Below are 122,109 nucleotides of genomic sequence, written 5' to 3' on the forward strand. Positions count from 1 at the left end.
GGTGTGGGCAGTTGGATCTCTTTTCTTTCTTTTAAATCTGTTGTGGTTAGCTCTGGCCCAACTCCTGCCCCAAGGACTGTGGGTGTGGGGGAGACATCCACATGCCACAGGCCTGTTTTGCTCCTGGTGGAATCTGCTGATGAAGGCTCTTCTGACCAAGAAGACATGAGTGACAGGGAGGAGGAGACAGCTCAGAAGGAGATCAATTATCTAGCTCCTCCTTGGATTCGGGACAAGAGTTAATGATACAGCCACGCATGCGGAGAGCGATGCATAGGCAGCAACAATTGAGAGATTATTATCAAAGAAAATGAGGCCACCTGTGGTTGGGTGGGGCTGTGGTAATTAGTGAGGCTGCTATAAATAGCAGCCTGTGGGTTTGGCCATTGTGGAGGATTATCTGATCGATGTGTTTCATGCCTGCCTTGCTGACTTCGACCTTTGTGTGCTGATTTTCCCCCCGCTTTGAAACTAAAGCAGAGCAAAGTGTGTTTCACTTTGTGGAAGAAGAAGGACTGTGAATTGCCTCACAACTGCAAGCTAAGTATCTCAGAACTGATAAGGGACTTCTACAAATTGCCAGTTTGTTTGGAGACGAGTGCTCTTTGCTATACAAAAAGAGTGCTTAGTTTATTTGAATTTTCGGTATAAAGAACATTGTTTTGAATTTTCAAACGTGTGTGTGTCTGAAATTTGTATCTGTGAATTTTTGGGAGGATTTTACCAGAGAGCTCGACAGAACAGTGTGAAATTCATTTTAGGGTTTACATTACTGCTTTCAGACTTCCCAACGCCGCTCCAATGGTGGCCACCGATTTTCAGCAATTGTGTTTAGAGGGGGAGTACAAGAAGAGAACAATCATGAAGGGTTGAATGCTCCCTTCAGCTGCAAAAATCAGTGGATGAAGATGCAGTGGCTAAAAGTCATAGCTCTGCTCATATCCCTCTTCTGCGTTCACTTAAATGCTATACCAGGAGTCCCCAAACCTGGCAACTTTAAGACTTGTGGACTTCAACTCCCAGAATTCTGGGAGTTGAGGTCGACAAGTCTTAAAGTTGCCAAATTTGAAGTCCTCTGTGCTACACTAGCCTATCTGAACAAAACACTTCAAATTGTCTGAATTATTTACAATCTGCAGAAACTGTATGTTTTACAATGGTGTTTGCTTGAAGTTGGTTTTCCAAGAGTGAGGACAGGTTAAATAAATCAAATCAGAGGAATTTCTGACGTGCATAGCGAGAAGGGCGCATATGAACACATTCTGAATACTTTAATCTTTCAAAAATCCCTCTATGGTAGCAAAGTTATGGTCACTCCGATGATCATCTGAGGTGGTCTCCTTGAAATCTCATGGACTACAACTATCTTCCTCCTAAGCCATTACAGGCACCAACCACGTTCCAGAAAGTTATAAAATAATTAGAATCGGGAAAAATAATGTTGAGTTTTGTTTCTGCAGACAACAATTTACTTCAACGCTGTTGATTTTCCCCAACATTTAATAGAATGTTCACTTCTCAAAGAACCTTCAGGCTATGAGATTCTGTTGTGAACAAAGAAGTTATGTGACGCCAAAGAAGCAAAAGAAAAGAAGCACGTTGTATTAAAGACATGTATTGCAATATTATACATCACCAGGACTTTAATTAAAAAAATTAAGCATAATAAATTACTGTTGAAACATTCTCTTCCTCTTCTCATTCTTTCTTAAAATTCCTTCCGCATCCCATGGTGATGGCCTCCATATAACCTCTTAACTCCACAATCATCAAAACACTCAGTACGTATCACCCTTGCAATTCCTGGGGAAAACAGTTTCCTTAAACTATGTGCACTTCGGTTATGTGAATGGACCTTAAGTACAGTGATGATGTTCGTCCATCGTTTTCGAAAACGACCTTGAAATCTTGGGGGAGGGGATTATTATTATTATTATTATTATTATTATTATTATTATTATTATTATTTTTTATTAGATTTGTATGCCGCCCCTCTCCGTAGACTCGGGGCCGCTCACAGCAATGATAAAAACAATATACAATGACAAATCTAATAGTTAGAATCTAAAATAACAATAATACATTTTAAAAAGTCTAAAAAACAAGAAAACCCAATATATAAAAAACATACATACAGTCATATCATGCACAAAAAAACCCCTACATAGGCAGGGGGAGATGTTTCAGTTCCCCCATGCTTGACGACAGAGGTGGGTTTTAAGGAGTTTACGAAAGGCAAGGAGGGTGGGGGCAGTTCTAATCTTTGGAGGGAGCCACAGAGAAGGCTCTTCCTCTGGGTCCCGCCAAACGACATTGTTTAGTTGATGGGATTCAGAGGAGACCAACTCTGTGGGACCTAACCGGTTGCTGGGATTCGTGCGGCAGAAGGCGGTCTCGTAGATAACCTGGTTCGGTGCCATGAAGGGCTTTATAGGTGATGACCAACACTTTGAATTGTGACCGGAAACTGATCGGCAACCAATGCAGACTGTGGAGTGTTGGAGTAACATGAGCATATTTGGGAAAGCCCATGATTGCTCTCGCAGCTGCATTCTGAACGATCTGAAGTTTTCGAACACTCTTCAAAGGTAGCCCCATGTAGAGAGTGTTACAGTAGTCGAGCCTCGAGGTGATGAGGGCATGAGTGACTGTGAGCAGTGACCCCTGGTCCAAATAGGGCTGCAACTGGTGCACCAGGCGAACCTGGGCAAACGCCTCCCTCGCCACAGCTGAAAGATGTTTCTCTAGTGTGAGCTGTGGATCGAGGAGGACGCCCAAGTTGCGGACCCTCTCCAAGGGGGTCAATAATTCCCCAGGGTGATAGATGGACAGATGGAATTGTCCTTGGGAGGCAAAACCCACAGCCACTCCGTCTTATCAGGGTTGAGTTTGAGTCTGGGATGCCAGGACTTGTGTGTGAATTGGATAAAAGTGAGGGAGAGGTGCCCATAGTCAGCCTGAGTCTCTCTTCCCAGATTCCATCTTGCTCCAGTAGCAGGACAAGAGTCAAAACTATTGGAGATGGGCTGGGCGCAGTGGTTGACTGTATCTTGCTGTCTTGCTGTGCTCTTAGCATACCACATTGTTTGCAGAGATCACCTTCATAACCATTGTCCTAATCTAGTAGATTTAATCTGCTCAGTCTGTCAGAATCTGTCTTCACATGCTCGGAATAGACAAGTCCCTATCTCACTGAAGATCAATGACCCAACGGCTACTCTCAACCTGGTTTGGCCAGCTTGTCGAAGCTGTTGCCTGGGGTGTGGCCACTGTGCATGCTACAGCTGCTAGGAGCCACAGGTGAGAGCTGTGGATACCACCTTGGTGGGGACCAAAGATGAATGAGTTGCCGTAAAAGAACATGACATGCTTCTACGCCAGAGGTGTTACCTATCCCTGAACACCCCATACACCCCTTAAGTACAGTAGAACCCCTTCAAAGCCCAAGGAGGTTGTCTTTCATGAGCAGGAGATGTACATTGGTTCATCCAAGGTAGCAACTCTTAAAAGGCCACTTCCCTAAAAAGACCAGCCAAAGGTCTCCATCAAACCAACCACTGCTTAATAAGGTATTCCGGTCCTCTTGCTGACTCCACTTTTCTTTGTGCTAAAGAGGTAGTTTCCTTAGAGGAAATCTCCAGTCTTTTAGTGCAGCTTGGCAGTCTTAACAGGATACTAACATCCTGATCCCCCACCCAATCTTTGCAGCTTTTTGAAACCACCCTGGCGGCCGCACCCCAGGAGCACAAGCAAACTTTCCTTGAATAGACACTGATTAGTCTCTCCAGCCCACACAAGCTGGGCTGCGGAAGTCCTCCGCAGCCACTCACATCCTGAAGCTTTCCTGGGTTGTTGTGACTTGGAGAGAACTTGCTGTAACTTGGGCACTACAATCTGATGCAATGCAAGACTTTGCCAGGACTGCCAGGCTTATGCAACATACCAACATACCCTGCAGACATTCATGTATACATATGTGCATTACAAGACATGTTCTGCAGCAGTGGGTCACTACCGGTTTGCTTGCATGTACAGAAGAGTCCTGGGTGGATGGATGGAGCCTCCTGCTAGTGGTTCACAGAAGCGGATTGTGTTAGCAAAAACTTCAGAAGAAAAGGATTTAGGGGTAGTGATTTCAGACAGACTCAAAATGGGTGAACAGTGCAGTCAGGCGGTAGGGAAAGCAAGTAGGATGCTTGGCTGCATAGCTAGAGGTATAACAAGCAGGAAGAGGGAGATTATGATCCCGCTATATAGAGCGCTGGTGAGACCACATTTGGAGTACTGTGTTCAGTTCCGGAGACCTCACCTACAAAAAGATATTGACAAAATTGAATGGGTCCAAAGACGGGCTACAAGAATGGTGGAAGGTCTTAAGCATAAAACGTATCAGGAAAGACTTAATGAACTCAATCTGTATAGTCTGGAGGACAGAAGGAAAAGGGGGGACATGATCAAAACATTTAAATATGTTAAAGGGTTAAATAAGGTTCAGGAGGGAAGTGTTTTTAATAGGAAAGTGAACACAAGAATAATTGGGCACAATCTGAAGTTAGTTGGGGGAAAGATCAAAAGCAACGTGAGAAAATATTATTTTACTGAAAGAGTAGTAGATCCTTGGAACAAACTTCCAGCAGATGTGGTAGATAAATCCACAGTAACTGAATTTAAACATACCTGGGATAAACATATATCCATCCTAAGATAAAATACAGAAAATAGTACAAGGGCAGACTAGATGGACCATGAGGTCTTTTTCTGCCGTCAGACGTCTATGTTTCTATGTTTCTATGACCCGGGAGCAACCCACTACTGATGTTCTGGTAGTTGATGCTAATACTGGAAGAACTGTAGGGCAATGGGAGTTTTCCCCTCCATTTAAACATTAATTTGTTTTAGTTTCCAAGAGAACTCCAGATTCCTAAGAGGTCAGTAAGGGGCATGCATAAGTGCACTAGCGTGCCCACCGTCCCCTGTCCTATTGTCTCTCCTATATCTCCTATATCGTATCTACTATTCTTCTATTCTATTTTTCTTATACTATTCTTATACTATTCTTCTATTCTCTTATTGATATATTTTATTCCTATATTTTCACTTCTATTCTTTCTCTGATATATTTTACTCGAGTATATCCTCAATAACCTTCATTGTGTATTATTGTGCATTGGACAAAATAAATAAATAAACAAAATAAATAAAATATTTACTTTTGCACGTCTTTCCTATCTTTTTTAGAAACCAAGATGCAGCAAAAGGAAAGAGACTGCATTTTAAATAGCAGAATAGTTAGTCCTTGTTTAGTGACAAGATGGTGATGGAAAAATAACTTTTCAACCGATTTTTGTATTTTATCACCTTCTCAGGTCTGTAAAGCAAAGGAAAGCTGAAATAAGATCTTAAGCAGAGATAAAGTTTATTTGGTGGCCGCTTCACTCAATGAGTGTGTTGCCAATCCCAATTGTCATCAATAAATGTGAACTGCGTCTATATCTACGATGATAGATTTTTTTCCAAATGTTTATTATTTTTCTCCACCTTCACAAATACAGATTCAACATACCTTCCATTATTACTTATATCATACAAATTTCATAATTGTACATTTTTGCCCCTTACTCATAGATCCCTATTTAATTTTTTAAAAAATTGTTAAACAATAGCAGCCTGCCCCTTTAATTACCCTTTTTTGCACCCCTTTTCCTCCTTCTCCTACCTCCTTTTCCTTCACTCCTCCTCTCTCTCCTTCTTTCTTCTCCGTCTCTCTCTCTCTTTCTACCTCTCACTCCTTCTCTCCTTCCCTGGGAAAGGAAAGGAGAGAAGGAAGTAGATAGAATTTTTAAGATCATCATATAGTCACTCTGTCACTATCAAAGCTGACACCAGCCAGAACATAGAACAATTCAAAGAAGTAGTGCAAGATCAGAAGATGTAGAAAGATCTGGTCCATGGAATCACCTGTTGTGACCCGACAGCAGCCTGTGCAGCTGGTAGCTGATTCAGACAGCGAGGAGGCTGGTGTGGTGATTCACCAGTGGCCTGTGCAGCTGGCCACAGAGTCGGACAGTGAGGAGGCTGGAGAAGACTCTGTGCCAGAGGCAGGGATTCAGCCAGGGCCTTCAGAACCTCCAGAGGCTGCAATGAATGCAGAAGAAGAAGAGGAGGAGTCTGTCCTCAATGTGCATGAGCAGAGCGGCCAAAAGGCAAGAATGGCTCCTGAGGAGAAGGACTACTTGGGAGTAAGGCTTGGGGTTAATTGACCACTCCTATAGCCTATTTAAGTGAGGAAAAGGAATAACCAATTTGCAGGAAACAACTTTGTTCATTCCACTTCTTGTCTTTGACTGCAAAATTCCTGTTTGGCTCCTGTTTGAAAGACATCAACTTTCCTGCGAATTGCTCCTGGGCATTCTGCCAGCAACAGTAAGATTGTGTGATGTTATAATACAGGCTCTTCCTCAGACTTTTGATTCTTTTTGCTTGGACTATTGCTGGCTGTTAAGAAGGTTAATTAACAGCTGTTATTCTGAAAAGACGGATTTATCATTTCATTGACTTTAAAATGACTGCTGAGACAGATAATTAGTAGTTTGTGAATTAAAACAAGGTGTGTACTGATGCTGCTTGTGTTGTGTTCCTTGATCCGGCAGCTGGGTCAGAACATCACTAAGAGCTGGACACTGAATGGATAAAATCATTGTTGTCGTCATAGTCACGTTGCAGGATTTTTATTGTTAAGGTGAAATCTTCTCCACCTATCCTTGAATCAACAGAAAACTTTCCTGGCATGAAATTTGTTACCCATATTTTGTCTGCCTGCTCATCCCCCCATATCTCTCTCTCTCTCTCTCTCTCTCTCTCTCTCTCTCCCTACCTACCTACCTACCTACCTACCTAGTTTAATCCTGGGTCTTAATTGGGCTTTTATGCACCAAGACAAATTCCTTGTGTGTCCAATCACACTTGGCCTATTTCATTCTATTCTATTCTATTCTATTCTATTCTATTCTATAGTTTTAGACCTTATATTTGACTTCTTTTTTATTTGTGTATTTTTATATTATTGTAAGACACCCTGAGTCCTTCGGGATTGGGCAGCATATAAATTGAAACAAACAAACAAACATTTATTTATTTATTGGATTTCTAGGCCACCCTTCTCCAAGTGGACTCAGGGTGGCTTACAAGATGGTTTGTTATGGTAGAAAAAAGATGTTGCCAGGGTATGCTTGCTCCATGGTTAGGTGCGAATAGGGAAAGGTCCTTAGTTACATATTCTGCATTTAATATGAGCAAACCTGGAAGACTTGCACAAATGAATTAATGGAAAGGGCAACACTGTCTCTCTTCCCCACGTGTCTTAAGGCAAGAAAATGTGGGTTTTTCCAAGTCAGAATGAATACGTCCTATCAGAAACCTCACAGGAGCTGTGATTGTCTTGAGCTTAAAGGCTGTTTTCCAAGCTGTTCCAGATTACACAAGACACCAAAGGGTAATTAATTCAGCCAAATTTATCATCTGCAATTACAAGTTCATTATTTATCTTCCGTTTCTCAATTGCCATTTACAATCCCATGTTTATTATGCCTTTTTTTTGTTGTTTGCATTAGAATTCTCCCCAGCCAGTCTAATTGGAGTATATGGATGAGTATCTCAGCATGGCATAAATGCATCTGAAATGCATAACTACAAGGATAAATGGGAGAGATGGATAGTTTATGAGTGTCCCAAATTCTGGATTTCACAGTTGATAGGCGTGAAAGTGTCCGATGGCTATTTTTCATTTTAAAAGTCCATTCTCATAGAGCACAGTCATACAGTATTATGTCTACTCAGAAGTAAACTTTACTGCTTTAGTCACAGCACAGATTACGCTGGGGAACAACTTGTAACACAATTTCTGTTGAGTTTGATTTTTGAGCTTTTTTATAGTTCATTAGGCTAGGGGTTTCAAAACTATAGTTAGTTTTCTTCTAGCATGTCAAGTTTTTTCTCTACATTTTATGAGAATTATGAGATTATGAGGTTGCAATATGAGCATCAAATTGCATTTTTTACATAGCCATCTTGCTAACTTCCCAGAAACTCTTGGTGCGGTCAGTGATGAGCAAGGTGAGCGATTCCACCAAGATTTGAAGGTCATGGAGGCACAGTATCAAGGTAGATGGGATGTACTTATGATGTCTGACTATTGTTGGAGCATCAAGCAATCGGACCAGAATACATCCGGGTCCGCCTTCTGCCGCACAAATCCCAGCGACCGGTTAGGTCCCACCAGTCTTCTTCGGGTCCCGTCAACTAAACAATGCCGTCTGGCGGGACCCAGGGGAAGAGCCTTCTCTTTGGTGGCCCCGACCCTCTGGAACCAGCTCCCCCCGGAGATCAGAATTGCCCCCACCCTCCTTGCCTTTCGTAAACTCCTTAAAACCCACCTCTGTTGTCAGGCTTGGGGGAACTGAACTACCCTTTTCCCCCTAGGCCTATACAATTTATGCATGGTATGTTTGTGTGTATGTTTGGTTTTAAATAAGTTTTTTTTAAATTATCTTAAACATTTGATTTGTTATATGCTGTTTACTACTGTTGTTAGCCGCCCCGAGTCTACGGAGAGGGGCAGCATTCAAATCAAATCAAATCAAATCAAATCATTAAAGAAAGCAAGAATGTCCACAGATTTTTACCTTAATATATGTAATTACCATTCAATATAAAACCCAACTATTTGTATGAACACAATTTAACTTGCAGTAACTACTATAGCCTTTGTATGTATAAAATTATTCTGTGTAAACAATATATTTGATGGGTTTTTACTTTCCTTTCCTTTATATGCACAATTTGTATGACTTTTGAGGGCATCCTGTAGCTTAAAAAGTTGACGTGATAGATAAAAACTGTGGTTATTTTTGGATCCAGAGGCCAAAAGTTAGTTGAAAACAGGTCACAGATTGAAGACAACGAATTTGCTGTTCCCCAGTGAATTATCAAGGCTTCGAGTGTTGAAAAAGAGGACAATAACAACAGCAGCAACAAGTTAAAGCTTCGATAAACAGGAAGGTTTTCTCTGATTTCCCCCAAAGTATCATGGAGCATTTTCATTTAGCATTCAAACTTCAAGTCACTCGCGCCATTACCTTATTAAATTGTTATTTTGCCCGGGGTCGTGTTCCCCTCCTCTCTCAATCCAGAGGAATGAGGCCTATGGTTTTGAAATTTCTCGCATACTCCCAGAGAGTGAGTGTTAGTTGTACTAAAAAGGCTTTTCAGCTGTCAAATATGACAGGTCTCCTGATCAAGCGGCACTAAACCTGAAGGCTTCTTACATCTCCGGATGTCATCGGGGACCACGACTCCTGAGGCGAAAAGACATCAGCCTGTCAATCAGGCCCTTCTAGCAGTTTCTCTGCATTCCACCAGGAACAGCAAAACCAGCTCTCCTGGTTCTTTAAAGACACGGGGTCTGGAGCTCTCCCCACACGTAGATCCTGGGAGAGTTTATTGAGATTAAAAGTATGCCATGATGGTATTTGAAGGGTTTTTGAGGTCTCGTTGCCCTCTAAGTTTGCTTGCTTGCCACGAGGGAGCTGAGGGAACAAGAGTGGGTCCTCAAGGAACTGAAAGGAAGCAACACTGGTCACAGGGTGGGTTTCTCCTCTAGAAAACTGCTCACAGTCACTGCTCACAGTCACTCATGCCCTCATCACCTCGAGGCTCGACTACTGTAACACTCTCTACATGGGGCTACCTTTGAAAAGTGTTCGGAAACTTCAGATCGTGCAGAATGCAGCTGCGAGAGCAATCATGGGCTTACCTAGGTATGCCCATATCACACCAACACTCCGTAGTCTGCATTGGTTGCCGATCAGTTTCCGGTCACAATTCAAAGTGTTGGTTATGACCTTTAAAGCCCTTCATGGCACCGGACCAGATTACCTCAGGGACCGCCTTCTGCTGCACGAATCCCAGCGACCAGTTAGGTCCCACAGAGTGGGCCTTCTCCGGGTCCTGTCAACTAAACAATGCCGCTTGGCGGGGCCCAGGGGAAGAGCCTTCTCTGTGACGGCCCCAGCCCTCTGGAACCAACTCCCCCCAGAGATTAGAATTGCCCCCACCCTCCTTGCCTTTCGTAAGCTACTTAAAACCCACCTCTGCCGTCAGGCATGGGGGAACTGAGATACTCTTTCCCCCTAGGCCTTTACAATTTTATGCATGGTATGTATGTATGTATGTTTGGTTTTTACTTTAATGGGTTTTTAATTGTTTTTACTATTGGATTATTGTGTATACTGTTCTATTATTGTTGTTAGCCGCCCCGAGACTCCGGAGAGGGGCGGCATACAAATCCAATAAATAAATAAATAAAAAATCCAATAAATAAAAAAACTACCAGGAAAAGTCTGTTCGGGTGTGGATATTTTACCCTGCGCCCTCTAAGCACCAGGAGGAACAAAGAACAATATGTGGGTGGCACTGAAGTCTGGACTTCTGCTTCCTGGGGAAAAAAAAATTCTCAACTTTTCTTCCGCAGCCTCTCAGACGTGCAACCTCTTCAGAAATGTCACCCGAGGCTGAACTCTCAGGGTCACGAGGGGGTGAAGTGTCCTCATTTTTTGGTGGAAAATGACGGATGATGAGGTGGTTGCTGCAGTGGATTCCGTGGCTTTGTACCGGATCAACTGTCACACTCGGGCACCGTGGTCATGGTCTTGCAGAATATAAAAAGCATTGGTCAGCAGCTAACGGGTAATAAGAAGAAATGATTAGCTCACAGAGTGTTTTGAAATTTAAGAATAATCTGTCATGGACTTTGATATCACGATTTGCCTTATTAGGGCATTAGATTCATTTATCATTCTGGTCTTGGCTGGCCAAGCTGTGAAGGTCCTTCCTTCCTTCCTTCCTTCCTTCCTTCCTTCCTTCCTTCCTTCCTTCCTTCCTTCCTTCCTTCCTTCCTTCTTTCCTTCTTACCTTCTTCCTCCCTCCCTTCTTCCTTCCTTCCTTCTTTCCTTATTCCTTCTTTCCTCCTCCCTCCCTTCTTCCCTTCTTCCTTCTTCCTTCCTTTCTTCTTTCATCCCTCCCTTCTTCCTTCCTTCCTTCTTCCTTCTTTCTTTCCTTCTTCCTTCCTTCCCTTCATAATAATAATAATGATGATGATAGTAATAATAATAATAATAATAATAATAATTTATTAGATTTGTATGCCACACCTCTCCTTCCTTCCTTCTTTTCTTCCTCCCTCCCTCCTTCCTTCGTTTCTTCTTCCTTCCTTCCTTTCTTCTTGTTGTGAATGTTCCCCATCAGCCTTTGGAAATGTCAGATTCAGAAACATAGAAACATAGAAGATTGGCAGCAGAAAAAGACCTCATAGTTCATCTAGTCTGCCCTTATAGACGAAGATATTGTAGAAGCTGTTAATTACCCTGATTTAAGAGATTTGGAGGAGGCTAGTGATAATGTAAATGAAATAGAACAGCCATCCCACGAAAGTATGCATAGTAATACTTCTTCAGATAACGGGTTTGTAGAAGGGAGACCTTGGTTAAGTGCAAAATTCAGAAGGGCAGACAAAAGAAAAGATGAAATTGGGGGGGAAGAAATTTTAATATGCTATTTCAGAGTGTGTAAATTAATTAATCACTTTACATCTGGGATTGAATTGAAGAGATGAATGCTTTTCTGCAAAGTGCTATAAACAAGATGGATGCATTTGCAGTTTTCTCCAGAGAAGTGAGTTTTTATATTGCATAATAAAACTATTTTTAAGTAGCGTGAATCTGACCCAGAGATAAGGAGATGTTTGAAGTAGATTTATTCATTTAGAAAGAATTATAACTTTGTAGTTTTGTCTGTGAGATTAGAATGCATTTTGCATGCTGGAGCCATATACGACGAATTCCAATGTGGAAGAAATACAGGGTGAGTTCCAAAAGTAATACAATTGAATTTCCTGCACTGTTCCTATTGGTCGGAGTGGGACCGAAGCACTTGGAGTAGGTGGGGGGGACGCTAAGCTTTCCTGCGAAACTGGTCTCATTGTTCTCCAAGCTGTGGAAGCGGCAGGACATCAGTTATTGTAAATCACTGTGCGCTGACCGTGTCACAAAAAAAAAATGGAATGGAAATTTCAAGTGAACTTTTGCAACGTATAGAAACTGAACCTGATTATTTGGACAACGTCATCACTGGTGATGAAACCTGGGTTTTTGAATATGACACAGAAACAAAACGCCAAAGCTCTGAGTGGCACATCGACCAGTCCCCCAAGCCCCAAAAGGCAAGAATGAGCCAATCAAAAGTGAAAACAATGCTCATCGTCTTTTTCGACAGTAAAGGAGTGGTCCATGAGGAGTTTGTTCCTCAAGGACAGACAGTTAATGCTGCCTACTACGTGGATGTGCTGGAAGGACTCCGAAAAAGAGTCATCAGGATGAGAAAAGACATCTCCGCTATCTGGCAACTCCATCACGACAACGTGCCTTGCCACAACGTGCTACAAATCCATGTGTTCCTGGTCAAACACCAGGTGCCAACCCTGCCCCCCCCCCCCCTATAGTCCTGACGCTGCCCCAGCAAACTTCTTTTTGTTCCCTCGGATTAAGGTAGCCCTGAAAGGAACCCATTTTTCATCCATAGAAGAGATGGCGAGAGGTCCCAATCAGCCATGACGAAGATCTTGCGAGAGGTCCCTGAAGACACCTTCCAGGGTGTGTACCGGTCATGGCAGAGTCGCTGGAAAAAATGTGTAGAGGCCCAAGAACAATACTTTGAAGAATTGTAACTGTTTATGCAAATCTGTTCAATAAATTACTTTTTAAAGTAATTTCCGAGTCTACGGAAAGGGGCGGCATACAAATCTAATAAATAATAATAATAAAACATAATTGCATTACCTTTGGAATGCACCCTGTATCCATCTATGGATTACTGCAGATAAATAATCTATCTATCTATCTATCTATCTATCTATCTATCTATCTATCTATCTATCTATCTATCCATCCATCCATCCATCCATCCATCCATCCATCCATCCATCCATCCATCCATCCATCCAACCAGAGGTGGGAAGCAAAAAACTGCTCCAAAACACGTGCACATCTGCGCCTCTGGATGCCATTCTGCTACCTGCACAGCTGCAGTAGCAGAATTGCACTGGACTCCGCTAGCACTGAGTCACGGGGGCAAGCACACATCACTGTTCCGCCTTAGCGGCCCACCTCTCTCTCTCTCTGTCTATCTCATTGAAATTCTCCCTCTCCCCCTCTCCCTCTCTCCCTCTCTCATTGTATCTCTCTCTCTCTCCCTTCCTACCTACCAGTGGTGTGATACTGCCTGGACAGGGGGGAATGCAGTGAGGTAGCAAAAATGGAGCTCCATCCCAGAGCATCCAATTTCTACTGAAAGATGTTGAAAGAAAATGCAGGGCGCCCTGCATAAGCCATGCCCACAGTGTGGTAGTAAAAATTTTGGTAGCCCTTTACCGCTACCTACCTACCTATCTGTCTATATCATCTATTGACCTTCTCTCTCTCACCCTCTCCCTCTTTCTCTCCTCTCCCTCCTTCCCCCTATCTATCTAACTGCTTGTCTGCCTGTCTACCTACCTAGCTACCTACTCACCCACCCACCCTTAGCATACAGTAGTTTACAGACATTAAAAGCCAATAAACCATTTAGTTTGCATGACCTAATTTTATAGTATTTATGACATAGGATGACCTTGTCTTCATTTTCACAAATATTGCAATTTAACTTCCTGTTTTTTTAAAAAGAAAAATCCCTTGCAGACCTCACACCGAGTCAAATTTTCTGGCCACTAACAACCTGGAGAATCTTGACATCTGATGGATCTTAATTGATCCCAGCCACGCCCTGGAGCAGTGGCAAAGTGAGGAAGTGCTACGGTGATGAGGCCATGCTTTTTCACCTTCTCTCCCTTTAACCAAACGTTACCAGGGAGATATGACCTGTGGTATCTGCATATTATTTCTCTGGAACATGAAGTTTGGACCTTTTGGTTCTAAAGTTCACAGCCCATTATTCATGCTATTTGTTAGCCCGAGGAAGCACTGCTGATTGATGGGAGATTCTTTGACCTCTGGCCCCAGCAGAGGAAAATGCTACAGCCCCACCTTACTGCCTAAGGAAATAAAGCTGTGCATGTAGAAATCCTCAGTGTAGGCCTTTCTTTGGGGGTGGGGGACAGTATTTCCCCCTTGCTTATGCTTTCTAAGCAGGGCTGAGCATCGGGAAAGAAGAAAAGTAGGTCCTTCTGGACAGATGGAAAGGGAGTAATGATCCTAAGGTGGTGAGAACATATTATACTGCCCTAGGGAAGATTTTCTGAGAACAGGGGCTGGCTAAATGTGCTTTCAATAACTATTCATCTGGCTAAAATCTTATACTACCATATATTCTGTTCTGTCGGGCTCTCTGGTAGAATCCTCCCAAAAATTCACAGGTACAAATTTCAGACACACACACGTTTGAAAATTCAAAACAATGTTCTTTATCATGAAAATTCACTTAAACCAAGCCCTCTTTTGGTATAGCAAAGAGCACTCGTCTCCAAACAAACTGGTAATTTGTACAAGTCCCTTATCAGTTCTGTGATACTTAGCTTGCAGCTGTAAGGCAATTCACAGTCCTTCTTCTTTCACAAAGTGAAACACACTTTGCTCTGGTTTAGTTTCAAAGCAGGGAAAAATCAGCACACAAAAAGTCGAAGTCAGTAAAGCAGTCACGAAACACAACGATCAGATAATCCTCCACAATGGCCAAACCCACAGGCTGCTATTTATAGCAGCCTCACTAATTACCACAGCCCCTCCCAACCACAGGTGGCTTCATTTTCTTTGATAATAATCTCTCAGTTGTTGTTGTTGCCTATGCATCGCTCTCCGCATGCGTGGCTGTATCATTAACTCTTGTTCTGAATCGAAGGAGGAGCTCGATAATTGATCTCCTTCTGAGCTGTCTGCCACACTCTCCTCCTCCCTGTCACTCATGTCTTCTTGGTCAGAGAAGCCTTCATCATCAGATTCCACCGGGGGCAAAACAGGCCTGCAGCATGTGGATGTCTCCCCCACATCCACAGTCCTTGGGGCAGGAGCTGGGCCAGAGCTAACCACAACACCTTCCATATTTTTCAGACTATAAGACCCACCTTAGCTTTTTGGGGAGAAAACAAGGGGAAAAAACTCTGCCCCTGCCTCCCAGCAAGCAACAAATAGCACAGATTATATACATTGTTTGCTGTGTATTTCTGTGTATGTGTGCCTGACCCGTCGGAATAGCAAAGAATTGGAGAAATGTACATTATGGAAGCATAATGCACTACAAAGCAATGCACTACATTTTTTTCTCAGCCTACAGTAATGGTACGAATGCAAAACTTCAGATATAAATTATTTGAATTGTCTGGAGTGCGTGTGTAAATTTTGCGTTTCTTCAGACAGATAGCATAGCTGCAGCATTGTTTTGAAATGGCGTCTGTAAGTGATGTACATTACAAGCAACGTGTTGTCATTGAATTTCTCACTACAGAGAAAGAAACTGTTGGGAACATTTACAAACGTTTGTATGCAGTTTATGAAGAATCTGCAGTCAACAGAAGTACGGTTAGTCGCAGAAGACATTTTGAGGATGACGAAGAGATGATTCACACAGTGCAGAAATGGCTTCGTGACCAGAACAAGGAGTGGTACCGACAGGGCATACACACCCTTATGCCTCGCTGGAGAGAGGCCATAGAACGGGATGGAGATTACGTGAAAAAATAGGGAGTGTAGAAGAAACATCATTCTTTCTTGTGTGTAAGTTTCATTGTGTTCAATAAATAATTGTTGAAAAAAAAAATGTGGTGCAAAAATGTGACTTTCGTAGTCACATTAATTCCTCCCAATTATTTAAATATATCTGCTCCAAACATGACTAAGTCAAGGTTTAACTCAGCTGCCTTATCTTAATACTAAAACAGGACACTCTTACATTTCAGACTATACTTGTACGGATGCTGTTAAAATTGATGTATCTTTCTGGAAATATAGTCTGCTACTTAAAAGAAGATACAATCCTACTGGACCTCTTCAGATCAAGCCTTGATTTTAAAAAGCTTCTTCATTTGTTGTCTCAAACAATAATAAAACAGTCCTTAAAAATATCAATAATTTGAACATTCTACAGACATTTGTAGTTATTGACTTACCTCCTTACATCCACTTTCAGCAGTCTCATTAGAACAAGAAAATAAAAAATCTGCCTCTCCCTACCAGCAATTTGTCTCCTTGCAGCTTTAGTTTCACTTTCAGTTCCACCACTTGGCTGCAGCTTCAATCAGCGACTGGTTGGGATTAGAAGTTGGTAACCAGTTTCTTGGCTTAACAGGCTCTGTTCTGTTTGCTGCAAGGAGGTAAATTGCTCGGAGGCAGAGGCCAAAGAGTGGGGATAGCTGGGTGGGGCTAAATTTGGTGTATAAGACACACCCAGGTTTTCACCCTCCTTTTAAAGGTTAAAAAAGTGCATCTTATACTCTGAAAAATACAGGTAGTTGCTGTTGTTATTTAGATTTGTATGCTGCGGGGACTGTGTGGCTTTGCGCCATGAAGAGAAAACGGCAGCAGGGAAAAGTCGGCCGGGCTAATGGGAGGCGGCGCGAGGCCGGGCGCTGGGGATGTCTGGGAGGGCGAGGAGGCTGATGGCTGCTGCGCACTCCACTCTTTCTCCGGCTCTCTCTCGCTCTTTCTTTTTCTCTCTGTTGCTGGCGTGGTGAACGAGAGAGAAAGAGAGAGAGAGAAAAAGGAGGGGAGAGAGAATGAGAGAGAAAGAAAGCAAGAGAGAGAGAGAAAGAAAGGGGGGAAGGAGGGAGAGGGAAAGACATAGAGGGAGGGAAGGAGGGAGAGAGAAAGAGAGCAAAAAAGAGAGGCAGAAAGGGATGGAGAGAAAGAAGGGAAGGAAGGAAGAGAGAGAAAGAGGGAGGGAGAGAAAGAGGGAGGGAGAAATAGAGTGAAATGGAGGAAGAGATATTTTTTTGTCCAAACTTTTCTTTAGCCCCCCCCCCCCCGGTTCAGTGTTCCCCAGAATTTTGAAAACATGAATGATGTGCCGCGGCTCAAAAAAGGTTGGGAAACACTGCTTTACAGCATCCACTCATCACATGATCAATATGGGGATGTTTGGGAACTGGCATAGATTTATGACTGTTGCAGTTTGCATCTTTGAGACAAGCAAAGTCAACAGGGAACCAGATTCACGTAATGACCGTATTACTAACTTAACAACTGCGGTGATTTGCTTAATAATTATGGCAAGAAAGGTCATAAAATGGGCCAAAATCCACTTAACCACCATCTTGCTTAGCAACAGAAACATTGAGGTCAATTGAGGTCATAGGTCAAGGACTCCTTGTATTTTCTTGACTCAAAGCCCTGTCCCGGAGAGAATCGACTCCAAAAGTTGTCTCAAGTTGAAGCAGGTGACCCTGTGGATCAGGGGTCCCCAAATTTGGCAACATTAAGACTTGTGGACTTCAACTCTATGCTGTCTGGAGAATTCTGGGAGTTGAAGTCCACAAGTCTTAAAGTTGTCAAGTTTGAAGACCACTGCTGTAGATATTTTTCCCCTCAGTCCTTTACAATTTTATGCATGGTATGTTTGTATGTATGTTTGGTTTTTTATATTAAGGGGTTTTTAATCGTTTTTAGTATTGGATTATTATTGTACGCTGTTTTATGATTGCTGTTAGCCGCCCCGAGTCTTCAGAGAGGGGCGGCATATAAATCCAATAAATGAATGAATGAATGAATGAATGAATGAATGAATGAATGAATGAATGAATGAATGTTTTGCTGCCTGATTGGAACAAGATGGAAAGATTCTGCAGCTGTTCGCCTTGGAAGAGGAAAAGGTGCTTCAAAGTGCCCCCGGGGGTATTTGTGTGGCACCTGTTAGCAGCTTCTTAAAGCAGCTGCATCTTTTCCCAAGATTACACAGCTGCCCTTTGCATCTGAAGGGCAATTGTGGGAAACAGGCACTTTTGATTTAAGGAATTGCTAACAGGTGGCAACCTGCATATCCAAGCACATCCCAAAGTCCTTTCTGCTTTTCAGTCTAAACTGCTGCACTGTCCCATGAATATGGGTATGGATGTATTGAAGCTGGTGGGATCCAGCATTTAGACAGTGATTGACAATGCTCGTCATTCCACTTTTGGGGCAGGAAGCTTGTTTCAGGTTTCTAAGGGTGATGTATGATATATCTAGCACATCCTGGTAGGTCTGCTGCAGCTCCCAGTGCTAAATTCGGAGCCCTATAATAAGCTTTTTTTTAAAAAAAAAACTAGTCAGTTGCCTTTTAGGTTCTCTATTTATTTTTAATCATCCAAGTTACCTAAGCCTTCTTCATGTTTGTGGCATGCATTATCTTTATGAAGCCTTCATTGTATTCACATTAAATATAAAAAAACCAACTACAGTGTTCCCTCGCTCTTCGCGGGGGATGCGTTCCGAGTCCGCCCGCGAAAGTTGAATTTCCGCGAAGTAGATATGCAGAAATAAATACACTATTTTTGGCTATGAACAGTATCACAAACCTTCCCTTAACACTTTAAACCACTAAATTGCAATTTTCCATTCCCTTAGCAACCATTTAGATTATTACTCACCATGTTTATTTATTAAAGTTTATTAAAAAAAATATTTATTAAAAGCAGACGGAAGTTTGGTGATGACATATGACATCATCAGGTGGGAAAAACCATGGTATAGGGAAAAAACTCGCGAAGTATTTTTTAATTAGTATTTTTGAAAAACCGTGGTATAGACTTTTCGCGAAGTTCGAACCCGCGAAAATCGAGGGAACACTGTACACACAAAAATATTAAAAATAGGTTCGTTATTTATATTGGTCTTCAGTTTTTATAATGGTTTGTTTCTTGGTGAACAGTACATTTTGTTACATATTGGTTTTTGGGTTAGGCTATGGCCATTACATTGTCTATCTATTCAGCTGTCAGTCCATGCTTATTATTATATGTTGATGTAATATTATAACAATAACAATAACAACAGAGATGGAAGGGGCCTTGGAAGTCTTCCAGTCCAACTCCCTACTTAGGCAGGAAACCCTACACTACCTCAGACAGATGGTTATCTAACATCTTCTTAAAAACTTCCAGTGTTGGAGCATTCACAATTTCTGCTTACATTATTTTTATAGGGGAGAGAATAGCAATAGCATTATAGCATTTAGACTTATATACCGCTCCATAGTGCTTATATAGCCCTCTCTAAGCAGTTTACAGAATCAGCTTATTGCCCACAACAATCTGGGTCCTCATTTTATCCCCCTGGGGAGGATGGAAGGCTGAGTCAACCTTGAGGCGGTGGTGAGATTTGAACTGCTGAACTACAGCTAGCAGTTAGCTGTAGGCTGCACTCTAACCACTGCGCCACTCTGACTCATACAGGGAGAAGAGCAGGGATGGGCATTTCTTGCAGGAGAAAACATATATGATTCCCATAATATATATAGATAGTCCTTGACTTACAAACTTTTTATTTGCCATGGTTGATAAGTGAATCATTGCAACTGTTAAGTGAATCACATGGTCTTTAAGCAAATTGGCTTTTCCCCATTGAGTTTGCATGTCAGAAGCTACCTGGGAAGGCCACAAGTGGCAATCACATGACCCAGGATGCTGCAACTGTTTTTAAATAGTTTTTAAACTACCTGAATTTTGATCACATGACTCTAGAGATGCTTTTGTGGTTACTTCCTCTTCAGAGAGATTTCCCCCTCAGATAGCATTCGCTCCTAGATCCCCAGCTGAGATTAGAGCAGCATCTTTCAGCTGTGGCTAGGGGGGGCTTTTGCACAAGTTCATCTTTTTTACCAGTCTATTTATTTTATTTTATTTTATTTATTCTTTGTCCAATATACAATACATATGGAAGAGAATAGACATTAAGTAATCTATATAACGATAGAAAGTAAAAAGAAGAGAAGTAGATGGGAGGGAGAGAATATATATGATATAAGAGATAAGGATATATAATTATAATTATGATTACACCAACCAATCAGATCACTGAAACATAATCACCCAATCTATTTGCTACATTCAAACCAAATCTCCACCCCCACACTATACACTAGGAAGAAATGACAGTTGCAAACATTCCATTTTACAACAGCACGAAGCTTGGAAACTTCAGCCTGATGATGGTGGATGTGATTCCACCGAAACGTCGCATAAACATGCAAAATATTACACAGGGCAAAATAAGGAAAGACAATTGGACAGGGGACGATAGGCACATCAGTGCACTTATATACGTCCCTTACTGGCCTCTTAGGAACCTGGAGAGGTCAATCGTGGAGAGTCTAAGGGAGAAGTGTTGGGGGTTGGGAGTTGACACTATTGAGTCCGGTAATGAGTTCCACGCTTCGACAACTCAATTGTTAAAGTCATATTTTTTACAGTCAAGTTTGGAGCTGTTAATATTAAGTTTGAATCTGTTGTGTGCTCTTGTGTTGTTGCGGTTGAAGCTGAAGTAGTCGTTGACCGGAAGGACATTGCAGCATATGATCTTGTGGGCAATACTTAAATCGTGTTTTAGGCGCCGCAGTTCTAAGCTTTCAGGACCCAGGATAGATAATCTATTTTCGTAGGGTATTCTGTTTCGAGTGGAGGAGTGAAGGGCTCTTCTGGTGAAATATCTTTGCAACCCTACCTAGACCAGTTGCAACCCTACCTAGACCAGAAGCCACTTCGCACGGTCACTCATCCCCTCATCAACTCTCGCCTTGACTCTTGCAATGCACTCTATGTGGGGCTATCCTTGAAGGGCATTCAGAGACTTCAGCTGGTATAAAATGCAGCAGTGTGTGCGATAGCGGGTGTACCAAGGTATGTCTGTATTACTCCAACTCTACGCGAGCTGCATTGGTTACCAGTCGGTCCCTGGATGCAATTCAAGGCGTTGGTTATCATCTTTAAAGCCCTAAATGGCTCAGAGCCAGACTATTTATGGAACTGCCTCCCACCTCATACCTCCCAGCAACAAATAAGGGCCAATAAAGTTGGCCTTCTCCAGGTCCTGTCCACCAAACAATGTTTGGCAGGGAATGGAAGGGAAGGGCTTTCTCTGTGGTGGCTCCAATCCTTTGGAATCAACTGCCTCCAGAGTTCCGTACTAATCCCACCCTACCAGTCTTCCGGAAAGCCATTAAGATGTGGCTTTTCCAGCAGGCCTGGGATAAGGAATGACTGAGTGTATCCATGGTTTTTAGGTTTTTTATATATTTTATATCACTTGTTTTTTACTATTCTCATATTTTTATATTGTTTTAGTAACTGTGATTATTGTTAGCTGCCCAGAGTCCTTTTGGGGTGGGGCAGCAAATAAATGTCACCAAATACACAAACAAACAAACAAACAAACAAATGTGTAAGGACTGGCCATGAATTATTTTTTCCAGTGCCATTGTAACGTTGAAGAAGGATTGCTAGATGATGAATGGTTATAAATTGAAGACCAACTGTAACTGGACCTAGAATTTAAGCTAGTGAGTCTTTCTTGACTCTAATCATAATTTTCACGTTCATTTATGTTTGTTTGTGCAAAGCGTCTCCTTTACCCTGTACTTCTCCATTATTAATTGTTATTAATGTTTAATAATTTTTAATGGTCTTTCTCCATTAGAAAATGGTAGGAAGCTGTTTCTCTCAAGGCTCCTGCAGTGGGAGAGCCAATCAGAGCACTGGGAGTGGGAATGCTGGATATTTCGGAACATTCCTTAGCAATTTCTTGTCTGGAATTGCTAAATTCCTTTACTTGAATTCTTTACTTTTTTCATGGCTTGGATTCAGGTACACAAATCTGAAAATTATTGGTTTGCGTCTCAGTGCAGCAAGAGCTCCCTAAATCAAAGTAGATCCAAGCGAAGGTGGGATTTACAGCTAAATCTCTAGGGTATTTCCAAGTTGGACTTTTACTATACAATTGCTCATTTGCAGGATTTTAGGAGAAAGGAGGAGCTGAAAATTGTTTCCCATTTGCAGTTGACTTACATTTTCCCACCACTTATGATTGCTTAATGAAGTATAGACTAGACCAGGGGTCTCCAACCTAGACAACTTTCAGCCTGGTGGACTTCAACACCCAGAATTCCCTAGCCAGCAAAGCTGGCTGGACTAGACAACACACAATATATTCTGACTGCTGATACCATGTCCAGAAAGATGGGACCTCTGTAGGGAGATCTACTATGGAAGGTGTTGTGGTTCAGCCTGAGTCAGATGAAAGACCAGCTGCGTCTCTGCTGGCTCCATGCCTGGGGGAGGATGAGAGCGAAGAGGAAAGTGACGAGGAAGAGGCGGCTGGGAGCCCTGGGGAGGGGCTCTCTCCAGCAAGTAGCTTGGAGTCTCTAGAGTCATTGGATGATGAGGCACAAGCTATCATTAATATGCGACAGAGATGCATAGATCAAAGGAGGCAGCAACTGAATAGATATTATCAGCGTTGAATGAGGAACACCAGGGGTTGGGTGTGGTCCTCATTAGCAGAGAAGGGTTTATAAGGCAGGCAAACTCTTTCGACAGTGTGTAGTGTTATCAGAGTGAAGATGCTGTAATCTGCATTGGCTCTCAGCGTTTCTGTTCCTGGCTTGTGGCTCAGCAGTCTTGAAGACCCGTGGGAGGTGTATGTCTGTTATCTACAGCCTCGTCTTGGCATCAAGAATCCTGTGTTTTTGTATGAACAATTGCCTTCATGTATCCATTTGGAGTTCCAGTGTTTTCCTGATTTGTAAGGACATTTTCTGTTGGCTTCTTTTCTCTTTACCATTATAAAACTGTGTTTGGATTCTACCGGTGTGTCTGGCTTATCGTTTTGGGTTGGTCATAGCTTCCGGAGTGACCCAGACAGAACAGAATGAGACCACACTGCAGACTCTTTTCTTAGTTGTGGCTGCCTAAAAGGATGTCCAGAGAAGAACTGATAAGATTTATTTATTTCTTTATTGGACTTTTATGGCGCCCCTCACCGAGGACCCGGGGCGGCTTAAAACAGGTAATAAGGCAATATGAAACATCTTAATCCCATTAATTAATTTAAATTTAAAAAACCCCAAACCCATAAAAACAGTTGTTTCATTCAATCCACTTTATCTCAACACATTCATTGGCCAGGAGGCAAGGATCTAATTTATCATTGTGTATATACTGTATACAACTGGCGGCATAAATGAGTCTTAAGACTGTTGCGGAAGGGGAGGAGGATGGGGGGAGTACAAATCTCCAGGGGGTAGCTGATTCCAGAGGGCCGGGGCCCCCACACAGAAGGCTCTTCCCCTAGGGCTCGCCAAACAACATTGTCTAGTTGATGGAACCTGGAGAAGGCCGACTCTGTGGGACCTGACCGGTCGCTGGGATACATGCGGTAGCAGGTGGTCCCACGGGTATTCTGGCCCGATGCCATGTAGGGCTTTATAGGTCATAACCAACACTTTGAATTGAGTCCAGAAACCAATTGGCAGCCAATGCAGACCGCGGAGTGTTAGAGAGTCCACGACAGCTTGCGTGGCTACGTTCTGCACAATTTGTAGTTTCCGAATGCTCTTCAAAGGTAGCCCCATGTAGAGAGCATTGCAGTAGTTGAACCTCGAGGTGATAAGGGCGTGATGTTGTGTGCATGTTTTTTAAAATTATGGGTTTTTAGTTTTAATTATTAGATTTGTATTGTATATTGTTTTTCTATTACTGCTGTGAGCCGCCCCGAGTCTACGGAGAGGGGCGGCATACAAATTCAATAAATAAATAAATGAATGAATGAATGAATGAATGAATGAATGAATGAATGAATGAATGAATGAATGAATGACTGTGAGTAGAGACTCCCTGTCCAAATAGGGCCGCAACTGGTGCACCAGGAGAACCCGGGCAAATGTCCCCCTCACCACAGATGAGAGGTGACTATTAACATAGGCAGGTCCATGTAAAATTAAATGCCTCCAAGGTATACTGCTTCACACAGTGGTGGGATTCAAAAATTGTTACTGCTGGTTCTGTGGGGGTGGCTTAGTGGGGGTGGCAGGGGAAGGATACTGTAAAATCTTCATTCCCTCCTCACTCCTGGGGAAGGTTACTGCAAAATCCTCCGGATCAGCTGTGACTCGGGGGGGCGGAGAATAGATGATGGCTGGGCCAGTCAGAGGTGGTATTCACTGCTTCTCCGAACTACTCAAATTTCTGCTACTAGTTCTCCAGAACTGGTCAGAACCTGCTGAATCCCACCTGTGGTTTCACAGTCTCCTCTAAGAGGTTTACAGGGTCAGCATATTGCCTCCAACTATGTAGGGATACAGTGCAGATGTGCTGGTTCACAACTCCCAAAGACCTGGTGGCACAGTTAGTTAAAGTGCAGTATTGAAGCCTAATTCTGCCCACAGCCTGGAATTCGAATCCTGACAGACTCAGGGTTGACTCACCCTTCTATCCTTCCGAGGTCAATAAAATGAGAACCCAGATTATTGGTGGGGAATTTCTGACTCTCTAAACCTCTAAGATAGGGCTGTAAAGCACTATGAAACAGCATATAAGTCAAAGTACTATTGCTGTAACCTCAAATGAAAATAGTCAACACATCCAAAGATGTGAGGGTATAGGTGAATGGGATCACACCTGATATGGGACTTCCTGAAATTTTCAAATAGCTTTCTTTTTTTTTATTATTATTATTATTATTATTATTATTATTATTATTATTAAAAATAATTCTTTAACACAGACATACAAACACATTTAAAGTATTCGACAGTGTGTGACATACCTGCTTTATATTTCTTATTGTGCCCAATCCCTACTACCACTATATCTATTATTATACATAATATATACAATGATCTTACTTCATTATCCCCACCCCTTTTTACCCTTCTAAGTGATCCTCTTTCTTTTAGTTGCAAATTTCTATTGTCTTTTGACTATTATCTTCATATTTTCCTTTTTCTCAACCAATGAGAGAACCTATTCCAACATTCATATTATTCTGATTTGTATTTATTTTTTATCTCCATTGTTAGTTTGTCCATTTCCGCACACGTTGTTATTTTTTCTATTAAATGTTCTTCAATAGGTACAGTATATTTTTCGCTTTTCCATTGTTGGGCGAAGACAATTCTCACCGCTGTTATTAGGTATATTTGACATTTTTCATACCAAATAGCTTTCAGAGACATCCAGACAGGAAGCATGCTAAATGACACAGTCCCTATATAAAAACATCAGTAAGAATTCCTCCCCACCCCTATCGTATGAGTGTTTCAAACATTTGAAAATATTATTTCTTTTATTTATTTATTAGATTTGTATGCCGCTCCTCTCCGAAGACTCGGGGCGGCTCACAACAGTAATAAAAACAATATAGCAGTGGAATAAATCTAATATTAAAAAACATATAAAACCCTATCGTTATCTAAAAAACCAAACAGCACATTCATACCAAAAATAAAACAAAGTATATATTAAAAAAAACCTGGGGGAAAGGTGTCTCAACTCCCCCATGCCTGGCGGTATAAGTGAGTCTTGAGTAGTTTACGAATTATCTAATTGTTGCCATTCATCAACCTCATAACCCAACCTGATGCCCTCCCAACGGTGATGCAGTTTACATTTTCAAAATTCATTTCAAGATTTCAAAATTGGAGGCTGACAGTTACAGGGAATTGCAAATAGATGAAAGTGAAATGAAAGAAATAGTAGAAAATATACATAAGATTAAGAACACAAGAGTTAAAGAGATGAGAAGAAAAATCTTACATAAATGGTATTATACACCAGCACAACTTGCACACTTCCAGGGGAAAGAGAAAGGTAATTATTGGCATGGTTGCCAAAAGAAAGGAATCTTCATGCATATGTTCTGGGAGTGTGTAGAAATTCAGAAATTTTGGAAGGAAGTGCAGAATGAAATAAATAAAATGTTAAATATTAATTGGACAATTACAAAAGAAATAGCGATTTTAATTAAACAAAGAGAACTAAGAGATTTTAAAGAAATAAAAACTGCAGCACTGGAAAGTGCTCAAGCGGTAGTGGTATTGGGTTGGAAAGAGTCTATAAAATGGACACTACAGAACTGGTACTGGTACATGGTGAATCACATACATTTTGAAATCATGGAAATAAGATTAAACAATTTTGATGAAAATAAACTGGAGAAGCTGATGGCACGATGGAATAAGGTGAAAGGTTATATGCTGAGTAGAATCTGTGATGCAAATGTGAAAAATAAACTGCAATCACTCTTTCAGTAATAACAAATGCAAAGTAGAGCCAAAGAAATATATATATATAAACTAGTAAATATTTGAACCCCCCGCAATTGGTGGTGGTGGTGATGGGGTTTTTTTGTCTGTCAGGTGATGGGCACACGCACTGTGCACTGTTTTATGTTTGTTTTATGTAACCATATTTACAAAATCAATAAAAATATATATTTTTCAAAAAAAGTTACAGAGAATTGAAGTTAAGGAGGACTTTAGATTGGAGAGTCTATCCTAGACCTGCTTGCTCGAGAAGGAAACCCACCTTTCCCCGGCAAGGAAACAGCTTGTCTTTTGCCCTGTTTTCACATTGATTCTCCAAGACCAGGCTAACTCAGTTCAGCTATGTCAATTGTGAGCTTATGAAGTCCAGCTGCCTCCTTTACTGTCTACTGAAAATAGTAGATTCCTGTTGTGGGCCTCAATGCCAGCTGCAGGATTTGGTAACAGAAGTCCTGGCCAAACATTCTCCATGGGCCTCTTTAACCTAGACAGCCCTAGTGCATTTTGTTATGCAAGTATGCTTGAGTGTGTGTGTGTGTGTACGCCTTGTAACGGATGTGTTACAAACATGTACGGCTGGAACACAACGTGCTCGTTTCAAATGTGCTGCTGCTATTAAAACAACAGTAACGTTGGTCTTTCCCACCCTACCTCCCTCTTGTCCAGGAGCTGCAGAATGTAAAGTACTAAATACATATACAAACACAATGTTTTCTTCTCAGAAACAGAATTAACTAGAATCAGATGTCCTGCAATTTGTTTCCTCCTTTTTAAAAAACCAAAACAAAATGTTTTTAAATTTTTATTTCTAGTAATATAACCACCATGATATGCACAGGAGGGCTTGTATTCGCAAAAAAAAAACCCCTTGAAGATGTTTAGACGTTTCAGAAAACACAAAACTTTTGGTGTTTGTTTTTTTACTTGTGTATATGAACCTCCATCTCTCCTTGATGTCTGTATAACTGGTGGTCAAATTTATAACTTGTACATGACGTACATCTTTCTCATAACAATAAACAGCCATTCATTTTTTATGGGGAGAAAAGGGAAAGATACACAGGGCAATATTTACAGAAGACTAAACTTGCTTCTCAGATAACCTTCTCCCTTGCTTTCATGAATTGGCTGTTGTTTATCAATATGTCTGCTTTTGGGGGTTTCTTTCTTGACTGGGTTACCCCTGTGCTGGGATTTGGGAGAAGAGAATGGAACTGGCTTTATAGGTGTCATTGGATGGTGTCATCCAAGGCTTTAAAGAAGCTCCAGTCAAGGAACTAGAAGGTTACTACATTTCCAACTCCTGGAGGAAAGTTGGTTATCAATTTAACAAATAAATAATGACAATCAGAATATAGCAGAAACAAGAACGCAATGGCTCTGATAAATATAGGGCTCTATGACAGGGGAGTGCTCTAACTTACCCTGCAACCGCGCAAAATAAATAAATAAATAAATAAAGCTGAAAACAAGATGGAGATGCACATACAGTGTTGGAAACTTGGCTTCTGCACATGTGCAGAAGAATTTTTATTTTTTTTTTAAAAAAAAGATGGCAGAACTCACGGAAAAACTAGTAGAAATAGAAGTGCAGACTTAGTAAAAAGTTTGACAGTGTTGAGGGAATTATTTGTTTAGTAGAGTGATGGAGTTCGGGGAAAAACTGTTATTGTGTCTAGTTGTCTTGGTGTGCAGTGCTCTGTAGCGACATTTTGAGGGTAGGAGTTGAAACAGTTTGTGTCCAGGATGTGAGGGGTCAGTAAATATTTTCCCCGCCCTCTTTTTGACTCGTGCAGTATAAAGGTCCTCAATGGAAGGCAGGTTGGCAGCAATTGTTTTTTCTACAGTTCTGATTATCCTCTGAAGTCTGTGTCGGTCTTGTTGGGTTGCAGAACCAAGCCAGACAGTTATAGAGGTGCAGATGACAGACTCAATGATTCCTCTGTAGAACTGTATCAGTGGAAACTTGTTAAGGAAAGATGCAACCTAGGAGAAATTTTATGATAGTGAGAACAATCAATGAAATAGCTTTGCCCCCTAGGTTTTGGGGGCTCCATCACTGGAGATTTTCAAAACAGACCGGACAACCATTTGACTGGGATGGCACAAAGTCTCCTGCCATCAGCATGGGAATGAAGTGCAAGAACTCCGAGGTCCCTTCCAGCCCTTTGATTCAATTTTCTACAACAGTGATGGTGAACCTTTTTTGGTTCACGTGCCAAAAGCGTATGTGTGGGTGTGCTAGCATGTGTGAATGTACACACACCCCTTCCCTCCCACTCATGCATGTGAACCCCCCTGGGCTGCCCCCTGCCATGCGCACAGGCCTTACGGAAGTATGTCAAAAAAATGCCCAAACGGGCAAATTGGAAGTTCAGGAAAACAAACTTCCGGTTTGCCCATTGTGCTGTTTTTTGCACTCCGGGGCATCAGGAAGCTTCCCTGAACTCTCCGGAGTGCAAAGAACAGTACAATGGCAAATCGGAAGTGTGTTTTTCTGAACTCCCGGTATGTCTGTTGGACGATTTTTTTTGCCTCAGGGCTTCAGGGAAGTTTACCTAAAGCACCCAAAGGGCGAAATGGCCTTTCCCAAGGCCAAAAATCAACTGGCCAGCTTTCACATATGCACTGGAAGTGACACAGGGCAAGTCTCACGTTTCCTCTTCGATACGGCTCCGCATGCCACCTGTGGCATGCCTGCCATAGATTCGCTATCACAGTTCTATAAGTAGATGGTGAGCAATCATAAAAAAACCAACTACAAATACAGTAGTCCTCAATTTACAGCAACAATTGAGAAAAGGACATACCATTACCTCCCTAAGAACTGGAGGACTACTCCTTCCCCCCAAGGAAGAATTAATCACCACCAAGTCTCAGTCTCATGTTCTCTCCCAGGCAGGCTTGACCACCTGGAGGGGGTGGGGGATGGACCCATCACAGAAGAGCCCAAACTAGCAGTAGTCCTATCCACTTCCTCAGATTCAAGAGGATTAAGATCATGCCCTTGGGTGAGATCATCCAAGGTCATGGGGTGAGGTATCATCAATATGCGGATGATACCCAGTTGTACATCTCCACCCCATGTCCAGTCAGCGAAGCAGTGGAAGTGATCTGCCGGTGCCTGGAGGCTGTTGGGGACTGGATGGGTGTCAACAAACTCAAACTCAATCCAGACAAGACGGAGTGGCTGTGGGTGTTGCCTCCCAAGGACAATTCCATCTGTCCGTCCATTACCCTGGGGGGGGAACTACTGACCCCCTCAGAGAGGGTGCGCAACTTGGGCGTCCTCCTCGACCCACAGCTGACATTGGACCATCATCTTTCAGCTGTGGCGAGGAGGGCATTTGCCCAGGTTCGCCTGGTGCACCAGTTGCGGCCCTATTTGGACAGGGAGTCATTGCTCACAGTCACTCATGCCCTTATCACCTCGAGGTTCGATTACTGCAACGCTCTCTACATGGGGCTACCTCTGAAAAGTGTTCGGAAACTTCAGATCGTGCAGAACGCAGCCGCGAGAGCCATCGTGGGGCTTCCCAGATTCACCCACGTTTCTACAACACTCCGTGGCCTGCATTGGCTGCCGATCAGTTTCCGGTCACAATTCAAAGTGTTGGTCATGACCTTTAAAGCCCTACATGGCATTGGACCAGAATACCTCCGGAACCGCCTACTACCGCACGAATCCCAGCGGTCAATAAGGTCCCACAGAGTTGGCCTTCTCCGGGTCCCGTCGACTAAACAATGTTGTCTGGCGGGCCCCAGGGGAAGAGCCTTCTCTGTGGCGGCCCGGGCTCTCTGGAATCAACTTCCCCCGGAGATTAGAACTGCTCCCACCCTCCTTGTCTTCCGTAAACTACTTAAGACCCATCTATACCGCCAGGCATGGGGGATTTGAGACACCTTTCCCCCAGGCTTATTATAATTTATGTTTGGTATGTATGTGCTGTTTGGTTTTTTAAATTGATAGGGTTTTTAGTTTTTTCTTAATATTAGATTTGTGCCTGTACAATATTGTTTTATCACTTGTTGTGAGCCCCCCCGAGTCTTCGGAGAGGGGCGGCATACAAATCTAATAAATTATTATTATTATTATTATTATTATTATTATTATTATTATTAATTATTAAACTGCTGCCCTCACCCAATAAACATGTATGACTCAACACTCATAACATTTTAGAGTCCGATGTAGCACAAATACGAGTGACTTTATCTGCTCAATGCGTATTCCTCATAGTAATCCTATTGGTCAGTGATGACGAACCTTTTTTCCCTCGGGTGCATGCGCGAGTGCCCACACCCATAAATCAATGTCTGGGGAGGATAAAAACAGCTTCCCCTACTCCCCAGAGGCCCTCTGGAGGCCATAAACGGACTATTTCCCAACTTCTGGTGGGGCCAGTAGGCTTGGGTTTTGCTCTCCCCAGGCTCCAAAGACTTCCCTGGAACCAGGGGAGGGTAAAACCACCCTCCCCCATCCCCCCAGAGGCCCTCTGGAAGCTGAAAATGCACTCCCAGTGCCTGTGTGAGTCCAAAATCAGCTGGCCGGCACACACATGCATGTTGGAGCTGAACTAGGGCAACGGCTCCCATGCCAGCATATATGGCTCCACACGCCACCCATGGCACCCATGACATAGGTTCGCCATCACTGCTATAGGTGAATCCCAATATTACCGCTTTGAAGAAAATACCGGGTCATCCAAAACAGGACCGGTGGGCAACTATCTGTGGATGCAATAATGACAGAGAAATAATTACTGCTGCCTTGTCATGCGGTAGGTTCCAATAGCATCCGTAGCTTGTGTTATTTATTTGTATTATTATTATTTAATTGGATTTGTATGCCGCCCCTCTCTGAGGACTTGGGATGGCTCACAACATATATAAAGAGACAGTAATAAAATCAATCCAATTAATACATTTAAAAAATCCTTAAAAATCTACTTTAAAAACTTCCATTACCATTCATTCAACAATCGTACTAAAAACATTCATTGGTCAGGGGGAAGATCTAGTAACCCCAGGCCTGGCGACCAAGATGAGTTTTTAGGCTCTTTTGGAAGGCAAGGAGGGTGGGGGCAGTGCGACTCTCCTATCATCTTTGTTTCTTAGTGTTGTGGTTGGCTCTGGCCCAGCTTCTGCCCCAAGGAATGTGGAGGTGGATGCAGGGGAAACTTCAACATGTCATAGGTCTGTGTTATTGCCGACAGAGTCAGTTGAGAGTTTAGTTTCCTCGGACGAAGAAGAAGGTGGGAGTGACTCAGCAGAGAGGGGCTTGGCACACAGCCCAGGCAGTCAATCTCCCTTATCTTCCATTGATTCGGATGAAGACGTTTTGGACCCACGCAAGCCCAGAATTATGCGTAGAAGAGACCAAGTAAGGACATATTACAGGAGATAAGAGCGGCCACCTGTGTTTGGGTGGGGCTCCAGTAATTAGGACTGCTGCTATAAATAGCAGCATGTGGGTTTGGCCGTTGTGGAAGAGTATCTGATCGCAGTTCGTCAGGAATCCTGTGTTGCTGGTTTCTGGACTTTGTTTGTTGATTTTTCACACCTTTGAAAACAAAGCAGAGCAACATGTGTGTGTGTGTGTGTGTGTCTCACTTCGTTGGAAGAAGAAGGGGTGTGAAGTTTCTTCACAGCTGCTAGCTAAGTATTTAATGACTGCTTAAGGGAAATTGTACAGACTACCCGGTTGTTTTGGGAAGAGTGCTCTTTGCAATACAAAAAGAGTGCTTAGTTTATTTTGAATTTTGGGATAAAGAACATTGTTTTGAATTTTCAAACATGTGTGTGTCTGAAATTTGTACCCTTGAAATTTTGGGAGGCTTCTCCTACCAGAGAGCCCGGCAGAACACTTAGTCTTATAGGTATGTGGCTTTCTTTAGTTTCCTTAATTCATCCACATACCACGGAGGGTTGTGGGAACCATGGGGTGCAGAGAGGCCATTCAGATATAATCTGGTCCAAAATCACAGCTGCTCTCCCATTCCAAGGTTTCAGTCCAGTGGTGAAATCCATTTTTTTTACTCTTTTTTAAAAAGGTTTCTTTATCGTTTTCGAAAATATTTCTCACATGTTTTATTCTGGTTTTACAGATCTTAATCCATCTCTATTACCTTTTGTATATGTAATTCATTTCTTTCATATATTTTGTTAAATTGTATACATTCAATTATAAATATAATAAGGAAAACATGATATTAAATTAAAAGAAAAGAAAGAGAATGCTTTTACTTCATTTCCATTAATATTGCAAGGTTCTTTCTATATATACTGATACTTTGTATTACTGTATTACATTTTTAGTTTTTCTTTTGAATCCATTCGTGCCATTTGTACCGTAGTCGTTTTGATTCTTTGCTTTTAATTCCCTTAATTGAGTTTGTCATTTCGTCCATCTCTTCACATCTATATATTTTTTGTCGATAATCAGATTTTCCGATGGGGTCTGTTCACTTTTCCACAATTGTACCAGCGATATTCTAACTGCGGTATTTATGTGTGTCATAAGGAAAAGTGTTTGCTTAGAATACTGTCTTTTCCAAATTCCTAAGAGCATACCTTCTGGAGTATATTCTATCTCCTCTTTAGTAATTTCTATGAGCCATCTGTGGGTTATTTTCCATATTGTGTCTTGCAGAGTCGAGTAGATCTTCGCTAGCCTCGACGGGGGCATATACCATCTATAAAAAAGTTTATAGAAGTTTTCCTTGTATGCTGTTGACAGTGTGATTTTAGATATTGTGTTCCATGATCTCTCCCAATCCGCTAGGTGTATATCGTGTTGGACATTTTTGGCCCAGGCTGTCATGGAGTTTTTAACTTTGTCTTTTATTCTATCCTGTTCAAGGAGTAATTGGTAAATTTTTAGTAATCTGTCTGTTCTCATGTCCTATCAAAATTTTATCTAGAATTTTAGTGAAGGTTTCAATGCCGGGTGCTTGTCTATCTTTGTTATATCTAGATTTTATTTGTGTATAGGTCCACAATTTTATCTTGTAGAAACATAGAAACATAGAAGACTGACGGCAGAAAAAGACCTCATGGTCCATCTAGTCTGCCCTTATACTATTTCCTGTATTTTATCTTACAATGGATATATGTTTATCCCAGGCATGTTTAAATTCAGTTACTGTGGATTTACCAACCATGTCTGCTGGAAGTTTGTTCCAAGGATCTACTACTCTTTCAGTGAAATAATATTTTCTCACGTTGCTTTTGATCTTTCCCCCAACTAACTTCAGATTGTGTCCCCTTGTTCTTGTGTTCACTTTCCTATTAAAAACACTTCCCTCCTGAACCTTATTTAACCCTTTAACATATTTAAATGTTTCGATCATGTCCCCCCTTTTCCTTCTGTCCTCCAGACTATACAGATTGAGTTCATTAAGTCTTTCCTGATACGTTTTATGCTTAAGACCTTCCACCATTCTTGTAGCCCGTCTTTGGACCCGCTCAATTTTGTCAATATCTTTTTGTAGGTGAGGTCTCCAGAACTGAACACAATATTCCAAATGTGGTCTCTCCAGCGCTCTATATAAGGGGATCACAATCTCCCTCTTCCTGCTTGTTATACCTCTAGCTATGCAGCCAAGCATCCTACTTGCTTTTCCTACTGCCCGACCACACTGCTCACCCATTTTGACACTGTCAGAAATCACTACTCCTAAATCCTTCTCTTCTGAAGTTTTTGCTAACACAGAACTGCCAATGCAATACTCAGATTGAGGATTCCTTTTCCCCAAGTGCATTATTTTACATTTGGAAACATTAAACTGCAGTTTCCATTTCTTTGACCATTTATCTAGTAAAGCTAAATTTTTTACTACTGGTTCTGTGGGTAGGCACAGCAAGGAAACGATACTGCAAAATCCCCATTCCCTCCCCACTCAGAGGTGGTATTGCTGGTTCCCTGAACTACTCAAAATTTCCACTACTGGTTTCCCAGAGCCTGTCAGAACCTGCTACAATCCCAAGCTCTCTCTTAAATCTAATTGGGTCCATCAGTTTCCTGGGGTGACCTGATCTAATAGGTCCAACTTTCCTGTGGAAGGGCTGATGCCATCATTAGATCATTCTCTAAGGCTCACCAGGTTGTGATCTGATGATGACAGGAGAGAAACTATCTCCCCCAATTCCAAAACACCCTGCCATCCTTCCAGCAGAAAAACGAAACTTTATTATCAGGCCCTGGATGTGTTGGGAGAAGCCCACATCTGTCATAGTAGCCAGGGGCTTCTGAACAATCTGAGACGCTGCAACCAGAGAAGTCAAGTAAGCATAGGCCATAAAATCATATGCTACAACGTCCTTCCTGTCAATGACTACCTCAACTTCACCCGCAACAACACACGAGCACATAACAGATGCAAACTTAAAGTAAACTGCTCCAAACTTGACTACAGGAAATACAATTTTAGTAACCAAGTAGTTGATGCATGGAACTCACTACCTGACTCTGTAGTAACCTCTCCTAACCCCCCAAAATCTATGCACTGTTGATGTCTCCTGATTCCTAAGAGGTCAATAAGGGGCATGCATAAGTGCACCAGCGTGCCTTCCGTCCCCTGTCCTTAATGTTTCTTTTATTTTTTACTAGTACCTTGCATATAAATATTATTATATCTAATTTTTCTTATTTTTTCTTGTTTCCAGTACATCATGTATATGAATATTATTATATCTTTACATATCTCCAATACGTACTTGCCGAAACAAATTAATAAAATAAAAAAATAAAAAATAAAGTTGAAATCTCCCAAGACCATAATCCTGGGGAACTCCACCACCTACCAACTCAGGGAGTCAAGGATCTCAACTCAGGGAGGTTGCTTTGCAGCAGAGAAGCTGGTACAATAACAACAGTGCCCAGCTTAACGAACAGAGTCTTGTACCCAGCAATATGAGGATCAGCAACCTTAAATGCCTCCTGGGTATCTTGGACAACCACTGACACCCCACCAACTCTGCCGCACGAATCCCTGCGACCGGTTAGGTCCCATAGAGTTGGCCTTCTCCGGGTCCCGTCGACTAAGCAATGTTGTCTGGCAGGACCCAGGAGAAGAGCCTTCTCTGTGGCAGCCCCGACCCTCTGGAACCAACTCCCCCCAGATATCAGAGTTGCCCCCACCCTCCTTGCCTTTCGCAAGCTCCTTAAAACCCACCTCTGTCGTCAGGCATGGGGGAGTTGAAATTTTCCCTTCCCCCTAGGCTTATAGAATTTATACATGGTATGCTTGTATGTATGAGTGGTTCTTTAAATTGTGGTTTTTTAGATTGTTTTTTAATATTAGATTTGTTTACATTGTCTTTTTATATTGTTGTTAGCCGCCCCGAGTCTTCGGAGAGGGGCGGCATACAAATCTAATAAATACAAATACAAATACAAACTCTACCTTGGGGGCATGGCCAGTGCCACGCATGGAACTCAGTGGAACACATCTTAGAGAGGGGAACACACACACACACACAGAGCCGTCACACTCAGGTCTCAGTAATGCACGCCTGATCACCCTTTCACTGACAGTCTTCTGCCATATCCCTCACTACTTGTCACTATCCGCCTTCACAACCATTCACATAATCGCCTTCCCGAGTCCATTGTTAACCAATCTGAAATCAATCCACCTCTTCTAAACTCCTTAGCCTCCATACAAAAACAACCCCCTCCCTCCAAAAATGGGGATGTTGACAGTCCTCAAACAATGGTTCCAAACATACCGATCGGCCGCGCGGCATTTTGCATCGTCTCTTTTACCGCATGAACTTGGGAAAATACCACAAGCGAGCTCTCTAAGCTCCTCGTAGGGACCCCTGGAGCGCAGGGAAGCTGTCATTACCCTCTAGACATCTCCAAACAAAAGGAAAGAGTCTCTCTCCTTGCTTTGTGAGACAGAAGGGTCCGGGCAAAAAAGAAGAGGGTGAACTCTTCAGGGGTCAAGGAGGCAGGGAAAGGAGGAGGAGGAGAAAGGGTCCGTTGGGCTCCTTACTGTGACCCATTCATCTCCAGATGGCCTGGACAAGCCCATCTGTATCTCCCCGGGGTCACGCGGGCCAGTTCCTCTGCTTTAGAAGGGTAACTGTTCTTGACAATGAGGCCAAAGGGCAAAGGCAGGGAAGGGGGCTCCTGCCATAGGGGAAAAGCCCCATTGTCCCATTTAGCCCAAGGCCAGCAGCACCAGATGTGCAGGAGAGAGAGAAGGAGAGGGAGGGAGGGAGAGGGAGAGGGAGAGGGGTATGAATGATCACCTTCCATTGCTTCTATGACATCTCTAGCTGTCACTTCAATGCTAGAACACGAGTCAAGCTAGCTGGTCTTCCCATAGTAGCAAAACAATCACAATTCCAATGGAGTCCCACCTCCCTCCCTTGGATAATCCATACTTTTACATTTACTTAGGGCAGTGTTTCCCAACCTTGGCAACTTGGAGATATTTGGACTTCAACTCCCAGAATTCCCCAGCCAGCATTTGCTGGCTGGGGAATTCTGGGAGTTGAAGTCCAAATATCTCCAAGTTGCCAAGGTTGGGAAACACTGCTGTAGAAAGTTGATTTAGATCACAACCAAGACAGGACATATAGAGGGGATGGGGGTAGGAATAGCAGAATAGCAGTAGATAGGCCTGAACCTTGATTTTGTAAGCCAGAATTCTTACATTCCCAAAGGACTTTACTTCACCCTATGTCAGAGCCGGCTTCTTTTGCAGCCGGATCTCCAAAAGCTGGCTGGGGAATTCTGGGAGTTGAAGTCCAGATATCTTCAAGTTGTCAAGGTTGGGAAACACTGACTTAGGAGGTCCAATATTTTTCTTTTCTGGATTTCCTGCTTATAGCAGCATAGTTATCATAACTGGTGGATAGAAACATTTATGTCTGATTTTATTTGATCGGCAATATAGCACAACCCTAGATATGTTTACTTTGGTCAGTCTCTATCCAAGGCTAGTTGATTTCATGAATTCACCACCCTTAATGTTTTCTTGGCAACAGCACGGAAGTGGTTTGCCACATCGCCTTCTTCTGGGATATATATTTATCTTCCCAGTCTAGCCTACAGCTTTCGGTATTTCCTTAGAAGTTTCTACCCAAGGACTCACCAGGCTGAATATTGCTTAGCTTTTGAGACAAAGTCAGCAAGGCATTATCTACCTGATTGAGGTCCACCAGTGACTTCCTTGTACAACTTAAGAGACTTGTAGAGTTTAGAAAGCTTATTTTAAAAAGACGAAGTTTGTGAAACTGAATTTAAGGCTATCTTTGATGTGATACGGACTTAAAATGTTTTTTTTTTTAAAGATACGGATTTATATGTGTACTAAAGAAAGAAAAAACATGTGAACAGCAGGAAACCATCAAAATAAAAACTAAGTTGGACTTCCCTCCCAAATATATCCGCCTAAATAAAAAAAGCAGTTTGACCAATAATTCTTTGTTTACTTGCCAAAGAGTAAGCACCATTTCATCCATCGGAACATCCTAGATTTACGTTGTTCACCCTTTCTGCATGGAAAGCCTTCCTCTACAGCCATGATTAAAAAGGCATTTAAATCATTTTGCCTCTTGCAGGGAGGAGAAATTTATAAAAATATATAATAGCATTTGGAGGAATTCTATATTAGAATAGAGGTAATTCCTCGAATCATGACCTGATCGAGCTCAAAATTTCTCTCCAGCATAGACTAATAGAGTTGGAAGGGATCTTGAATGTCTTCCAGTTCAGCCCCTGCTCGAATAGGAGACCTTATACCAGTGATGGCGAACCTTTTTTTCATCAGGTGCCGAAAGCATGTGCACGCATGGTATCACACTCGCGTGAGTGCCCACACTCATAATTCAATGTCTGGGGGAGGGCAAAACAGCTTACACTGCCCCCCCACAGGCCCTGTGGAGGCCGGAAATGGCCCATTTCCTGAGTTCCGGTAAGCCCGGTAGGCCCATTTGTCACCCTCCCCAGGCTCCAGAGGTATCCCTAGACCCTGGGGAGGGCGAAAATGCCCTCCCCGACCCGCCCAGAGGCCCTCTGGAAGCTGATAATGCCTTCCCGGAACCTCTGCATGAGCCAAAAAACAGCTGGAGCTAAGCTAGGGCAACAGCTCATGTGCCGGCAGATATTTATTTATCTATTTATTTATTTATTTATTTATTTATTTTTGTTTATTTATTTATTTATTTATATTTGTATGCCGCCCCTCTCCATAGACTCGGGGCGGCTAACAACAATAAAAAACAATATAAACAAATCTAATATTAAAAGTAGTTTAAAAAAAACCCAATTTAAGAAACCAATCATACATACAAACATACCATGCATAAATTTTGTAAGCCTAGGGGGAAGGGAATATCTCAATTCCCCCATGCCTGATGACAGAGGTGGGTTTTAAGGAGCTTACGAAAGGCAAGGAGGGTGAGGGCAACTCTGATATCTGGGAGGAGTTGGTTCCAGAGGGTCGGGGCCGCCACAGAGAAGGCTCTTCCCCTGGGTCCCGCCAGACGGCATTGTTTAGTCGACGGGACCCGGAGAAGGCCAACTCTGTGGGACCTAACCGGTCGCTGGGATTCGTGCGGCAGAGTTGGTGGGGTGTCAGTGGTTGTCCAAGATACCCAGGAGGCATTTAAGGTTGCTGATCCTCAGATTGCTGGGATTCGTTCAGCAGAAGGCGGTCCCGGAGGTATTCTGGCCCAATGCCATGAAGGGCTTTATAGGTCATAACCATGCCTCTGTGTGCCACCTATGCCATAGGTTCGCCATCACTGCCTTATACCGTTTTAGAAAAATGGTTATCCCATCTTTTTTTTTTTGAAAGCCTCTAGTAAAGGAATACCCACAACTCCTGAAGGCAAGCTATTGCTAAATATTTTTAATGCCCTTGTAACTTCAAACAAAGTTGAACTACTGTATGAATCACACATAAATGAACTATTGTAAGTTGATGACTACCTGAATAAGGTAAAATGTTATTCAAGTCACTGTTGACATGGAGATACAGTTCTCTTGACTATCATCTGGAAGTTCATTTTGCAAATCCTTTTTTCCAAGAGGATTGCTTGTTTCCCTGTCTAGCATACAGTCCCAGAATTCCTTGGTGGTCCCCCATCCCAGCAGTACTCAGGCTCAAACCTTCTAAACGTTTGAGCCCAGACATGACCAGCCAGGTGCTGCCACCTGCTGAGACATTTCAGTGGACCGGTCTCTCACTTTCTCTTTCTCATTCACACATCCACACACACAATACAGTATCATGGGATTTGGTATTATACCTAGCTAGCTTCACACCTTGTACTAAATTAAAATGCGCTGTAATTTTGGGTTACGTAGCTTCTTGAAGTTAGGTGTGAAGTGTTCCTATGGTTGCTTGTTCAACAAACCGTGGTAAAAGTCAGACCATGCAATGTGGGAATCTAGACATTGAAATAAATCAATGATTCATTTAGATCAGGAGTTTCCAACCCATGGACTTCATGCAGCCCTGCATAGCGAGTAATGTGGCCCTACAAAATCATAAACTTTTAACATGATTATGTAATTTTTAGCATTTTTTAGCAATACTATGGTATATCTTTTATTTGTTGCCCAAGACGACAACTCTTCACTTGATGCAGCCAAGGCAAGCCAAAAGGTTGGTCGCACTTGGATTAGATCATTGTTTATTCTGGCAAGGATAGAGCAGTGGTCAGCAACCTGTGGCTCTGGAGACACATGTGGCTCTTTCATCCCTTTGCTGTGGCTCCCAGTCTGTTCTGTCTTACACGGCAACCGACCAGCAATTAACCTCCAATTAAGGCTCAGACACAAGGTTCCGAAGTGAAAGAGTCTATTTACAATAAGGTTTGTTGAGGATCACAAACTAGCACAAAGGAATATCTTTTGGCTGCCAAGGTTCAAGTGGGAGGCAGAGCTGATAAGCTAGATTTCCAAACAAATGTTTTCAAAGCCAAAATTATTCACATAATTCTTTAACCCCTATAATTGTCCAGAACTGCAGCAAGGTAGGCAAAAACTCTTAACGTGCTCTTTTCCTTCGATGGATCAAACGTTGATTTTCTGCAAAGCGAACCTCCCAACTCCTCCCCCTTATATACACCCAGGGGTGGGCAGCAGGCAGGACAGGGTGGAACACAGTTCCACCGGCGGAAATGAAGATTTGTGTGCAGCTCCAGCTGATTGGCGGCTGTCACTTCCTGGATTACTGGTCTCGGCTTGGCTCTCCTTTTTCCCCCTGCTGCTGCTGCTGCGTCTGTACCCCTTGCTTTTTTCCTCTTTCTGTCTTCCTGGCCTCGGACGACCTTCCCTCTCTTCTGCCGGGCTTCCCTCCAGCCTCATGAGACCACCTCCCGCCTGAGGTGCAAGCAGAAGGCGTAGGTGGAAGTGGTGCTGGCAGCATTTATGCTTCTGGCAGCACCCGTTTGCCTAGCTACCCAATCTGAGGCGGGGGGGGTGACCCAGGAAGGAGAGCGCGGGTACGCGAAGCAAATTGTCACCCCAGCGAACAACACTGGTAAGGTTGTAAGTCGAGGACTTAACAGTTCACTTGAACGATGATGATCGTTCAAGCCACTCCCACCTGATCACATGGCTGGCAAGCCCCTCCTTCCCAGTCACATAACCATTAAGCCACACCCACAAAATAAGTCACACCCATAGTGGCAGAAAAAAATTGGGCTGCCCATTACTGTATACACCCTGGGAGTACAGACTGTGCATAGCTGTGCTCAAGTCCTCCTTCTGAGCCTGCGTAACTGCTCTTGCCTTCCCCATATCCTTCTCACTCTTGCATCCTTCACTTGCTCTTCCTCATCAGACCCAAGCAAAGCCACAGTTGGGGGTTCTATAGTCTCTGTAGGACCCTCATACCCTATCTCTCCCTCCTCCTCTCTGTCCGACTCCTCTGACAGCCACACAGGCTGACCATGCCCAGACGGACCTGCTTCATCTGGCTCAAAGTCTGTTATCAGAGGACCTGGCTGCGATCCAACAACACAATCCAGGTTGGCACCACAATTTTGACAGGAGCTTACCGTTTGTGGAGATGGGGTGGGGAAGCAGGGCCCACCAGAAGAAGACTATGGCTAGGGGTGGGTTTTCCGGTCAGCTCCACAATTGATAGGGCTTTCGGTTAGGACTAATAGAAAAAAAGGATACCACGCTAGGAAGAGACTCTATGATGGGGGAACCAGACTTCTGGTCAACTCCAGAATTGAATGGGGAGCTTCCGATTAGGAACTTTGTGGCTCTTTTGAGTTTTTAAGGTTGCCGACTCCTGTGATACAGAGTAAATCAAATCTGTTGGTAGACTCGATTTGCAGAAGATCAAAACGATAAACCCAATTGCATAATTGTAACAGTTAAAAACTCCTCCCACCCTCAACCAAAAAATACCCCTTCATATTATTCAAGACTCAAGAGTATATTTTTTGTGTGGGAAAGGAATGAGATTTTATATTTAAAATAAATTTCCAGGCCCATAGTTCTGTAATAATGTCTTGCCACAAGCTAGATTTGGCTAATGCTGGGGATCTAGTTATAGATCCACCAGAAATAATTTTATATAGACTTAATCAGACTTCTCCAGAATTTCAGAGATGCTTTCTTCCGGAAATTTGGCCACTGAAGTTATTATCTTCTGCATACGTGCAAGGTGTGTGCATGAGCAGCCTCAGTCCTGTGATATGGCAATCTAAGCTAACTACAGAGGAATGGCACCAAGGCATAATAAAGATATGTACTGCATAAAGGTATGTAAACAACCATTCCCGTTTTGCTGATTCCACACTGCAAGGCCTAACCCCAGGAATATGACCTGCTTGTGGGATATGCTCCAAGGCGAGTGGCTAGCTTTTGTGGCAAAGAGAATGCAGGACTTTTCCTCTACCAAGACAATTTTAGGGGACCTACTTTAAGGCCCCATTCCAGCACTTCCTCATTGCTAGGGCTGCTTCCTTTCCCATCCCAAAGAACACCATCAGTGCTCTGCCTTATATTTTTCCATGGAAAGGTAGAAGCAGATTTTGGAGATCCAGCTGCAAAAAGAAGCCGGCTCTGACATAGGCTGAAATAACGTCCTTTGGGAATGTAAGAAATCTGGCTTGTAAAATCAAGGTTCAGGCCTTTTTACTGCTATTCCTCCCCACACCCCCTCTATATGTCCTGTCTTAATTGTGATGTAAATCAACTTTCTACAGCAGTGTTTCTCAACCTTGGCAACTTGAAGATATCTGGACTTCAACTCCCAGAATTCCCCAGCCAGCATTTGCTGGCTGGGGAATTCTGGGAGTTGAAGTCCAAATATATTCAAGTTGCCAAGGTTGGGAGTCCAAATATATTCAAGTTGCCAAGGTTGGGAGACACTGTTCTACAGCTATTGCTTTGGGTCATAATTTGCCAATCCAATTTTATTTCAAATATAACAGAAAACTGTAATGTAGCCTCTCTAAATGTAGTATCCTTGGTCACAAGTTGGAGATTGCTGTTTTATTTTTCAATGGTGCCTATATCAATTCTTTCCAGATCCTTTTCCCGAAAGTTCCTCTCCTCCATCAGATGAAGCCAGGGAAAGGCCCTGATCCGGAATAACAACTGCTACAATCCAGACACGGAGAGGACCCACAATCTCTGCAATATGCTCCTTTGGTGTTCTTATGTAACGGTGTCAACTCAGCAGCCATTTTTTTAAAGCATTTCGTCCATACTTCCAAAGTTAATTTGACTCTGCTCAATGTGTTACAGCAAATACACACATGGTATGTATTTACATACCAAATACAGAGTGGTATTTACTAGGAGACGCAAAGCTGAATATGAATCATGAGTTTGAATTTCAGTTCTGACCAAATGTTAACTCTGCTTGCTTTGGAGCTGAATGTCAACAGAGATGGAAAAACAGAAGATTGATGAACTAGCTGATCCTACAACAGCACTCAAATGGACATAGGTTTGTTGGGGGTAAGATGCCGATTCTGTAAACTGCTTAGAGAGGGTTGTAAAAGCACTATGAAGCGGTATATAAGTCTAAATGCTATATGCAGTTTGCCTGCTGCTTTTCTTTGTTTGGTTTCTTAGGAAAGAATAGTTAAATACTTGGTTCCTCAGTCAATTACGCCCTTTGCCATTTTAAAACTCTTTTATTTTTCCCAAATCCCCAAGCATGAGAAGAGAGAGATACAGAAATGTGACCGGAAATAATGAATAGTAGTGCCGTTTTAACCCATCTAAAACCAAACGGGGAAACGAGTTAAGGCTGAGGTGTATATATATATATTGGGGGTGGGGGCTCAGCTATATACAAATTGCATATATTGTAGTAAGGGTTTCATCTAATAAAAAATTACCAAGAGGTGGAATAACCACCTGAGATTGAAGGCAGGAAGTGGAAAGAAGGATGTTGCATACAAATGCAATAATACAAAGCCAACCTGAAATGTGATCTAGTCTATTGCATATGAATAATGATATACCTACACTAAGATGTATTGAATGTAGAGAAAAATAAAAATTGGAAAACAAAAAAGTTATCAATTTCTTGGTAGTTCTTCCTGCTTCCTGTCTACAAATACATCCGTCTTCTGGAAAAAGAGGACAGATATAAATTAATTAATATCAGATATTAATTAATTAATTGGATTTATATGCCGCCCCTCTCCAAGGATATATCAAGAAGAAACAAACAGATAAGACTACAAAATGGGACGGCCTTCATGGTGAATTTACAAGAGCAGAGGTATGGTTTCCTGTCCAGTTTTAAAATAGACTTTCAACTTTTGTTTAAAAAATATTTTATTTATTTATTAATTGGATTTATATGCCCAGATTAATTGGATTTAACGCCCAGATCCTCGGGAAAGGCGCCGATCTAGTTTTTAAGACCCCACTGGGCGGGCCCGTCTAAGTACTAAGCTGGTCTGCTTTTTTATTTTATTGTTTAAACTCCAAAATATAGTCCAGTAACGTCTTCTTGGGGTATATACAGTACCCGAGGAACGGAAGGCTCGGCTTTCATTCTCCCTGGAGGGCTGTAACATTCCTTGCCGTAATTATCAATTTTATTTTCTTCCCCCCTCGGAGGGCGTTGCAAACCTCCCGAACGTCAACTTCAAAACCTTCCAGTTCCTCTCCTACACTCCCTCCCCCCCTCCTCCCCAAGCAGCGGTGCCTGTCGGGAGAAGCCAGTCGTCCTCCGAAAGGCCGGCAAGCCCAAAAGGGGCGTGGCCACCCCTTGCCCTCCCTCTTTCCTCCGGCGCCTGGAATGTTTGTTAGGTAAACACCGCATAGTAGAGTTTTTAGCCACGCCTCCTTCGCTCTACCCCCTTCGCTCACCCTCTCTCTCTCTCCCTCGCTCTGAGCCAATGGAAAGGCTGGAGCGGTTTCAAGGCTACTCCCTGTGTAGAGGAGCCCCTGGACTGGTGGGAACAAAATAACAAAAGCGTCGAAGGTTGCAAGAGTAACGGGGCTGCTTTTCCTCCCCCCCGCCGCCGCCTTCCTCGCCTTGACTCCCCGTTTTGGGACCTTTTTGCACGGCGGGGGTCCCGTTTTGTGGCAAGGAAGCGCCGAAAGGAAAGCGAGCTAAGCCTCCGAAGCGGGAGGGGGAAAAAAACTGGTTGTTGATCTGGAAGGAGAGGACTGGAAACCGCCTCGGCGTCCTGTGCGTGTGTTGTGTTGTGTGTGCGCGCTTGAGAGAGAGAGTGAATGTGTGTGGGGTTGCCCCCCCTTTACACCTTTGCTTCAGCCCTGGATTCTCCATGTTGGACCCGATCTGAGGAGCATCTACACGGCCGCCTTTGCAAAGAGCTTGCGCCTCGGCTCGGCCGCTGAAAGGAGGAGCGAAAGCGGACGGACTCCCTTCTCCATCGCGCCCATTCCTCCTCTTGCTTCCTCTTCCCCCTCCCCAACCCCACTCCTCCTCCTCCTCGGATATTTCCCTCCTCCGGACTCAAGGATCCCCAGGGTCTGTGGGATTGTTAGATGGAAAGCCGGTCTATCATCACCCAAGTGCAGAGGGACGACGCTTTGGTCTTTTCGAAACAAGGTAAGGGGGGGGGGGGGCAAGTCGAAGTTAGAAACTTGTTTTCGTCCTAGCTGGGGAAGGTGGAGGGAGAGGGAAGAGACACCCCCCTTTCCCCCCCCCACTTCCATTAAAAACAAAAAGTGCGCGGGTGGTCCACTACTACTCGATCGGTGCAAAAATAATATAATAAAAGGAGGAACTCTGAAGTCCTGGCGCCGGTGGAAGATGTGTGTTTATTTAAAACAACAACAACAACCCGCTTTCCTTCCAAATTATGGGCATTTCTTCAGAGAAAAAAATCCCCCCTCCGCGTTCTGATGTATCGCGTTCGCAAATGTCAATCAATCCGTTTGGATTTTTTTTTTTTTGGCGGGGTGGGGTGGGAGAGGAGGTAGCGACAGGTCCGTCCGAGGACTCTCCTCCCCTCCCTTCTCCAAATGTCGAAGTCGACCGGGCCCTGTGCCCGAAGTGGTGTGTGTGTGTGTGTGTGGGGGGGGTGAACTTGGTTTCCCTTGGTTGCCTCCCTTGGGAACGGCCTTGTTTCCCCCCCCCCCCGGTCCCCCCCGTTCCCGCGTCTTCCTCCCACCCCGCCTGGTCCGAGGAAGGCAAGTGGGGTAAAATTGGGGCGCTTCTTGCATCGACGTCCCGCTCTCTTGAAGGAGGAAGGGAGAGAAAACTCTCCGAACGTTTGTTTTTCACCCTTCTCTCTTTCCTCTCCCCCCTCCCCTCGCTTGTAGCTCTTCCGCGCCTGCGTAGCTAAACAGGCACTTGAATCCCTTCCAAAACGTTGCTCTTGAATCGTTTCGGATCTCGAGCGAGCGAGTGGGTGGTGTGGGGTTGTTTTTTTTTTGGGGGGGGGGTTGTACCCGCACCCCCAAATCTTAAAAATCCCAAATCTCCAGAGTCCTTTGGTAGTTGGGCGTCATTTGAATCCAAATAATAAATAAATTAAATAAACAAAGTAACATTCGAATCATTTTTTAGTTTTATTTTTTCCCCTCAGGTCTTTCCCTAGCGTCTAAAATGAAGACGAAGCCATTACGTTGACGTACATAAACACACACACACACACATACAAAAACCCCACCGCCACCTCTCTAAACCTTAAAAATGTATAAAAATGTATTAATTAATTGGATTCATATTATTGTTCTGTTTTTGTACTTGCTGTGAGCCGCCCCGAGTCCTCGGAGAGGGGCGGCATACAAATCCAATTAAATAAATAAATAAAAAGACCGAAAGTGTCGATGACGGCATATCCATATTTCTCTGCGCCACGACTTTCCCTGCTTTACAACAACGTTCCGGGGAATGTTGGTCGTAGTACTACTACGAGGGGGGGGGGGCGCGCTTTTGAGGTTGACGATCCGGATCAACATTTACTACGTAGCGAGGAAACGGGGCTACCGAATGGGTTACCTCCGGATAAGTTTTTTTATGCCACCATTGGGCGCAGGGAGAAATGCCCCTTTTGTGTTTTGAGACTTGTAATTTTCAATATCCTAAAAAAGGAGAAAAATATATATTGCTTCCCTCTCTGGAACAGGATTGGGTGGGATCGTTGCAGTTTTATTTAACGTTACCACCTACTTAGGTTGCTTTTTCTCCTAACCTCCTCTCTCCTCCCCCCCCCTCCATCGTTTGTGCTGGTGTTTATTCAGCTGATGTTGGCTAACCAGATTTTTCTGCTTCCCTATTGGCCAAAGGACTCCCCCTCCCCTTGCACCTTTTTTGACAGAAAGGGTCTTGGGGAGAAAGCAAAGGGGAGATGGGGTGGGGTGGGGTTGGAAGACCCTCTTCTGGGTGTCACTTAATTGCTCTCCAGTTGCAAAGGTCCTAGATTCGGTGTAGCTACCTATGCACGCTCCCCCATTTACCGGACGTTCAGGAGTCGATTCCACCTCCTTCCTTAGTAACCTTGCAGATTTACATGCAGCTAAATATGCAAAAGTTGTCCCAGATGCATTTGGGCAGCTCTTTCCCAAACTGTTGCCTTCCAGGTGGTTTGCCAACTGTGGGAGTTGCGGTTCTATCAGGTTAGAGAGCAGGCAAGCTTCTGAGGCTTGGGCATACCTGCTCTTCATTGAGGTGGAGAGGGAATGAAAAATGGAGTTTTGTTTTCTATATTGTGTTCTTAATTTTCTGCCGCCTCTCCCCACCTGGTATTAGCTGTGACGAGTCCAGATTATTTTATTCCGAACTGCTTCTGATCCTTTTGCATTTATGGCGATTGGTGAACGACGATCTTAATCGTTGATAACATCGTATTATTTTGTCACAGTCTTGATAAAAGTTTGCCAGATCGAAAAAATGGGATGCTCTGCAGTGCCGCAGAGATGGTTTTGTTTTATGATGGGATCTGAATCCAAAAGAAGAGGTCGTCCATTGAATTCTCTTGAAATGGGTCTTTGCAAGAGGGGGGGGGTTTGGGAAGTTCTTATTTGCCAAGAACCCAAACCTGATTACCTGAGTAGATGCAGTAGGTGTCAAGAAAAGTGAAAGGGGCTGATTTGGAGAAAGCAAAGTAATCCTGTGCATAATGACTCAGGAGGAAGACCCACAAAACAATAGGTCCTTAGAGTAAGATTAAAAGGCTGAAGAGAGGAGGAAATAGCTTATGTTAAAAGATTTGCTTTGGAGTAAAGAGCCACACATAAAATTAAATTGGTGCATTTAATGAAATGCTTGATCACATACTCCCCCTACCCCACCTGCTTCTCCTCAGTGCTTGGAACAGGTTTTTTTTTAAAGTCCTCTCTTTTCAGGGAAATGGAGGTTTTGGTGGCAGCCATCCAGAGAAGCTTGGATATGGAAACCTCTGGTGAACAAACAAGATGCAAATTAAGCTAAGGCCTTAGCAGGGCCTGCCAAAGTAGATTTAAGCCCACTAACCAGTTTCCGAATACTGCAGCTCTCCCCTGTAATTTTAACAGGCAGCGTTCTCTGCAATCTTTGTTGATCAAGGAATGTGAACAAAGGTTTGTAGGAGGACTTGTTGATAAAGGCCTTGGGGCAAAGCCTGGGGGCTGGGTGCTTTTTGTTAGCAATCTATATAGATGGCATCAAATGGAATGCAGGTTGTTTTTTACTTGATGGATTGGCAGTCAGGTGAGGATTTCTCCCATTGGGAGAGGATCCTGGATTCTGAACCAGGTCTAGTTTCTGATGCTGTTTTTTTTAAAACTGACAGTAAAAAAAAAGCAGTATTTAAGGCATAGGCTGGTTGGGGGGGCATGAGTTCTAGTTCTGTTTTAGGCACAAACTGAGCTGGATGATCTTGGACAAATCATTTTCTCTCAGCCCTAAGAATAGACAATGGCAAACCATTTTTGGAAACCCTTACCAAGAAAACTGCAAGAATCTGGTAGTCTTCAAAAATCAAACAAAATTGAATAGAAATGTTACTGAAATGCACTATAGCAATAGCACTTAGCAATTGGGCATATATCATTTCGCAGTGCTTTACAGCCCTCTCTAAGCGGTTTACACAGTCAGCCTATTGTCCCTCAACAATCTGGCTCCTCATTTTATTGACCTCAGAAGGATGGAAGGCTGAGTTAACCTTGAGCCTGGTGAGATTCGAACCACCAAATTGCAGTCAACCTGCAGTACTACATTCTAACCACCGCACCACAGCTCTTCCACTATAAATGTTTCTGTTTTTAAAACAAAAGAGAGCCAATGTGGTCTAATGGTTAAGGTACCAGGCTAGAAAAAGTGAGTCTACGATTTCTAGTCTCACTTTAGACATGAAAGCCAACTGGGTAACCTTGGACCAATTGTAGTCTCTCAGCCCAATTCACCTCGTCATGTTGTTGTTGTGGGGAAAATAGGAGGAGGAAGGTATTTATTTGTAAAAAAATAAAAAATAAAGGTACAGTATTTAAATAAAATAAATAAAATACGCTACTGTCCATAGGAAGAGGATCTGATGGCTCCATGCTTAGTTTTCTAAAAATGGTTTTAAAAAAAGAATAACATTGAAACTTCTTCTCAATTATTTCAAAATTAACCAGCAAGAAAGAAGAGAACAAATTGGTAGGTGATTGTTTATAATCTCTGTCCCTCAGTTATAGAACTGGTTTTTTGTTAAAGGTCACCTTTAAATTGGAAGGGTTTAAGCTCAAAACAAGTTGATGTTGATATTTAGAGACGGTTGTACGAATTATTTTGTGAAACATTGTGAATTATTGCAAATAGCTCTGAACTTTAGAGAAAGGCGATAGAAATGAAGCTCAACCTTTTATATTAAGAAGCATGTGGATTCTGGAAGGAAAATGGTGGCAAACTTATTTTTGTTGACAAAAAAGGCATTGCATATCTATAAAAGTTCATCAACGCCGGGCAGATTAATAAATGCAAATTTCAGAAATCAATAGAATCTGAAACGGAGAAGAAAATCCATTCTGTACATAACATGAACAAGAATGTAGTAATTCAGCTTGTATCAATATGTCACAGCCATCCTTATGTCTAATGTGAACTTTGCTACAATTTGCCATGGGGCCTGGGCCTTCAATCAATCCTTTCACATCTCTCCTTTTAGAATAATAATAATAATAATAATAATAATAATAATAATAATAATAATAATAATTTATTAGATTTGTATGCCGCCCCTCTCCGAAGACATTTGGGGGATTTGAAATTGATTTGTCAAATAGAAGGTGCTACTGTATATCATAGTTAGAAACAGGAGGGGCCATACTTACCATGGGCAAGCAAAAATGGGTTATACAAAATATATGTACACAATGCTTTGGGGGGGGGGGGCGCGCAAGGGTTTTTTTGGGGGACAACAGTTTGTCAGAATTAGCATATTTTCAGGATATCCATGAGGGTAAGCAAGCAGTAGGTTTTTCACTGCCCAGCATATTAATATACCAAGCTACAAGAAGAGCTTTTTTAAAAAAAAAAAAAGGATTCCCAAGTGTTCCTAACATTGCTGAGGTTGGGAGGATCGGTCCAGGGCAAAGTCTATCCCAGTTACTACATTCTTTTCTAGCTTTTTGTATTCTGTACTCTGTTGGAGGGAGATCGCATGGATCCATTAAATGGGAATCTTAGGCTGAATCAGCTGTTGCCGTAAGCTCTTTTGTTCTCCTGTAACATGTTAAATTTTGTGCAGGAGTTAGGAGCACAGACTGATGCAGGAAGCTCCCAGGCTTGCAGGCAGTAGTTGCCTCTGAGATTGATCTATTCTAGGGCGAGTAGGGTGACGTCATTCAGGTTTTCAGCTTACCTTCCCTTGGCTGAGTTCACATTCTGGAGCTGGGCATCCGCGTCTCATGTTCTGTAAAACCAAGAACCGCCATTTGGGAGTCCACCCACTCCTGTTCCCAGGAGCCTTTGAACAAAGCTAACATTAGTCTGGTTTAATGGCACGGGATGAATTCTATTTATGAACTGAGGACGTGCTCCTTGCGTGGCTTTGCTTTTTTGTTGTAGCACCCACAGTCTTTTAAAATTAATAACGAAGACGGAAAATTGGTCTTGGGAATTTATTAGGGATTGGTTTAATTAGGATATCTGCCGTCTTTTTTTTTGTAATAGTCTGTCATTTTGTACCATGATTTCAAAAAATAAGAGTTTTTTGGATGGTAGGTCTCATGTGTGTGTGTGTGTGTGTGTGTGTGTGTGTGTGTGTGTAGAAATGTATGAAATGGTGGAGAGAGGAGGATCCCAATAGCCGATGAAGCCAGCGAAGTGCTCTTCCTACGCCCCACAAGGAGGGAGGTTTGGTTTCAGAGCCAAACCGTTTTATTTGAAACGCAGAATTAATGGGAAATGCTTGAACACAGCAGCAAATGTCTTTTTACTGGCTAGCTGCTTTTAGCAGGAGGGCTTTAAGAAATTTTAGAAGTTTGTGATAATTATAGGTTTAAAAAAGAGGCGAGTTTGAGAAGTAAAAGAAGCCTTGGTTTAATTTGTACTGGAATGTTTGGAATGGGATTCTTTTCCGTTTAGGTCATACCATTCGCAGCTTCCCAAAAAGCAAAGGCGTCTCTCAGAGCATGCGTTGATACAAGTTTAATAACCCGAAAGTGGCTGCTTAGAATATTCCCTAAAGAACTTTTTCCTGAATTTGATGGGTTTCGTATTTTTTTTACAGATGTGTGCAACGTTTTGACTGATTTTTTTAAAAGGAAGAAATGAGTACTTTTAAAAAAACTAGTTAAAGAATTCTATGGGAAACAAACATGTGGGTTAAACATTAAGGATGAATACACACATCCTCTCAAGAGATGAACTACCTAAAATTCCAGGGCCTTGTTTGGGTAAGACCTCCAGAGTTGTCAGCAAATTTGATTGTTTAAATGATGGATTGAAAATCATTAACCTTGTGAAGTGAAATCATATAAACTAGGATTAATTAAGGCAGTTCAACTTTTAATTTTTTTTTTTTTAAATGTCTACCTCCTCCTTGGGAGTATAAAACTTTTGCAATAGGCCACTGGAGCTTTTAGATAAGTTGTATACCTGTGAGAGACGCAAACATGCACACTGATTTTTAAAAACTGGTTTAGGCTAGTAATAAAACCTAGGCACCTTGTACAAATGGGTAACATTAAATACTGCCTTTAATGGGGCAGTGGCTTCATAGCATTGGGGTGATGTAGGTTTCTTCACCAATGAAGCTTTTTCCACTAATTATTGTGATGCTTTAGAGCAGTGAGAAAGAAAGAAAGCAAGAGAGAGAGAGAGAGAGAAAGAAAGAAAGAGAGAGAAAGAGCGAGTGAGCGAAAAAGAGAACAAGAGAGAGAGAAAGAAAGCAAGAGAGAGCAAGAGAGAAAGAAAGCAAGAGAGAGAGAAAGAGAACAACAGAAAGAAAGCAAGAGAGAGAAAGAAAGCAAGAGAGGGAGGGAAGGAGAAAGAGAGAAAGACATAGAGGGAGGGAAGGAGGGAGAGAAAGAGAGGAAGGAAGGAAGAGAAAGAAAGGGATGGAGAGAGAGAGAAAGAAAGAGGAAGGAAGGGAGAGAGAGATAATTTTTTTGTCCAAACTTTTTTTAGCCCCCCCCCCCCCCGCCCCGCTCAATGTGCCCCAGGATTTCGTAAATGTAAAAAATGTGCCGCGGCTCAAAAAAGGTTGAAAATCACTGCTTTAGAGGAAAGGGGCAGCCTTATATTCTGCCCCATGTTTTTAAGAGGTAGACTAATGCTTGAACAAAGAGGAGGTAATTGCCTGATGAGAATTGCTAAATGGATTTCAAGCATCCTCAGAGTTATTGTTATAGTTGAAAGGCTCAAAGAAATCCAGCCTTGATTACAAATATCCCCTTCCAAGAAAATAGTTGTACAGAAATTACTTTGAAGAAAATATATTTGATGTCAGCAATGATGTCATGCAAGGACATCCACAAGCAGAATATTCCTTCTTTCACATTTGAGCCAGCAGGGCTAACAGAAGGGACAAATTTATTTAAAAAAACCCAACAGCACCACCATAGTTCTGAAATTCCCTATAGCAGATTTGTACCCCCAGTGGGAATCTTTCACCCAGAATCTTCATTCTTCAAATCCCTGCACTCAACATTTTAATTTATCGACTGAAAAACTTCTCTTCTGGGACCATATTTAAATTTTAGGAGGCATGCCTGCCCAATTCTAATTTGAGATTCTGCTTGTGTGTGTGTGTTGGTGTGTGGGTGTCTCTCTCTCAGAAGGTATCCATAATGGATTCAACTGGTTGATGGAGTTTTGTAAGTACAGTATTAGATCAGCCTTCCCCATCTCTGGTTATCTAGATCTGTGAACTTTAAGTTACAGAACTTTTAGCAATTGTCATACTTATAGACAAATACTGGGAATTGAAGGCTATATCTCTGGAAGGTGTCCAAGTTGGGAAAGGCTGTACCAGAAGATCCCTGGAAAAGAGATGTGTTGGATCTGTGCAATTGGATAGACAACAAGTCTATGGGATGAAATAAGGACAGTAACTCATATATTGAAGTATGTTTTTGCCATCAAGTTAGTGAGTTACGGTATCTTGAAAATAGGTTATAGGTAGTCCTTGACAGCTCATAGTGACTGTTTGAAGTTACAATGGCATTGAAATAAGTAATTTACAACAGTTTTTCATACTTACAACAATTGCAGCATCCCACAATCAAAATTCAGGCGCTTAGTAACTGACTTATATTTATGGATAGCTGCCTATTGATGGCCGTGTGATTACCTTTTGCAACCATTAGACAAGCAATGTCAACGAACAAGCCAGATTCACTTAACAATCCTGTTGCTAACTTGACAACTGCAGTGATTCACTTAACAACTGGCAAGAAAATTTATCAAATGGGGAAAAACTGACTTAATAAATATCTTGCTTAGCAACCGAATTTTTTGGGCTCAATTGTCATAATTCGAGGACTACCTGTATTAAAATTTAAGCATATGTATACTTGGTTTATAAAGCATGTAGCAAGAGTGACAGAAATGGTTGCATGGCTTAAATTAAGACCTGAAGAAAGCTGGAATTCCAAATACTATTTTGTATTCTTTGTGAATTTCTTGATAATTTAGCAACCAGATCTAATTCCAGAGGGACTAGAAATCCAGTATAGAAAGAACCAGGAAGGAGAGGAAGAAGAGCTTTTCATAAAAGCATCCGGTTGCACAATTGTTCTCTGAAATTTAAAATATGCTACAAGAGGAAACTGCTAAATCCAGTGATATATACAAAATTATGTAATTGTATCAAAATGAGAAACAGTCTCCTATCTCATTTTCATTCCCCCCAAATCTGCCTTCAGTTTTCAGAAATACTCGATTAGTGATTGGAGATTATGGATGAAACATGCTTTTCAATTTGTTCACCAAAAGATCTCCCTCCCTCTCTCTCTCTCTCTCTCTGTGTCCCTCCCTCCCTCCCTCTCTCTCTCTCTCTCTCTCTCTCTCTCTCTCTCTCTCACACACACACACACACACACACACACAAAGAGGTGATTTTGCCTGTCATTTTGTGGAAAACCTTGGGTCCTGTCATTTCCTAGTGCAGTATTTCCTAAACTTGGGAACTTTAAGATGTCTGGTTTTCAACTCCCATAATTCCTCAGCCAATATGGCTGGTTGGAGAATTCTAGGAGTTGAAGTACACACATCTTCAAGTTCCTAAGGTTGGGGAACACTGTGTTAAGAGTCAGTAGCTTGGGGACTGAGCAAGGTTTTTCCCTCCTAAGAATATCACAAGGACACAAACATTTTCCTGTCTTCATTTGCTTATAAAATCTATTCTGGTTCTCCAGTTTCCCCCACATTGTGTCTTCATCTAGGAAAGACTCCATAGTGAAAAATTTAAGGAAGGGCAATTTCTGAAAATCAGTTGCATCATAAGCTATTTTTCTCACCCCGCATTTCCTTCTGTTTCCTATTCATTAATGAATTATATGATACTGTATGCAAAATTACAGGAAGTTTACATCTAGCTATTGCCAGTTAGTACTTAATTTTGTGAGCACCAGCAGATTTATGTAACTACGGTAGCTACCAGAGGGAAGACACGAGCTGCTTCTTAGAATCATCTTAGAAAGAAAGAAAGCTGGCCAGATGTCTTGTTCACGTTATATCTAGTAACCCAAAAGGTGCTTTTTAAAAAAGGTAATGGGACTTTCTTGAATTTAATTTTTTTTGTAAACATTTCGCTTCTCATCCAGAAAGCTGCTTCAGTTCTTCAAAATCTGAAGAAGCTTCTTGTATTAGAAGAAACATTTTTAAAGAAAAATAAAATCCAAGAAAGTCCACCTGCCTTTTGGAAAAGCACCTTTGGGACAACCATAACCTGGGTGAATGAGAACCTCAATAGATATTTATATCTAGTAGATACTTCCTTGCAATGCTCAAGCAGGACATGTAATCCTTGAGAGCTGGTTTTGTGGTATAGGCTACTTTGTAAGATGAAGTCTTTGCTTAACTAATGCATAGACTTATTTTCCATGCATTAAAATGCCCAAAACCACTTTAAGCCCCTTTCCATTTCATGCCTCTGGACCTGTCAATTAAAAAAAATATGCCATGACCAAAAAAGCTTAGAAATATCCAGCAATAAAAACTTGTTTCCAGCAGCTAGGGGCTTTCTTTTCTCACACTGCCCTACACCCACACATTCGGAGTTTGAGCATCTGAAAGTAAAGTCCAGAAATTTGAGAAGTAATATATATGGGATTTGGGTGTGTTCAGGTCCCTTTGTCCTTCCTCCTCCCTTCCCCCAGCTTCAAAAGGAAGCTTCTCTCTGTCTTCTGCTGAAAGGAAGAAGATATGACATAGAGAAGATTTGTTGATCATGAATTAGTGGCAGGGAAACAGACTTCTCAATTCCCACTACCGTCAACAGAAGTGCCAGCGAGATTCAAGAGGTTTTATTGGGAATTGGATACATTAAATCATGCAATTCAGGAAGGCTGTGCTAAGTTGTCTAGGAATAAGCACCTTGAATGGTGGGCACCTCCTGAGTACTCCACGAACCCATCTTTTTGCTTATCAACACTATGAAATGATTGACTCTTTTCTTCTTAGGGTCACCACCTCATCCCACCTGTCTCACAATCTGAGAAGCTTGGGGTCTCCTAGTGTCCCTTATTCAGTAACCAGCCAGGAACTGGCATTTGCTGCGCCTGCTTTGGACCCTTTTCATTAAATGAATGAGGGAACTGCAAGACCAGCTGCCTCTCCACAGCAGCTTCAGGCTTTTATAGGGTAAACAGAAGACTTGAAGGAAAAGCTTTCCACATCTCGCTTAACCCACCCAGAATCCTCAAAGACCTTGATATTGGGAATATACACTAACTGCAGAATGGAAATTCTCTTCAGCTGTGTACAAACTTGACAATGAATTTCTGAGGGTACATCTGTGCAAATGGGGGTTGCTGGGGATGTGCTCCGGGGACATGACTTCCTTTGCACATACTGGGGATTTATGGAGGTAATTAGTTGAACAGTGTGTGGCTGAGTCCATAAAGCCAAAGGTAAGCAGGGCACATTAGAGCTAACTCTGTGGACAAAGCCATTGAGAATATCCAGTTATTTCCTTTTAGTAAGACGAGTTTTGAATGAATAAAGAATCAGTATTGCACCTTTTTGTTATTAATCCTGTTACCTACTGGTATATATACTGTTGACAGCATCAGAAAGTGGGAGAAGTGTTTTTTTCTTACTGGAGAATTGAATATACCGTATTTTGTTTTCTATGCACACATGTATTATTTTTTGAAAGTTTCTGAAAGAGATGTGACTTTGATCCCATAATTTATTTTTATACTGTAATGAGCCGAGGTGGCGCAGTGGGTAGAGTGCAGAACTGCAAAGCTGACTGCTAGATCTGCAGGTCAGCAGTTCAAATCTCATCACTGGATCAAGGTTGACTCAGCCTTCCATCCTTCCTAGGTGGGTAAAATGAAGACCCGGCTTTGGGGGCAATATTTATTTATTTATTGGATTTGTATGCCGCCCCTCTCCAGAGACCCGGGGCGGCTAACAGCAACAATAAAGCAGTGTACAATAGTAGTCTGATGTTAGAAATAATTAAAAGCCCATTAATATAAAAAAACCAAACATACATACATACCATGCATAGAATTGTAAAGGCCTAGGGGGAAGAGGGTCTCAATTCCCCCATGCCTGACGGCAGAGGTGGGTTTTAAGCAGCTTACGAATGGCAAGGAGGGTGGGGGCAATTCTAATCTTTGGGGGGAATTGGTTCCAGAGGGCCGGGGCCGCCACAGAGAAGGCTCTTCCCCTGGGTCCCGCCAAGCGACATTCTTTAGTTGACGGGACCCGGAGAAGACCCACTCTGTGGGACCTAACTGGTCGCTGGGATTCGTGCAGCAGAAGGCGGTCCCTGAGATAATCTGGTCCGGTGCCATGAAGGGCTTTATAGGTCATAACCAACACTTTGAATTGTGATCGGAAACTGATCGGCAACCAATGCAGACTGCGGAGTGTTGGTGTAACATGGGCATATTTGGGAAAGCCCATGATTGCTCTCGCAGCTGCATTCTGCACGATCTGAAGTTTCCGAACATTTTTCAAATATGCTGGCTCTGTTTTAAAAAAGTGCTATTGCTAACATGTTGTAAGCCGCCGTGAGTCTAAGGAGAAGGGCAGCATTAAAAACATTGAATAAAGAAATAAAGAAATAACTGTCTTCCCAAAGGGAGGAAAAGGCCCCTCTTTGCATATTTAATAGGCATCCACATTTCTGGCGCTAGGTTGGAGAGTTGGGTAACGTGATCACTGCCTCCATTTTGTGGACCTTAGTGCTGACTTGCCTCTGGAGGATATGCCTGTCTGTCTGTGTTTGAGTGCAGCATTAGAAAATGCACTAAAGGGATGCTCTAGGGAAGTCTCAAACCAGACATAAGAAGCTAGTAAGATGCCAGTTCAGATACTGAACCAGTGAAGACTTGTCACAGGAGCTGGAATAATCACAGATGCATTGTTGTAGGGTTACCCAAAATCGTACGGTTTGTGCTATAAAACATTTGCTTCTGAGCATCTTTTTACGAGAGAGGTGCTTGATTTATACTTTTTCTACCCATCACATTTAATTTTGTTGTACTAGACTAAACTAAAATGTGTTTTGCTGTATTAGGTGGGCGGGGGGAGGGGAGCCAATGAGAAGCTGCCAGGATACAATTCCGTTGTTGTTACAAAGCCTCTAAATAAGCCATCGCCTCGTTTTTTCATCCTTTGCTCTAAAAACAACCCTAATCGCTTCATATGGAAAACAAAAACAACACATCCTTTTAAAAAAATCACAGCCAACACGTTTATCATCTATTTCCAAGTTGTCCTACCTAGGAGGTGGTCTTATGATGATGGTGGGGGATTTCTGCTCTAGTCGAACTGCTGACACATGCGATCCGCTATAAGGCTGATTTAAGACTTTCTTTTCCGATTCCCGCTCCTCCTATTGTAAGCAGGCACTTTTAAGAAATAGAAACAGATTGAAACTATGCTACCGAAATATGTCCGCAGCCATTCCAGTTCCTGAAACGGATCCCTGCAATTGAAAAAGATAACTTACGTTCCTTCAAAGGCTTAGGCTTTGGCAGGTCTCCAAGTTGCTCCTCGGAAGCTAGAAATTGGATACTAGGCTAAGATGGCTGAAGGAAAGGATTGACCGCTAGCAGGGTTGAAAACAACCTGTTCGTGATGCAGAGAGCAGTCGTTCCGTCCTTTATGCTTCCTGACATAACCGGTTGTTAACCAGCAGTAGGGAAGTCATTATCTTCTCTCATCTCTGTGGAGTGATGAGCTGTATAGAGCTTCAGCCTCACAACTGGCATAAAAATCACCGTTGTAACGTTACTAAAATGGAAGCAGTCTTCTGAAAGTGCCGCTGCCTGTTCGTGTAATAAAGTGCAGCTGAGTGCTCTGAAGATGATGGTGGGGGATTTCTGCTTTCCCTAATTGCAGGACCGCAAAGGAATGTTTTGGGATGTGTCAAATAGGTGTCTGCATATAAAATTTTCTTTTCAGGGAAAGATGAACCAGACGCACCACTAAAATGTGGTCTGCCTTGGAATCCTCTATCTCTGATGGCTTTTATTGGACATTGGCCAAGATATGAAGGAACCTTTTACCTGTGGAAGCAGCCTGTTTGTGAATGAGCTCTGCAAAAATTGCTATATTATTATATATATAATATAGAGGCAAATAAGGAGCTGTGTTGTTCCTTCAATACACCATGGTGATTCGACACAAAAATATGTAACCGTTCCCTGGTGCAGAGCTGAAAGGATTGGATAATTCTCTGCCTTACAAGGCAAAGGTTGCAGGTTCAAGTCCCAATGGGTATGGCTAGCTGATGAGGCCAAAATAAGGCCGAAATAGATCTATCCTAGTCTCCGTTAATTTTCAAATTCAGCAAAAAAACATGTGACACACCCACACATATATATGTGTGTGTGTGTGTGTGTGTGTGTGTGTGTGTATATATATATATATATATATATATATATATATATATATATGTAGATTGTTCTGAGTTCGGGTTTTGCCCTGTGTAATGTTTTGCATGTCTATGCGACGTTTCGGTGAAATCACATTCACCATCTTCAGGCTGGAGTTCCAATCTTTGTGTTGTTGTAAATGGAATTCCATTTATATATTCCATTTACAACAACACAAAGATTGGAACTCCAGCCTGAAGATGGTGAATGTGATTTCACCGAAACGTCGCATAGACATGCAAAACATTACACAGGGCAAAACCCGAACTCAGAACAATCTACATACATATACCCGTGAAAATTTACGAAAACAAATATATATATATATATATATACACATATATATATACATACATATATATATGTAGATTGTTCTGAGTTCGGGTTTTGCCCCGTGTAATATTTATATAAACTGTTCCAAAGTTGACTGTAAAAAATATGACTTTAGTAATTGTGTTGTCAAAGCGTGGAACTCATTACTGGACTCCGTAGTATCATCCTCTAACCCCCAACATTTTACCCTTAGACTATCCACAGTTGACCTCTCCAGATTCCTAAGAGGTCAGTAAGGGGCATACATAAGCGCACTAGAGTGCCTTCCGTCCCCTGCCCTATAGTCTCTCCTATATCTCATATTTCTTCTCTACTATATCCTCTATAAACTTCATTGTGTATTATTGTGTATTGGACTAAATAAATAATTAATCGATTAATTAATGACCCAGGTGGAGCATGGAACAAGGGAATTGGGTTTGAGCTACTGGCAGGATAAATGCACTGTCTTCTGCCATAGATTATCGGAGAAGCCACAGCAGGGATTAATGGACATGATAATGAACATTCTAAGCCATGACTTACAAAATGAGATAGCTTTGCATGCTCTAAAGATGTGAAGAATACTCTAGTCCAGTAACAGGACCTCTAATGTATCGCAGAGTGAAAGGTTTCAAAACATGATGGACAAGGATCAGAAAGACATTTCAGTCTTATCTGTTAAGGGAGGCATCAATTTACTCATTGGAGGAAGGGGTTTCTGAAAAAGAGGAGACATGGTAATTATCACCTTAATGCACTCACAAATAAACGTGGGTTGAGGCACATACTAACCTAGTTTCCAAGATTCTGTAACCTAACCTTTCCCCCCTGGGATTATAAACCTGATTAATCACCTCATCACCTCGAGATTCGAATACTGTAATGCTCTCTACATGGGGCTACCTTTGAAAAGTGTTCGGAAACTTCAGATCGTGCAGAATGCAGCTGCGAGAGCAATCATGGGCTTCCCAAGGTATGCCCATGTCACACCAACACTCCGCAGTCTGCATTGGTTGCCGATCAATTTCCGGTCACAATTCAAAGTGTTGGTTTTGACCTATAAAGCCCTTCATGGCATCGGACCAGAATATCTCTGGGACCACCTTCTGCTGCACGAATCCCAGCGACCAGTTAGGTCCCATAGAGTTGGCCTTCTCCGGGTCCCGTCAACTAAACAATGTCGTCTGGTGGGTCCCAGGGGAAGAGCCTTCTCTGTGGCGGCCCTGACTCTCTGGAACCAGCTCCCTCCGGAGATTAGAACTGACCCCACCCTCCTTGCCTTTCGTAAACTCCTTAAAACCCACCTCTGCCGTCAGGCATGGGGGAATTGAGGCACACCACACACACACCCCCCGGGCCTATACAATTTATGTATGGTATGTTTGTGTGTATGTCTGTTTTAATAATGGGGTTTTAAAAAGTTTTTTAAATTTATTAGATTTGTTATGAATTGTTTCATTGTATGCTGTGAGCCGCCCCGAGTCTGCGGACAGTGGCGGCATACAAATCTAATAAATAAATAAATGATGAGTTTTTGTGTGAATCTGATTTCCTTAATTATGCTCAATGGTTAGGAACTTGACAGGACCAGAGACAGTCCAGAATACTAGCAACTTTGGCCCATTCCAGAATAATCACTCCTGGCAATTCAGGTGGAATGTTTTGAGAGAGAGAAAAAAAATGGAATAATGACATCAGAATAGTCTTATCACCTGGCCATCAATTTTTACACACAAAATGGTTCATGTGATATTAAACAACCAAACAAACCTACCATGTATGGATGCATCCATTCTCTCTCAACCCAAGTTACCTAACGGAATTGTTATTTTAGGTTGATATCTTGAATGTAATCGGAGAAGGAACTACTATGTATGTGTCCTTCAGCTCCTAGAGGAAAAATGCGGGAGAGTTGATTAAATAAAACACATAATTTCTGGATTCATCTTAAATTGGGAAATGATTATTCAGTTTTGAAACCAACATGATCTAGAATTTTTCTTGCTTCAGTGCTGGTAACCGTAGCTTCTCTCCAAAATGATAGTTAATTACAGTTTTCCCAGTTTAATTGGACTATACAAAATGAGGATCCAGAGATTGAATATAGTTGTCTGCTGTACATCTTGAGTTTGGAAACCCACAATCTAATTGACCCAAGAAGGGATTAACTGCAGCCTCCATAATATGTCAAATTTTCCTTAGAGGTGGAGCTGCTAATCTCTTTTATGGTTGGGTAACTGAGGTGCTAGCTTAGTTCATTTGATTTTGCTTAAGGCAATGGAACATTTAAATGCAAATCGGGCAATGTGGCGGTGGGACCTTAACATTTGGCCTTTAAGTAATTTGTCCTTGTGTTATGCAAGGATTTGATAACAGCAAGAGAAGATAAAGTCTTTATCTTCCCAGCTGATTATTGGGATGGATTGTCTAACCTATTGAAAGAACAGGATTGTGGGAATTGTTTCTCTTTTCTTTGAAAATTTCTTTTCTTTGAAAAATAAACCATATCAGCTGGTCTTCCTTGCTTGTGCTCCTTCAGGAAGTAGTACATATAACTTATATAGTCTCCAGTAAGTCTGCCATTGGCAGTACTGGCAGGGATGGTTGCAGTTTATTATAGCTGAGGGAAAGATCAGAAGCAACATGAGAAAATATTATTTTACTGAAAAAGTAGTAGATCCTTGGAACAAACTTTCAGCAGACGTGGTTGGTAAATCCACAGTAACTGAATTTAAACATGCCTGGGATAAACATATATCCATCCTAAGATAAAATACAGGAAATAGTATAAGGGCAGACTAGATGCCCTTTCTTTCTGCCATCAATCTTCTATGTTTCTATGTTTCTATAGCTAAATGATGCCAGATTGGGAAAGCTGGTATAAGTAGGACTGTGCCTTGCAGGGGTGGGTTCCACTTAATCTTCATCACCAGTTCACATCATCATGTTTCATGCGCACCCATTCTACTCATGCGCATGTCCCCTCAATTTTACACCTGCACATTCTCTGTAGCTCAAATCAGCCCGAAACACAGCTGATCAGCTGTGCTTCAGGGGAAGGAATAAAGGGTGGGTGTAGACCCGGGAGCAGGCAGGAGGGCCCTTTTACAAGCAGCAGAACAGGAAAATGCTTGAAAACAGTTAAAAATTCACTTTACAAAATCACAAAAAAAGATGGCGATGCCCACAGACTGGCATTGGTCGATCCAGTTCAATGATGTCACCAGTGGGTTGTTACCAGTTTGGGCAAACCGGGAGGAACCCATGCCTGGTGCCTAGTATATATGCCTATTTTTTCCTGCAGAGCTTAAAATGGTTTTTGTTGATGATCTGAGGGACACCTTTCCCCTAAGAGACTGCAACCCGTGATTTAGGACGATACAGGAAACAAAAAGCTTAAAAACATAAAAATATGCATCCTTGTATTTTCCATCATCCCTCGCTCCATTCCGCTGATGTAAGGGGAATTGGCAGCAAGAAGGAAATCTTTGAAGCTTCCAGGCAAGCTGCTGTGGGTCTTTATTAAGGTTGCTTTGTTTTGTCTTCTTGGTTGTGATGGGGTTTTATTGGGCTCATTGTTTAGCAGAAGAGTAGATATTTTGTCTGCCTACAAACAAATATCTCCAGTCTCCTCTTGTTGTTGTTATAAATAATTTTAGAACAAGGACAGAAACACCAGCCTGAAGATGATGAGTGGGACCTCATCGAAACGTCGCCAGAAATTTCCAAATCCTACACGGGAAGAAACCCGTGCTACCTCTATTTAAGAACTTAATTCGTTCGGTGACTAGGTTCTTAAGTAGAAGCGTTCTTAAGTAGAAGCAATTTTTCCCATAGGAATCAATGTAAAAGCAAATAATGCGTGCAAATCCATTAGTAAAGAAATAAAAGCTTGGAATTTGGGTGGGAGGAGGAAGAGGAGGAGGAGGAGGACAGTTGTTGCTGAAGGAAGAAGGTGAGGTGAGCGTCCCCTTTTTCTGCTCCGGGAGGCAACCTCGCGCCGGGTGTATGGGAGGCAGTGTGAGGAAGTCACCACAGCGAAGTGGTTTATTCCCTCTCCAAGCGCCCAGAGAAAGGAAAATGCTCTGTTCGCTCTGGGCTGCCAAAGTCTCCTTAAGCGCCACTGAAAGGCTCCTCTTGCAGCTGAGAAAAGCTCGAGATGGCCCGGATTAAAGGGGGAATGGCAGGAAACTGGCCGGGCCTTCGTGCTGCTCTCAATTTTCCTCGGAAATTTTTCCGGGCTTGGGTTCTTAAGTAGAAAATGGTTTATTTATTTATTTATTATTTAGATTTGTATGCCGCCCCTCTCCGAAGACTCGGGGCGGCTCACAACAAGATAGAACAAAGCATAAATAATCCAAATAACTTTAAAATATTAACGATTTAAAAGAACCCCATATACTAACAGACACACACACAAGCTTACCATGTATAAATTGTATAAATTGAACATGCCCGGGGGAGGTGTTTCAATTCCCCCATGGCTGACAGCAAAGTTCTTAAGTAGAGGCAAAAAAATCTTGAGCACCTGTTTCTTATCTAGAAAAGTTCTTAAGTAAAGGTACCACTGTATATATATATAAGGAGTTTGCAGTCAGCCATAAATACAGATACTGTCTTCTCTAATCAAACAAGTCAGTTTGGTCGCCTCATCAAGTTTTATTGTTTTCACCAACCATTGCTCCATTGTGGGTATTGCCAAATCTTTCCATCTTTGTATATTCAATAATCTTGCTATCATCCACAAAGCTCCCCAGTCTGAACTTAAAATGGAAATTAGAGGATATTACTTGCAAAGATCTTCTAAGGGAACCATTAGGAAATTCATTTGGACAGAGTTGATCTAAAATGGAATTGAAGACCCTCCATGTCTGGAAAATATACACACACAGGTCTCTGATGAATTTTCTGATCAGTTTTTGCAGTGTTTTCTCATTGATTTTTCTCTTCTTGTTCCTTTCAGCTCTTTGCAAGGTATATATACTGGCTGCATCAGAGTCAGAGTTCACCAGTCAGGGCTATCAATGTTGTTTCTCACTCAGGTTACCTTCAAAGTGAAGATAGTTTGATGCAGTTGTATGGACTTCACCCAGGAGCAACTGGAGTCTCCATGCATAGAAACTAACTAGATGTGCACAAACAGAAAAGGGGGCTCTTATTTGCATAACTTGTTTTCAAATCTTTTGACAAAGTTTCTAGATATACTCATTCTGGGTTCAGCTGTTCAGCAGAATGCACAACAAGCAGAATAACACCAAATTCTGACCTATGTATTTATGATATTTATTTATTTATTTGATTTTTATGCCACCCTTCTCCTTAGACTCAGGGCGGCTTACAACATGTTAGCAATACCACTTTTTAACAGAGCTAGGCTATTGCTCCCACAATCCGGGTCCTCATTTTACCCACCTCGGAAGGATGGAAGGCTGAGTCAACCTTGAGCCGGTGATGAGATTTGAACCACTGACCTTCAGATCTACAAGTCAGCTTCAGTGGCCTGCAGTACAGCACTCTACCTGCTGTGCCACCCCGGCTCATCATATCATTGTTAGTTTCTCCCAAACACGCTAGTATCTTGATATCTCATGGAAGTAGGTAGGTAAGTTGTGGTGTTTGCATTATCATGCCATTTGTGTGTGTGTTTGTGTGTGTGTGTGTATGAGAGAGAGAGAGGTGGTTACATTTCCCCCCATATAACATGGAAAGGGAAAAATGACTAGAATGATGGAGCAGTGAATGTGGCGCCAAGGGAATACACACGAAGGGCATCAAGTTGAGGAAGATCATAGCTATGAAATGATAAATTCCCCACAATGACTTTGTGGGGTTCATCTCTGTAGCTTTTTTTTGAGTTGGTCGGAAAGGATAGCCATTCCTTCATGCAAGTACAACTTCATACTCCTCAGTTTCCAGCCCTGGAATTTCTTCCATACAGATGCTGGCCAAGCTTGCTTATTTTTTTTATAAGATAGCCATTGTATGAATTATCAAAATGTTCAGTGTTTAGTGTGTTTTGTCTGATGATTTTAGGTTTCCACTTGAAAATAACCATGTGATAAGAGCATGCTGGCTGGGGAATTCTGATAGTTGAAGTCCAAGCAAACTTAAAATTGCTAAGGTTGAGAATCACCATTGTAGAGACATAGGAATAATCCCTGCTAAGATATTATATAATAACAGCCTCTGATGCCTGTGTTGTTTATTTCCAGTGTGATCAGGAAGCAAACTCACCATCCTTTTCTTGGTGCTGGTCTTTGCCCTGCTAGCTCCAAACAAGCTTGAGTATGTATTCTGTATTTCCTAGTGTGTAAAATATTTTAGAACACAGTTCCCTAAAACAGCAGAAAGGTTAGCTTCTAATTTTCAGCTGATTAATATGGTATTTTATCCCTCAGCTGAGTTATTCCCCTTAGAGTTATCCTCCATATTTTCATATGTTACATTAAATACTATTTTGATATTATCGCAAACTATTTTTGCTTGCAACAATAAAATATCGTTTCCTATTTCAGTTACTATAGTATTAGTACAGCTTTAAAAAAAAAAGATCAGGTGGCTTTGAGTTTTGATATAAGAAATGATTTGCCTGTGATTAGAACAAAGGATATAAAGAAGAGGAACAGTTAGCAATGCAATGCTTATCCACCATGTTTAAAATCATTTTACATAGAGCATGTGGCAATAAGATGGCAACATGTAACCTGACTACAGTAATCCCTCACCTATCGCTGGTGTTACGTTCCAGACCTGGCGGCGATACGTGAAATCCGCGATGGGGAATTTATCGACTGATAGTACTTATTTAAGTATTTATATTGTAATTGTTTGGTAAGTTTTCATTGTTTTAAGTGTTTATAAACCCTTCCCACACAGTATTTATTTTAGATACAGTATTTAAATACAGTATTTACAATTTTAGATATTTTTTTTTTAAAAAACCTGCCGATCGAGTTCGGCGGGCTGTTTAAATCTGCTGATCGACTTCCTCAGAAACCCGCGATGAAGTGAAGCCGCAGTAGGTGAAGCGCGGTATAGCGAGGGACTACTGTAATCACAAAAAACTGAGCAGGAGGGTTACTTGATCCATGTTGATCCAGCCATTCTAGAGTCGTTCCACAATTTTACAGAACCCAATAATTCATTGTCTTCCAGCTTGACTAGTAAGATCTATAAAAGGAAATGAAACAGTCTGGTGTTTCCTAGAACAATAGATTTTGCACAATCCTCATATTTGGATGAAAGACAACTGAAGAAATTCCCTAACTATAGACTTAACTAGAGAAATTCAATGAGAAAAACCTGACTGTCTCAAAAGACATTTCACTATTAAGGATAATATTAAATAACTCTGATGAAATAAATGCAGACTGGTTGTAAATCTGCATGGTCATGCATTGACTTAGGTTAGCCTGCTTCTAACCTGTGCTATACAAGAATAAGATGCTGGTGATGTGGGAGAGGTTTCTGTAGCTCTGTAGAGGGAAGATGGGGGTGTAATGAAGTTATTTGGATGTTTTTGCATTTGTTTTAAGGAACGCCCTAAACAAGTTTAACAAGTGCTTGACAATTAGGTGGAATAGTGCCTGCGTATTTCCCCATTTAGCTTCATACGTTGCGAGCCTTTTCCAGCCTCCTGCCCATCTGATGTATTTAACTAATAGCAATCAGGATGCGGAGGATGTGGGATTGTGAGGGGTGATTCTCAAATGGATGGGAAGACTAGAAGCCATTTCCAAAGTAATCACTAGGGAAAAACTGCCTCGCTTACCAAGAGCTAAGCTTCTCTGCTTTTACATTGAACATGCAGACAGACTTTCATCAGAAACATGCCATTTTATTTTATTTTATTTTTTAAAATAAGCTTTATTGAATTTTAACATTAAAAACAACACATATCAACCAACAAACAAGCAAAACCAACAAACTAAAGACACAGAAACATGCCATTTTTTTATTTTTTTCAAAACTTTATTAATTTTCAATAAAAAGACATACAAAGTTACAAACATTTAAACACATAGTAGGGGTTACAATTACCCCTCTTTTCTAGAAGTCAATTTTTAATACAGAAAAAAGGATAAAATCTTAAATCTTTAAGTCAAAATAATATTCTAATTGAAAAGAAGAATTTTGTTTACACATTCTAATACACTTAAAATTAAATTGGTGAAAACAACAACAACAACAACAAACAATATCAACAGCTAAAAATATCAGTAACTTTGGATTATATTCATACAGTTTTCATGACCTTATATTGAACTTTATTCTTATCTATCCATATATAAACTTTGTTCCAAATAGAATAAAAGTCAGATTCTTCTTGATCATTCAACATGCCATTTTAATTTGCCTTTATATAAGTTTCTTACATGAAAGTAGAGTCCTTGTGTTGTTACTAACCACCTTCCTGATTTGAAGAGCTTTGAAAAGCTTCCGGATAAAACCTTTATGTCTAGGTTTGCTATAGAAGTCTGATAGAAATCAAAGATTTGGAGAACAGTTATGTTGGTTGAATCTGTGTCTCTGCCTGAAATTATATATTAATGCTGACTTTCCCATTATTCCCACTAGGGAATGACTCCTTCCTTCTTCCCTATGCAAAAATAGTACAGGATGTCAAAAGCATAAGGAGCCGCAATCCTATTCAAGGCTTAGTCCAATTACATTCTTACTTTGTTGTTGTTTTTAAAAATAAGGTGATTGTGCCATCCCAATAGTGTAGATTCCCTACCTTAGAGGCTCCCAACCTTTTGGGCATCAGGGACCGGATCCATGGAAAAAAATGGTTCCATGGACCGGGAGGGGCATTTACCTCATCAAATCCCTCCCAAATATTTTTCCAGGGAGGGAGGGAAGGAAGGAAGGAAGGAAGGAAGGAAGGAAGGAAGGAAACCTTAGTACCAATAATGCATTAGGTGCTGAGGTGCTAACCTGCCCAGGCTTCATGCTCGGAGGAATCCAGAGCATGATACCACGGTCTTTCGAGACTGAAGGATGCCAATTCAATGCTGGGTTTGGTTGTAGCCATGTGTGTGGAAGCAAAGAATAGATCCGAACAAGTTTGATGTTTTATTTTTCTATATTTAAAAATAATGGTTCTGGTCCCACCTTGCAATAAGTAATGGTTTCTTGGCAAAAGAGCTTTCAAAAAGGCCTCTGAAGCTGGTTTTAAAACCTGGAGGAAATAAAAGAGTTTTGTTACCTTACTTAAAACAGACCTTCCAATTAATACATTAGGAATACATTTATGCAGAAATTCTCTAGGGTAAGGAGAGGGAACTGCAGTGCTAATTCTTGGAAACAGAAATATACATGTTTTCCCCAAGTTGTCTTGGAAGGCTATGCTGGCAATAGGGGAAAGCTTAGCTGTGGGCAAGCAGAACATATACCAATAGAACTCCTGCTGTCTTCTTGATCTCCACCTTCAGATCCACACAACAATCCATCAGGTCTCCTAATCTGCTGTATGGAGATAAAGAAAGCCAAACTTGTCTATTGCAGTCAAAGTCTTTGTAACTTGGGTCAAATAACATATTTGTTCAAGATTAAATCCAAGATGGCTGCTGTTTACATCAACCCTGTGACTTTAATTTCAAGGGTACAAGAAGTCCATATGAAGTGCGTTCTTACAGTTCAACCTTTTCAGATATAAGGGCTAATTTCAAGTAGGAGGTGGGGTTTTAATTCCATTGGAAGTTTGAGATACATCAAGATTGAGTTTTGGTCTCCAGGCCGGTAATTGGTGCAGAGTTTATATGTACCAAGTACGTTTTCATTGTCTCTGAAACTTCTAGATTTGTCTTAAGAAATCAATAGTAACACCCTTGTTACTGGATCTCAGTGTAACCATATAGGTAATTCTCATATGTGCCAAGGAGAAAACATTCACAGTTACAACATGTTAATGAAAAGATAACTCTGTAACAAGTATTTGCATTTATGATCTTTATAGATCTGCAAAGCCAAGGGAAACTGAGTTAAGATTCTTAAGGGCAGTCACATTTTCACATAGTGACCACTTCCTTTAATAACTCAGTTGCGGGTCTCAATTCTGGTTACTTATTGAGGACTACCTGTATTCAAGCTTGATTAAGGCTGCCGGAATTCCAATTGTCCCTGGAATTAACTTGTATTTTCTTCAAAAAGAAAATTCTCCTTAAGGTTGAACTGAGTGACTACTGGCATTTAACACACACACCCCATTCTTAGTCTAGCCCAGAGGTCTTCAAACTTGGCCACTTGAAGACTTGTGGACTTCAACACCCAGAACTCTCCAGCATAGCACAGCTGGCTGGAGAATTCTGGGACTTGAAGTCCCAAAGTCTTAAATTTTCCAAGTTTGGGGACCCCTGGTCTAGCCTATAGCATTTAGATTTAGCAATAACATCATTTAGATTTATATACCGCTTCACAGTGCTTAACAGCCCTCTCTAAGCACTTTACAGAAAGTAATCTGGGTCCCCATTTTACCGACCTTGGGAGGATGGAAGGCTGAGTCAATCTTGAACCTACTGAGATTCGATCTGCCAAACTGGCAGCTGGTGGAGCTACTGCACTCTAACCCCTGTGCCACCGAGGCTCTGATGGTCTCGCATGCAGCGATTAATTGATCCAACTCTGTTATACGTTTGGGTCCCAGACTCCCAAACAAGAAGGGCGACCACTTTGCTGCCATCTGCTGCTCTTCTAAACATAATCAGCAGAGGAAAAATTGAATGTAATTTGGCTTGCCTCAAAGGAAATGTATGGGGCGTTTTCATCTCCTTACCTTTTTTATGTCTCTTTCCTTCCTTCCCCGTTTCCTTTATATTTAGAGAGTTTGAAACATCATGTACTTGACTTCAGAAAGAATGGCCCACCCACTCTTTAAACAATTAACATTCTTTCCAAGTTAATGGTTTATACGTTTTGGGATTTTTCTTTTTCCCCAATACACATTAACAAAACATTACTATACTACCGTGTGCATAAAAATCTACATATGTTATTTTACAATTAGTTGCATTTTTCAATAATAAAGAGCATATGAAAGAGAACTTTTTCAGACAATTTTTTTCACTTGAGAAGCAAAAAGTGTAAGTTGAACTGAAGCTGTTTGCAATTGACACTTGCAGCGTGAAATCGTAACTTGGATTTCTAGTGATTGAGCACACCTGATAAGTGTTGATAGTAATATTACTAAACCTAAGAGCAAGTTTCTTTTCTCTGGACAAAAGACAAGTGCCGTTTCCGCCCTGGTACTTTAGTGGAACATTCCTCTAAGGACATTGACATTTTATCTGTCAGAAAGCAGGATAATAAGAAGGGAAAATTTGATTGTGCTTGGAGATGTGACAGCGGCCCTTTCAACAGCACAGATCAAAGGATCCATGCCAGTGGTTTGAGTTTGTTTGCTGTTCAACCTAGAACCACCTTCCCCAGGCTGATGTCTTTCAAAGGCACATTTTCAGGCCCCTACTGTCTTGGGATAGGAGAGCTGTAAATGCTTGCACCTAGATGTCAGGTTGGCCTTGCCTCACTTTAGACAACCGTGCAATAGCTTCTACCAATCCAGCTGCTGTGTTTGTCTGTGTACAAGTTTCAGGTGTGTCCCTCATTAATACATTGTAGCAATATACTCTTAATAATCAAGGCTGTGATTTGCCTGAAGAAGGGATGGTTTGTTTTAAGCGAGTGATCTTGGATCATTTAATTCACTCACATGGCATTAAATCCTTTGTGTTTGTCTCTCTCTTTCCTCAAAGAGATTTGGAAGCCACTCACTTTTAGCAGTGGTGAATCTCTGATTTTTGGGGATTAAGGTCCATGATTTGGAACTAAAAATGTCAGATTAGGACTGGGAAATGCTTGTAGTCTTATTTTATGATAAATTATTCCCAATCTTCTATAGAAGGACAATCTTGAAATATATTGTATACAGATATTAATTAATTAATTAATTAATTAATTAATTAATTAATTTAATTGGATTTATATGCCACCCCTCTCTGAAGAGTTGGGATGGCTTACAACACATAAAAAAGAACAATACAATAGAATCGTCTAAATCCAATTAATTTAAAACTAAGTGTACTAATCTATAAAACCCGATATTATTTTAAAAACCTATCAAACCCACTCAAACAACAATCATACGTAACATTCAGCGGCCAGGGGGCTGGGGTCTAATCGCCCAAAGCCTGGCAGCTAGATGAGTTTTAAGACTCTTGTGGAAGGTGAGGAGGTGGGGGGGCAGTACAAATCTCTGGGGGGAGTTGATTCCAGAGGACTGGAGCCCCCACAGAGAAGGCTCTTCCCCTAGGCCTTGCCAAGCAACATTGTCTAGTTGACGGGACCTGGAGAAGGCCGACTCTGTGGGATCTCACTGGCCACTGGAATTCATGCGGCAGAAGGTGGTCCCGTATGTAATTGGCCTGATGCCATGTAGGACTTTATCGGTCATTACCAACACTTCCTCAACTTACAACCACAATTGAGTCCAAAATTTCCATAGCTAAGCAAGAGTTGTTAAGTCAGTTTTGTCCCATTTTACAACCTTTACAATTATTAAGTAAATCACTACAGTTGTTAAGCTAGTAACACGGTTGTTAAATGAATCTGGCTTCCTCCACCCCTAAACTTTGCTTGTCAGATGTTTACAAAAGGTGATCATACAGTTGACAGAACACAGCAACTGTGTTAGCTACATGCTATTTCCTAAGTGTCCAAATTTTGGTCACATGACCACAGGGATGTTCCAATGCTCGAAAGTGTGGAAAATGGTCGCAAGTCACTTTTTTCAGTGCTGTTGTAACTTCGAATGGTCACTAAATGAGCACTTGTAAATCATGGACTGCTTGTAATCTGTGGTGATGGTTTATTTCTTAGTGTTGGGATTGAGTAGGTTTCTCATCTTTTTCCTATTTTCCAGATGACTGGAACTTTGCATTTATCCAGATATCTGAAGAGCTCTCAGACTACTTCACACATCATACTTAAGTGGGATTTATTTCACTTAACTGAATTTTGTTTGAATATCTAAAACCATATCTGGCAGCAGACAATGGCATATTATTTGCTGTTAAGTCTTAAATCGGAGGTGGGTTCCCACCGGTGCAGTCCGGTTTCACCGCTCCGGTAGTGGCCTGCCAATTGCACAGTTTTGGCACGACACCTCCAACGCTGTCTTTGCTGGTGTGTGTGCACTGCCATCTTTTTTTTCTAATTTTTGCCGAGTTTTTGCTCTCTAAACATGCACAGAAGGAAAATCGTCCCTCTGCACATGCACGGAAGCAAAATTGCGCTAGGGGATGCGCACGCATGTAAAATGAAGCAATGCGCACACAGTGCACCGGTAGGAAAAGGTAAGAGGAATCCGCCCTGTCTTAAACCATATGTGAAAACAAAGCCACAATTTGCTTTAAGCCTCCATGCCCCCCCCCCCCCAATAATTGTAGATGTGGCTTAAAATGACACTAGACTTGATCACCCCAATAATTTCAGCATAAACCAAGCCTTCTCATCCTGTTGTATTGGCCTTCAATTCCTAGTTGCACGTTAAGGATATTAGTTGTTTGGTTGAACACTTCTGGAGGATATTTGATAGGAGAAAACTCATAAAACACCATGGTACCTCCTTGTGCCTCTTTCACATCATGGTTGAGGGATGACAATTTCAAGTGCAGTTTTAGTGCCCTCCAACATGCTGAATTGCCATTAGACTGATGCTACTGGTGATTAATGCTGCAAGTTGTCTCTGAAAAAATTACATGGCTCCTTTGGATGAACAGGTTTTGGCACATCTGCTTTAAAAATATACATATACAAGTAGGGAGAAGGAGAGGGAGGGAAATATTTTTTCGCAGTGGTTGTTAAGTAAACACCATGGTCATTAAGCAAACCCATTGCCTACTTGTTGGCAATCTCAAGTCCTCGCCCAGACAGGAATGATCAAAGAATTGTTCTACTCACTTAATGGTATCCCAGTTTTGATGTTTTCTTCCGAGTAAAGGTTGTATAAGATCAACTGATGTGATTTTTATTATAGTAAAACTGCAGTGACCAGCTAGGTGTCCGCATATACTATTCTAGTCAAGCAGAATTAAATCTGGTTACTACTAGAATGAGGGACTACCAGGAATTCCAGGGCTTTATGCTAAAGACAGAAATTAAGAAAAAGTAGTCACAACATATTTCCTTATTGCCATGAAGTCACCTTGCTCTTCCACTGTTTTGAGACAGCCAAATCTGCCCCTTGAGTGAGGGGAGGATGAATTCCTTCATTGCCCTGGCACTGTAGAAGTGGTTTGACCATTGGAATCAACTATAATCCAGCATTTGAGGTAGCTCAGCAACTATGTAAAAATTTGTATAGGTTAGATCTAAATATCAAGTGAACACATGGCGGTCGTGGGCCACTTTTTGTGACAGAGGTTCATGGCGCTCCTTTGAACCAACCTATTCTAAGCTGTGTCCTTTTTTTTATGATCTACGCCTTCCAGCGCAGAGATCCAGTGTATTGTGGTTCTGACTGAGAGGGGACAACCTCTGTAATAAATAGATTTTTGATTACTTCTGCATTTGAACAGGGTCCACAAATCTGCGTAAAGTATGAAATCTGCCACTTCGGCACTATAAACCCGTACTTCCTCTCCTTCTCAGGAGATAGGAGAGAAAGGGGTTGTTATGTCCTGAGTCCATTTGGAGAAGGGCGGCCTAGAAAGCCAAATAAATAAATAAATAAATAAATGTCTAGGATAGAGGTCTCAAGCTGGGGCCACTTTGAGACTTGTGGACTTCAACCCCCAGAATCCCTCAGCCACTTTTGATGAGGTGAAATGTTGAGTTTTGAGGGCTGAGGAATTCTGGGAGTTGAAGTCTACAAGTCTTAAAGTGGCCCCGGTTTGAGACCCCTGGTCTAGGATGTACTGTTAGAGTGACACCTACTTTGTCAGGACCATGCATATGACAGAAACAGAGAAACTACTGTATATAGAATAACTTTTATTTATTTATGTATTGTTAGAGTTGGAAGGGACCATGCGGGTCATCAAGTCCAACTCCCTGCCTAAGCAGGAACCCTATAGCATCCCAGCCAAATGGCAGTTCAATTTCCTCTTAAAAATGTCTATAGTATTGGAGTTCACAACGTTCGCTGGTAGGTTGTTCCACTTGGTTGATCGTTCTGACCGTCAGGAAGTTCTTCCTTATTTCCAGGTTGAATCTCTCCTTGGTCAGCTTCCAGACGTTGTTCCTCATCCGGCCCTCCGGTGCCCTGGAGAATAAAGTGATCCCCTCCTCTCTGTGGCAACCCCTCGTATACCTGTAGACTGCTATCATGTCCGCTCTGGCCCTCCTTTTCTCTAGGCTATCCATGCCCAGTTCCCGCAGTCTCTCTTCGTAGGTCTTGGTTTCTAGACCCCTAATCATTTTGGTTGCTCTTTTCTGCACCTTCTCCAGAGTTTCAATGTCTTTTTTGAAGTGTGGTGACTGAACACAGTACTCCAAATGTGGTCTGACCAGGGCGTAGTAGAGTAGTATTAAGACTTCCCTGGTCTTGGAGTGTATTCCCCTGTTGATGCAGTTTAGGATTGTATTGGCTTTTTTGGCTGCTGCTGCACATTGTTGGCTCATGTTTAGTTGATTATCCACCAAGACTCCGAGATCTCTTTCGCAGTTGCTACTGCTGAGAGGGGTTTCTCCCAGGCTGTATGTGTGTCCAGTTTTTTTTTTACCTAGGTGAAGGACTTTGCTCTTGTCGACGTTGAACATCATTTTGTTGGTGTGGGCCCACTGTGTTAGTCTGTCCAGGTCTTTTATTTTCATTTCCCCCCCACCTCTTCTTGTATGTTGGTGACTGCATAAAGTATATTGTACTTTTCCCTGTTTATTTTTTAAGAAAGTGTTTGTGATTTAAAAAAAATATAAATAACAGCAGCCTGGTTTCTAAGGCAGTTAATTATAGATAATACACATGTACATGCGGAGAGACAGAGAACGGTTTCAAAGGTAGCTGTGGAAATCTGCAAAAAATGTTTTCATGAAAAGAACTATGGAATTCCATTACCTATCGGGGCTAACCTGTCTTCTGCTGATGGACTCTGGGTGGGCTTTCTTTGTTGCTGTTTCATAACTGCATAGTTATTTTCATTCCTTCCAAGTTCCATGACGAACCAAAGTTATGCTCAAAAAATAAATAGGATTTTTTTAAAAAAAGATTTTACATCCGTTATTTTAAGCACCAAATCTGGATCCATTTAAAATGTCAGCTGACATCTTTCTCCTTCCTTTTCTCACTTTTCTTTTTGAGAGCAGAGTTGTCATTAAAAAAAAACAAAACACGAACCCAAAACTGGAATAACAACAACTTGTGCAATTTTCCTGTTTCTCCCATTGTCACAATTTTGGCAACAGCAGGGCTCCCCGGGTCTGCTGCTATTTGTTCAGGAATCAAAACACAGTCGAGCAGTCTGAAAAAACGCTCCAGATTGTCGTCTTCCAGCACCGAGAGGCCTTTAAAATGTAAACGCCATTTTGTAATTAGTTCCTGAGCAGCCTCTGGCGTCTGCTGCGATGCATCATGGCAGTTGTACATGGAGGAAACCTAACCTCCCTTCCTAGAGGGAGATTTTATACAGACGGACTTTCCTACTTGGGTTTCAGCTAAATCTTACACTGCGGAGATTGGATGGTTTACTCTGGATGTGGTATGCTTCATACAATAGACAGAGGGATGGAGGTTGCTCAGGGATAGGACTTCACACAAGGCTTCCGGTTCAATCCACCATATCAAAGATTTCCCCCTGAAACCCTGGCAGGGGTTGCCTTCAAGCATTGCACAGAGTGCTTGGCAGTTGGCAAATCTGACTTCACACACCTGGACCTGCCAAAACAAACCCTATTAGACTTTATATGTGAGGTGTCAACCCAATTAGGGTAAGGAACTTGTTACCCTCTGGAGGTTGTTGCATTACATGTTGATATTGCTTATTATTATATGCCAGTGATGGCGAACCTATGGCACGGGTGCCACAGGTAGCGTGTGGAACCATATCTAAGGGGCGTGCATAAGTGCACTAGAGTGCCTTCCGACCCCTGTCCTATTGTCTCCTATATCCCATATATCTTCTCTTCTATCCCTATATCTTCTATTCTCTCATTGATTATTTTATCCTATACTCTCTCTTCTATTTTTTCTCTAATTCTATTTCCTCAAAGGTGTCCTCTATTACCTTCATTGTGTATTATTGTGTATTGGACTGACTGACTGACTAACTAACTAAATATATCTCTCTCTCTATCTCTCTCTCTCTCTCTCTCTCTCTCTCTCTCTCTCTCTCTCTCTCTCTATCTATCTATCTATCTATCTATCTATCTTCTGGCACGTGAGCCGTTGCCTTAGCTTAGCTCCAACATGCATGTGTGCGCTGGCCAGCTCATTTTTGGCTTGCAAGAGGCTCTGGGAAGGGCGTTTTGGCTTCCAGAGAGCCTCCGGGGGGATGAGGGAGGGCATTTTTACCCTTTCCCGGCTCCAGGGAAGCCTTTGGAACCTGGGGAGGGCGAAACACAAGTCTACTGGGCCTACCAGAAGTTGGGAAACAGGCCATTTCCGGCCTCCAGAGGGCCTCTAGGGGGAGGGGGAAGCTGTTTTTGCCCTCCCCAGGCATTGGATTATGGGTGTGGGCACTCACGCATGTGCGATAATGCACGCACAAGCTTTTTAGACACCTGAGGGAAAAAAGGTTCGCCATCACTGTTATACGCACTGACTTAGCTAGCTGGGAATTGTAGTTCACATTTTAGCAAGAGCAATAATGGAAACTTGGCGAAACTGAACTACGAAGGTCGCCCAGAATGTAATGCACCACATTTTTTTTCTTCAACAATTATTTATTGAACACAATGAAACTTACACACAAGAAAGAATGATGTTTCTTCTACACTCCCTATTTTTTCCATGTAATCTCCATCCCGTTCCATGGCCTTCCTCCAGCGAGACACAAGGGCATGTATACCCTGTCGGTACTACTCCTTGTTCTGGTCACGGAGCCATTTCTGCACTGTGGGAATCACCTCTTAACCCTCACCCTCTGTGCCCAGCGACTAACCATACTTCTGTCGACTTCAGATTCTCCATAAACTGTACACAAACATTTGTGAATGTTTGTGTACAGTGAACACAAGAACAAGGGGACACAATCTGAGATTAGTTGGGGGAAAGATCAAAAGCAACATGAGAAAATATTATTTTACTGAAAGAGTAGTAGATCCTTGGAACAAACTTCCAGCAGACATGGTAGATAAATCCACAGTAACTGAATTTAAACATGCCTGGGATAAACATATATCCATCCTAAGATAAAATACAGAAAATAGTATAAGGGCAGACTAGATGGACCATGGGGTCTTTTTCTGCCGTCAGACTTCTATGTTTCTATGTGAATGCTCTCAACAGTTTCTTTCTCCGCAGTGAGAAATTCAATGACGACACGCTGCTTGTAATGTACATCACTTACAGATGCCCTTTCAAAACACTGTTGCAGCTGTGCTATCTGTCAGAAGTAACGCAAAATTTACACACACACACTCCTGACGATTCAAATAATGTATATCTAAAGTTTCGCATTTGTACCATTAGTGTAGGCTGAGAAAAAAATGTGGTGCATAAGCCATCTGGCCCAATACAGGTAGTCCTTCACAATTGAGTCCAAAACTTCTATTGTTAAATAAGACATTTTAAGTGAATTCTGCCCCATATTACACCTTTTTTTTTGCCATAGTTGTTAAATGAATCACTACAGTTGATAAGTTAGTAACTCGATTGTTAAGTGAATCTGGATTCCCCTTGATTTTGCTTGTCAAAAGGTTGCAGAAGATAAATCACATAACTCTGGGACACAGCAACAGTCATAAATATGAACCAGTTGCATAGCATCTGAATTTTGACCACTGGATCATGGGAATGCTACAAAGGTCATAACTGGAAAGTGGTCGTAAGTCAGTTTTTTTTTCCAGGGCTGTTGTAACTTTGAACGGTCACTAAATTAACTGTTGTAAGTCAAGGACTATCTGTGTAAAGTGATTTTGGATATTCTCATTGATAAATCAGTGGTGATGGCATGGAGTGCTGGACTGGCACTAGAGAAGCCCAGGATCATCCACAAGAAGCAGTCGGGTGTTTTTGGACCGCATGCTTCTTCTCAACTCAACCTAACTTACACAGTTGTGAAGAAAATTAGGATGAGACTTTGCTGCCTTGAATTTCTGGGGAAAAAGCTGGGGCATAGATCTAATAAATAATGCCAGGAAAACCTGACAAATAAGGAACTTAGTATGAAGTTTGTACATGCACAGTCATTGCTTGATGTCTGTAAACCAGTCGTGTATATAGAGCAGGGGTGTCAAATTGGCAGCCCATGGGCCAGATGCATCACTTGTAGGCCATGGCCACCACATTTCCACGAAGGGAACAACATTGCGAAATGTCATGACAACAACATGACAATGCGAGTTTCACACTTCTGATATAGAGAAAAGTTAAATGGGTTAGAGAGGTTTGGGGGAAGTCGTCTTCCTAACTTACAGTTGGGTCATTCTTTGTCAAGTGGACCAGGTGCCCAGTTGACTGGTTTTTTTAGCCTTATTTGAAAAGAAATCATCACAAAAATATGATAGAAAAAAGTGTTCCTTCTCATGAAATAAAAATGAAAATGATTGAAGGTGAGAAAACAGAGCTCTGTTTCATCACCTTCAATCATCTTCATTAGAAAGAGCACGTTTTTACTATCGCTCTGTTTTCTCACCTTCAATCATCTTCATTTTTATTTCATTAGAAAGAACACATTTTTTTTCTATCATATATGTTGTTTTTGTGATGATTTCTTTTCAAATAAGGTTTCAATTTCACCTAGTCCACTTGACTAAGAATGACCCAGCCAGCACTTGGTGGCTGAGCATGATAGAAACATAGAAGTCTGACGGCAGAAAAAGACCTCATGGCCCATCGAGTCTGCCCTTATACTATTTTCTGTATTTTATCTTAGGATGGATATATGTTTATCCCAGGCATGTTTAAATTCAGTTACTGTGGATTTATCTACCATGTCTGCTGGAAGTTTGTTCCAAGGATCTACTACTCTTTCAGTAAAATAATATTTTCTCATGTTGCTCTTGAGAAAATATTATTTTACTGAAAGAGTAGTAGATCCTTGGAACAAACTTCCAGCAGACGTGGTAGATAAATCCACAGTAACTGAATAGCAATAGCATTTAGCATTTAGACTTATATACCCCTTCATAGTGCTTTTACAGCCCTCCTTAAGCGGTTTACAGAATCAGCCTATTGACCCCAACAATCTGGGTCCTCCTTTTACCCACCTTGGAAGGATGGAAGGCTGAGTCAGCCTTGAGCTGGTAGTGAGATTTGAACTGCCGAACTACAGCTAGCAGTTAGCTGAAGTCGCCTGCAGTGCTGCACTCTAACCACTGTGCCACCCCTGGCTCTGAAAATCCTCTTTACTAGAAGTGGCTGACATGTTTGCTAGGGCCATCTTGTAGCTTACGAAGTTTGGTAGTTGTGATCTACCAACAAGTTGGTGATAGAAATGGACCTTTGATGAGGTCTGAAGGATTTCTCTACAGGGTTGATTTGTTAGGTAGGTGAAGATGTGAACCAACCCTCCTATTGAAAAGTGCTGGCTAACAGGTTAAGGGGGAGACTCTTCTTTTAGCACCAGCCAGCCCATTCACACCTGCCTCTTGTCATGTGAGGACATGCATGGAATGAACTTGTCTGTAGAATAAATGGTACATTTGCCAGAGAGTGTCAGATTTCATCCATGTTGGGCTTTGTCTTTGCTAACATCAGCCAGATAAGAGGCAAGGCAACTAACTAGTCCAGTGTTTCCCAACCTTGGCAACTTGGAGATATCTGGACTTCAACTCCCAGAATTCCCCAGCCAGCATTCGCTGGCTGGGGAATTCTGGGAGTTGAAGTCCAAATATCTTCAAGTTGCCAAGGTTGGGAAACACTGAACTAGTCTACAGGAGGAGAACATCAAATTTTGTAGATTCCCCACGACTATTCTTTGGGCCATTTTGTGTGATTTTGTATATCTACCTGGAAACTTGTTTCGTGTAGTTGCGTGATAATAAAGTGTGAACCAAGCATATAATGAGGATGTCAATGGGATTTTCTCCTGTGGCTTTGCCAAGATAATTTTATATCTATTTATTTTGACAAGTATGTATTTGTAATATACATAGATATAACATTGTTTATATACATAAAATGGGTACTGATAAGAGGGAACATTAGGACAGGGACGGTAGGCATGGAATGGAAAGCTTTTTGGGGGGGTGTAAATCCACTGTTTTCAAAAAAGTTTTAATGAATGTCTCCCTTCAAACTTCTTAGTATTCAGATAAACTTCAGCTGTCGTGCTTTCAGAGTTATTAATTTAGGTGATTTTTTTAAAAAAAGAATTTAAGCGCATTTGCTGTAAATGGCGGCTTATTGGAGCTAAGAAAAGGTTAGTGGTGAACACATACTCGTCAAAAAATGTAGCCACTGTTTATTAGAAGATGATGCTTTAAGTCAGGGGTGTCAAACTTGTGGCCCACGGGCCAGATGCGTCACATGCTGTCCACACCCACTCCGAAGGAAAAAAAGTTGTGATATGTCACAAGACGACGTGGCACTGAGAGTTGGAAACCCCTGCTTTAATTTATCCAAGAATGAAAATGTTAAATGTTTGGCTCTCCAGCATTTATTTATCTATTAGATTTTTATCATACCTTTATTTTTTTTAAATAAACCACTCAAACTCACCCAGCTCAGGGGTAGGCAAAGTTGGCTGTTCTATGACATGTGGACTTAAACTCCCAGAATTCCTGAGCTAGCATGATTGGTTCAGGAATTCGGGGAGTTGAAGTGCACAAGTCATAGAAGAGCCAACTTTGGCTCCCCTTGAAGCTGGATTCCATGCCTAAGGTGGGACTAGAACTCATTGCCTCCTGGTTTCTAGGCCAGCACTTAATTACTACACCACACTGGCTCGCTAATGCCAAAGTACATATCTGAGGTTATAAAAATATATTGCCAAAGTGACATCTGTGGTTGTACAAATGGCTCATCCTTAAACATAATTTATGTCATTGTCCTCCCCCCCCAACCATAGTTTTTCAAGTTCTCTCTGTCTTCTGCTAACCCTTTAGCCAGCCTGCAGTGAAACTAGCAAGGACTGGTTCCATTGGCCAGAATTACTTGTTTCCACTTCTTTGTTTCCAGTGTAGCATAAAGTAGTTAGCGATCTGGTCACAAATAAAGAGATGTTGTAATGTGGTTTGTTTGACTTAATACAGTGCAATCCTACTATTTTATTTTTATTTCTGTGAGCCAAGCTATCATGGCTTATTGAGCAAAAAGTGGTTACGTTCTAGCTAGGTTGATGGGCATTCAGATAGATGTGTTCATTACATATCAGCACATTTAGCAAAAACAAATTGTTTCCTGTTAAGGTGTTTGGGGAAAACCAAAGAGAAGGAAGTACTGCCCTCTTAATCCTTCCCACCTGACCAGGAAATAAAATAATAGAATAATAACAGAGTTGGAAGGGATCTTGGAGGTCTTCTAGTCCAGCCCCTTGCTCATGCAGGAGACCTCATTATTATTATTATTATTATTATTATTATTATTATTATTATTATTATTTATTAGATTTGTATGCCGCCCCTCTCCGAAGGCTCGGGGCGGCTCACAACAGCAATAAAAACAATATAACAGTGGAACAAATCTAATATTAAAAACATATAAAACCCTATCATTACTTAAAAACCAAGCAGCAACATTCATACCAAACATAAAACAAAGTATAGAAATGCCTGGGGGAAAAGTGTCTCAACTCCCCCATGCCTGGCGGTATAAGTGAGTCTTGAGTAATTTACGAAAGACAGGAAGGGTGGGGGCAGTTCTAATCTCCGGGGGGAGTTGGTTCCAGAGGGCCAGGGCCACCACAGAGAAGGCTCTTCCCCTGGGGCCCGCCAAACGACATTGTTTATTCGACGGGACCCGGAGAAGGCCAACTCTGTGGGACCTTATCGGTCGCTGGGATTCGTGCGGTAGCAGGCGGTTCCGGAGGTACTCTGGTCCAATGCCAATGCTCATACTATTCCGGACAGGTAAACATAATAAACAAATGTTAAAAAAATATGATATTTATGTAATTACTTACCAAGCACATCTAAATTATTTTAAAGTAACAAAAATATATTTACAACCCCCAAGGCATGTCACAACTTTGGAACACCCCTAATATTTGGAAATTGAAAAATGTTGACATGCCCTATGTTCAGTCTCTTAAAGTTGTGGGATTACCTACAACTTCTGAAGCCAAAGCGGTTAATTATTAACTCAATTTTTTTTTTGCCAGCATTTTAGACATTAATGGCAGTGCGTGGTATTATTTTGAGGGGACAGCACATTTATATCGTTATACAAGCTGTATACTCACTACTTTACATTGTAGCCAAGTGTAATTTCTTCAGTGTTGTCACATGAAAAGGTATATTTAAATATTTACAAAACGTGAGGTGGGTTCCTCCTGTTTCCATAGAACCGCTAGCAAACCACTGGGTGATGTCATGGACCAGTTCTTCTATCCTTTTTTTGGATTTTAATTTTTTTTTGCGAATTTTTGGCACTGTGCATGCATGCGGCCACACGGCATGGGAGGAAGCAAATTGGTGGTGAGGCAAAATAGAACCCACCTCTGAACATATTTCAGTTGAAGTGGGCAGAATGAATGCAAAATATCTTTTCCCAGTTAATATTTCTAAACCAGCAGAAAGTGTGCGTATAGGGTGAAAGTACTACAGTGGCACTAAATTTTATTTTATTATTTATTGATTGATTTGATTTGATTTGATTTGTATGCCACCCCTCTCCGAAGACTCGGGGCGGCTAACAACAATAAAAAAGACAAGGTAAACAAATCTAATATTAAAAATAATCTAAAAAACCCCAATTTAAAGAACCAATCATACACACAAGCATACCATGTATAAATTCTATAAGCCTAGTGGGGAGGGTAAAATTTCAATTCCCCCATGCCTGACGACAGAGGTGGGTTTTAAGGAACTTGCAAATGGCAAGGAGGGCGGGGGCAAATCTGATATCTGGGGGGAGTTGGTTCCAGAGAGTCGGGGCCGCCACAGAGAAGGCTCTTCCCCTGGGTCCCGCCAGACGACATTGCTTAGTTGACGGGACCCAGAGAAGGCCAACTCTGTGGGATCTAACCGGTTGCTGGGATTCGTGCGGCAGGAGGCGGTCCCAGAGATATTCTGGTCCGATGCCATGAAGGGCTTTATAGGTCATAACCAACACTTTGAATTGTGACCGGAAACCGATTGGCAACCAATGCAGACTGCTAAATGTTTTGATAGTGATATCTTTTTCTCACCCAGTAGTTAGCATGTTACAAAGATTCATGATTGAATTTGGGGCAGTTGTTGGATAGTAATTATAATCATTTTAGGCTTTGGGCTGTGAAACTAAGAATACAGAAACTGGTTTGGCAGAACAAAATCTCCAAAAGGCAGAATCTGTATTAACAAGGGAGGAAGTTGGATGTACTTTAAGAATGAGCATATCTACACAAAGAAACATGGGGAGGCAGAGTGTGGGTTGCCCCCTTGCAAGATGATTAGGGTGTTTTTGTTCAAAATGGAGGGCATGAGTTAAAATAGAGTCTGATGATACCTTTTTAACACCTTAAAACAGTGATGGCGAACCTTTTTTTCCTTGAGTGCCGAAAGAGCACGTGTGCACGCTATCACGCATGTGTGAGTGCCCACACTGATGCCTGGGGAAGGCGAAAACAGCTTCCCCGGAGGCCCTATAGAAGCCTGAAACTGTTTCCCAACTTCTCGTGGGCCCAGTAGGCTCATGTTTGCCCTCCCCAGGGCCCAAAACCTTTCCTGGAGCCAGAGAGGGTAATAATACCCCCCCCCCGTCACCCCAGAGGCTCTCTGGAAGCCAAAAACGCCCTCCCAGAGCCTCTGTGCAAGCCAAAAATCAGCTGGCCAGCACACACATGCACGTTGGAGCTGAACTAGGGCAACGGCTCGCGTGCCAACAGATATGGCTCCGCGTGCCACCTGTGGCACCCGTGCCATAGGTTCACCATCACTTCCTTAAAACATCTGCTAATGGTGCAAGAGCTTCGATATCACAACAATATCTAGGAGAAGTTGAATCCTCATCTTTTTCCCTGTCTGAAATTGTTATCTGCACCTGTGTCTTTTGCAAAACTATGATGACACAAAAGTGTCAAAATATGTACTGTGACCGCATGGAGCTCTTGTCTTTTTGTACCCGCATTGTAATGTTGCATGCAAGTATGAAGGCATAGAGTTGGGTCACAATGTCAGCATGCACACATTCTCCCCTGTCTCTCCCCACTTCCTTGGTGACCTTGAATACCTTTTTCAATTTAATCCAAGTTCATGAGATGGAAGATTCCTTGGTCTCTCTGGGGAAAAAAAACCCTTTAAAGAGATCTGTACTCCACTATTAATGAGACATGAGAATTTATGCTTAATAATTATTGCTTGTTTTTGCTCTGTTCCTTTTCCCTCCAGATCTCTCTTTCATTTTTATAACCTGTTTTTTTTTTAACTATGAGCCTACATGCTGGAATTACCTTACATTGATTAGCTCTGTGCGTTGTGCTGAACCTTGAATGGCTTGACCATAATTTGTTGGCTAAATCATATTAGGTTGACTTTAAATAACTTGCTATGCCACAGGTGTCAAACTCAACGCATCACATTGCTGTCACATGACATTTCATGACCTTTCCCCCCCCTATTCGTGGGGCAAGTGTGGCCTGCATGTGACACATCCAGCCCATGGCCACCAGTTTGACAACTCTGTGCTAAGTGAAAGCCAAAAGAAAAAAATCTACGGCTTGGTGTGATGTCAGCCTACAGTTCCTTATCAACTCTTAAGTTTTTTTCCTAGAGAGGTTTGTGGTGGTCCCTTTAAAATCCATGCATTGCTTCTTCATTGTGTTACTTCTAAAGTCTGAAACCGAACCTTCAAGATCTGCGATGGAAGGAGGAGCAGGGACAAATTTTGGAAAGTGGAGCTTTGATTTTGATTTGAAAAACGCCAGATGTGGAGTTTGTGACTTTTGACAATTCTTTGCAGAGCCATTGAGCGATTGATAAATTTGCTCAAGAGGTTGGCTTTTGTTATCTTAAAAAAAAAAAAAAGGTTTCCAGATTTTTTGGGGGTAACAAAAGACATGAAAGTATTTGAATGACTCCTTGTGAAATCTCCAACATAAAGCTGACCCACATTTTCATTTTTGAATTGCACAATGATGCAACCGTTTTGTCCTCATTACAATCCTGAGAAGTTAAGGTCATGGCTGAGTGGAATATTTTTGCTGGGCCACCTGTAGTCATTGACCCAAACTCAGCCAACATCCTTTTGCTGCTTTCTGGGACTGATGGTACCCAAAACTGATTTGCAAAGATGGCAAATACATGTGCACCCTTCAAATTATTTTTCAAGCCTACTTTGAGGATCATAAATACCTACAGGTGTATTTGAATTTATCCTTTAGGGTAGGGTCTTGCTTGCTGCCAGTTATAATATCTACTGCAGATATACCTTAGCTGAACTTGATGGCTGGCAGAGGAGACATGAGGAGGACGACAGAAACTGGTGGTAGCCATAGTTCCCTCTAAGCTGAGCAGTGAGCAATCGCTCACTTAAAAATCATCATCAATTCAGAGTTTTCCAAACCTGCCCAGAAGCCGAGAGGGAAAGAGTGAGAGGGAAGGAGAGAGAGAGGAAGAGAGAGAAACAGATAGAAAAAAGAGAGGAAGGAAAAGAGAAAGAAAAAGAATGGGAGTAAGGAAGAGAGAAAGAAAATCAAAATCTAGTTTGAAACTAGCTCAACTATTTATTTATTTATTTATTTATTTATTTATTTATTATTTCTGTCCCACCCAGTCCCAAAGGGACTGCCGCTCAGACACTATACTTTTCCGCCCACCCCCCCAAAAAATTAGAGGGAACACTGGTGGTAGCAGCAGTTTAGATGAAGGAAAAGAAGACGTATTTTCTATAGTGCCTATTGCCAGCTTTTTAATTTTGCTCCAGTTGTTGCAATATTGACTGGATTGTTCCCTTTTAAACTAGGGTTAAGGTGCAGTTTGCTGAAAGCACGAAATCAACAAACAAATGTAGGTTCTAGGGCCATGGTTTAACATTTTCCAAGATAAGATTTATCATCCATCGCCAAATTTTGTTCTTTAGTTAAATGTTAACATAAGCCTTCACGTCTTGCTCAAAATTGTCCTATCCTGGAAAACCTTCAATAGAGACTTCAACCTTAATCCAGAACTGAAACACAATGCCTGTGGATGAGTAAAGTTCTTCAGTCAGAACTGAAGAAGCTTCTTGGGTGAGATGTTTTATCTTCAAGGAAAACCAATTGCCTTTTGATAAAAAAGCACCTTTGGGACAGCCATAACCTGCATGACTGAGAATCGCCATAGACAAAATGTAACACCATTTTCTTGGCAATTACTTCCTACTACCTCTCTGCTTTGATTAAATCATATAAGGGAAGAAGAATTCACCATCTCCAAAGATAGTCTGTTCCATTATTAAACGGTTCTTACTTTCAGAACATTTTTTCGATTTATAGCTAAAATTTAGTTTGTAATCAGTTAATCCTTTGATTTTTTTTGTCCGTCTTCAACTGTTTTGAATAATACTTCCTTATATGTGACACATTCCAGATGTTTGAAGACTACTGCTATGTCTCCTTGAAATCTTTTCCAGACTAAATACACTTTCACTTTGCTTGCTTTCCTCTGGACACAGTCTGGTCTGTTAATGTCCTTTCTAAAATATAATATCTAACCTGCATGCAATATTCTAGGCGTGGCATGGACCAAAGCAGATTATTCAAGAGCAAAGACCTTCTTTTGATATCGATGCTATTTTTCTGTGGATGCAACAGGATTCCATGTAATTTTGTTTTGCAGCTATATCCTATGATTGATTGGGTCATATTCAGCTTCTAAAGTCCCCAAGGCAACCAGCTTCTATTTGCTTGTGCTGCTTTTTCTGATCCTTGTATTCATATCTTTTCTTAGCTGTTGTCATCCCTTCCACTTGAGACAAGAACTTAGCTTTTATTTAGATGAAGCTGGACTAGGCAGCCTGATCCTTAAACCTGGAGTCGAGTAAGATTAGATGGCTACTTGGGTCTTGCTTGCCTTGATAGGTTTCATTTCCTTGTTAACTTAGACTCAGTGGTTCCATGTGTGCTTCCACAGGTAAATCAGGAGTATGTTATGTGATCATTCAGCAGGTAGGGCATTGCTTACTCATGGAAAGTGATCAGGAAAGTGCAGTCCTGATAAATGGTGAGCTCTCAACAAGGCCGCATAATAATAATAATAATAATAATAATAATAATAATAATAATTTATTGGATTTGTATGCCGCTCCTCTCCGTAGTTAGCAGGGCCAGATAATTCACACCAGCTTCTGCAACTTACATATCGTGCATAACAGCACCCAGCCCTCTGGGCCACCAAGTTAATGAAGCTCCCTCAAAATATTTGAAGGATATCAGATTGTCCATTCCTGCGATACACTTTAGTCCCTCAAAAAGTAGCCCGAAATGGATGACAAAGTATCTGCTGACCATCATCATTCTAATCGTGCCTTGGACGTTTCAACCAAGCCCTTGGTGCCCAGACAAGTATCTGAGGCTTTCCCTATGTCCTCTTACTCAAGTGAAAGGCTCTTTGAGATTCCTAGCAGAGCAAATGAAAAGTTTTCCATTAACCAAGCAAGGCCAGAGCCAGAGGGACAGGGTCTAACTTCGGATAGCCAGTTTGAAGTCTAAGGGTGTATCTCTTATTTCTGGACATTATACAGTGACTTTGAAAATCAAGGGCGTCCATGGAAAGCAAGGTTTGATTGAGTGGGAAAAAAATTCCCTTGAAGATTTGGAGATGTAAATTTAAGACATAGAGGGGATGCTTTTTTTTCTGATAATTTATTACTCAGTCACATAAGAACAAGGCTTGTTGCCTTTTAATATTGGAATCTGTGTTAGACTTTCTGCTTCCCTGTCTTCCTGTTCGTCTCCCATACAAATAGGACTTTGATTACTTGGCCTCTAAGACAGGGGTCTCCAACCTTGGCGACTTTAAGACTTGTGGACTTCAACTCCCAGAATTCCTCAGCCAGCTTTGCTTTGCTGGCTGAGGAATTCTGGGAGTTGAAGTCCACAAGTGTTTAAAGTTGCCAAGGTTGGAGACCCCTGCTCTAAGAGATCCTTCTGTAGTTCGCAGAGTGAGACTGTCTAAATATCTCTGCTTTTGCAGAAGTTTTAAGACCTGGGATTTCATTATTTTAAACAGCTCCTTTTTATGATGGCGAAGAAACAAAGTAGTATGTTACTACTTTCTGTGCTGTAATCATAGGGAGTATTTAAGTTCCACATGTATCGCAGTTGAAGAATATGAAAAAAAATATTTGCCTTTAAATGGAATTTCCTGGGACTTTAGCAATGAGGAGAAATAGTCAAAATGGGACTGATCATTTTTTTTTAAGGTTTTGTGGGCTCCTGAATTTTTGACTATCCATTGGACCATTTCGTTGCTTTCGTACAGATGGAGGTGACATTCCCGCACGAATCAAACATACATTTCGGATTTGATGGTTAACAGTGCTTTAAAAAAAAAAATGTGTCCAGAAAAACCTGGATCAACTCATTTTGTTGCAAGAAAGGTCTTGCGGAACACTTCTTATCTACTGTAGTGGAATGCAGATAAAATGGGGTTAAGTTTTTGAATTCCAATGGAAGATGAGCCGAGCTGCTATTGTGCAGATGTGAACAATTTTGATCTTCTTACAGACCTCTCTGAAGTTTGCAAAACAAGTATAAAACTAATTCTGCTGCTACAGTATTGTGCTTACTTCTAGAATATATAAAGAAAAGGAGACTAGTAATAGATCTATTTCAAGCTGTTTAGCTCTCATCAGCTATCCATACCCTTCTAGGATTCAAACCTGGGCTGCTTGCCTTGTTAGGCAATGCTTTTACCCTCTAAGCCACAAGTTCTCCTCCTTTATCAGCTGAGCCAGGGAAGCAGTATGCTCCCTCCCATATTTGGGTGTACCAGGTCTACCAGGCCCAACCATACGCTATGAGAAGACGAGATTGTATGTTTAGATGGAATTTTTCCTAGCTATTTGGGTAAAAACAAAACGTGAGGGAATGCATGTAAGAACAAACACTTGCTTCACGTAACACTGTCAAAAATGATCTGGATGAATCATTCCAGGATCTTGCTCAAAAGTCCAACAATGATTGTCGCTTTTTGGGATAAATCCAGTACAAATAATGAGTTTATATGACTAATGCAGTGTAACAAAATAAGATTGGGGGACTGGGGCACATCAGGATAAACATGCCTTAGCTCAGTGATGGCAAACCTTTTTTTCCTCGGGTGCCGCATGTGCAAGTACCAACACCCATAATTCAACACCCTTCTACCGCACGAATCCCAGCGGCTGACAAGGTCCCACAGAGTTGGCCTTCTCTGGGTCCCATCGACCAAACAATGTCGTTTGGCGGGCCCCAAGGGAAGAGCCTTCTCTGTGGCGGCCCCGGCCCTCTGGAATCAACTCCCCCCAGAGATTAGAACGGCCCCCACCCCCCTTGTCTTTCGCAAATTACTCAAGACCCACCTTTATCGCCAGGCATGGGGGAATTAAGATATTCCTTCCCCCTAGGCCATTACAGGTTATGCATGGTATGTTTGTGTGTGTGTATGTTTGGTTTATAATGAGGATTTGTAGTTGTTTTATTAATTGGATTGTTACATGCTATTTTTATCATTGTTGTTAGCCGCCCCGAGTTTGCGGAGCGGGGCAGCATACAAATCCAATAAATAATAATAATAATAATGCCTGGGGAGGGCAAAAACAGCTTCCTCTGCTCCCCGGAGGCCCTCCGGAGGCTGGAAACAGCCTATTTCCCAACTTCTGGTAGGCCCATTAGGCTCAGATTTCTCCCTCCCCAGGCTCCAAAGACTTCCCTGGAGCTGTGGGAAAGGTAAAAATGCCCTCCCCCACCTCCCCCGAAGGCACTCTGAAAGCCAAAAACACCCTCCCAGAGCCTCTGTGAGAGCCAAAAATCAGCTGGCCAGCACACGCATGCATGTTGGAGCTCAGCTAGGGCAATGGTTCATGTGCCAGCAGATATGGCTCCACGTGCCACCTGTGGCACCCGTGCCATAGGTTCGCCATCACTGCCTTAGCTCTTCATACCTAGTCTTACTGGATGGACTCATGAAAGCATATATAGCTTGTAGAGTGCAACCTTCAGTCCTGCACTGAAGTATCTAATTGGTCTGATGGAAGTTCTGAATTTCCCTGCTTCTCATTGGCTGCCTGTGAAATCATCCCATTTCCTTGCTTGGGGGACCTCATGCTTTACAGCTCCCATCTTTAGTAATCCTTGCTTGGTTCTGTCTGCAGTGACGCAATGGCCACAGATTGGATTAGGTCGGAGTAGTACATTACCTCTCTCCCCCCCTCTAGGTAATTCCATCCAAATTTATTCCTGCATTGACTTAATGGCCATAACTGAACCCAGAATTTTGGTCACAAATTGTGTACATTAAGTGAGTCTCCAAATCACTGTGTCCAATTTTACAACCGTTTACGCCAGTTGTTCAGTGAACCCAATCAATGATCCCTCTAACATTAGAAAATAGCACATGGCAATTGGAAAGTGCTGCGCTTCGTTCTCAAGTCATGTGCGCGGGCGTGCAGCCATGCAGCCTCCAATATTAGAAAATGGTGCACGGCAGTTAGAAACTGCTGCACGCACTTCTCTCATTATGTGTGCAGCCACGCAGCTTAGAGGGAACATTGAACCCAATGGGTGTCTTTTTGCTGGAAATCAGAAATAAACACTGACTTACAACCTGGACTTCTGGGGAAGTCCATTGTAACTTTAAATAGTCACTAAACGATCCATTGTAAGTCAAGGACTTACCTGTAACCTACTTGATAAATTTCCCCATAAGTGTCACGGATGGAAGAGCATGTATGGGCGGGTCAATATTTGTGGATCTATAGTGCCACCTGCTGGTTTATCTTGAACATTGTGAGAAACGGAGGCCAGATTCAGCCTCTTCATTACTTTTATAACAAAATGAAGTCCTTTCCCCAAAGCTATAGATTGACTTACTGAGAACATTTAAAGTAAAGAAGAGATGAGGTCCATAATAATGGATCCATGTTGTTATCCCGCTCTACGTAGAGTACAATTGAGGATGTGGAAAAGGATTCTTTTAAAAAAAAAAAATGTTGGTTATTTCTGACTAGTCACCATCCAAAGTCCCTGAGGGTAACCTGCCAAAAACGCTTACCTAGGAGATGATGAAATGTTCTCCTGAGCTGCAGACCTGCAACAAGTTCTTATTGTAACTATTCTTCTGTTTGTAGTGTTGGTGTCCAAATCCTCTCCAAAGAAGCCTCGTGGCCGGAGCATCTTCAAGGCTCTTTTCTGTTGCCTTCGTGCACAGAATGTGGGGCAGACGGCCTTTGGCAACAATCATGGGCTGCATAAGGAAGAGACAAACACCATTGCCAAGGTGAGGAAATGCGGGTGCAGTGACAGCTGAATCTACCCACCTACCCAGAGGGTTTGCAAATGCAACTGGTGGGCTTGGGGGCTATTTTTATCTACTTCCTTTTTTCCTTTCTGGATTCTGGCATTCCCCATGTTAAATGCGTGTCCTTAGGATATAATCTCTACCTGCTTCCGCAGGCATCAAATACCTTGCTATTCTGTCTCTGAATGTCCTTTCTTGCTTTTAATTTTTCTCCCACCTGTCTATCTCTCCTTTTAAAAAAAAGAAAATTACGTAAACAAACTCTCGATCCCATGCTCCAAAAAAAAGCCCCCAAACCAACACCAGTGGCTCTTTCTTTTGTTTTTTTTTATAAAATCGCCTGCAGCAGGAAAATGCCTGGTTGTATTGAAAGCAATTACTTTTAGAATTGTTTTGGACATCATTGGCAACTTTTCCTAACCCAAACATTTTGTCACTGTGTAAGGACTAAAATCCCCAGAATTTGCAACTGGAGATGTGGAAGCTGCAGCCTCAACACATCTGCCCAGTTGTGGAAGGCTGTGCTATATCTACTGGTATCTATGGAGAGCGCTGTAATATAGAACGAGTAAATAAATTGCACCTATGAAGATTTCTCTGCCTCTCCAAGGGTTGGCAAGCCACAGCTAATCACGGAAGAGTAGAACAGCAAAAAGCAAAGCTGTTTTTCTCCAGAAATGGACTTCATTCTATTTTCTATAGTTGTGTAAGCAAGCAGAAAAAGACTTTATATATTATAGCTGATGGCGTATGTACCTATCCCTTTTTAAAAAGTACACAGTTTCTCTGAGATGTGGACGAATACCCTCTTTAAGAAGAGGATATTAATTTCCACTATTAAAAGAAAAAAAACTTTCATTATGTATAGCAAGGATGGGGAACCTTTTTATGGGCAGGAGCTCTTAATGTGTCATCTGCTCTTTCCTCCTTCTTTTTTTAAATTTGGCCTGTGGTTGACTAAATTAGATATAAACCAAAGAAAGATGCAGTGAACCTATTATGCTTTTTTTATTTTGAAAAAAAAATATGCCCATAAGTAAGAGCACTACTTGATTTCTGTCTGTTGCCCCAAATATCTGCAGCACGAACAAAGAAACCAAGGCTGCATTCACAGACTTAAAGTCCCCTTCATGCGTTAATCTAAAACATCCTCTAAGCTTTTCAAGCATGTGGCGCCTGTAATTTCTCAGAGTCCCTCGGCTACTCTTTTCTTCATATGTGCCATGGCTTTTTCTGGGTGAGAAATATGTATAGTAATGTGTGAAGCCAGCCCTTTGCAACGCTGTTCCTCGACAGAGGCTTTGCTGAAATCCCCGAAGAATAGTATCACAGTCTCATCTTTCTCATAAACCTACATCTTTGCTCTCCTCTTTTTCCCTCCTTTTAGTCTGATCTGTTGCAGTGTCTTCAATACCAGTTTTATCAGGTATGTGTTTGTTCTAAAGGCAAGAGAGATCTGTATCTGCTCTTGAGCCAAGACTTCATTTTCCCTTTGGAAATAAAATGACAGGCATGGGGAGTTCCACATTGAGATAAAATCCCCAGTAAGGGGCAGCAAACAGTGGCATTTGGGATCCTGCTTACTACCCTGTATTCCCGAAAATAAGTCACCCCCAAAAGTAAGACATAGGAGATGTTTCGTTTCGCAGCATTCCCGAACAGAACATATATAACACTGCTGTCCATAAATTGCATCCCAAAACCCTGCATCAATCAGATTTAAAACACATCCAACACGCATTCAACATGTGGTTGCGTGTTTGGATGCGTTTTTGCTGCAGCAGGATCACACCCTACCGTATACCATAGTTTTAAATACGGTAGGGGGGCAGTGTTCCCTTTAATACCCTGTTCCAAATAACCATAGGCAACACCTATGCAGCCGCGCACCCAACAGGAAACTCGCGTGCAGCATTTTTCAAAGCTGCACAGCCGGGATGCATAGGGTGGAGAGGAAGCTAACGAGATGGCTCTGGCAACAACAAGGCTTAACTTGGACGGCTTCTGCTCTTGCTAGAACATAGCCAGCAACGCCCCTCTGCTGCCCGATTGGCAGCAGGCAGAACCAATTGCTGCAAGAATACAGCTCCTCCTCTACACAGAAATGAAGCACTGAGAAAAGGGGCGGGAGGGTAGTTGGCCAGAGAAAGAACCAAACCCTCAAATTCTTCTTCATTGAAAAAAAATAAGACATGCCTTGGAAATAAGACGTAGCACATCTTTGGGAGGAAAAATTAATATAAGACACTGCCTTATTTTTGGGGAAATAGGATATGAATCGAGTAACAGTTCAGTGGGTCTGCTGGTTTAATAATTACCATTATTTTCAGTGAGTCTGAGTTGCAGCTAACTTAGATGTGTTCATCCAAATAATGTGGGTGGCAACAAGGGAGGAAAATAATGCAGTAGATACCTAGATCCAGCTTGGTGGTAACAACCTTGCCTCTCTACGTGTACGCATGCTCACACATTTGTATATGTGAACGAAGGAAAATGATCCTACTCTGACTAAGCAAATTGCTGTTCATCTCCTGTGAAATGGGGGGGGGGGGGTCCGCCTGTCTTGCTGTTGAGAGCAAATTTCTGCAAGCAGGAATGTGCCATGGTGTAATTCACACCAACAGCAAATGTGTTAGTGAAACTCTCCTCTTGTCAGTTGCTGGTGAGCATTCGCAGGGCTGGCGACCCTTTTCCCATTTGGGATGCAGGGATTTCTTCCTTCAGAGTAGAGATTGGACTATAAACAAGAGTTTATCCTTAAAGTTAATCTTCTCAAGCCATCCCTATAGTCAGAAATGATAGAAGACATTTCTAAACCCAGACAATAGTTTTGTGTAAATGAAGTCACTGAGACATCTGGGGCAGTGATGGGAAACTTTTTTTCTCTCTGGTGCTGAAAGTGTGTGCGTGTGTGTTCTATCGCGCATGTGCGAGTGCCCACACCCATAATTCAGTGCCTGGGGACGGCGAAAATGGCCTCCCCCGCAGTGTTTTTCAACCAGTGTGCCGTGAGACATGGTCAGGTGTGCTGCAAAACTCAGAGAGAGAAAGAAAACAAGAGAGAGAGAAAGAGAAAGAAAGAAAGAGGGAAAGAAAACGAGAGAGAAAGAAAGCAAGAGAGAGAGAGAAAGCAAGAGAGAGAGAGAAAGCAAGAGAGAGAGAGAAAGCAAGAGAGAGAGAAAGAAAGCAAGAGAGAGAAAGAGAACAAGAGAGAGAGAGAGAAAGAAATAGAGAGAGAGAAAGAGGGAGGGAAGGTGGGAGAGAGAAAGACATAGAGGGAGGGAGGGAGAAAGAGAGCAAAAAAGAGAGGAAGGAAGGAAGAGAGAAAGAAAGAGGGATGGAGAGAGAGAGAGAGAAAAAAGAAGAAGGGAGAGAAAGAGGGAGGGAGAGAGAAATAGAGCGAAAGGGAGGAAGAGAGAGAAAAAACTTTTGTCCAAACTTTTTTTAGCCGCCCCCCCCCCCTCAATGTGTCCCAGGGTTTTGTAAATGTAAAAAATGTGCCATGGCTCAAAAAAGGTTGAAAATCACTGCTCTAGAGGCCTAAAACAACCCATTTCCCAACCTACGGTAGGACTGTTTTTCACCCTCTCCAGGCTCCAGAGGCAAAAATGCTTTCCCCCATCTCCCGGAGACACTCTGGAAACAAAAAATGCCTTCCCAGAGCCTCCAGGTGAGCCGAAAATCAGCTGGCCGGCACGCACATGCACATTGGAGCTGAGCTAGGGTAATGGCTTGCATGCCAGCAGATATGGCTCCGCGTGCCACCTGTGGCACCCATGCCATAGATTCACCATCACTGATCATCTCGTGGCAATGTTTTTCCCAACTCAACAATTTGGACTTCTGCAGAACGTATATTCTTGAATGCAAACTGCTGCCCCTTCTTTGGTGTGTATACGCACTCCCTTTCTCTGTTTTGTGGTGGTGTTCTCCCACATGCCAGCAACATGGATCAACATGTAAATTGCTCCTGGAAAATGTAACTGTCTGTCAAATAAATAAAGACAGTTTTCCCTGGGGCTTAAAAAAAATGCTATGATGAAGAATGATGGGGTAATAAAGGGAAACGTTGTTCCCTGTTTGCCTGAACATTTGCAAGTTTCTGTTGAGTGTTAATAGAAATATTGTAGTGAACAGAAATGTGGTGGAGTGTCCCCATAGGCTCTGTGTATATTTTTTTTCCATAAATTTGGCAGCAAATGGTGTTTGGGGCAGGGGTCATCCAACATTAATAAGAGTATAATATATTTAGTAAGCACAATAACATGCAGTATAAACAAATACATTCAATGATAAAGACAAGTAAAATCTAAATAAAAATACCCAATTAATACCACTTGCAGCATTTATAGGTCAACTTATGGCACAAAAGTAAGCTTGTTTTTTAAAAATGTACTCTCTGAACTGTAAATAGCAGTAACTCCCTTTTCAAAGGGACCTAATGTTTGCTGTAGAAAATTTTAATATATCAACACAGTATGCAAATTCAAGGCACATTCACCTATTCATAACCGGCTTTGACCAAATTCTGAAATGTACTTGTCTGAAAGAATACTTAATGGAAATCACTTTGCTTTTTGAAAGTTTTAGAAAAAAGAATTTAAACTTAACTGGACAGTGGTACATCCTTAGCCTAAAAATAAAGCCCTTGATGTGGGCATGAGGTCATTATTGGATTAAGAGAAAGAGACAATAGAAAGATACAGGGAACCTATAACACTGGAAATATTCTACATTTTAAAAAGCATCTGTATTAATTTTATTTATTTATTTATTTATTTATTTATTTATTTATTTATTTATTTATTTATTTATTTATTAGATTTGTATGCTGCCCCTCTCTGCAGACTCGGGGCAGCTAACAACAATAATGAACAGCATATAACAAATCTAATGTTAAAATAATTAAAAACCCTTATTTAAAAGCAAACATACCATGCATAAATTGTATAGGCCTGGGGGAAGGAATAGTTCAGTTCCCCCATGCCTGACGACAGAGGTGGATTTTAAGGAGCTTACGAAAGGCAAGGAGGGTGGGGGAATTCTGATCTCTGGAGGGAGCTGGTTCCAGAGGGTCGGGGCCGCCACAGAGAAGGCTCTTCCCCTGGGTCCCGCCAGACCCGCCAGTAATTGTACTCCTGTGTTAACAATAAGCGTAGATTAAAATAGATATGTTAGTTAATGGGAAGAAAAGTCACCACTTCCAATATACACTACATCAGTATGCAAAATTGGCTCTTCTATGATATGTGGACTTCAACTCCCAGAATTCCTGAGCTAGCATGATTGGCTCAGGAATTCTGGGAGTTGAAGTCCACAGGTCATAGAAGAGCCAACTTTGCCTACCCCTGCACTACATAAATATGATTAAATAAATAAATACAAAACTATACATATACCCGCATATATTATATGACAAAGAGAAACAGCACAGTCTAGTTCGGATGTATACATGTACATGGTGAAGAAATGAATTTTGTGAGTTTACCAGGTGGATAGCATAAGGAACAAAGCTGTTATAGAACCTGGTAGTCCTGCTAGAAACACATTAAAACCTTCTCCTGGGGTGGATTAGTTGCTGAAACAAGAACTTTCCAAATAGCAAAATATGGTACTTGTTAATATAACTGCATGAAGCTTGTTAAATGGGCCTCACAACAGCGTCATTTTTGGGGGTAAGCTGCCCAGAAGCATTTGGGAATGCATGGCGTATAAAGCAGTGCAGGACAGGAATTTAGATTGAAAGGGAAATGGGATATGACGCATGAGACGGGGCTCGGGTAACATTTTCAAGCAGTTCCTCAAAGCAGCTGCATCTGTCCCAGGCAATTGCAGCTTGATGTTGGATTGAAAGAATTGCTGACAGTTGCTATGTTCCTGCACTTTTCCACAGCTGTAAGATAAAAGCTCCAAAATTAAACTTGCAGAATTAAAACAGGATACAACGCACATCACGAAATGTGATTCTTGCAGCCAGCAGAAGCTAAGCTCGCATTTCTTTTTCTAGATTCCTGGAACATGCCTTCTCCCTGAGGTGACTCAACAAGACCAGGGCCGAATATGTGTGGTGATTGACCTGGATGAGACCTTAGTGCACAGTTCCTTCAAGGTGAAACCCTTGAATAGCTCCCTGGTTTCTGTATTGTTGCATAATGGATAAACAAGTACAAGAAGACCCGGAGGGCATGCTAGATCAGGGGAATGAAGATCTGCTTTAGAGGGAACATCTGATTTAAATTCCCTCCTCTTGTTTGATGCCTTTCAGATATATTGGCCAATAATGGAGGTAGTCTTTGACTTTTGATTCTAATGGAATCTGCTCATTATGGTCACGAGTTGCAATGGTTGCAAAATGAGTTGGTCATGTGATTGGCCTATTGTCCGATTCTATGACCTTTTTTTGGCATTAAGTAAATCCGTTGTTAAGTGAACACTGCACTGTTAGGCAAAATAATGGTTTGCTAGGGGCGCAATTTTGTCCCAAACCCAAAAGTGTCTATTTTTTGCAAATATGATAGTAAAATGTGGTCATGTGATTACATGACGCTGCAAACAACAGTGAAGGCAGCGGTGTTACCGAGCACCCAAAGTTTGGCCATGTGACTGCATGGGGGGGGGGGCTGACCATTGACCATTGGAGCTTTGAATCCTGTCCATAAGTAGCCCCAAGGTAGATCCTTTGTAACTTCAAACGGTCACTGATCAGCAATGAAGGACCAGCCCACGGTACCTCCGTTTTTGCTGGCAGAGGGCTGCAGAGGGCTACTGTGCTAAAAACAGAGTTGAGCTGGCCACACTTTGTCCCCCCCCCCCCCTCTGAGATCAAACACAACCCTCATGCGGCCCTCAATAATATCAAGTTCAATACTCCTGATGTATATCATACTAAAAGGAGAGTAGTTGCTCAGCCCATCTCTTCATATAAATTCTGCCCTTGGAAAGGATGATGATCTTACCAAAAAAGATCAAAATTTATTCCATCACTGCAACTATATCTCCTTTAAGTCCAAAATAGTAGGAACAACTATACAACTTATGAATTCAGAGCTCCTTAGTGGAGGGCACTGTGTTGCTTATTCTAGGTTAGTATTTCTTAATCTCAGCAGTTTAAGATATGTGTACTTGCAACCCCCAGAATTCCCTAGCTACCGTGCTGGCTGTGAAATTCTGTAAGTTGAAGTATATAATACTTCAATTATATAAAAACTATATAATCATATACAGTGATCCCTCTATTATCGCGAGGGTTCCGTTCCAGGACCCCTTGCGATAATCGATTTTTCACGAAGTAGCGGTGCGGAAGTAAAAACACCATCTGCGCATGCGCAGATGGTGTTTTTACTTCCACCGCCGCCCGCCCTTCGCCCGCCCACCCCGTTGCTCGCGCCTGGGGTTTCCCCGCGCGCGCACCGCCCGCCCACGCCGTTGCTGGGGCCGCTTCCCAGCTGGGAAGCGGAGCTGGGGTGTCCCCAAGCGCGCGCGCGTTGCTGGGGCCGCTTCCCAGCTGGAAAGTGGAGCTGGGGTTTCCCCAAGCGCGCGCGCACCGCCCGCCTGCCCACGCCGTTGCTGGGGCCGCTTCCCAGCTGGGAAGCGGAGCTGGGGTGTCCCCGCGCGTGCCGCCCGCCCACGCCGTTGCTCGCGCCGCCGCTGGGGTCTTACCGGGGCAAGAGGGGGAAGACCCAAGGAAGCCGCCCAGCAGCTTATCTGCCCGGCGGGAAACTCCACCATCTACGCATGCATGGCCATAGAAAAAAGGGCACGCATGCACAGATGGTGGAGTTTATTTCCGGGTTGAAAACTCGCGATATAGCCCTTTCGCGATGCTCGAGGACGCGAAACTCGAGGGATCACTGTAATAACAAATTTGTGTTAGTGGCTCCCATCAACAAATGGGAAGAATCTGTCAGAAGTTAGAATTAGCATGACTAAACCAGTGTTTCCCAACCTTGGCAACTTGAAGATATTTGGACTTCAACTCCCAGAGTTCCCCAGCCAGCAAATGCTGGCTGGGGAATTCTGGGAGTTGAAGTCCAGATATCTTCAAGTTGCCAAGGTTGGGAAACACTGGGCTAAAAGATGCCTGAGCCGTCAGGAATTTAGTTTTATGATATATATGGTTTCAGGCATTTAAGATGGTTCTTCTTTAAAAAACAAGACAAAATGTAAAATCTTGTAATGGAAATGAAGCAGAGCCTATTAAATAAACATCATTAAAAATCCTTCAGTCAGGAGCTGCCTTTAGACAGACATTTCGGGAAGGGGCTGCTGCCGGGGAAGGGGAGAATAGTAGGAGGTTTGTTTGCCAAATTAACCCATTCTTTTTAACTAAATTCTCAGCCAATCAACAACGCTGACTTCATCGTGCCGGTTGAGATAGAGGGAACAACTCATGAGGTAAGCCTCTTGCTCTTCACAGTTGGGAGTCAGATGGATTTGGGAATATTTTGCTTCTGGCACCAAATGTGCGTTTAGGCCCCTTCTCTTCGCCAAGACCACCTGCAAAGGGGAAGAAGAGGAAGGCCTGCGGTGAAGGCCTCAGCCTGGTTCAAGTAATCCAGGATAGGCTGTTACCAGGCAACACGGCCTATTCTTGATTACTTGTTTCAGGAGGCGGCTTCTTGCAACATAGACGTTCCACCATAGCGACCTCCCTGATTGGACGATGCAACAGCAGGAGCTTCCAGAGAGAAAAAGTCACCTGGTGAATGGCAGAGACCACCAAGGACTTGATCTACATTTGTTTCGGTTTTCTGTTCCCTAAAATGTCTGAAATAGTTACATAATCCTGCACTTGAATCCTGCTGTTGGTTTCTGATAATGTAGTTTCACCTTACCTATCAAAAAAGAGAAAGTCTTATTACAATGGACTTGGCAGATATTTTTTTTTAATTATTACAGTATTTTCAAAGACAAAACAAGACATACAAAACAAAACACATAACAAAAAAAGGAGCTCCAATCACTCCACTCAAAATAGTAGTCTCCATAGTAAGAAAAAACTTTTGTTTTGATCATTTTTGATCATTTCAAAGGGGAAAAAACCACCTACTTCATATCTCTATTTATATACATTTCAAGATAATAAATTTACATAGTCTTGGATTCATTGAGAATTTCTTCTATTCAACCAAATAAAGACCCTATCCCAGATTTTATAATATTCAGTCTCTTCTTGATTTTTCAACCGCCTCGTCATCATATCCAGCTCTGCACATTAAATAATTTTCCTAATTACCTCATCTTCTTTTTGGGACTTCTGCATCTTTCCATCTTTGAGCGAAAACAATTCTAGTAGCTACTAAAATGTGCTTTATCAAATATTGTATGTCTTTTTTATATTTATGTGGTGAAATACCTAATAAAAAGAGTTCTGGAGTTTTCCTAATTTCCTTGGCAGATTTTTTTTTTAAATAATATTTTTATTGTTTTTGTTAGACAAACAAGACAGACAACATTTAACATTCAAGAGAGCTACCATTGCTCCGCTTGTCGTAGAACTAATACAGAAAAAAGTCTAGCTATAATTAGATCAATACAGAAATATAACATATATATTCTAAGTTCTTACTAAATTTACGTCTACCTGTTATAATTCATATAACTCAAATAAATTCTCCTATCTATAAAATATCAGTTTAATAATATAATTAAAATAGTTAATGTCAATTAATTAATTAAACAAATAATTTAAAAAAACACTTAAAATTTATAATATTGCAAAAATACTCTATCTTTATACTATTTTTAATCTAAAAATCTTGGCAGATTTTTAAATGGTAGGCTGTAACAAAGGTGAGGAAATGTAACTTAAAATTCACAAATCAGCCAGTTGACACAGCTTCTTAATAAGTATAGCAAGGAACTATTTAAAATAAGTAAAGGTACCTTTACATGTACTTTTACTCATAATAATACATTGTAATTATATGGTGCGTGGTACCTGTTCAAATTATATATTTCCTCTTCCAAGGAATTTAGAATAGCGTAGTTGGTCCTTCCCGCTTTTTAAAAATATCTTTATAGAAAAATCCTGTGAGATATCCTTAGATTAAAATAATGGTGTCTTCTGTTGAGTGTAACAGCTGAGCAGAGACTTGAACTGAGGTTTCTCTGTCCAAGGCTGATACCTCAATCAGTTCATCTTCTGGCTTTCATCAGTGACACTGAGGAGGTACCAGTACAATGTTCCATCATTGCCCTTCCTATTTTATTTTTGTTAGATTTATATTCTGCATATCCTCCAGAAGCTTCTAGAAACATAGAAGTCTGACGGCAGAAAAAGACCTCATGGTCCATCTAGTCTGCCCTTATACTATTTTCTGTATTTTATCTTAGGATGGATATATGTTTATCCCAGGCATGTTTAAATTCAGTTACTGTGGATTTATCTACCACGTCTGCTGGAAGTTTGTTCCAAGGATCTACTACTCTTTCAGTAAAATAATATTTTCTCATGTTACTTTTGATCTTTCCCCCAACTAACTTCAGATTGTGTCCCCTTGTTCTTGTGTTCACTTTCCTATTAAAAACACTTCCCCCCTGGACCTTATTTAACCCTTTAATATACTTAAATGTTTCGATCATGTCCCCCCTTTTCCTTCTGTCCTCCAGACTATACAGATTGAGTTCATTAAGTCTTTCCTGATACGTTTTATGCTTAAGACCTTCCACCATTCTTGTAGCCCGTCTTTGGACCCGTTCAATTTTATCAATATCTTTTTGCAGGTGAAATCTCCAGAACTGAACACAGTATTCCAAATGTGGTCTCACCAGCATTCTATATAGCGGGATCATAATCTCCCTCTTCCTGCTTGTAATAGCTCTAGCTATGCAGCCAAGCATCCTACTTGCTTTCCATACTGCCTGACTGCACTGTTCACCCATTTTGAGACTGTCAGAAATCATTACCCCTAAATCCTTTTCTTCTGAAGTATTTGCCAATACAATACTCAGATTGAGGATTCCTTTTCCCAAGTGTATTATTTTACATTTGGAAACATTAAACTGTAGTTTCTCACCTATGATTTGATCAGACACTGGATGTCTAAGGCAACCTTCCAAATCATCAGGATTTTCAAGACATATTGGGAATGCAATTCCCAGAATTGGGGTGGGGGGGTTGATGCAGCCGTTCCAGGAACTTAGGCTGAGATCACTTATGTTTGCAAAGTTAGATTTCCAGTCCTGCTAAAGTTTTCCCCTACCCTTCATTCATTTTATTGAGCAAACACAGATATCTGGATGCTTGCCAAAAAAATAATATGAATAGAGTCTGGAAATGCTGTTACTCTCCCTACGTGACTTGCCCCTATGTGTCAGACCCTGAGGGATAAAAGAATGCCGGGTAGTGAAGGGAAGAGTGTGTGGAGGGATAGATTATGAAACGAGTTATGGGTTGGATCTCTGACCAAGGAGAAGACAATATCTGCATTTATTGTGGTCTGGAAACTCCTTTATACTCTTCTTGCCTGAAAGAGGAAAAAAAACCGAGCTTATGATTTATGGATGTGTTGATCAGACAGAAGCGATTGTAAGAAAGAAAAGAGCTATGTGGTAACCTTAAAAGTAAGAGGTAAATTTATAATTGGACTTAAACACTGTTGTAAAGAAGATTAAACATTATTTCTTTGTATTTCCCCTCCTATTTTTCTTTTTATTTCCATTCTTGAATTTTTAGCATTTTCTTTAATTTCTTTTGTTTTACTCACACCTTAATTTGTATTTTCTTTTAGGAAAATGTTTAATAAAAATTATACATAAAAGGGTTATGGGTTGGAGAAGCATTCTGCCAACTCTTTTCCACCTTCCAATGTTGCCCTTAAAATATTTGCCATGCTTTGCATATTTTGGCAACACTGGAATTAAGCCTGACGTTCAACTATTCCAGTTCTAAAGCACACTGCAGATAAAGCGAGTACTTTATGTACCATCTCTTCACCCTTTCTGTTAATCTCTAGGTGTATGTGCTGAAGCGGCCATTTGTAGATGAATTCCTGAGGCGAATGGGGGAGCTGTTTGAATGTGTGCTCTTCACTGCCAGCTTAGCTAAGGTGAGTGGGTTCCCAATAGCATTGCTGGACATGTGGCTGGTCTGCTTTGCTTTCAAAGTTTGTCTAGTTGCCTATAATGAGAAGGAATTTGTCCCTTAAATTTTGTGAAATTGGTATGATATAATTATAGATTTACAGGGAGTTTCAATTCTTATTAATAACTGACCACAGAACGTTCTGCACAGACTCACAATTTTGTGTGTGTGCGTGTGCGTGTGCGTGCGTGTGTTATCACCCTGGTATTCCCAAATATGGGAGGAAGCATCCTGCTTTCCTTCCTTTTCACATCAATAAAATGTTACAAACACACACACAGCCTACCTCACATAGGTCGAGGAAATAGGAAGAAAAGGAGTACAGTGATACCTTGTCTTACAAACTTAATTGGTTCCGGGACAAGGTTCTTAAGGTGAAAAGTTTGTAAGACGAAACAATGTTTCCCATAGAAATCAATGGAAAAGCGATTAATGCGTGCAAGCCCAAAATTCACCCCTTTTGCCAGCCAAAGCGCCCGTTTTTGTGCTGCTGGGATTCCCCTGAGGTTCCCATCCATAGGAAACCCCATCTCTGGTCTTCTGTGTTTTTGCAATGCTGCGGGGGAATCCCAGCATCGCAAAAACAAGTGCTTCACTGTCAACGGAAGTCCGGAGGTGGGGTTTCCCATGGAGAGGAGCCTCAGGAGAATCCCAGCAATGCAAAAACAGGTGCTTCGCTGGCAACGGAAGTCCTGAGGCGGGTCATCCCATCGGCGGCGGTGGGTTTGTAAGGTGAAAATAGTTTGTAAGAAGAGGCAAAAAAATCTTAAACCCCGGGTTTGTATCTCGAAAAGTTTGTATGATGAGGTGTTTGTAAGATGAGGTATCACTGTATTAGCTATGTTCACCATTTTGAGTGATTTATAAAAATGGGAGATGATAGATAGATTAGATTATTAGATTGGATGGATGGATGGATGGATGGATGGATGGATGGATAAGATAGGTAGATAGGTAGGTAGGTAGATAGAGAGCGAGAGATGGATGGGTGGATTATAATGATAGATATGATAGGTAGATATGAGAGAGAGAGAGAATGGATGGATTATAATGGTAGGTAGGTAGATGGGTAGGTAGATAGAGAGCGAGAGATGGATGGGTGGATTATAACGATAGATATGATAGGTAGATATGAGAGAGAGAGAGAATGGATGGATTATAATGGTAGGCAGGTAGGTAGGTAGAGAGAGAGAGAGATGGATGGGTGGATTATAATGATAGATATGATAGGTAGATATGAGAGAGAGAGCGAATGGATGGATTATAATGGTAGGTAGGTAGGTAGAGAGAGAGAGATGGATGGGTGGATTATAATGATAGATATGATAAGTAGATATGAGAGAGAGAGCGAATGGATGGATTATAATGGTAGGTAGGTAGATAGATAGGTAGATAGAGAGAGATGGATGGGTGGATTATAATGATAGATATGATAGGTAGATATGAGAGAGAGAATGGATGGATTATAATGGTAGGTAGGTAGGTAGGCAGACAGAGAAAAAGGAAAGAAAGAAAGACAATTTCATAAAACTTCACTTAAAAGAATCAATGCCAAGTAACAAATTCTGCTTTTATTGGACCTGGTCACAGAGGCATAGTATTCAGATTATCTTGACTGCTGGGTCTTTTCATTGTAATTGTTTTGTTTCTATGCACAAAGCTGTCCCCTCATCTCTTTCTCTCTCCTCCTGGCTAGTATGCTGACCCAGTAACTGACCTTCTGGACAAGTGTGGAGTCTTCCGGACCCGCCTCTTCCGGGAGTCGTGCGTGTTCCACCAGGGATGTTATGTGAAAGATCTCAGCCGGCTGGGCCGGGATCTGCGCAAAACCCTGATCCTGGACAATTCTCCAGCTTCCTACATCTTCCATCCAGAGAATGCGGTGGGTTTTTTTACTCTAAACTTCCATATTTATAATATATATTTAAAATTTATAATATATATATATATCTAAGAAGTGGGATTGTGGATTAATTTGTAGTTCTGATTTTGATAGATTCATGTGGCTTTAAAGAAAAAACATTTTAATCTGGTTTTGGGGAAGAACTTTTTTTTTAAAAAAAATCAATAGCACCTTCAAGAGTTGTTCCCTTGCTTCTAAACCCTTGATGTTTATTTTGACATTTGCATTCTTGAGCCGAACACAAATGACGGATGGTCTGCTTTGGGAGTGGCATTCCCTCTTCAGTGACAGAAAAGGGGACGTCTGTCTTCTCAGATCCCTAGCCAGGGATTTGTAGGAACGGTGTGGAGGCAGATGCTGATCTTCTTTTTCGCCTTATCATTGCATGACTTTCTCGTCTTCAGGTAGAGATGGCTGAGAAATTCCCTCCCAACTCCCCCCCCTTCCGCCTTTCCCAGTTTATTGAATGCTGTCCTACACACCAAGGTTATAATCAGAAAGAATTCAGCTAATTCCCTCTCAAACCAAACTTGGCAACTTTTCAGACTGATGGACTTTAACTCCCAGAATTCTCCAGTCAGCATGGGAAAGATTCATTTGTTCAAAACACTGCCTATTACAAATAATAATAATAATAATAATAATTATTATTATTATTAGTAGTAGTAGTAGTACTTGGCAAGCTGGGCGCAGTACCAAAGGATCTCAGCGGACATTTGAAAACCATTGGAATTTACAAAATCTCCATCTATCAATTGCAAAAGGCCACTTTACTGGGATTGGCAAACATAATTTGCCGCTACATCACGCAGTCCTAGGTGCTTGGGAAGCGCCCGACTGGTGATGAAATAGGAAATCCAGCATAGTGATCTCGTTTGCTGTGTTGTACTGTAATAATAATAATAATAATAATAATAATAATAATAATAATAATAATAATAAATTTAAAAAAATTAAGTTATATAAATGCATTAGACCAGGGGTCTCCAGCTTGGCAACTTTAAGACTTTAAGCTAAGCTGCCTGGAGAATTCTGGGAGTTGAAGTCCACAAGTCTTAAAGTTGCCAAGTTTGGGGACCCTTGCTAAGGCCCCTGTCTAGCTTCTTGCCTTTTAAAGGGGCCTTATCCCAGTAACATGCCGCTCTGTTTCCCTCTTTAATATTTGAAATATTTCCCCCTTTTCTTAAAACCAACTTCAAACAGTTCACAGATTCCATACTCTGGTGTAGGAAAACTCCCACCGCCAGGCTTCTAATGAAACAGGGATTCTACCCCACCCCACTCTACTTACTTTCTCAAAACACTAGGACCAGAGGCCATCCAGCTGAGCTAGATTGGAAGGAGAATTAAAACGGGGAGTGGGGGGGAGGACTCACTTATTCACCCAATCCATAAATAGAGCAGTGGAATTCATTAACACAATATATGCTAATAGGTACTAACTTGGACAGCCTTTATTAAAAGGCTTGACTAAATTCCTGAAAGACAAGTCCCTCAAGGGCAAACGGATCTTAAAAATCTCCACGTGGCCTCCCAACAAGTTGGGAATAATATGCTCCTAAATGTCCACTAGAGGGGGAAAAAGAGCAGAGGGATTCACATCTCCATTTCTAGCTTAGCGCCCCAGTGCTGCCCCCTCTCCCGCCAGCATCTGTGGATCACTGTGAGAAACTAGCCTTGGCGTGATCCAGCAGGGGCCAAATGGGATGCAGCCAAGCATTTAAATAATTGCTGTAAACATTTTAAAGCATTATTTATTCAATTTTTCATTTTTAAAAACATCACAATAATTTTACACAGATCAATACCCATCTCTTATACTATATCCATTCCATAATCTGCTATTGTTCTCTATATTTACAGTATATTTACATATATTTTTCATATTCACATAGTTCTAATTTTCATATATTTCTTCACATTACACCACATGTTTTTTTTTAATTTGTTTTCCATCCAATTCTACCATTTATTACAAGTACCATAAATATTCTTGAGTTGTTTAATCCTTTGATCTCCATCGTCAGCCTATCCATTTCCACGCATCTATATACAGTGGTACCTCATCTTACGAACGCCTCTTCTAACGAACTTTTCAAGATACGAACCCGGTGTTTAATATTTTTTTGCCTCTTCTTCCGAACTATTTTCACCTTACGAACCCAAGCAGCTGCTGCTGGGATGAAGGGGTTTCTTTTTTTCCCCTTTTTTGAAGAAAGAAAAGGGAGGGGCAGCTTGGAGGAGTAAAGATTTTGCATGCTTGCAAAGGCACTGAAACCGTGTCTTTTTAAGAAAGAAAAGGGAGGGGCAGCTTGGAGGAGTAAAGATTTTGCATGCTTGCAAAGGCACTGAAAACCGTGTCTTTTTAAGAAAGAAAAGGGAGGGGCAGCTTGGAGGAGTAAAGATTTTGCATGCTTGCAAAGGCACTGAAACCGTGTCTTTTTAAGAAAGAAAAGGGAGGGACAGCTTGGAGGAGTAAAGATTTTGCATGCTTGCAAAGGCACTGAAACCGTGTCATTTTAAGAAAGAAAAGGGAGGGGCAGCTTGGAGGAGTAAAGATTTTGCATGCTTGCAAAGGCACTGAAACCGTGTCTTTTTAAGAAAGAAAAGGGAGGGGCAGCTTGGAGGAGTAAAGATTTTGCATGCTTGCAAAAGCACTGAAAGAGTGTCTTTTGAAGAAAGAAAAGGGAGGGGCGCCCCCCTTGCCTTTCTTCCTTCCCACTCACCCTTTAGCCTAGCCTTGCTTCTTCCACCCGCCCCCTTTAGCTGCTCCTCCCTGCCCTCTGTTCGCCTCCCTTCTAAAGTTTGGGATTTTCCTGAAGGATTTGCACGCATTATTTGCTTTTACATTGATTCCTATGGGAAACATTGTTTCATCTTACGAACTTTTCACCTTACGAACCTCCTCCTGGAACCAATTAAGTTCGTATCATGAGGTACCACTGTATTTTATCTGTGACTGTGTTTTCTGGTGTGCTGTAGACATTTTAAATGCCACTCCTCATATCCTAGTTTTGCCAGGGTTGTTTTACTTTTTTCAAGATAGAATGCCTTGTTCCCTGCCTTGCTTGCTTCTGATTGACTTCTCCTTTTATCTCTCTGATTGTCCTGTAGGTGCCGGTCCAGTCTTGGTTTGACGATATGACAGACACTGAGCTGCTGAACCTGATTCCTGTGTTTGAGGAGTTGAGTGGAGCGGAAGATGTCTACACCAGCCTCGGCCAACTAAGGGCACCCTAACATTTTCCTAGTGCTGTGGCCGCTGGGGAAACTACTTTTGTTTTGGTTTTTTCACTCTGTGCCTTCAGTATTGGCCAGGAGGGAAAGGGAACAGTGCAATTGCTCCCCGTCACCCTGCCACACAAGGCAGAAACAAGCACTTTGGAGGCAATAACCTGCCTGGCTGCCTTCTGTGCAATGCCAGAGCAGTTTCCAACCAGGGTATGGCTGGACGCTAGCGCTTCTAGCCTTTCCACCACGAGCAGGGACATCCAAAATAACCCCACCCCATTCCCAATAGTGCTAGTATCTATGCACTGCACCCCAAACCTTTAAGGGGATCCTCCCTCCTTCCCTCCCTCCCTCTCCAAGGCGATGCCAAATGTTTTGGATGGATTCTTGAAAAGGTACATCCTCCTCGCTTGCTTTTACATATTCTTGGCAGTGCTTCTAACACAGCCCCCAGGCGAAAATATGTGGAGACTTCTCATCTCTTGGCTGGGAGTCCAGGTGGCCGCCTCTGCACTCTCGGATGTTTCCGCGCTCTTGCCTGGATCGTCTCGAGAGAGGATCCTTCTGGGTTGTTTTGAAGTTGTGGCTTTCTTTGCCTGTTTTGTGAAGCTGCCTTTGCTTCACAACCTCTGGTTCTGGGCCTCATCGCCCTGCTGGCGTTGAGAAACCCTTCCTCACTTGTGTGTGTGTGTGTGTTTGTTTGTTTGTTTGTTTGTTTTAACATTCTGTCTTGCAGTTGTGGTTTGCCTCTGATGAAAGCTGAGACCCCTTGACTTCAAAAAAACCTTTGCAACAACCACCCCCCCCCCCTCCAAACACTGGTAGCACATAGCATTAGTGAGGACAAAACTAGCCAGCCCCACCAATGCCACACTCCTTATTTACTCTGATCTGTTTCTTTGGGGGGTGGGTAGATGAAGGAAGTGACTCCATTGCCTTAAGCAGCACCCAGTCAGGAGGCAGCTAGGTCAGTAGGGTACCTATCCTCGGCCCAGCTCTTCCACTGTCTTTCAGTGTGAATGACCGCCTGGAAGATGGAAGGATTCTGATGTTTCGTCCCCTGGTGGTTTATCCCTCGCGTGATGAGGACGCTGACGGCATAACTTCCTGCTCAGGATTTGCTCTGGGTTCCATCGTTATAACATGTCGGCCCCCTAAGTCCCCCTTTGGATGGTGACCACGAGTTGGGCAATGACCCCGTTGGAAGCTAGGAGACTTTTCCCACGTACGCACAAGCCTGCTTCGTATGTCATTTGCCTTAACAACTGCCTTGCTGCCTCTGTGCTGCAGCTGCCTGGCAGCAAGCAATTGTGTGCCTCTCTTGGTGCGGCCTCTCCAATTCCTGTTCTCCCCCTGTTCCCCCATGCATTCTCAAACTGGCTTCCTCTCCAAGCAACCAAAAGAGTTTGTTAATATTTATATCGCAGGGAGTTTGCCTGTGGACGTTGGTTTTGTTCTTCCTTGGGGTTAAGGTCCTCTGTCCTTTCGAACTGTGCCTGACATACTGTGAACACAAGTTTCTCACGTGCCACTAGGAAGCAAGGGAAACCAAATGGATCAACAGGGCCGGCTGGATTTTTTTTTTCCCCCTCCCATGCCCCACATCAGCAATATATTGCAAGAAAATCTAATTTGTGTTAGCCATTGTGTTTATCTGGGAGCAAGTGGGGGGAGTTAAAATCCATAGGGATCTTTTAAAAAAATTAAAATAAATGGGCTGCCTTATTGGTTAAGGCAGAGGTCTTCAAACTTGGGAACTTTAAGACCTGTGGACTTCAACTCCCAGAATTCTCCGGCCATCTGTGCTGGCTGGAGAATTCTGGGAATTGAAGTCCACAGGTCTTAAAGTTCCCAGGTTTGGGGACCCCTGGGTTAAGGGGTGGCAGGCAAGTTGCAGGTCATCTCATCACCTTAGGACCCAAGCTGACCAACATGCTACTTGATATTTTTTTTCATCCTTGTTTTTTAAGTGTGCTGATCGGTTTTCAATGGAGCCCTGTGTGTGTGTGTGAGAGAGAGAGAGAGTGGTGCACACTTAGTCAAACTTCAGTCAATTCTTGAGTGGAATGGGCCGTTTCCCCCTGGCTTCATTTTTCTGGCCCTGTTTGGTCTCCCTTGCTGAGAGTCTGGGTTCCTGTGTTTGCAGGGAGGCAGGAGAGGGATAGGTTTCCAATTTCAGACACCAACGAGGAAGTTCTTTCCCCTCCCTTGCACTCCAGCCAGCAGCTGCTTACGCACACAAGCCTGGGAGGAGCCGCTAAAACGTTTGCAAAGTTAATGAATGTTGGAAAGAACAAACCCTTTTTTGTTTTCCCTTCCTATTCTCACAGCTTTGTTCTTGCTTACTGTCAGCCGAAGACCAGTTGCCTCTCTCTCCATCCCTCCCTCTCATGCCAGCCCCTTTCTTCAAGATGGAAACAGGTTTCTTCTTGTTCTTTGCTGGACCGAGGTTAGATGCTGCCCCCTGAAGGGGGAAAAAAACAAACCAATTCCCAGCAATCTTAGCCGGTAGGGTCATAGGTGAGGGATGCTGGGGATTGTAGTCCAATATGCTCTATCTACATTTGCTGCAAAAAAAATATGACTTTTTTTAAGCCTTAAAAGAGAGTGGGATTACAATGAGAAGGCAGCAACCCATTCATTCTCTCTAAATTGCAGTGGGCAACATTGCAGACTTGGCGTGGAGGGATCTGCATGAAATGAGCCTGATGTAAAAAGACGGAGATTTTTTTGGTGGGGGGGGTATTTGGCTTTACCTAGTTAGGGAAAGAAACTGTTGACAGTCCTGCGGATGTGACGATGAATCCCTTTGGACAATCCTGCTTGGAGGGGTGGGGAGAGACAGTGATCGTAGGACTTCCGTATGTAGCAGTGCCTGCCATGTTGCCCATAAAGCGCTCGTTCCCACTCTTGGGTCAAGATTGTAAATCATGTTTCAGAGCCATAAGGATTCCTGGGTCCAAACTAACATGTTGGGATTGTGCCTTGATTGAACCATGGTTAATGAGGGTAGAACTCCAGCCAAGAGGCGGCCCCAGCACTTTACCAGGGCCATGCCTTTAATGGCTGCCCCGTGTACTGACTACACTAAAGACACACACACACACACACACAAACAAATCTACCCCACGCTTTGTTATGGTACCTTTTTACATCCAGTCATGTTTGGTGCTCCCATTTCACACCAAGGAATGGAAGCTGTTGGCTTTTGAAGAAAGAAAGAAAGCCTCCAGCTTTCCTTTCCCTCCCCCCTCCCTTCTCATTAAACTGTACAAATTTCTCACATGTCCTCACTTGCTGGTTTTTTTGTTTTTTGTTTTTTTGTTTTTTTTTAATTGAAAAATAAATCCCAAAACTTGAAGCTGGCACTTGTTGCCATTATGAACTCTTTCTATTTTTGGAATCTTTGTATTAACTGCAATTAAAGAAATAAAAAGAGATCAAATTCTTGTCTTTTCATTGTGTTCGAGTGTGTAGCTCTCTGAGTGTGTGTGTGGGGGAAATAACATGGTTTTGTAGCTGAGCAGGTAAGTCTATAACACTTAATATCCTTTACAGTCTAATAATAATAATAATAATAATAATATAATGTTTATTTATAATTCCCTTTTAGCAAAGGGCATAACAGCAAGCTATCAAGGACAGACGGTAGGTAATACAGTGTTCCCTCGATTTTCGCAGGGGATACGTTCTGAGACCGCCCACGAAAGTCGAATTTCCGCGAAGTAGAGATGCGGAAGTAAATACACCATTTTTGGCTATGAACAGTATCACAAGCCATCCCTTAACACTTTAAACCCCTAAATTTCAATTTCCCATTCCCTTAGCAACCATTTAGATTATTACTCACTAGGGTTATTTATTAAAATTTATTTTTTTAAAAATTATTAAAGGCGGACAAAAGTTTGGCGATGACATATGATGTCATCGGGGTGGGAAAAACCGTGGTATAGGGGGGGAAATGCGAAGTATTTTTTCATTAATATTTTTGAAAAACTGGTATAGGCTTTTCGCGAAGTTCGAACCCATGAAAATCGAGGGAACACTGTACACATAGTACGCTAGGTTGGAAAAATGGAAAACAGGCCCTACATCCAGTATTATCTGGCTGCAATGCAGAAGTTATACCCATGTTTTATTTATAAATCAACAACTATTAGTTGTGTTAAAAAACACAACTAATAAAACCACAACACTTGTTAAAATAGTGGAGAAATACACAAAGCTGCACAAAAAAGGCTGGTCTCGGAGTGAGTGCAACATCAGGCAATGGGTGTATGTTTTAAATTCCCCATGCAAAAATTGCTTTTGATTTTTTTCCCCCTCTGAAGAATCAATTTGCATAATTCAGCTGCCAATCCTACCTGAAAGCCAAGCATAATTACGTTACACTCGGTTTCAAAGTCGTCTAATAGTTGTTGATTTATAAATAAAACATGGGTATAACTTATGCATTGCAACCAGATAATACTGGATGTAGGGCCTGTTTTCCATTTTTCCAACCTAGCGTACTTCAGAGACATCTGACAGTCCCAGTTCATTTATTTATTCAATTTTTTATGTTGCCCTTCTTAGACTCAACCAACCAATAGTTTGCCCAACCCACCATCTGGATTGGAGAGAGTCTTCGGAGAGGGGCGGCATACAAATCCAAATAATAAATAAATAAAAGAATGTGGTAGCCAACCAAGAGTAGAAACCTTTGAGATAAGCCTCCTGGTTTATCAATTGTGGTACCAAACTGGTACTGATGGCCAGCTTGCTACACCCCTGAACCACTTCCCCAGCTGCTACTGCTTGAAAGTTGCTGAAACATAACCAGGGATGGGCTACCGCCCGGACGGGGAAAAACAAACATAGTGGGGTAGCAAAAATGGAGCTCTAACCCAGAGCAGCCAATTTGCACTGAAAGATGTTGAAAGAAAATGCATAAGCCATGCCCACAGTGTGGTAGTACAAATTTTGGTAGCCCTTCACTGAACGTAACCCTCTGCATTGCAAAGGCTTCTGCACATGTGCAGAAAGTCAATACCAGGATGTGACGCCCTTCCAAACCAGGAAGATAAGAGAAACCCACCCTTGACTTGCTCCCATAACTGCTCATCCTTTGAAGATGCAGGGAAGCATCAGACAACCTTTATGAACCATGTAAGCATTGATGGATTCCACCTGGTTTGAGCTGGAGCCAAACAAATAAGCATTACTCTGCAAGGACTTGGAAATTTAAAAAAAGAGTTTTGCTTTCCCTAGTTTCTAAGTTTTATATCCTTAACTTCTGCCAAAAGAGATTCTGAGAGTGTTGGGAATTTATTTCTCATCGCAATGGTTCTGGAAGTAGCTGGTTCAGAAAGAGATTTTCCCTCGTAATGCAAATTATTTAGTTGAACTTCCTTGGCGCCCTCCTTGTAGAGTAGAACCAGACCCTGGGAGGAGAGATTTGTGTCTGGGGGGGGGGGTTCTCCATCAAGAAGGAATGGGGAGAAATTTAATATGATTGAGTTACTTGTCTGTACAAAGTTCACATTGGGGTTTTTTTTCCAGTTATGAGGCACAGCTGGATGGGGCAAGCAATACATTAACCAGTTTGAAGAGCTATGCAGGTGGGGGGGGGGGATGCACCTTGTAAGAATCTGGAAGTGGTAGCCAAGAGGCCTGGAGAACTGCATTTGGCTCATGAGTTAAGCATTTCCAGCTTCTCTTAATATCTTGAGTAAGGGAGGTGTAGGGGTTGGGGAAACACCAGCAGGTGGGTTTATTCATCCAATCATTCAGTTTGAATTCTGTCTGGTTGTAGGAGCAAAACCGACAAAATATGAAAATATTATTATTATTATTATTATTATTATTATTATTATTATTATTATTTATTAGACTTATATGATGCCTCTCTCCGGAGGGGAAAATATGTAGGCGTAAAACCAACAAAATATGAAAAATTATCTTGCACGTAATAATGTGGCAGTCCAAATAACCAATATAAAACATTACAAACCGGAATCCCACCCACCCTATCCAAAGTCCTGGGTAAATAAACCAGGTTTTTCAAGGCCTTCCAGAAAGTCATCAGGAAGAGGGCCATGTGGACCTTGGGTGGGAGGCAGGGGTGGGCTACTGCCTGGATGCGGGGAACACGGTGGGGTAGCAGAAATGAAGCTCCACCCCGAAGCACCCAATTTGCACTGAAAGATGTTGAAAGAAAATGCAAAACCAATCCACAGTGTGGTAGTAAAAATTTTGGTAGCCCTTCACTGGCGGGAGGCCTTCTAAAGGGCAAGCCAGCCTTTCTGGTTCCTGAAATACAACATACTTAAAATGAGCCAGTCTACTGGGTCACATTATGCAGGCTGAAGCCAAATAAGACTGTTTTTCCCCCAAATAACCAGGTTTTGCCACATAGGGCTTTGTAGGTAATAACCAGCACCTTAAGTTGGAGAAAAGGAATCCTCAATCTGAGTATTGTATTGGCAGTTCTGTGTTAGCAAAAACCTCAGAAGAGAAGGATTTAGGGGTAGTGATTTCTGACAGTCTCAAAATGGGTGAGCAGTGTGGTCGGCCAGTAGGAAAAGCAAGTAGGATGCTTGGCTGCATAGCTAGAGGTATAAAAAGCAGGAAGAGGGAGATTGTGATCCCACTGTATAGAGCGCTGCTGAGACCACATTTGGAGTACTGTGTTCAGTTCTGGAGACCTCACCTACAAAAAGATATTGACAAAATTGAACGAGTCCAAAGACGGGCTCCAAGAATGGTGGAAGGTCTTAAGCATAAAACATATCAAGAAAGACTTAATGAACTCAATCTGTATAGTCTGGAGGACAGAAGGAAAAGGGGGGACATGATCGAAACATTTAAATATGTCAAAGGGTTAAATAAGGTCCAGGAGGGAAGTGTTTTTAATAGGAAAGTGAGCACAAGAACAAGGGGACACAATCTGAAGTTAGTTGGGGGAAAGATCAGAAACAATGTGAGACAATATTATTTTACTGAAAGAGTAGTAGATCCTTGGAACAAACTTCCAGCAGACGTGGTTGGTAAATCCACAGTAACTGAATTTAAACATGCCTGGGATAAACATATATCGATCCTAAGATAAAATACAAGAAATAGTATAAGGGCAGACTAGATGGACCATGAGGTCTTTCTCCACTGCATCTGGAAGGAGAGTCCAACATGGGTATTTAACCAATCCGATTGGTAGAGACTGAGTAAAAATTTACATAATAAAAGTTACCGCCCCCTTGCGGTCCCCCCATGAGCCCAGTTTTAAAAACTCAGTCCCAGAGTAGAGACATACTGAGTTTTGCTGAATAAATTTTAAGGTGTTATTACCAGTTTAATCTTTTTTCTTTTGTCTCCTTACAGATCTGATCAACGTTGGAGGCAGGGGTCTCTGTCCTCCGCGGACAACACCCCCAACGATCTCCTTAGGGGCTGCTTCCCCCCGAGGGAACTGCCCCCAAGAGGAGCACCTCAGCCCGGAGTCCCTGGCCTCAGCGGTCAAACAAGGGCTGCGAGCCGAAGGTGGGGGGGTCCGCCCCCCCCACTGGGAGGCTCGGGGAGAACGGCGACCCCCGGAGGGGTTCGCAGGCAGCGCCGGAGCCCGAATCAGCTGTGAAGCGGCGAGGAATGCCGCAGAGACTTCCGCTGCCGCCGCCGCCGCCGCCGCCAGCGCTGGGATCGCCGCGGCTGGACTGGGCGAGCCCTGGAGGGCAGAGACCGGGCTGGGAAAGCCCGAAGAAGCGGCGAAAGGGGGGGTGAGCGCAAAAGACCCGCGAAAACGCTGGGCAGCGCCATTTTGACTACACCCCCCCACGGAGCGCAGGAGCGCCATCCGGAAGGGCTTCCGGCAGCTGAGAGGCGCGAATTGGGCTACGGCTCTAATGCGCAGCCGCAAGGGCGAGGCCAGCATCGGCAGCCATTTTTTCCTTCGTGACGAAGCTGTTGAGAGGCAATTTTCTCGTGATACTCCTATTATAACACCGGAGCTGTGAGTACAATGGAGGATAAGCCCAATACCGAGAAGGCCAGCTCCCCAGTGGTGAGCAAGGAGAAGGCTAAGGGGAAGGATAAGGAGAGGTCAAAGCCCTCCCAGTCCCCTGCTTCGGTGGCCTCATTAAAAGAGGCAGAAAAGCGCATAAAGGCGCTAGAGAAGAAATTGGAGGCAGCCTTGCACCCCTCCCCTTCTCCAGTACCTCTGACTCAGAGGCAGCCAACCACACCTGAACCTGGGACCCCCCAGTCAGCCTTTGGACACCTGGGACCCCTACAGGAGGGTGACTGGTCCCCAGAGGGACAGTTCATGTCATTGCCACAGGCCCCGTCTCCAGCCTTGTCCTGGACTAGACCTGAACCTTCCGGGCTCCCAAGGAGGGGCACCCAGGCACCTTCTGCCACATTTACACCCACAGCGGCGGGGCTGCGCCCCCAGACTGGTTCGTGGCAGCACATGGCTCCAGAATTACAGGAGATGTTTGCAAATGTCTATGCTCAAGGAGTAAATGCCGGGACAGGCCAGCAAGTGAACCGACCTCAGACTCAGGCAAGAAGCCTTTGGCCAGTACCGCCCCCCTCGGGTTTGGGGTCTCTCTCAGAGGATCCGGACTTTGGCGAGGACAGTGATAAAGAGTATGAGTTCTCAGAGGATGAGAACACCCCAGAACAGCAGCCAGTGGCCGGACTGTTTAAGCCCACGCTGTTTCGGACTCTGCTTTTTAAGGCAAAGCAGGTAATGGACCTGCAGGGAGCGGCTAAGACACCAGAAGCAGAGACCGGCAAGACATCTGCTTCCCTTTTGAGAGAACCCCAACCCGAGTCGGACCACATCCCGGCATCGCATATCTTCGTTGAGGGAGTCAAAAAGCCCTGGCAACACCCCGCAGCGGCTCAGGGCCCTTCGAATTTGGAGCGCAAGTTCTACACATTCGACGATGAGGTGGAAAAACTTTTGGAGTTTCCCCCCATTGACCAGCCAGTAGTCACGCTGGTTTCCAGTGCCCTTGTACCGTCAGAGACAGGGGAGAGCTTGAAACCAGAGGACAGAAAGGCGGAAACCCTATTACGCAAGACCCACCAAATGGCGGGCTGGGGTTTCAGAGCGGCTGCTGCGGCCTCCTTCTTCAACAGGGCCTCCATCATGTGGCTCCAGGAACTGCAGTCACGCCTTGGCCCGGAGGAAGCCAGACTTCGCCAGGATATCAGCAAACTACAGGCCGCAGCTGAGTTTTCCGCCGACGCCACCCTACACGCAGCTAAGTTTGCCAGTAGGGGCATGGCCACTACGCTGTCGTCGCGCCGGCTTTTGTGGCTGAGAAATTGGCCAGCGGACTTGAAATCAAAATGGCGCCTGGCCTCAGCTCCACTGCAGGGATCGATGCTCTTCGGTGACATTTTGGATAAAGTCCTCATAGAGGACAAGGACAAGAGGAAGGTCCTCCTTAAGTCCAATAGACGCCAGGACCGTCGCTTTACTCCCTACACCAGACGGCAGAACCCACGTTGGGATGCTTCTACCGGACAAGGACAGGCGCAGAGAGGTTTTCACCAGAATCAGTACTCCCAGCAATCATTCAGGAATGATCGCGGATCTTATCAGGATCGTCCCAGAGGCTTCCAGCAGTCCAGGCGGCCCTTTCGTGGAGGCAACCAGAGGGGATATCGTCGTTCCAAATGACTCCTCCGGGCCCCTACCTCTAGGAGGGAAGCTGCAGCACTTCAGCCCCTCCTGGCTGCTCACTTCCTCGGACAAGTGGGTTTTAGCCACCGTATCGGAAGGACTTCGTCTGGAATTCATGGGGCCCCCTCCTCATCGCTTTGTAAGTTGCCCGAGGCTTCGGGACCTACACAAGAGGCAGCAGATCCGCAAGGAGATTGCCCATTTACTGGAAATACAAGCCATCGAACAGGTACCTCAGCAGGAAGTTGGCAGGGGATTTTACTCCAGGATCTTCCTGGTACCCAAGACTTCAGGAGGATACCGAATGATACTGAATTTGAAACAACTCAACATCTACATCAAGTACAGGAGGTTCCATATGCACTCCTTACAGACTATTCTTCCCTCGGTACGGTCCAGGGACCTGTTGACTTCAATAGATTTAAAGGAGGCCTACCTCCACGTACCTGTACACCCGACACACCGGGAGTTCCTCAGGTTCTGCTCAGAAGGCGTACATTACCAGTACAGGGCAATGCCCTTCGGCCTCTCCTCGGCCCCACGGACTTTTACCAAGTTGCTGGACGCCCTGACGGCCAGTCTTCGGTCTCATTCTATCAGACTGATGGCCTACCTGGACGACATAATTATTTTGTCCAGGTCTCCCAGGCAGGCCAGAGAGGACTTAGCCAGAACAATACGGACCTTAGAAGCGCATGGCTTCACTATAAACGTGGAGAAAAGTCAGCTGTCTCCAACAACCAGACTACAACATCTGGGTTCCATCATCGACACCATATCAGGCAAGGTAACCCTCTCTCCCGAGAGGCAGGAGAACATTCATCGCCTGGTTGCCGGCTTGATCCGCCTCAGACGGGCCCCGATGGCGCTATTGTCAAAGGTGCTAGGTACGTTGGTGTCAGCCATAGGTATAGTTCCCTGGGCCAGACACCATATAAGAGGCCTTCAGTGGTTTCTTTTGCCAGCCCAGAGGGCCAGGGTCAGTCACTCGCAAAGGATTATCTTCCTACCAAGGAAGGTCAAAGAGTCGTTGAAGTGGTGGCTCACCGCAACAATTCAGGAGGGTTCCCCCTTTCGTACCCAGGACCGTCTCATTCTGACCACAGACGCCAGTTTATACGGGTGGGGTGCCCACCTGGGACGTCATATGGCCCAAGGACAATGGACAATAGAGGAATTGGCTTCGGTCAATATCAATTTCTTAGAACTAAGAGCAGTGTTCCTAGCCCTGTTGGCCTTTGCCCCCCTAGTAGAAGGCAAACACATACTTATCTTAACAGACAATGTAGCAACCAGGGCCCACCTGAATCATCAGGGGGGCACGAGGTCCCAACGTCTTATGGAGGAAACTATGAGGCTCTTCACCTGGGCCGAGACCCATTTGGCGTCACTGACCGCGGAACATATCGCAGGGATCAGCAACTCCACAGCGGATTGGCTCAGCAGGGCTACCCTGGATCCGTCAGAGTGGCGACTCGATCCAGACCTGTTCTACCAGTTGACCCAGAGGTTTGGGGTCCCCCTAGTGGACCTATTTGCCAGCGGCCAGAACACTCAGCTTCCGAGGTTTTTCACACGGTTTCCGGATCCAGGAGCAGAGGGGACCAACGCCCTACTGTCACCTTGGCCTCCAGGTCTCCTGTACGCATTTCCCCCCGTGAATCTCATCCCGAGGGTGGTGGAAAAGATCCTTCACGAGGAGGCGGAAGTGATCTTACTAGCGCCATATTGGCCACGTCGCCCGTGGTTCGCGGACTTGGTGGAACTTTCAGTGTCACCCCCGTGGAGGATTCCAGATCGGATCATCTCGTTGAGCCAGGGGAATCTGAAACACCCAGATCCTCAGTGGCTACACTTGACAGGTTGGCACTTGAAAGGCATAAATTAAAGCAGTTGGACTTACCAGAGAAGGTTATAGATACCATGCAGGCTGCCAGGCGCCCATCGACTTCACGAATTTATCAGGCGACCTGGGCTGCGTTTTGTAAATTTTGCGACAAGGATTTACAGGATCCTAGGGAAGCTTCTGTAATAACTGTTTTAGAGTTTCTGCAAGCCGGGGTGGAACGTGGCTTAGCTCCTAATACTTTGAGGCGACAGGTGGCAGCCTTAGCCACCATGATTCAAACTCCAGAGTCTCGTCCCTTGGCTCAGCATCCTTGGATCAGAGATTTTATTAAAGGAGCCACGAATAAACATTCTCCGCCTGTCAGGAGATTTCCATCCTGGGACCTCACGTGGGTACTTAAGGCTTTAACTAAACCTCCCTTTGAACCATTGAGGTCTATACCAATTAGGCTACTTTCCATCAAGACAGCCTTTCTTGTAGCTGTTACATCTGCACGCAGGGTGTCGGAGTTATCAGCGTTATCCGTGAGACCTGACCTCTGTGTCTTTTATCCGGATAGGGTAGTTCTTCGTTTGGACCCCACCTTTGTACCAAAGGTAAATACAGTGTTTCATAGGAAACAGGAACTTATTCTCCCAGATTTCTGCTCTCACGGGAGTCATCCATCAGAGCTACTGTGGCATAAGGTGGATGTCCGGAGAGCTCTAAAGATTTACATTAGAAGGACAGAGGAATTTCGTAAGTCTGAGAATCTTTTTATTTCATTTTCTGAATATAGGAAGGGACTTGAATTATCGGCGAAATCCATTAGTCGGTGGATTAAGGACTGTATCTCGGAGGCCTACAAGGCTGGAGGACACACAGTTCCAGAAGGATTGACAGCTCACTCAACCAGGAGTGCGGCGACTTCGGCGGCTTGGTCTACTCAAGCATCGATAGAGGACATTTGTCGAGCTGCAACCTGGGCAGCCCCTACAACATTTATTAGACATTATAAGTTGGACTCCTTTGCTTCAGCGGAAGCGGCCTTTGGCAGGAGGGTTCTTCAAAGAGTTTGTGT

The 122,109-nt window shown here is 42.5% G+C and overlaps 1 protein-coding gene across 2 annotated transcripts; it reads left to right on the forward strand.

The window, feature by feature from the left end:
- The first annotated feature begins 44,729 nt into the window (after nucleotides 1–44,729).
- Nucleotides 44,730–112,975, forward strand: CTDSP2 (CTD small phosphatase 2). Of its 2 annotated transcripts, XM_070740724.1 has the most exons (9): nucleotides 44,731–45,359; nucleotides 92,142–92,290; nucleotides 93,699–93,737; nucleotides 98,319–98,420; nucleotides 100,649–100,705; nucleotides 104,269–104,361; nucleotides 106,093–106,278; nucleotides 109,414–111,270; nucleotides 111,370–112,975. In XM_070740724.1, exons 1-8 carry the CDS (start codon nucleotides 45,296–45,298, stop codon nucleotides 109,537–109,539), a joined length of 816 nt encoding a protein of 271 aa, XP_070596825.1. In that variant the 5' UTR covers nucleotides 44,731–45,295; the 3' UTR covers nucleotides 109,540–111,270; nucleotides 111,370–112,975. The 2 variants fall into 2 exon arrangements, with proteins under 2 accessions (XP_070596826.1, XP_070596825.1); XM_070740725.1 differs by lacking the exon at nucleotides 93,699–93,737 and having other exon boundaries at nucleotides 44,730–45,359.
- The last annotated feature ends 9,134 nt before the right edge of the window (nucleotides 112,976–122,109 follow it).

Source organism: Erythrolamprus reginae, chromosome 2 (genome assembly GCF_031021105.1).
Source record: "Erythrolamprus reginae isolate rEryReg1 chromosome 2, rEryReg1.hap1, whole genome shotgun sequence".
NCBI lineage: Eukaryota > Metazoa > Chordata > Lepidosauria > Squamata > Dipsadidae > Erythrolamprus > Erythrolamprus reginae.

Bases quoted from the DNA above. Each gene is read 5' to 3' on its own strand.
- CTDSP2 (XM_070740724.1), top strand. From the start codon at position 45,296: ATGGAAAGCCGGTCTATCATCACCCAAGTGCAGAGGGACGACGCTTTG. The intron at 98,421-100,648 runs GTGAAACCCTTG...CTAAATTCTCAG, and splicing joins TAGTGCACAGTTCCTTCAAG to CCAATCAACAACGCTGACTT. The intron at 104,362-106,092 runs GTGAGTGGGTTC...CCTCCTGGCTAG, and splicing joins TCACTGCCAGCTTAGCTAAG to TATGCTGACCCAGTAACTGA.